Raw genomic sequence first — 121,896 nt, forward strand, 5'->3', positions numbered from 1 at the left:
AGAAAATTACCTTGTTAGCTTCTGCTATAAAAGATTCTTTTCTGCAAACAATTCTAGCCAGACTTACCAACGCCGGTACACCTGGCTACAATATATGTTTTGTGCAGCCTGCATTCTTGCATGAGAATTGCTACACCAGTAGAATATCTTCCATAGATCCTGGGAAAAGGGGGGGGGGGGGGGGGCTGGCATTTCCAGAATGTCAGATCTACAACTCCCAGACAGCCTGTGTGTGTAGTGAAAATATGTAACAAATGTCTAATTTTTATACAATATAATAAGCATTACTTACCCCACATTTCTGATGCCTGGGGACCAGGCCAAATGCCTGGGGGGAAGCCTATCCCAGGAAAGTCTTTACACATGCATGGATCAGGTAGGGGAGGGGCAGTCATAGGGGCCATAAATACACAGAAATTACTACAAGTTACTGGGACCCCACAGCAAAGTCTATTTTATGCCTCCCCAAAAACTGTGGGGTTAGAAAAAAAATGGTAAAGGATAAAAGCTTATTATAATTTCAGGGCCAGCCCAGGAGGAGCTTAATCAAGCTTACTTAGCACAACCAAGAATCTATATTGAAGGTGTTCCTTAAGGCTACTTACACGGTTGCTCTAGCTAACAGCAGTTCTACTTACATTAGCAGAACCAAAATTATTTTAGTTCTTCAAAGCATAACAGAACAGAATTCTTCTGCCAGATACAGAATGTCAGATACAGAATCATTGATCTAACTATGACATGCACCTTTATAATCAAGTAAACAATTAAACACAACATACCAAGTAACAATCAAAAATTCATAAGGAGAACTAAAGCTTACCGAAGAAGATGGCTAGAAAAGCTACATCAGTAGCTTAACTACTGTAAAGGAGACCCCCAGGAGCTGGGCATGGGGCTGGGTCCCAAAGCTGGTTCAGCCTTTCCAGGGCAGGGCAGGGTAGAGTCCACATGCCAGAGGCTCTGCTTGATGATTTTCAACGGCCTCTAAACATAGTTTCCCAACAGCAGCCAAGAGCACACTGAGCATGTGCAGTGCCACTGACACTCAAGGGATGGCCTAACAGATCCAAGATCCCCTGTGAACAACTTTGAAGGGATGGATCATTACTGTTAGAGGGCTCCTGGCTTTCAGGGCTGGTACAGTAAGTTCATTATAGAATATACAGGGCCCGATTCACTAAAGTCCGAAATAAGGAGTGCTATTTATAGCATGCGTTAAAAATCTTATCAGTTCTTATTTTTCGCTCGATTCACTAAAAGGACACTTGTCATAATTAAGAAGCGATGTTCTTGGCGTTATTTATCTTGCGACGACATATTTTCAAGCAATATATTACGCAGTGCACAACATATTACGCAGCACGTTGCTTGAAAATATGTCGTCGCAAGATAAATAACGCCAAGAACATCGCTTCTTAATTATGACAAGTGTCCTTTTAGTGAATTGAGCGAAAAATAAGAAGTGATAAGATTTTTAACGCATGCTATAAATAGCACTCCTTATTTTGGACTTTAGTGAATCGGGCCCACAGTATTTATAGGCATATTTATTTTTAGGCTTTAACTCTTTAAAAGTATCTTATTACCCAGACAATAATAAGAAGTTAAGTCCAGAGAGGTTTCTTCTCAAGGAAAATATCATCAAATAATTAGGACTGTTGAAGGATTTTTGTTATCATTCCATTTGGGTTCAGCTTTTCTATCTAATAATAAAGCCGGAAACTTAGACGTAATTTAGAAATATTTGTTCTCTCCTATTAACATTTCTATCACTCGCTCCCTGCATCTCATTTATAAGGAGACGTGACTAAGTAGTGTTAAAACACAAGGCGCTTCTTATCAAAGAGAAACAGAGGATTAATTGTATCAATTAAGGTGGAAAATATCCAGTCAGCAGCTCCACTCCATTTCTTTTTGCCATTCTGCTGAGCCTAGCTATTCAACCCTGAGATCTTTTCAAATATGGTTTCTATTATTGCTTAGCAGGAATGAATCCTGGTGCAGAGGATCAGATAAACAAGATTACGGGCACTGCAAGGCGTCAGTGGATTAACCAGGATACCTGCTGGGTCTGTGCTAGGGAAGAAGAGGGGGACTTGTAATACAGGGGGGTCAAGGGGTCCCCATCTTCAAAGGATTGCATAAATCAGACATGTCTTCACAGCATTAGCCTTCAGTGGGGAGCTGCAGTTTTACAATGGGAGGACATGCCTGTAATCCCTTTCCGATTCCCCTTGACCTCCGGTATTGTTAATGCTTGTCCCTAAAGAGATGATAGGGGGATCCTGGACAAAACACCTGCCCTACCCCATGGTCTAAGACAACTTTTAGGGGATTGCTAGGACACAGAGTAAATTAGCCTGCACTGTCATTTTCACATAATCCAAGGAGCCCCTAGTTGCTGGTCTTGAAACATAAGACAAATACCTCTGGACCTATAACAGTCTCCCCATTTTCGCATTGGCTTTGGGACAGTGTCCATGAGTGCACAGTGTCGCTATAGCAATAATATGACATACAGTTGAACAAAAGAACATTTATCTGTTAAATCAGCATTTGAGGACCACTAGTGGGGCCTCCAGAAAGCAAACTCCCTAGGTAATATGACTTCCAACCATAAGAATTATATAAATTACATCCTGACCCCAACATCTTACTTGAAGACCATCTTATTTATTTTAAATTCCTTATCCTGCCCTCCCTAATTAAGGAATCCCCTAATCTGACTCTTCTTGCATTAAGAAGCCCATTCTAATCTATTAAGGCAAACAAACTCCACAAATTAACATTTCCAGTCAAGGATCCTCCCCATCCCACAGTGCATCTATATCATTCCAGCAGACTTGAGGGGTAAATGACAAACACACCAGCAAGTGTGGGTGCTTTAAAATAGATGCAATATAAAGCAGAGATTGACACACTTTGCATCCAATCATACTCCTGCATTTCCACATGGTTGGAAACACGTTTATCCCACCTCTTCTGCTGAATGGTGCACAACTGGGACTGATGCTGGGGAACCCTGTAGCTAAGACCCCCCCCCCCCCCCCCATATGTGCCTGTAGCTCCATGGTCTCCACAGCTGGATGTATCAATAGATGCACCAGACTTGCAACTTGTAGATCCAATTGCAAGTAATGCAGCCCCAATACAAGTTGCATCTAGGGAGCCCATAAAATTCTGAACATGCCTGTGACCTTTCAGTTTAAGTCAGCAAGACAGGGCATAAGACAAATGAACATAGGACTTTTCCCAGTAAGACCTCAGCTATGACCCATTTGCTAGGAGTCTCCATTTAGTGTTTGCCGACATGCACATTACCAAACAGCCAGTTCTTTCCAATGACTGTAGCAGTTTAAATGTTTTTTCCCCTTCCTTTTGAATTTTTCATGAGCCCATTTAGTTAGGCTGTTTTTCAGTATCGCGTCTCCAGATATTTCAGCAAATATGGCGGATGGGCAGAATGGCTTCCTGTCTATTCATCACTTCTGTGCTATATGCGAGAAGGCAAAGGCTAGAAATACTCCGTGAAAGCTGCAGCGTTAGTAAATGTGAAGGAGGCAATTTACTAGCAATGGAGGCACTTATTCCCCACTCTTCCCAGCAGCGTATTCATCAAACACAGATACCTGGAATTAATATTAGTGGCAGGGGCAACACAAAGTAGTGCTAACCCACTGCTTCCAGATGTAATGCAGTTGGTCCTAATGAAAATCATTCCATAAAAGTCTGTGTAAAGGACCTGACATTGAGGGCCCACTTTCACAACGATAACATGCAGATAACTGCTAAATGTAAAACAGCCCACATAATACTATGGTGGAAATCAGAAAAGGCTTACAGAAACTATCCTTGGCTGGGGTCTGCTAGAATCAGGACTCACTGGGAGTTCCTGCTTCGGGAGCTAGTCTTACCCTGAAACCAAATGATTCAAACTCTAATGCTGTTATTAATACTGGAAGAAACGCAATTTAAATCAATTCCAGCCATAAACAATGTGAAAAAACTTGTGCGCAATTGTGGTGCAACTTAGCACAAATTCATAATTATAGTGGAATTTTGAACACTGCACGTCATTCATATTTGAGCCTTCAGATATTTTCCTTTCAGATAGGAGAACAATAAATACTACCTGATTGGTGTGGGTTAATGAATTGGCACAAATCCCCAAATCCTTTCTAAGTGGTTTAACAGACCAGGCTTTGGGCCTTGTAGGGCCCCATAGTGTAAAAACCTTAGCTGCAGACATTAAAGTCTGCCTGCCGTATTGCCTTAAAAACAGCAGCAAAGGAAAATTCCTCCGACTGAAGAGCTTGATATATCACAGGCTAATGTGTATAAGATGGAAAATTTCCCCAGTTATACCCTGCTCTGCGCATCTGAATGTACTGCATTATACAGAGGGAGGCCTGCAGCCTGCTCCATCTACCCAGTAACAATACTCACTATTATAGGATAGCTGGGCTCTGCTTTGCATCCGTCCCTCTCTATTTGGATTGTGGGTTTGACATTTAAAGCCCTGTGTAAGCAGAATTCAAGAACATTTGAAGCCACACACAGAGCATTGACCATTCATGCCTATCGTATGGCATTTATATGCGCCAATACAGAATGACATTGGTAATTGTATCTCAGAGTCTAATAAAGGCACCTTAACCCATTCATCATGGTGATGCAATTTTGCCTTTTTTTTTTTTTTTAAATAAATATATGATCTGTTTATAGGTAGTTAATTTTTCCAGAAATAGGCAGTACAGTACAAGAGAATAGTTCAATGTGTGAAAATAACATGCCTTTATGGTTTGTATACATATGCTTGGGAGCTGCCATATTGTTTTCCCTGTCATATTGTTTTCAGTATAGTCATAATTATGGTTGGGACACTATGGTTTTTAGCAAAGAAAGCCTATTTAGGAAACAAAATGCATCATGACTTGCTTTGACAAATTGGCTGTATGGTTTCTTTGCCGATTTGCAGTAGCAAATGTCTCCCAACACTGGAATTCCTCCAAAATAAAGAAACATGGAGCCCCATCCTGAGCTGGCCTGCCCAGAACATGCCCTGTTATATGCAGACCTGCCCCCGATATGCACCAAACTCAGTCTAATTTTCATCAAGCTTTACCTCTGTGAAGGTCAAGACTCATGACATAAGGGGGTAGGGTGAATGTCAGATGGGGGTAGATGGGTGACATTTGGGTTGGAATTATGACATCAAAGGTGGGGATATGACAAACCGGGCAGGGATTGGTCCTGCAGCCAGAGTTTTGTCTGCTTTCTGAACTGTGACACCCTAGCAGTTAGTTTTCAACTGGACCGATGTGTAAAAACCAGACTGTCCAGTTTAAAACTGGACAGGTGGGAATCTACATTAAGTCCTTTTCAGGGCCCCCATTGGGAATTCCGGGTTAGGGTTCTGCTTTAGAAGATGACAGATGCAGCTTTCATATTGCACTTGAGCTGCCCCCTACCATGAAAGTGCAATGGAAGAGTTTGCAATGTAGGATGAGGATAGCCAATCACAGCTCTGCCTTCACAAAGGTAAAGATCAACTGCAGTTCCCTGTCAGGTCTGCCAAACTGCTGGTTGCCCACTCACTAGATGGTTATTGGCTAACATTCTACAGCACAAACTCAACAGAGACTGGAAAAGCAACCAGTCCATATTGGAATGTCTGGTTTGTGCCAGCAAACAAATCACTTTTAAAGGCATGTTCCTATATTTAGAGACATATCATGCAGAGGGAAATTGCTCTTGACATTTTTATGTGTCCCATATAATAGGATGGCAATGTTTAAGAGCAGGTTGCTGTCCTCTTGCTGTATAAACCCTTTTGCTTATATAAAGCAAATATGTATTTCTCTACTCTACAGTTCTAGCAATGGACTTTTCTAGCATGATTTATGGTTATAATGAAGATTCTAGTCTTCCAGAGTCTCTCTCTCACGTATATTAGGTGCTCTTCACTGCTAAAAGCTCTGCTTAAATTTTACATGATGTTTGCTTAAAAAAATGTTTTATGAGCAGTAAATGGGAGATCCAAGGAAATGCTATATCCTAGATTATTGTATTAACCTTTTTCAAGTTGATGTAAGATTGTTATCAGTTTGAGGAATTTTTCTTAAAGCCACCAAAGGGAAGACTGGAAAAAGAAAAGTAATTCAGAAAAATCATGCTTTCTACAACATTGCTTTTATCATAGATACCAGAGAGTCAATGCAAAATGGGGCACTAGGCATGGTAAGTGATTTGGAATCCTATTATTCAACTGACAATATTTGTCCCAGAAACCCACAGAGCTGATTTTAGGGGGCAGGTGCGGACTGGCAATCTGTAGATTCTGTCAGATACCAGAGGGGCTACTGTAAGATGCCTTAGACAGTCACTATTTTTTGGGCTGGTGGGGGGCTGTTTGGGCCTCTGTGTACTTGAAATGCTGGGCCTATTTTGAATTCCAGTTAGGGTGCCTAAAGAGAGGTGTCTGACAGGGGAGTCAGCAGAGCAAGATGGTGACAGTAAGGCAAGGTGGTTAGAATGTGACAGTTATGCATTGTTAATCTCAGTGGCCCTTTAGTTACTGTTAAAATACAACTTCCAGCACTTACTAATAGCCAAAAGAAAGCTCTACCACAAAAGAAGTGTCCTAGGTAACACCAGAGGCCACCACCACTTATGTTCTGTTTTTATTCTGCAGTCATTGGGTCTCCTAGCCATGAAGGCCCCACTAGAACTGAAGGAACTCAAGACAAGAACCATGGTAACTGATTTCCAAATCATATAGAAAGGCGTGAGATTTCACACAGAATTAAATGTGCTTTTATAAAGTGAATTGATTTTCCACAATTCTCCATTAAGCCCTTTCAAAAAACACCCTGAATAAGACGCAATACATAAAAAGCACTATTATTCTTTGGGCAAATTGATTCATCGACTTTCTAACCAAGATTGAGGTGTGCCTGGCTGATTAATGCCACCATACTGAGCCTCTACATTCTGACCCCATTTAAGGCCTAACTAGAAACAAGATTGACTGACAACAGCACTGAAGAATAAAGGGAGGCCCAATCTAAAAACAGCATTGAGGCAGTAACACCATTTGTGTAATGTAATCTTCCACAGCAGTGCAAATAATTTATTTACCTAATATCCCAATTTATTTAGACATCCTTCTTTCCTCCCCAACTCAAGCAGCTGGCCAGACTAGAACACACTAACAGCAGCTTACAGGGCAGGAAAAGGGAGTCTTTAATCAGTGCAGTGGGTTGGTCTAAGAGATTCTAAAGGCAGCTTACAGAAGTAGACTTGACCTATATTTTATCAGGTCTAAGTGATAGATATATACCAGCCAAAGGCAGCCACACACCTTAAAACTGTGTAATTAGCATTAGAATTTATTAATCATCCCTGTAGCATCAGCTTATATGACTGATGAACCTCAGCAAATACAGTATGCATTGTTCTCAATATATATTAAACACATATACAACACCCTATTGTATTGCCCTGGTGCACATTAGTTAAGAGCCATATGTGGGGAAAAAAACAGCAACCAAGGTACTTAATTTCCAAAAATGGATATTATGAAGACAACACATTTGTACAATCAACATTTCATGTCCTTTTTGGAGTCTTTTGTTTGTATATATATATATATATATATATATATATATATATATATATATATAGCAAAAAAAGGGGAAAGTTGTGCTCAACCACTACATTTTAAACCATTAGGTGTGGGTGCAATGAGGTTGTGACCACAAAAACATATAGACAACAACAAGAGATCCTCTGCTTAAAGGGGAGGGCATTTCTTAGTAGCTTAATGCACAGAATGTCTTAATGTCCTATATATATTGATAATGGGTGAGTGCAGAGAATCTCTTGTTGTTGTCTATATATATATATATATACCATTACTATTACAGAGGAAAAGGGAATCAATTTTAAAAAATCTGACTATTTGGTTAAAATGTAGCTTATTGGAGATGACCCTCCCATAATTCGAAGCATTCTGGATAATGGGTTTCCGGATAATGGATCCCATATCTGTATATTCATATATAGCATATTAGAAATAGGCGATTTTGCATACTTACAGCTTTTCAAAGCTTAAGGCTGATGGCAGACGTGGCGTAGGGCTAATATTTTCGGCAAGCGGAAAAACGCTTGGTGAAATACAGCCCTACGCCTGCTACTTGTGCCTGCACCCGAATGAATGAGATACGCTCGGGTGCAGGCACATGTAGCCGATATACGCATGAAAACGCGAGACTTTTTCCGCTTGCCAAAAATATCAGCCTTACGCCACGTCTGCCATCAGCTTTAAGTGATACATATCAAAAACTGAATGCATATTAAAAGTTACCTATAGATTATGTTGATCATTTTTCACTGATAGGGCTGCTTATGTAAGTAATTGTTACTTGAAGCTCCTAAACCTGACTGTCCCTTCTCTACCTGTCAGTTATAGCTCCTAATGCTAGCGGACTCAAATTTAGACAAAACAAGAGCCCCTCTGCACTCAACCATTATCAATATATAGAGGACATTAAGACATTATGTGCATCAAGCTACAATGATATGCCCTCCCCTTTAACCAAACAGCAAAATTGCTGCACAAATATGGCAGCAACCCTAACAAAGAAACATGGGGGAAACATGGGGGATCAGATAGGGAAAGCATAGGGCAAATCATTTTTAGGCAAAATTGTAAATACCATGCAAAAATAATGTTATGATAAATATAAAAATAACTTCATTCATTCCATTCTTAAAATACTAAATTTCTACCGGTATTAAAAGTCAACTTCCAAGGCATCCCCTTCGTATTAATGATGCAGTCCCTGATTGTATTCAGAACATTGCAGTGTAATGTATGAAAGGCGTTTGCTTGTCAGCTTTTAGGCACAGTTATAACACATAGAGATATACTGCGCTGGCACCTGCGTTTCACTGCAACCTTTGACACCTAATACCTTTCTTCTAGCATTGAAGGGACACAAGATACAGAGTGTCTGGTCTCAGCAGGATAAAATATCACTCAACAACAAAAAAGCAATAAAACAACCCGTATGGTGGAAGTGTAGGAGCGTGCAATATGACATAACTGAGCATTCATAAGTAAGTTACAATGGGATGAAATAATAATAGTATAAGGGTGGCTACAGGGGTGGACATAGCAATTGTGCAGCCTGTACATCTGCATAAAGTCATCTTTTTTTGATTTTTATCTGGGAAGGGCTCCAAAACAATAGTTCAGAACTGGGGCCCTAAGTTATACAGTAAGCCCTGCCCCAACAATATCATGTCAAGCCAAACCGCTTTCAGGACATGCCATTTCTGGCTTCTTGCAATAACTAGAACTCAATAGGACGCCTAGAAGGAAACTTGCAGCCAGTCTTCCAGAGAGACAATTGCACCTTAAATAAGGGTAAAACTTCAAGCTTAGTCAGCAAAACCCTAGGGCATTCAACCCGAACCCACCTGCAACCCGCAGTTGATGTGGCGAGCTAGTGGTGTGCGGGCCACAGGTCCTGTGGGTATAGGGCCAGCCCGCACACCACTAGTGCATTCAGGTACTAAAATGTTATGGCATTTCATAAATTAGAGAGAGAAATGGCAGACAAAGTTTAGTGTAGACAATATTCACAACAGGAATCCCAGAATAAGACACTCAATAATACTCCATGAGCTTTGGATGTAATATGAGGCGGTCTCCTCAACCCTTTTGACTTGTTCGCGAATCCCCACTCTTGGCTCTACCTAAGCGGGAATCGGATCAGCTATTATCCTGGCTTTTGCTTCAAAAACCCAGTGGGTGGCTTTAGCCTATAGGATAAACCCATATAAATGGGATTTTTTTTTAGGAGCCTTAAGAATTTTTTTCCCAGAATCCCTTTGGTCTATTTGCATATGTATGTTTCCTCAACCCTTTTGACTTGTTTGTGAATTCCCACTCCTGGCTCTACCTAATGTGGTCAGTAAACCCTGCAATACACTGATGAGCCTCAAGAAGGACAAAACCGGTCTGTAGTTGGGAATCTGATCAGCTATTATCCTGACTTTTGCTTCAAAGACCCAGTGGGTGAGCTTTAGCCTATAGGATAAACCCATTTAAATGGGATTTTTTAGGAGCCTTACGGAATTTGTTCCCAGAATCCCTTTGGTCACAATGTAATATAGCAAGATAGTATTTGAAATCACATATCTACCCCCCACATATACAGACCTATTAACAGTAAACATTGATAGAATCATACTCTCAAGTATGTTATGGAATTCTGGGTTGAAAAATATATGATACAATGACACCAGAAATCCTAGGGCGGCATCAACACAATGGTACAAAAATCCTTCAACACAATCACACCAGAATACGTGGGAACCACAATGTGACAGCCAAAGGTCTATGGTGGAGCAAACATAGGTGTGCCAGAAAGCCGTGAATAAAACCAATACTCTGAGTGGTGTCTTGGATGCGAAAAACAGAACCATACCAGAAACTTTTGGGTGAAACACATATAGTTACATTATTAGGTGGAACAAAAAAAGGATTCTCAGGTGGGGTTAAAGTAGGTCTAGTAAGGATAGTCCATTAGTAGCACTAATGCATTAATACATGAGGTAGCAATAGTAACTGACTAAAACATGTATCAAAATATAAAGAATCTCATGGTTATCACTGCCTAGTGATAAACAATTTGTACATTTGATGATTTGTTTGCGTAAAATAACACATTATGAGCTTGCATAACCAATCCTGTGTTTATCAGTTACCACCCTTCTGCTGCACAACACAGAGAAGAAATCCCCTTTCACAACACTTTATATTTATTATAATATACATATACCGTACATTATATTTAACACTCAATTGAAAAGTTAGGTTTTTTGATTCCTTAGAACTTAAAAACTCCTAGGCCCGCACTTACAAACTATAGGGCTCAAAGCAACTTAACTCAAAGCAACAGTGCAGGCTCAAGGAAAATGTTGCATTGTGGGTAAAAAATTTGGAATTTGTGTGTGCATTTTGCACTTGACATAGGATTACTTTGACCTGCCAGGGCACCAGGGATCTCCCAGTGGCTGGTGCGGTTTTTCCTAACAGGGGCACCAGCCTCGGGTAAAAGGTAAGTGATTAGAGTCACTTGGGGGTGCATTTTGACACCACCAAGTGACTTAGCCTTTCCTTCTCCTTTAATGAGCAAACATAATTGCAAATTTTTTATTTACAGTGTGAAAACTATTTAAATATGGTATATTTGCAAATTGCGAATATTTATGAGCACACTATGCGTCCGAATTACACCACAACTTTGGTGGCAGAAAAAAAGTCTGATAAACTATTTGGGCCCGATTATGCAAACTACCATCTCATTTGCGAATTTTTGTGCACAATTCGCACAAAAAAAGGAAAGACAGGTACAAAAGTTCAAAATGTAAGCGCTCAGGGGAAAACATGCGCAAAAACATTTTCTCTGCATGAACTTTATAAATGACCCCCACTAAGCTTGCCCAGGAGCAGTTAAGGCCCCCATACACGGGGCGATAGAAGCTGCCGATTTCGGTCCCTTGGGCCGACTCGGCAGCTTATCTGCCCGTGTAGGGGCAGAAACGAGCGGGCTGGCCGACCGATATCTGGCCTGAAATTGGCCAGATGTTGATCGGCCGGGTTAGAAAATCCAGTCGGATTGGGGACTGCATCGGCTCGTTGATGCGGTCCCCAAACCGACTGTCCCCGAACCGACTGCCCCAGGGCAAAACGATCAGATTATTTTTTTTTAAGGCACTTGCTACCCGATATCGCCCACCCGTAGGTGGGGATATCGGGTGAAGATCCGCTCACTTGGCGACATCGCCAAGCGAGCGGATCTGCCCGTGTATGCCCAGCTTTACCTATAGCAGCCAATCAGCAGGAAGCATTTACTGGTCACCTCTTTTAAAACAGACATCTTATCGATTGCTATTGGTTACTGCTCCTGGGCAAAGTTAGTGCCATTTATTACATATGGGGGTAATTCATTGTTTTTACTGTGTCCTCAGAGTGGTGGGCCCCAGGAGGTCCAGTTCAGCATTAACTTTGAATACTGCACCGTGTTTGTAAATGATCATTTACATCTGGACCTTTATGAGATCTGATGTCAACTACCAAACATGACTAAGGTTTTCATAAATCGGAGTAGGTCAGAGTCCATTAGATTAAGGCCTTTAGTCTACTACTACTGCTTTTAGATTGTTAAATGCAAGGGGAGTCTTTTATAGTTAATCATCTGAAAATCTATCTTTGTCCATCCAACTGAAAATGTGACCATGGCAACCAATAAGCAATTAGCTTTAATCTGTCTATTGCAGGTAGAAAAATGAATGTCCATTTCTTATTGGCTGCTATTAGTTACTGCTTTTGAGCAAATTTACCCAGTGTTAGTAAATTAGCCCCACTAGTGTTCTCTGGGGATCCCAGTACTTACCCATCTATTATTGCACAAGCTGCAAAAGGAAATAGCAAATGATCTAAGACACGAGGAAAGACTGAAAGTGCTGTTGTCAGGATATTAGCCGTACATAATGATGAAGCAGCATTATTTAGGATATACTCTTTCATGCTCATAAGTCATTTTCAAACACAAAATCTGCTTGACTTTGGTTTATCATTTCATAAGTGTGTTTATTTTATCTTTAATTTTCACGTTTCCGAAAACTTTCATCACGTACCTCTTCATGCTAACAATAGGTTTACCTTTACATTTTTTGAACAAATGCACTTTTGGGGGCCAACTAGTGATGAGCAAATTTTTTCGCCAGGCATGGATTTGCAGAGAATTTTGCCATGGCCGAAATTTTTCCACGAAAATTTGCTGCGGAAATAGGCACACGCAAATTTCTTGTCATTTTGTACAGGACAGGACAGGAACAGGACAGATTCGCTCATCACTATTAATAACAAGTGTATTATCCATGCTGGAATTAATTATTCCAGTGCAGAAAGTAAGTGTCCAGTTCCTCTCTCCCCATTTGCAAGTTGCATCAGGCAGTAAGGATTCAGACAGGTGATTGAGCTCGGTGCTTCTTGGTCAATTCATGATGGACCTGAACCAGTCCAAAACAGTTTCTCCACCTTAGAACTAATAAAAGTAAATCCCTCATGTTCCTAGGCTGCAATATATTTTCAATTTTGAAACCATTTAAAACCCATTTTATTAGGCAGGTTCCTCCTTTTTACTGACATCATTTCTGGCCCCGCCTACTATCCAGAAAGCATTTTCACACAACAGTCCACAAGCTTCAAATCTTACCAAATTGATTATATGTCACTGCTGAATTTCAAGATCAATAATCCATTTTAAAATGTATACAATATATTTTTTGCGGCAGACTGAATTCTGATATGGAGCAGTGATGTAGCATCGCTTTGCCTATTCACAAAAAAGGGGCTTATTTATGAAGCCTTGCTCTGTTAAAATAAATGGGTCAAATTTTCAAACTCTGTAAAGATTGTTTTGAGATTTAGGAAGTGCCCTTGTGTTGAATTTAATGCAACACTTATTCTTTTACATACACTTACTGAATCAGTAGGCTGCTAAAGTTCAGGACTCTAAAACCCCTTAAAACTGGACCATTCAAAGCAGTCAATTCAAGCAAACTGACATATTGAACTGCTTTGATCAGTGTCGGACTGGGAATCCAAGGGCCCATCAGAAAACCTTACCCCATAGACCCACTCTCCAAACTATTTTTCCTCCTTTCCTCATCCAACCTCTTTATTCTCCTAGTCTCTATTGTTCCATCTATTTCTCCTCTTTGTTCCCATACAGGAATAGGGAATGACCATGAAACAGGCCAAATGGTTTGGAGCAGGAGGGCCCACTTGGGGCCCACGGGGAGTTTTCCTGGTATCCTGGTGGGCCAGTCCGAAAATAGCTTTGATAAATATTTGAAATCATTAAACACTCCCCTGCATAAGCGCAAAAACTCCTGGGTACCCTATCAGGATTATTCAGTCCAAAATATAAATCTGGCCCAATGGTCAGGGCTTGAAGGTATCAATAACTCGCTACAGAGTAGAGGTTCCAAAACTGTTTTCTCTAGAATTATTCCCAAAATACAGTTCTGAAAAACAAGTGGCTACTAGATCTTTATATACCTGGTACAGGTATAGGACCCATTATCCAGAATGCTCGGGACCAAGGGTATGCCGGATAAGGGGTCTTTCCATAATTTGGATCTCCATACCTTAAGTCTGCTAAAAAATTAATAAAACATTAATTAAACCCAATAGGATTGTTTTGCATACAATAAGGATTATTTATATCTTAGTTGGGATCAATTACAAGGTTCTGTTTTATTTCTACATCAAAAAAGGAAATCAGTTTTGAAATTCTGAATTATTTGCTTATAATGGAGTCTATGGGAAACGGGCTTTCCGTAATTCGGAGCTTTCTGGATAACGGGTTTCCGGATAAGGGGTCCGATACCTGTATACCTCTTTTCAAAAACTTATTATTGATATCAATAGCTTGTTTTATTCTCATTTAGAATATTTATCATGTTGGAACAGTGATTTCCAAATTGTGGAATAGACCCCCGCCCACAGGGAACCTGAGATTTCGAAGGAATGCCTATTTTTGCTGCACATACACCAATAAGCCCAGGTTGAATGACAATTAAGGCAACATTTAAATGGGTAGATTACCATTAAATTAACTTTTAGTATGATGTAGACATTGGCATTCTGATACAATTTGCAACTGGTCCTCATTTTTTATTTTTTGTGGTTTTCCAGTTATTTTGCATTTTCAGCAGGTCTCCAGTTCTGAATTTCAGCAGCTATCTGGTTGCTAGGGTCTTATTTACCCTAGTAACTAAGCATTGCTTTGAATGAGAGACTGGAATATTAATAAGAGAGAATTTAAATAGGAAGATAAGTAATAAAAATTAACAATACAGGTATGGGACCTGTTATCCAAAATGCTCGGGACCCTGGGTTTTCCAGATAATGGATCTTGGATCCGGATAATGGATCCGTATTTTGGATCTGCTAAAACATTTCCTGAATTATTTGATTAAAATGGAGTCTATGGCAGATGGCCTTTCTGTAATTCAGAGCTTTCTGGATAACAAGTTTCTAGATCACAGATCCCATATTTGTAACAAAATGATAGCCTTATAGAGAAATAGTTTTTTGGGGTTTTTTTGGCTTCTGCGGTCAGTGAGCCCCATTTGAAAGCTGGAAAGAGGCAGAAGAGGAAGGCAGATAATTAAAAAACTATAAAAATAAATAATGAAGACCAATTGAAAAGTTGCTAGGAAAAGACATTCACATAGATCCACACAAGAAATCACATTTGCTGTCCTACAACTGAATGGATGATATACCACAATTATTTATTCTTTTTCTTATTTATCAATGTATTTAAAATGAATTGTAAAAGTAGGATCTCTTTCCTCTGTGAAAGTAACAATGACATTTAATGCAGAGGCAAAATATTATATAGATAACAATACAGTGCTCCAGGGACCAAATTATCAGAAACACTTGAATAGCTTTAGTAACCGATAACTTCTACTTATAGAAGCCTCACCCTTCCAACAACATTTCACTGTTTATAGATGAGCAAACATAGCAAGATAAGCAAAAAACCACCCCCAGGTTTATTGTTTCCATCTATAATTGATGACCATAATGTCTCTTTAGACCAAGGATCCTCTTAGTGTCTCCAAGAAACATGCATAGTCAAATGGAGATACTAATTCTTTGCATTTTTCATGGCCTTCTGCAAAAGTTCTATATGTAGATCTACATATGACCCTGGAACCAATTTTTCTGAATGCCCTTTAACCCATGAAACACATTATGTTTAACTCTGGTAAGAAGGAAGAATTATTATCCAACTAAAAAGCCAAGGTCATCACTATATCTCTTTAACATATAAGCACAGGTTGTTCTTTACCAAGAGCCCTGAGAGTTGCCACACCACTTGCTGAGGCAAAGAGAAGTCTTATCACTCCAGTTAAAACAATTGCCCTAGTTAGCAAATCATTAGAAGAAACGGGTAGAATCTGTTTCTTACCCTTGGGGAGGTTCCCACTGCAGAATTAAGCACAGACAAAAGTCCAGTGCAAGTAGCAAATGCATAAAGCTTTGGTCAAGTAAGTTAATGGGACTGTGTTGCATATGACAAGGGAATAAGTGTTCAACTTAAGATTATAACACAGTAACAAAAGTTATGCACAGATTAGTGTTGACCAATGACAACTACATGGGTACCTTGCACTCTAACTACATGGCTACATTAAAGGAGAAGGAAAGGCTAATAAAGAGTTATTAATCTCAAGCTGCAGGCATACCTTCAGTTGTCTCAATAGTGCCCTTAAGTCTCCCCTATTCAGATGATCAGAAGCCAAACAGGAAGAAAAAACACTGAGATGTGTAAAGAAAGTTCCCATAATGCCTCACTCCTGTACAGACAGAGAAAGAGGAGACAGCAAAGAGCTGCGTGTCTCTTGCACATGAATTACAGACACAAGAAATCTTTTCAGAGAGAAGTCAGTGCAGCGTTTCTGTGAGTGCTTATGGCTGTATTTACATAGACCTTTCTGATAGCCCTTTCTGATAAACCTTTCCTTCTCCTTTAAGTTTCCGTTGTTTCTTAAGGGATAATCTACACGGCACTGTCTGTGCGTGAATTGTCCCACTGAAATCTATGGAACCTTGTTAACCTATTGTGTTACTTAAAACAACCTCAACCCAACTTTGTGGTGTAGCCAATTAGCAAAAGCCATTTATGTGACATCAGCAATGATGAAAAAGGGTTCCTTCCCCATACACATTCCTTCTTTATAATGAGCATCACTCGGCCCCCTGGACCAGCATGATAAAGGGACGCCCATCTCCTAAAACTGCCAGTCTGCCGGAGGCCAAAGACATAACAGAGAAGCAGACAACTGCATATGGAATATATACACCTACTTTCCACTGGAAATAAACTAAGTGGTATTTGATGTCTCACAGGCAAATTAGTGGCAACATAGAGTGTAAAACAGACTACAATAAAATACAAGTTGGACATGCTTCAGAGGGTTCTAAATTTCTAATAAACATGTTTCCAAGATTTATTTTCCCTTCTGTCATACAACAGGGCAGAAAAAATACAATGACTCCAAGACAATAACCACTCAAGATAGGTCTGAATCAGATCCTTTTAAAAATTACCTTTAATAGATGCAAAATATGAACAGATGATAAAATAACACAAGCTGGAGAACTGGATAAAAGTAGTCATTTTAAATCAGAGTGGGATAAGCATTTAAAACTGACAAACCAAGTTCATGTATTGTAAATAAAATATGGTGATTGATGTACAAATAAGCTCAAATGGTAAGTTATTGTAGGCTGCGGGTAGAAGCTTAAATGTTTTTGTTGCCCTGAATGTGCACTTAAATACGATTCCAACTACAGAATTTGTATCTTTGTTGAACAGAAATACAGAGGTATATTTATATAAAAAGAGAGTGCATGGATACACAAAGAATACTGTTAGTAGGTATATTGTATATTAAGGAGAATTAAAGCCAAAGGATTAGGCTAGAAAGGTACATCTTGCCTAAGGCTTACTCTACCAGCCATTATACTGAAGATCCATGACTGAAGATTTGCCTGTGTAGCTTTTGAGTGTCATTATTTCAGTTGGCCTTCTTGTTGCTATGTGTGGTACTCTACATACCCAGTGACTTTCTGCTTATGTGGCTGTTGCATTGTGAGCTAAGTTATTGCAACCTGTTGTGCAGAATTTACATTAGATCAATAAAACTTCCATTACTTTTTTATCGTTCACCAAACTGGAACTTTTATTAAACAAGTGAAACTTCTGCATGTTGGTTTCCTATTAATTAACTGATACACCATCTCTAAATCCCTGCCTTAGTAGGCTATAAAGGTAAAGGTCCCTAGACAGAGTTGTCATTAGGAATATGGTACAAGTAGTAGCAACCATTCAGGCCAGACTGGTTCCTGCCATTTCAACTACACAGAGGCCTAAACAGCCCCCCACCAGCCCAATAAATAGTCTGTTTATGGCTTTTGCCAGAATCCACAGATTGCCAATTTGGGCCTGCAACCATCCCACTTACTTTAGTTTTATTCTCTTTGTAACACTAGCCACACAAGTTACATGCTCAGAAGCACCCACTGAGCATGTACAGATGAAAAAAGAAATGCCATAGGAATATTATACTGCGAGTAAGCCCTGTGCATAAGGTACTTGATTTCTAGCCTAATCGTTTCCTGGGATGCAATGAAGAACAATAATAATATGAGGGCAGCATTATTCTATGCATATATGCATTTATATATAAATACCATGGAATAAGAACTCACACTTTACTCTCTATTTATAAAAATAGAAATGGAAGATAAACCTTACTGACGAACAATGAATATTTATTTTTAAAATGTCAATATATTTAACTGAAAACATGACAAAAAAACAATTTGATATTACATAAATGAGCAACATATTTAATATATTTTTAATTCAGTTTTTCAAACTGGCACTTTCAACTGCTGAGAAAAATGCATTAAAATCATATACAGTATACAAAGCTTTCTCAAGAACTTAAAGATGATATGGATTTCTTTTTTTAATATAGCATTACCCTTTCAATATGCCACAGTGATAGACGTTTTAAGAGAGAAAAACTACATTCAGAAATATCATATAGAAATGCCACCTCTTGCTCCAACAGAAAAATGTGTCAGTGCCATCTAAGTCACTTCCCTGCCTTATGCACAAGATGATTTATGTATCAGGTGAAAAAGAGTTGCACGACCCAGTAGAAGAGGATTAAGGGGCAATACCACTGAGGGATCAATATTTCTAAAATCTGCATCTACAGGAGAAATATTGTCCATCTCCTGAGTATATCCGCTAAATGCCACTTTGAGAAACTGACCCCAGGACCAACAACATTATGCCTTTACCACAAAGGTTATGTTACCAGATAGTAGCTCTGGACAGTGTCATGCTGGGTCTGCAGAGCACCAGGAGGAAATCCGTTGGGCCCTGGCACTTGTGAACCCCCTTACCCCAAACTACTTTCTTGGCCTGCAGGGAGATCTGATTGCGGTGATTTGAGTGCTGCAACTTAAAGGAACCCATTGGGGGGGAAGAAGTGTGCAGCGGGTTGATTTGCAACTGTGTCTGGGCTGTCCATGGCTGGGGTGGAGGGCCCTTGAGGTGGCAACCCCAGTGGGTCCTGGATACCCCAGACTGACACTGACTCTGGGGCAATGAGATGCTTACAGAAGAACTTGTTGGTTACTCGTTGCTACTCAATGCAGCACTGAGCAAATGGTCATAACAGAATAAAGGATTAATGGCATAAAAGCTAAAATTTGAATCCCAGCTGGAACTCATTTCAATCCAGAATTAATGCCACATCTTTTGTTGTTACAGGTCTTCTGCAGCCAAACAACATGACTGACCATTAAATACCTGTCAGAATCAGGCTATTAAAGCCAAACATAAGTGTAAATATACAATCAAGTAAAGGCTACAGCCCCACCCATTTCAACAACATGACTTGTAGTCAATTACAAAATATGTAGAACCAAAATCAGTTCTTGATTTGCTTACAAGGAACAATACTGATGTCAAGTTTAAACTCCTTTTTACACCAACCTGTAGAAAGGGGACATGGCTTAAGGCATAACAAACTCCCCTTCCTAAATGTTTTTTTTTTATATTAGCAATCTTTGGTTTTTCCAAAAAAATAAAAATAAAGCCTAATAGGCCTAATAATCCTCCACCCAATAAAAACAGCAGAAAGAATGCATGATTATTATTATATCATCTAATCAGCAACACAGTCAAACCATTCTCATTCAGCAAAATCCCACTTCAGGTCAATAAAACATACTTTGGTCTTGAATAACTGACCAGGCTAAAAAATTAATCAAATAAATGTAATGCCCTAAAGTAAAATAGATTCTTTTTTTTGGTGGCAAAAATAATTTGGTAGGTAAAGAACGTTACATTCAGCTTCCATTAAAAAAGAAATTTGGCTCTGGGTCAAGTATAAACCAAAGAAAGAAAAAAAACACCCACAAAATTAAACAATTATAGTCTGACATTTCATCTCTAAGAGAATTGCACTTGTTTATTGAAGGCAATGCAATTTCATCTAAATCATTCCTTTGAGAACAAATAAGCAAACGTTTACGTATCTCTTTCCAAGTTGACATTCAGTGATGAAAAATGGTTTGCCTTTTGCAGTCGGTAACACAAAGCATCATTTCCACCCCAAAAACATGTGTTCATCGTTTATCTGTGCTTTAACATTCTTTTGATGTCATACAAAATACAATTAAATATTTACAAAAAAAAAAGAAGCATTACTCAGGGTGATTATTTACAACTAGAAATCACAACCTAAGTTGGTCCATTTTTGGTCAAAGCTATGAAACCTATCAGATACTGAGATATGGACCCGCAGAGAGTGCAACATGATTTAGTTGGAGGGAATATAGATGCTGTTTTATTGTCATTTATGCTTCCACAGACAAAGTCTGTTGATAAAAGGATAAAATTAGAAGGATCTATGCTATGAAGAGGTGTTGCCAACATTGGTTTTTAACACCTGGACACAGGAGGCATATGTTCCAAAAACAGTAAGACATCCCTGGACATAGGCCCTTCTTGAAGGCAGATGACACTTTATCTACTGTTATAACAGTCTTTTGGGTGAACCAAAATATTTCTTTTAGGCAATTAATAAAAGTTTCTAAGAAATAAAATCCCATCCACATCAATATTTCAAGAAAATAATGAATGAACCAAAATATGTCAAATTTCCTAAAGGGGGAAAACAAATTCTATACATGGTCAATGGTTCCAACAGATTTCCAACATGTTACCTGCAATAAAACTGTAGTGGGATAACCACAAGCCAAGAATTTCTTGAAACAAATGTCATGTGACATGCCTTCAGCAGAGGTGACACAATAACAATTACAATAACAAATCGCAGACAATTGACATTTAAATATACACCAGATCCTTCAGTTATCCATTTTAAAGTGCTCGCCTACATTTGAGGGCGGTTTTATGATTACAATCATAGACTTGTGCGATGTAGATAATAAATTCAGCAATAAAATGTAAAAAATATTCCGTTTATTGTAATAACAGGCATTTATCAAGTGCACCTTCAGGTCTACAAAGACATTTGAGCACAGTAGAGAAAAGGGGTAAGAGATTTTTTTTTTTTTTAATTTATTCCAGATATGCATGCTTATGTTTCATGAATTGTATCCCTGTACTTCAAATGTAGGGTTTCAATGCACACAAGAAAAGCATCATTCACACACCTAAAACTTCCCCAAATGGTTTCTCCCAGCCCTATCCAAATATCAGTTCATGCAGCACTTTTCTGTTACACATGCAGAGTATTAAGTCCATTAGTTAAACTAATTTGTGGGAACCCCAACTTTTCTAAAAAACCAAGTTGCCTAGTTTGCCTTTTTTTATTTCCTTATATGCCACCATATCAGATTTACGGCATTGAACAGCTCATCTCTGTAGTACTGAGTGCACTGGAACATTGACACAGAGTGCCCTACCTTAGTGATGTAGCAGGGTTAGATAAGAGCAACCAGGATTTGAGATGTTAAGGGAAAAGTTCTCAAAGCTGTCATTTGCTCTGCAACTTTTTTTTTAGAAGATAATAAATCAGCCCTTCATTTTGACTTCACCCATGAATCCTTTAAAAAAAAGCCTATGAAAATTTGAATTTGGTTTTTTGTTTTCTCTATCTTGGGTTCCATTTTGGGGCAACTGAAGAGTTTTTTTAAGTGCCTTTCTAATAAATAAAGGATAAAGTTGAACATTTTTTTGTCATAAGCTAAGTGCATAAAGGGATCTCCAGAATTAGGTGCTTTTTTTAACCAATGTAAACTAAACAATTGACCTGCATGGTGTAATGTCATCTTGAATAAAACACTTGAAGGGATGGCTTCCACCAGGTTAAAGGTTCAGTCATACATATATTTATTGGGTCTAGCTAAATCTGCAATCAGATTTCAGAGCTGGGTTATTGTACTGGTCTCGGATTCAAATATCCTCTGGTTTTACATACCGTGATGACATTGAAGCATAGTTTGCACTACTTGTGAAGATAGGGAAACAGAGAAAGGGATACACATTCAATGCACCACTTAAATACGAGGACACTGTTCATATAAAGATATCATCCTGAGTCAATTCAACTGGCTACTAAAAAAAAATCCCCTTCATTTATATTCAACTTTGTTTTTTCTTTGCATGTAAATCAAATAGAGTTGCAGCATTGCATAAATTTGAGTTGATCATGGTGCCAACTTGCAGGGAAAAAAGCTGCAAGGACTTGAGAACTAGGGAATTAAGTGCAAAACTTTCCTCGGAGTGAATGCATTAGTGTCTCTATCCGGTAAATGATCAATATAGAAGGGATGTTAATTTAGGACCTCCACAATACAAATTTCAGCTATAAAGATGTGTTCCAGAAGTCTCATTATTAATCTACACGTTATTTGATACGCAGGAAGTTCTGAGCACCCATTGGGAATTTGTTATGATATAAACCCACTTGCCCCTTTCTTATTAAATTCCTATACATTTTAACTCAGTTCACGGAGGCACTTTCAGCAATTCTGCGATGAAACGATAAAGGCACTAGCAACTATCTAAATCACTTCTGCTCTCCAGATTATTATTTTATTTTTGTCTTTTTCCTTTGTTTTTGTTTTTTTTTTTGTTTTTTTTTTTGTTTTTTGTTGTTTTTTTTTTAGCAAAGTCTAGAGCAGTGCAAAACTCTATGGATTTCAAATAATGGATGCAAAACAGATGGTCTGCAGTTTTTTTGATGCATATTGTTAAGGGATCATTACATTCTGATACTGCAACCCTAATCATGCATCTGCACCATGTTCAGTAAACCTATACATTGTCTTAGGTATCACTATGTGCTGTTCAGTTGACTTATATAGAGGCCATACGGTTCCCTTTTTAAGTTTAATTACTTATATATATATATTTATAAGTGTCTATTTATATACTTTAGAACTATGCCTGGAAAGTGGATAACATATTTCCCTGAGGATTACTGCGGGAAAATCAGTAGGCCCTTTAATTCCACCTGGCTCCCCAAAACATGAAGATCTTTTTATACTGATATCATGCATTACTTCTGGTTACACCTTAGTCGAATAGGCCCCATAATGCTGGGTATTTAAACATGCTTGATCTTCAAAAAAGTTATTGTTCCAGTTCGTCTAACATAGTCATATGCATTTACATACAGTACTGTAAATTACTAATTAAAAAGGTTTTCAATAAATTAGGAATGCACTTTAGGTGAATGCAAATTAAAAAGAAAATCATAAATAAACATGATGTATGTCAATGCTTTGCGTTGGGACAGGAGGCTGACGCCCCCCCCCCCCCCCTTCCCCCTCATTGCCTTTTGCGGTCAGGCCGCAGCCCCTTTTTTTCTGGCGGCAAAAGGGTTAAAGAAAACTTATCCACCCCCTATCGTATGAGGTTTCACATTTCAGGCATGCAAGATTACCAAATAAATACAGTTGGTATCAAATTCGAAAAAATCATGCTTATGACAAAAACAAAAAGATTTTGCATCCAAGTTGTGAAAAAAAAATACATTTAAGTCAAATCCATCTGCTTTTTAAAAAAAAAAAAAAAAAAAAAGTATTTAGCAGCAAGGCAGATGTTTGTCCTTTGTGTTTTTTTAAGTATTTAAATTTTAAGTCCCTCTACTTTTAAGATGTAGCAAAGTCATGAATTGGTTCATAAGGTGCTTTTATGGATCTGTAGGTCATCGTTAAGTGCATAGTCATTCACTGGAAAGTTATACACTTCTTCAGATCAATAACAAAAAGAAAAAAAAACAGCAAGTGTTTGCATACTTCATCTTAACCCTTTGATTGAGAAGTACTTCCTTGAATGCAGTGCGTGGTTGGCTGACATCTAATAGAACTCCATGCATATCTGTTAACTTTTAGTTTCTCTGTGATGATTGGTTGGAATTTAGGATTAACAGGCAAAGGGGGTTTTTTTTATTGTATTTTTTTTTTTTTTTTTTTACCTTGCTGTTCAAGTTGCATTTAATTCTTTCCCTATTATAACTGGATGTGGAGTGGGGTGTATTTCCCACGAACCAGTTTAGAAAAAGAAAATTCCATTTAAAAATAAATGACTTTTTTTTTTTTAACAAATCCTGAAAGCTTTTGTGTTCACTGAGTGTAAACTCGCAATGCAACAAAGCATTAACGATGGCAAAATTAAGCATTCAAGACTATTTGTTTAAAGCATCTACAGAAAGAAGGGCCACCATTGGGTTTGGAGAAGGGAAGGTGGGTAGGTGGGGCCCAGTAAAATGGGAAGCCCTGAATATCAAATCAGCATGTTTTTTTAAGTCATGTATTGGGGGGTGGGCTGCTCCCCTAACTTGTACTAGGCCTCAGTATTTTTAAAGGTTAAGTTGATGGTGGCCCTGCAAAGAAGGAAGTGGTCATGATCATTCTGTAATGGGAGTGTGCTCTACACATCTGTAAGCAGCTTGCTTTTGTTAACACAGTTCTGATTGGCTATGGTGCAGTTGCCAGTTCTGATATTTGCCTCTCTAAAGTTATCTATGCTATTATTTAGATCCTCTTCAATCTCCATGTACTCAGATTTGCTCATTGTGGAAGAGCTGCGTCGACTCAAATCACTGTCAGAGGCTAAATTGGGGGTGCTAACATGGAGTAACTGAGCCTGTTCCTCCCCTTCAGTTTCTCGGTGGTAGAAGTAGTTGAAGTTGGACACAATGACAGGTACAGGCAGGGCAATTGTCAGCACACCAGCGATGGCACACAAGGAGCCCACGATTTTGCCTCCAATTGTCACAGGGTACATGTCACCATAGCCCACAGTGGTCATGGATACCACCGCCCACCAGAAAGCATCAGGGATACTTGCAAAATGAGATTCATCCTCTTCAGCTTCAGCAAAGTACACTGCACTGGAGAATAAGATGACCCCAATGAATAGAAAAAAAATTAGCAACCCTAATTCTCTCATGCTAGCTTTCAAGGTCTGTCCCAAAATCTGGAGGCCCTTAGAATGCCTGGAGAGTTTGAAGATTCTAAACACTCTTACCAGTCTGATGACCCTCAGGATTGCCAAAGATGTTGCCTGCTCCCCTTTTTGGGGACCTTCTTGCTCTGCCATTTCAGTTCCCAAGGTGATAAAGTAAGGGATGATGGCCACAATGTCAATGAAGTTCATGATGTTCTTGAAGAACTCCGGTTTGCTGGGACAAGCAAAGAACCTCACAACCAACTCAAAAGAGAACCAGATGATGCAGAGGGTCTCCACCACAAAGAATGGATCCGTGAAGATGTTGGACTTGTAGAAAACTGTGCTGTTGTTCACCCGGCGACTAAAGATCCGCTCATCCTTTAACTCTGGTAAAGTCTCCAAGCAGAAAATAACAATTGAGATAAGGATAACCATCACTGACACTATGGCAATGATCCTAGCTGGACCAGAACTTTCGGGGTACTCAAACAAGAGCCACACCTGGCGTTGGAACTCTTTTTCTGGCAGAGGGCGTTCTTCCTCTCTTATGAAACCCTCATCCTCTCTAAATTTCTCCATGGCTTCTTCACCTAACTCATAAAACTTAATTTCCTCTGAGAACATGTCCAGTGGAACATTGACAGGTCTCCGGAGTCTACCCCCAGACTGATAGTAATATAAAATGGCATCAAAACTTGGACGGTTGCGATCAAAGAAGTACTCATTCCTCAGGGGGTCAAAGTATCGCATCCGTTTTTTGGGGTTCCCTAGCAGAGTGTTGGGGAACTGAGAGAGAGTCTTAAGCTGTGTCTCAAAGCGCAGCCCGGCCACATTTATGACCACCCTCTCACAGCATTCGTGGTCATCTTGGTCTGGATGGTAGCTGTCCTGAGGGTGACCAGGCAAGACTGATGTCTCGTCCATATTCTCCCCTGCTATCACGGTCATTTTTCCAGAGGGGAGGGGGGAAGGAGGAGCTGGTAAAGGTAATCACTTTGCTACTGCAGCACCCCTTCTTCTTAGAGAAACCCCCTGTTTTAAAGCCCACCCCCCCAAAACAACAAATCCTTGGTGGTACAGCTGGTCTCTAGTTGACGTTGGGAGGAGATTGACTATCTTAAGACCCAATGCAGCCAGTCCCCCCCCCCTTGCCTTGCAGAAATCTTGCCACAGACCCCAGCCACCAGCACTTTTCGTATCTAATTTGTATTCCTTCACTCCTGCTGGTCAGTCCTACTGTGAGAATGTATCATTGCTGCTCTGTCACAGTCCCCCAGCCATGCAGTGCTGTAGGATGGAAGCTACAGGGTCTTTGCCAACTCAGCACTTTTTCTCTTGCCTTCCCCTACTGCTTGTTGTCAGTGTTAGGCGAACCAGTGGAACACGCCAGTGCGGTAGGAGACTGCTGCAGGGAAATAAAAAAAAAAAAAAAAAAAAAAGAAAGAGAGTGGACAGGGGAAAAAAGAGAAAAATAGGAAAAATAAATAAGAGCTCCCTGTGTGTCATGAATAAGATATCATGCAAGGCAACACTTACAGATGGGTGCAAGTTCTCCTCCAGGCAAAGCACTGTGCGCATTCCAGCACTGGGATAACTTTGCGCTCACACACACACTTACAGGCTGGAGAAATCACTTTGCTGCAGTGCATGGATTGCATGGGGGGTGCGGGGGGGTGAATAGAGGCAGAACCTAATGGGATGCTTACCTTCCGTGCCGCGGAGCAGGATGAAAGCGCTGAGGGAGCTGAGAGTGATGCGTCAAGCCTTGCGGCATCGGGAAGGCGCATGCAGAACACCCACTTTTTTGCGCCCCTTTTAACACCGAGATCGGTTTACAGGAGAGCGAGCATTAAGTCCTGCTGAAATATTCATATGGCATGCTATGGGGACCGATTCGAGTTAATGAGCTGCTGCTGCTGCTGCTGCTACTGATGATGATGATGATGTTGCTGATGCTGCTGATGCTCAGAGGGATAATAGGGCACGGTGCGCCGATTCCATCCTCTTGGCGGGGTGCAGCGGGCAGGGAAATGCAGGGAGTGGGGCTGCCCGATCCCAGGGAGCTGCAGAGCAGCTGCATTCCAGGAGCTGAAGTCAGAACCCCCTCTGGAGCAGTGATGAGTGTGGGATTGGGAAGGCTGAATACATTAAGAGTAAAAAGCAAACTCTGGCCATTTATTGACGTTGCAGGCTCAGCAGAAACCTGAGAGCTGTTTGGTGCAGCCAGGCAGGGGACAGATCAGCCTCCCTGGGCAGCAACACGGCCATTGCTAGTACCCAGAGCTGAGGGGAATGAGCAGAGAGCAGCAGCCTCCCTCTGTTGGGATCTGATAGTGAGACGCAATGCAGGCAGATCCCCCTCCATAGGCTGGAGCTCCAGCTACTATATTAACCATGGGCTCTTCCAATGCATAGAGCCAGCATCATGCTGCCCTGTGTGTCTGCTGGGAAAGGAGAGGAGGGGCAATACTCTCTGACTTGTGTTTATACACAGACCCTCAGGCATCAGGGCAGCATTGCCAGGTAAGTTTTCTGCATCCCGTCTTTCTACAAGACCAGCCTATAAGCCCCCTATAACCATGCCATGACCCCCACCTTCAACCAGCATATACCAACGCCCCCTCCAGGACTGTCAAATATCAGGGTACGCCCACTCATTACAATTAATGCCAGTGCTCACTCCCCCCACCCCCCAACACCACCAACACCAAACAGCTGTGAGTGATCGCCCTTATCACCCTTTCCTGCCCCCCCCCTTACCCACCAAGCAGTGCCAGCAGCCTGACCGTCTATATTTCATTGCTACATCACTCATACACTGTTCCTGTTTAGGGCACCATTGCTTACATGTGCTCTGTGCCACATACCCTATGCAGGTATCCTCCCACTGCCCACTTAATGCCAATACTGCCCCCAGCTTAGCTCACCCTCCCACCCAATGACTGTTCTGAGAATAAAGGCAGTTTATTATTAATGTGAGCCCAGCAGCCCCAAGTCAGACGGGATACCTGCTGCAGTGTCACACTGATCTTGTTTGTCTCTGCTCACATCCCCTTACTATGTAGGTTAGTAGATCAGCTGGGGCTAGAGGAATAATGGACAGCAAGGCAGCAGCACATACCTGAGCACAGCTAGGTAGGTAGCACTTGCCTGGGCTGTAGAAGGTCTTCTCCCATGAGATGATGCCAGGGGATGCCAGCACAATGAGTGCCTATGTTGTCTCTCAGCCTCATTCCCCCCTTGTTCTGCAATACTTCCCTCCTGGTAGGCTGCAGATGTGCTGCATGCAGTATGCCTTGGCTGGAAAATAATAGTGACAGCCCTATATACTAGCAGTCTATGCTCAAGGGATGCAGGGAGTCTGGAGATGGACAGAGCCTTGTGCCAAGAAGTCTCATTAATGCCATGAGCTGATCCCATGAATAAGGGAGGGAGGGGGACAATATGCAGAGCTGCCTGATCATAAGTCACTGTAATATTTAAGCAGTCCCAGTCACTTAGAAAAAGGGCCTTTATCATTCAGATCTATACACAGTCCCATCCGGCATCCCAAAGGCAGAATATAATAATTTGCCTTTGGGTTTCACCTTATCAGTCTTCAGAGCAGGAAATCCTTTCCACTGCTTTGGGCCCCACTAGGAGGGGTAGACCCATATTTTAGGAACCACTGTCCTATAGACTCTTAACTATACTCTAGCTAATAGAGGGTTTGTTACAGACATGTTACATACCGGTAGCCCATCAATATACATTTTAATTTTTCAGTTTCCTTTTCATGTTTGCATTGCCAGGCAGGAATCTGCCGTGTGGATGTTGTTATACTTCAATTCCTAGCATCCTACTGATGGCTTGTAGTACAACATCACTTGGAGTGCTGTAGATTACATACCCCCCCCCCCCTCCAATATTATTGCAGTTTTGCCTAGCTGAGAATTGCAGGATTTGTGATCTACAAGCCTGACTGCCAAGCTTAATGTTTCAAGTTCTGAAAATCTGACTAACAGAAGGGCAATTATTATTGGAACACTGGTGGTCTTTATAGCAGTACAGTTCTTGGCCCCGAAGCTCTTATTTCATATTCATAGTGTGAGCTGTAAATTCTTGTAAAGGCTTTTAAATGACTTGCCTTACAGACAGCAGCCAACATAAAGACATATACAGAATATAGGAGCTGCATTGCAAACCTACTGGTGTATAGCTATATTCCATATATGCACTAGTACAACATCGGGCTGGGGTGCATGTGATTTTCCCCAAACACTGGGGCTACAGTTACTTCAGCTAGTTTTGCACAATTCAGTATCTTCAGAAAAAAACACAAACAGTACTTTTATGCCTACTTCAAGGTCATTAATATACAAGTCAAAGGGGGCGATCACAGTGCCGGACTGGCCAGTATACAAGGAAAACTCCCAGTGTCAGTGGGCCCTCCTGCTTCTCACCATTTGGCCTACTTCATGGTCATTCCATATTTCTAAATGGGAACAAAGTGGAAAAATAGATGGAAGAACAGATGCTAACATGTAAATAAAAGAGAATAGGAGAATAAAGAGGTTGGGGGAAGAAAGGAGGAAAAATAATTTGGAGAGTGGGCCTATGGTCTAAGATTTTCTGGTGGGCCCCTGAGGTCTCAGTCTGTAATCACCTTTACATTTTTTAGTAAGTTGTGGAGAGTGCTATTCTGAGACAATTTGCAAATGGTGGGCGATCTACAATTTTGCTCCCATCGTGGGTACTGCACACTGCACATGATCACAAGTCACTACAGAAAGCAGGCTCCCCGCTGGCCCCCCTGTAACCCCAGCCCCCCAGCCATGTCCTGCACCACCTTGTCTGGGTTGGGATGGAGACACCAATGTGCCTACTCCAGCCTGCCCCTCATGGATACAGTGCTGTCAGACATAAGCAGCGCTGTATTCAATGGAGAGACACAGGTCTTCTGGTCTTGTGGGCACTCAGCTCAAAGTGCAAAATACATGTTTTGCCCTATTTTGCACTTTGCACCCTGCTTAGGTTTAGTAAATGACCCCTTTATTGGCCCTTGCTGCTTTTACAAGAAAATAAAAATACATTTAAAGAAAACTCCTGACTCCTGTGTCTTTTTGAGGCAGGGCAAAAAATACCATTTAACTATGCCAGACCCACAAGGATCAGTTCCGTTTGTGCTCACAGCAGTGCACACCGGACATTAGTTCTTCAAAGCAGCTTTTAACACAGCGTGGAATCTCTTAGCAGCATCTGTGTGTCCTGTCACATTAATAATGCAGCACAACAGAATACCTGCAGAGGAGCAGGCCGCATAGTTTTGCACTTTCCAATTAGGCTTTCCGCCGGGCTGTGTTAATCTGTCATTGTGTTACCGTTGTATTATGTGCCGGGCCTGGCGTTTGGTTCAGCCCAACGGAGCAAATGTAGCCGCATCCCTTTCTTTTATTTATTCAGTGATGGCCATAAGGAATGGCATGCTGTGCAAGGTGCCTCTAGGAACAGATGGTCTGGCACTTCTAGCCGATGCCTCAGTATGGCAGCTTAATTTCTTTTTTTTTTCCCAGAAATATGATCTTAACAATAGAGTAGGGATTTCCTGTTTCCCATTGCTGTCCTCATGGTGAACTGAGTGCATCACTGTGCCTAGTATCACCTAATAGCACCCGCGCAAGGCCACAGCACCGGAGATATCATCCTATACTCTTCATTGCATAGAAACATGTATTTCTAAGTATACATGTAAGTCTAGTCTGTTTTTAATGCTGTTTAGCTGCTAATTGAAGCAGTATCTGCCTGCCCTCTTCTATTGTTAGGCCGGGTGATTCTGACTCTTGAAACAATGTAGCAGAAAACACACATACTGTAACTAAGTTGTTGCATGGACTACAAATCCCAGAATACTTGAATGTATTATCAAGAATAAAGGTGGACCTACTGTTGAAAAATTGTTTTCCCTACCACAGCCATTGGGCTACAGGGAACCATGATAAGCAGGCTGCAATCTCTAGTCCAGCAGTACCAGAGTTGTAGTTTTTATGGGACATTAAAAACTACTGCACAATTTATTCAGTTGTTGTGCAACTACAAAACCCACACTTTGTAATATATTATCAAGGTTAAGGCGTGCTGGGAGCTGAAGTCCATCAACATCAGAGTTGTATTCTCAAAGCAATATTTTTCAATAAACCTTTCCCCAACTCTCAAGGGCTCACAGCAAAATAATCCTCCAATGAGAATCCCAGATGATCTGTAAATCTGGCTCCATGTACTTTGTTCCTGCATTTGGTATTGGAAGCATTAAAAACAGTTCCTGGCACTAAACATGTTTGATTCTAGTGTAATATAATAACTCCAAAATGGCACAATAACAAGATGGCTAACATATTTCTGGAAATCTCATTGGTTCATTGCTTTCCATGGGTAACTATGTTTATTTTTATCAACTTGTACAGAGGAAAAGGGGGCGCAGTGGGACAGCTTTATGTTTGGAATTAGTACAGCTTGGTTGAATATGGTCAGTTTCCCTTCAAGACACCAAACAGGTGATCTAAGTTGAAGTTCTGAGACATAAGGCTAATGTCAGACCAGGCGTATGACGAGTATTTTTGGCAAGCTGAAAAATGCTTGCCGAAAATACCACCATATGCCTCCTACCTGTGCCTGGAATATGCTAGGGTGCAGGCACATGTAGCCAAAATACACATAAAAATGCAAGACTTTGCATTCTCTCGTGTTTTTCTGCGGATATTGGCTACATGTGCCTGCACCCAAGCGTATTCCATTCATTCGGGTGCAGGCACAGGAAGGAGGCATATGGCAGTATTTTTGGCAAGCATTTTTCCGAAAATATACGCCATATGCCTGGCCTGATATTAGCCTACGAACTGAGAAAGCCTGCAGTCTTTAATCTCATTCTTTCTGCCCGTGGAGCAATGCCAGGGCTCCCCATTCATGTACAAGTAGCCTATACGCGATACAGTCTGAGTTCTGCATTAACGCCCAGCAAGGCACTGAGTTCGGCTCACACCTTTGCTCATTCCCAGTCTCTAATTTTATCTTGGAAAACATTCCAGCTGGGAATCGAAATGCAATCTGTTCCGACTGCTGTCACTTAGCGGAATCAGCTGTCAACACACTAATGAATACTAGAAATATATTTTATTATTTTCTATTAGAGTCAGCATATTTCTCTGTATGTTTGGGAGTTTTGGAGAGCAAGAGTTAATTTTTGCAAGATTTAGCTCCCTATTGACACATTACAGGGCACATTTACCAAATCAGTGCTCCATGCACAGTGCAACATTTAGATGCATATCACCAAGTTAATAAAGGCTTTATCTTGTGAATCTTTAGAGGTTGTTGGCGAAACCCTACTACAGGAACACAGGAGGCGCTGTGTAAACAGGACCGTCATTAGAATTGTAAACCCCAAGCTTCCATTGCCTTCATGTACCATGTATATTGCTTGCAATTCTAAATAAAGAGGCTGCATTAGTGCTTACCACCCCCAGTCCCAGCCCCACCACTAGGCTTGCCACCTTTGGGGAACTAAATGCAGGGGGTGGGTGTTGACATCACAGGGGTAAGTGTGGATGTCACGGCCGAACAAGTGATCTTGGGGCAGGGTCCTTGACATCTGGTGGCAGGACTGTGAAGTGGCAATCGGCAATGAGCCAGTAATAATAATTTGGAAAACAAGCAGTTTTTATCCGGACAGCCCTTCTGAAAACTGTGTTCTCCGGGTCAAAACTGGACAAGTGGCAACCCTACCCACCACCTACTTACCTTATTCCCAGGCAACTCTAGGTTTGAGCTTGCTCTTGTGCAGTAGAACAAAATGGCTTTTCGCTTGCATTTAGCTACGTAAATAAACCCTTGGTTATTTATATTGCATTTTTAACTAAGGGTTATCAAATTAATAAACAGCTAAAACTCAGTATGCTAACTTATCTGAGATACAGGGTTGGACTGGCTCACCAGAGTACCTGTACTAGTGACCCCAGGCAATACTGACGACTTCCATTAGCCTTTTCTAAAAGAATACTGTCATGGGAAAACATGATGCATCAGTTAATAAAGCTGTTCCAGTGGAATTCTGCATTAAAATCTGTTTTTCAAAAACACTAATTTTTTTTGTATATATTTAATTTTGAAATTTCACATGGGGCTACTTATATTCTTCATTTCCCAGGGTGCCACAGCCATGTGACCTGTGCTCTGATAAACTTCAGTCACACTTTACTGCTGAACTGCAAGTTGGAGTGATATCACCCCTTCTCTTTCAGCCGATCAGCAGAACAATGGCAAGGGAGCAAGATAGCAGCTCCCAGTAGGTATCAGATTAGCACTCAATAGTAAGAAATCCAAGTCCGGCTTGGGACTCCTCCAGTTACATGGGAGTAGGAGACAATAGGTTAGCTGAAAGCAGTTCTTATGTGTAGCGCTGGGTCCTTCTGAAAGCTCAGACTCAGGCACAATGCACTGACATGGCGCCTACACACCAATATTACAGCTAAAAAATACATTTGTTGGTTCAAGAATAACATTTTAAATGTGGATTATTTGCTATGTAAACAGTATAATTTAGAAATAAAAAGTATACCATAAAAATCAAGACAGCATCCCTTTAAATTTACCCACCACAGTTTTATTTGGCACCTATTACATTTAGAATTGGGACCAGGCTCTCAATGTCAGGTTCTCTGGTGGATCTAGGAGGCACAGTTTATCTCTGCTGTGAAGTTGTGATTACTTACGTTTATATTCCTGTAATATTATTAATGCTTTTCCTTTAAACAGACACATTGTTTATTGCCCTGAGGGCTGGGATTTATAAATTGGCATATTTCGATGAGTGAGGCTTCTCTCCACTATTCCTTTGACACGGACATGGTTTATAAATACATTCGTGATTAATGATGTGCTTCTCCAAAATGTACATTTAGCATTTATGTGCTGAGCAGCACCCTTGGTGAATTTCTCAATTGTGCGAGGTATACAGAAAAAAAACCTTAAATGTATACATTTTCAGCAAGATATCAGAATCACAGATATTTTGCCAGCTACTGAAAACAAATATTCTTTAAAAACTGTTGTCTATATATAGTACAGGTATAGGACCCGTTATCCAGAATGCTCGGGACCAAGGGTATTCCGGATAAGGGGTCTTTCCGTAATTTGGATCTCCAAATCATACCAAAAAATCGCAAAATACCGATCATTACGAAAAAAACGCAATCGGACTCCATTCGACCCGTTCGTGGGTAAGTAAATCAGCCCCTTAGTCTAACAAAGAATCAATAAAACTGCAATTAAATCCAATAGGATTGTTTTGCATCCAATAAGGATTATTTGTATCTTAGTTGGGATCAATTACAAGGTACTGTTTTATTACTACAGAGAAAAGGGAAATCAGTTTTAAAATTCTGAATTATTTGATTAAAATGGAGTCTATGGGAGACGGGCATTCCGTAATTCGGAGCTTTCTGGATAACGGGTTTCCGGATAAGGGATCCCATACCTGTACTTGTTTTTTTTCTAATCCAGGGTGTAAACTCTACATTTGTAGAGGTGTTTCCCATAACATAGCATCACCAAGTATTGCCATATCTTCTGATGTGGCATTTTCCCTCCATTAGGAACAGAAGGGAGATGCACATTTGAAGCTTTATACTCGGAATATGTGGTAGAATAAGACAACTGCCCTGTTTGATTACAAGTGACCTGCAGAATGGACTTATTTTGGCTATCAATTGGCCAATGTCCCCCTTAGCTCACAACAAGCTTGCAACACATTAAAAACATTGCAACATATATAAAAACATTGCTGAATCAGCCATTTATGCATTATTCCAATTATATCTAGGTAATCGAAGAAATGGGCCCCCAAATCTTGCTCTAATGATGTCCAAGCTGGGTTTCCAGGAGTATCTAAGAGATCAAACAGGCATTCGCTCCAAATCTGTTTGTAACTGGCCATCATGCTGGTCCCCTGTAGCTCATAACAGGGTTGCAAACGCATAAAAACATTGCTCAATCAGCTATTTGTGTATAGTTTCAAGAATATCTAATGATGTCAGTGATGACCAACCAGTGGCTTGTGAGCAACATGTTCACCAACCCATTGGATGTTGCTCCCAGTGGCCTCAAATCAGATGCTTATATTTAAATACCAAGCTTGAAGGCAAGCTTTACTTTCATAAAAACCATGACTACTGGCAAACCGAGCATCCTGTAGGCTACCAGTCTCCATAGGGGCTAGGAATAGCCAATCACAGTCGATATTCAGTAACCCCAGGTTATTTTTAAGTGCTTGTGTTGATCTTTTTTTACATTTGACTGTGGCTCATGGGTAAAAACGTTTGGAGACCCCCGATCTAGGACAATAAAGAAGTGGTTACCCTAGGTTTTGTTGTGTTGTGTAATTTACCTCAAATCTGGGCTTTCAGGTTTTTAACACAGATTAAGTCTGTGACCCTGAACCAAGGCTATGAGCCACCTAAGGGTAATCCCCTTAGGTGGCTCATAGCCTTGGTTTAGGGTCACTGACTGAATTTGTGTTAGAAACCTGAAAGGCCAGCAGTTTGGGAACCACTTGAAAATGAAGATGGACAGGGCATGCTGACCCCAATTTTACTCTTCTGTAGTGCTAATGTGCTAATAAGTTGCTTGACTCCTGCTTAATCACTTTGAAAGGGATTACCGTATATACTCGAATATAAGCCGAGTTTTTGAGCACTAAAAATGTGCTCAAAAAGTAAACCTCGGCTTATACTCGAGTATATGGTATGGATGTGCCCCCCCACGGACTTGTGTCCCTGCGTACCTGCGCCCGTGCTCTCCCTATGCCAGCTTCCCAGAACGGCATCCTAACTGTGCGCTCTGCTCTTCACCTGTGCGCGCTTCTGATCTGCTTGGCGCCGCAGTCGCGCCAGTGACGTCACGCGCCCCTTCAGTTACTCGTGGCCTGATCTTACAAGGTCTAAGATCAGGCCACGAGTAACTGAAGGGGCGCGTGACGTCACTGGCGCGACTGCGGCGCCAAGCAGATCAGAAGCGCGCACAGGTGAAGAGCAGAGCGCACAGTTAGGATGCCGTTCTGGGAAGCTGGCATAGGGAGAGCACGGGCGCAGGTACGCAGGGACACAAGTCCTCCAGTAATGGCCTGCAGTATATGCAGTATGCAATTAATCCTAAACGATTTTGCTATGTAGGAGTAAGGGGAAACTTTATCTTAGAATTTTAGATTGATGGTTTCTGATTAATGAAAAATTATTTTGTTTCACCGACACTTGTAATCCATGCATTTATAGTATCAAACTGGAAAGGGCTATTGTCATTGCTGTTTTTATTACCTTAGGCATTGGTAGAACATCACAGATTACCAATGGCCGCACCAACTCCTGTACTATTTCTGCTAATCTTAAATGTGCTTTTCTTGGTAATCAATATAGACTTTGGAATCCCATGATACTAGTGGAAGGCCAGCCTGAGTAGGGGATTATCTAAATGTTCCGTCCTGGTTTTGTCTGTCCTGTTTTATGCCTGTTCCAACTTGCTCCTACCTGTCCTGCACTTGTCAGGCCAGTTGTTCCCGTTCTTTGCCTTTTCCAGTCTCTCCTAAACTTTGCCCACTCCACCATGTCTAGTCCCTTTCTAGTACCTTTCTTAGGCCACCACTGTCTAAAACACTATACCATATATATTTCTTAAGCTAGACAGGGGGCAATTTTTGGGATACTCAATTAAACCAAAGTGTGAGCACACTTTGTGTGCTGGCTCACTCGCACCAGTCCTACTGGTGACACCCTAGGCTTATACTCGAGTCAATAGGTTTTTCCAGTTTTCTTAGGTAAAATTAGGTACCTCGGCTTATACTCGGATCGGCTTATACTCGAGTATATACGGTAATAAAAAATCTGCACTGGGGCAAAAACTGATGTACTCCGTAAAGTACTGTGTAAATGTCAGCATTATATAAAGCAAGTATAAAGATAACAGATGGCAGATAGTGAGATGAAGTCAATGTCAGAATAGTTTTAACTTCAAGGAGTTAGTTCAATGACCAAACTATTCTCTTGGAATTATCTATGCTTAACTAAAAGTGTGGCATACTATGGCGCCTCTCTATTTTCAAAGTGGATAGTTCAACATAGTTTGTGTCGTGAACTCTAAGGCTTGGGCTACATGGGCAGAAGCTACATAAATATGTTGCAGGTACACACCAATACCAATTCACTATCCTTAGACTGTTACATACTAATATCTTTTTACCATCCCTTGATGGGGAAATGTGAATATCCATTCACCATTCCTATTGTATATATCAGTACAATTCCTTTTCAGCTAGGTACTGATACCTTTTGATAGTCCCTTGACACCAGTCATAACAATGCACCTGAACCATACCTACTGTAAATAGATTCATAGCAGTAACCAAAAAGCACATTCACACACCTTCCGCCCCCCCCTCGTGTTTCAGCGCGCATGCTCAGTCCCGGGGGAGGGGGGGGGCGGTGGTTACGCGATAGTTCATTGCCCCCACCGCATATTGACAAGCGGCGGGGGCAATGAAAAAGGAGCTAGGGGTAGGCAGGAGAGGTTCCTGCCTGGCGCCCCCCAGTGTTTGCGCCCTAGGCAGCTGCCTCTTCTGCCTACCCCTAGTTCTGGCCCTGCACACAAGTGATTTGACCATTCCCTGACAGATACATGTATATATCCTTTGACTGTTGACCATCATCATCACTTACTTATATCTTCTAACCATCTGTTTATATATGCAAACCAATATAATTTGGCCATCCCTAGATACAGTAGGTATATGTAGATTGTAAGCTCTTTTGGACAAGGTCCTCTTCACCTCTTGTATTGGTTATTGATTGCTATATATGTTACTCTGTATGTCCAATGTATAAAACCCACTTATTGTACAACGCTGCGGAATATGTTGGCGCTTTATAAATAAATAAATGTTAATAATAATAATATGCTCATACCTCTTGACCATCTTTTCACAGCAATAGCTGATATCTTTTACCAATCCTTGACAGGCCCATATCTATACCCCTTGACCATCCCCAGATAGATTTATCCTGACGACCCTTGACCATGGTGTATATTGACATCCCTTAGGCTGATGCCACATGTTGCGTTTTTACGCTGCGTATTTTCTAATTCTCTCGGCGGCTGAAAAACGCACAATATCATCATCCATAGAAATAACTTGAAAAGACTGGAAGCAAACCACACAATGCGTAAATACGCTAGAAAACGCCTTAGCACGGATTTTTCAAGCGTTTGCCGAAATACGCCAGTATTTGCACAGCAAGCTATTCCTATGTATACACAAAGGCAGCTGCCAGACCTAGCGGAAATACGCAGCGTTTTTTACTATTTCGCACTATTAGCACCATGGAAACGGGATTTGCTACGTCACCAGTACTAGGCTGAAAAACGCCATAGTCAGGGGCTGTGTGGCTTGTGCGGCGTTTTAGGCTGAGAAAATACGCAGCGTAAAAACGCCACGTGTGGCATCAGCCTTAACTGCATAGGTTTAACATATACAGAGGTTAATGTAGTTCTTGGCTACTGTAGAGAAGACAAGAAACCACTACCAAATGGCCTAAATCCTTTAGAGCAAATACTTAAAAGGCAGCTAAGATGTTTCCTCATGTATCCTGTCATAATCACATCATCCCAATGATTTACTGCTGAGTCTGACCAGGAAAAAAACTGGTGTCACATCACAAGCTTATTTATCATCAGAGATGATCATATGAAAACCATATTCTTCCACAAGTAATGTGATCTGATCTGTGACCTCAAACTGGCCAATTTGACCCCTTTTCTTGACAGCATGTAGATTTCCTTAAATAATATGTTTTGGGTCATTTTGTGAGGGACTTTGCACTTTTTCAAATCCATAATTATTTTGTTTAATGTAGAGTCTGCTCTGTGAAGCATTACCTAAGAAGAGTTCTTGGAAGCAGCAGTTTGCCCCTGCTTTCACTTTGCCTCATGTCAGTAGTTCAGTGTGTTTTGGCACCTGCTCACCATGCTGTTGTGTGGGTTAGAGTCCATAGATGCAACCCACTAAGGCAGTGGTTCCTAAACCGATTTGCTGGGCCCCCTGAAGGTGGCTGAAGCATTGCAGTCGGGCTTAGTTTGAAGGCAATTTAGAGTGAGAAATGGGTAGAATGAACTCCTGGATACACCTCAAAGCCCAGCATGTACAGGTGACTATATATTAGCTGTTAGCTTCTCATGAACTAAGAAGCACCTTGACCAAAGGTTGAAGTTTAAGAAATCCATGGCCAAAGGCTGACTTTTAAATGTGACTTGAATTGAAAAAAATTGCAGTAGTGAAACCAATGCTCCAGGCTGCTCATATAGTTCCCTCATGTCAACTTGTGCAGATAAAGATCTTCTTAAAGGAGAAGGAAAGTCATATTGGCATTTTACTGCCAATAGATTTGCCACATTAGTGCCACCTAAATGTTATATTTATTCTGCAGAAAAGCTTTACTATACCTGAGTAAAGAGCCTAGATGCTTTCTTTGTTTGTTTAAGATAGCAGCTGCAATTTTAGCTTGGTCTTTATAGCTTCCTGCTGCAGTTCTAGAGGCTGGTAGCTCAGATTGCACATTCCTAAGGGTGGGGGGAGTAAGTTTTATGAATTCTTATCGGAGGGGGCAGCAGGAAAATTGGAGAGAGAGGAGAGCTGTGCAGACTCTGGCTCCGGGAATGAAGGATTTTTCTAAAAGAGGAAGTCTGACACCAAAGAACATGTTTAAAAAAAAGAAGACAAGAAATCCTGTGTTTCTTTTGATAGAGGACTCTTTTACCTTTCCTTCTCCTTGAATGTGTTTTTCCTGTCATTTTGTCTGCATCTTTTCATACAGGCACATTGTGGGAGCAATACTTTTAAAATAGCCGACTCTACAACTTGAAATATATCTCGAAAAATTCCTGCGTATTTAAAATGAAAAGCTAATTTTAAGGCACTTTGGGAAAATTTCTAGGGAAACTTGTTTTATTTTCAGAACAATTAATAGAGATATAAAATAGGATTAAGGCAGGTTATTTTTGTTTTTGTTTTTTAAATATGTAAAATAGTAATATGATGTTTCACATGCTTTAATTGTACACAGGGTTTATCCACAAAAACAAATGTGAGGTTTAGCTTTAGTGCAGGTCTGCTAAGATCCTGCTGGGAAGGTCGGACCACTGGAGAGATAAGGGGCCAAACCTGCTAAGTTAGCATAGCATATTCTCAGCTAATCTTGCTAACATCTGTGCGATTTCCACTTAATTTAATATAGAAAAATAGGAAGAATTTGCATTATTTAGAAATGGGGCTTATAAATATTTACACCCACCTAACTAGAAATTCCAGTATATTTCATCATAATGGAAGAAATAGTCCAGCAACCATGGAGATGGACTCTTAGGGCAAAGTTGCATTAGAAAATGTGTTCCTTCCAGGGCCAGAAGACCAACTGATTTAAGAGAATGCTTCAAGTGTAGTGTTGACAAGGCTGTCCTGGAACCTAAAGAACCCACAGGGTTAGACAAGTTTGGGCCACAGGCAGGTGGCAGTCCTGACTATGCCTACAGCCCTCCCTGCGTGCAGCATTACCACACCTGCTGGCTGTCTCTTTATTTTATACATTAGTGCCTGCCCCTCAACCTCCAGTGAAGTCACAGATGGGTGGGTAAGCAGATCAGGTTGGGCAAGGGCGTGTTTTGGTCAGACACATCACCAATAAGCATCATTATATCTGCCCTATTAAGTTTGATTAATATTAGTAATATTAACAAGAAAACTTTATGGTAATCTCAGTGTGTTAGTAGATGACTGGAAGGCAGGTTTCTCACTGGAGAATGCTCTTCCATCTATACAGTTAAAGCAACAGTTTTAGGCAGGGTTTATGGTACATTTAAGTGGAGAGCACTTTGGGGTAAACAGATTGGTACTGTTCCTCAGAAATCAGGCCCATTGGGAGGTATGCTCAAGGATTGCTCTCACCAACAACAAGATCTTCCAACTAGATTTTGGTCTTGATCAGCTTCCCAGGGTCCACCAGATAAACTTGACATCCAGATACATGTCCAATTACATGTATACAGTGTATACTTAAAAATATTCTAAGCATTATATAAGCCTATGCTGAAGAAAAGTTTGATGGGTATTGTCCTGGACTGGGGCCTTCAAGGGTCTGGGCCCACCAGGAATTCCTCTGGAACTCTGGTAGGCAATTAACAATTGCATAAAAAGCTCACTCAGAGAGAACCAGGATTACTGCCATATTGCAGGTACACAATTAATAAATATGTAATTAAGTTCTGAGATGTTATTTTGGAGAGCTGGGCGCAGTGCAAATGGGTCAACTTTAGGGGATCGATGAGTGGGGTCCTCTCATTCGGAATCCTCCAGAAAAACAATTCCTTCTCACATATATATGTAATAGAAAACTTCAGGATAGTTTGGCACATACATCTGGTCAAACCTCTTGTGTAGGAATGATAGATATCTTATCTACTTTCTATTTACCTACAAGGGCCATTACTGACGTTGCCAGCAGCCTTGACCTTTGCTTGTAGAGTAACCCAGCACTGGGATTATGTTTCTTATCCCTGAGGTCTCCTGTTTTCTCTTATACTAGGTTACAGCTGCAGTTTTATACATGCTATTTCCCTTGCCTGTCTATTGTCTTAAATATGCAGTGCACAATATAATTGTATGTAAATGATCCCATGATATGGAGTTCTAATTGTAGGAGAGTCTTAAAACATAAGTTGACCGAAAAAGAGTCCATCAGGTTGCTGAACTCAAAAGGAAGGCCAAAAGAATACCACAACAGGCCAGCTGTCCATTTGACCCTCCAGGGGAGATACTGACTCTTTAATTGGTTGATTAGTACTCAGCATAGTGTTGGGTTTAACTTACTACGGTGCAGGCCCCTTGGCAGTTCCTCCCACTGGATCAATATAATTCCCCAGTTGGACAGCACTCCATGTCTTCAATACCTATGTACAATACATAATGCCTCACAAAAACACACCTTCACTGCACTCCCAAAGTCTGCAAGTTGGGCCTCTAAGGTTGCCACCATAAGGTTGACATAATGGAGGGGGCAGAGTCGGGAGGGGGCAGATCCATTATGTAATAGAGGTGGGGTTGTAACCTAAAGTGAGTGGACTGGGCAGAGATAAGGTAAGTAATTAGGCTTACAGAGCTGTCAGAGAATAGAGGGGAGAGGTTTTTGGGGCAGGCAGGGGGCAGAATGATTTGCGGTACAAATTACTAGCAAGCACAATGCCATTAAATTTGTAATACCACCGAAGCTTATTTAAAATGTAAGAGGATGGTCCAGTGGTAGTTAGCGCAGTAGGGCTCTCTGCACTAGAAGAGCTGAAATTTCATTTAAAAATTGGAATTTTGGCTCTGTTATTTGCCACCCATGGTAAATAGCTGGCATCTGCCGCCTGAGACAAGTTTCTCGGCTTTCCTCATGGCAGCAGCACCCCTGCCTGTTTTGCCAGTTAAGAGACATTGGGGCCCATTCACACATAGTTTTATGCATTAAAAAGTGTTCATTAATTAACTAGTATAAATAAATCTAAAGCAACTGGACTTGTTAGGTAATCATTGAAGACGTTTCACTACTCATCCGAGCAGCTGCTCGGATGAGTAGTAAAACGTCTTCAATGATTACCTAACAAGTCCAGTTGCTTTAAATTTATTTATACTAGATATACCATGACCTGGATGAAGGAAAATCTTCATAGACGTTCATTAATTAAGTAACGATTCATCAAAGTAATTTTGCATGTTTCACAGACATAGACACAGACATAGACATATTTGAAGTGTTAAAAGCATGAAATATGGCGATAATCAGTGCTAATATTAACACCTACTTGGAGTAGCCATTATTTAAAAAACATTGCGGTTCTTGAGCGTTTGTGAAGACAAGATGGAATTTGCAGTCGGATTTTTGTTGGGTTGTGAAGAAGAGAATAAAGTATGTGATTGTCCTAGAGTGATGCATCCTAGAGTTTTCAGGGAAAGATCAACTCTAGAGGGATTAACAGAGGAGAAAATAGTGAGGCGCTATAGGTTAAATGGAGCAGCAATTTATAGCCTGTATGAGGTACAGGTATGGGACCTGTTATCCAGAATGCTTGGGACCTGGGGTTTTCCGGATAAAGGATCTTTCCGCAATTTGGATCTCCATAACTTAAGTCTACTAAAAATAATTTAAATATTGAATAAACCCAATAGGCTTGTTTTGCCTCCAGTAAGGATTAATTATATCTTAGTTAAAATCAAGTACAAGGTACTGTTTTATTATTACAGAGAAAAAGGAAATCATTTTTAAAAATTGGAATTATTTGCTTATAATGGAGTCTATGGGAGATGGTCTTTCTGTAATTCGGAACTTTCTGGATAAGAGGTTTCCGGATAAGGGATCCCATACCTGTATTGGAGCCTTATCTGCAGCCACTAGCACGTAGAAACCATGCTGTTCCTGGCATAGTCAAACTTCTGTGCTCCCTTCATTTTTTCTGCACAGGAAGTTTTCAGAAAGTTGGAGGGATATATCAGGGCTGATTCACTTAAGGTCGTTAAAACGAGGGTCAATTTTAACGCAAAAAAACCATGCAATAACGCTTATTGACCTTTAGTGAATCGGCCCCATGGTGTCACAGCCCACATTTTCACGTTGCCATGGTTACATGTGTAATAGCATGCGCTAATATCACGTGCTACGAAACGACGCATAAATATATTGCATCCTTTAAAATAACACTTAAAAATATATCATCGCAAGATAAATAATGACAATAAAATCGCTTCTTAATTCAGACAAGTGTCCTTTTTGTGAATCGATCGTTAATTCTCAAAATATAGGAAGTGATTATATTTTTAGTGCGTGCTATTTAGTGAATCGGCCCCCATTGACAGTTATATAACCAGCTATTATCCTGCCAGTCATTGGAGGGGGAGACATAGCATGCCCTGAAAGGGAAAGTGACCAAGACTCCTGTTGGACTGGGGAGTGCCTAATTTGCTGGATGTTTCCGCAGCACTCAGACAAGTCACCCTGCTTACTGCAGCCACCATCTGAGAGTGTTGTTACGGTGAACCCGCAGAGCTGCTGAGGTGACTTCATGTAGAGCACGGTTACCACATCCACCTGCACTAGTGGGAGGACCCGTTATATTCTTACCCAGGACATATCCGCATTTTGTGTTGCCATCATTCCCACAAACAGAATCCAGTTCCAAGTTCAGTAGTTAACATATTGGCTGCTGTGCCATTTACAGCCGGCCCAGTGTTTCACAAGGGGGTCTGAGAGGGAATTGCTGGGGGCTATCATGGGGTGAGTTACTATAGTTATTAAAGTACTAGCCCGACTTAAGTATCATATCCTGATATTGTTTACCATTTTACTAACAAGCCCTTATTTACAGTTGCAACTGTTTAATAAAGTAAGGTTGTGCCTGCTGCACTGCCATTCTTGTGTGCTTGGTTTCTGGGGGTTTGGGGTGTCATTGGGTTAGATTAAACAGACCCACATCTACCATTGCTGACACCTAGGGGTGTCATACATGTACTTGAAATGCCAGTGCCTGTTATGAATCTCAGTCAAAGCCTGGTCCAGTGTGACTTCTTCCTACTAGCTGTACATCATTCATCTTATTCTTATCTAATGCATTACCAGGGGCATTTTTGATGGTGGTCACCAATCCTTGTCACCTTGTACCTACCCCTGCTGCTTGCACCTTCACTCTTGGCAGTACTGGCATAGGGTAGGCAGGATATTTTTACAGCTATTTAAATCTCTTGTCTAGTTCCCAGTGCATCCCAGGCAGCATGCCACTCCTAGCATCCTACCACACTAGGCCCTATGGGCAAACCTTTGTGGTCTTCTGGGCCTGTGCATTACTGGGTACTTTTGGCTTGAAGATTTTATCCTATATTATTCTATATATAGAAAAAGGATCTTGTACTGTTAAGACATTTGGTGCAAGAACCATTGTTTCCTTTAATGTTACATTATGAACAAAGAGCTGAGTGTACACAGAGCATGAACAATTCCGTTCAGGAACCTTTCTTGACTGAACAACTAAACAGTACTATCATCATTTATTTATATAGCATCTGAAGTGCTTTACAATAATTTATAACTATGTCTGCCATTATGATGTTTAATTATAGAATAATATCAGCAACTCACATAGGCATGTGGGAAATTGACAAGTTATTTACCCGGATTCATTTATTATAGTCCAGGGTTTTTTTTTTATTCCATAAGCAATGAACTCCCACAAGGCTAACGTTCTAACTAGATCATTTTTTTTTTTTTTTTTTAAACATTTTATTGAAGTTTTGCAATAAACATGTAGGATGAATAATGACAAATTATTTAAACATAGGTTGTACAACTATAGTCACATTCGACAGTTTGTCCTTCAAAAAGATAAGAAATGAAGAATAAGTAATTTAAATAGAGAAAAACAAAACAAAAACAAATTAACTAACTATGCCCATCTGATAAACTATAAAAAGAAAATAAAAGTTTCCTAGAGAGCAAAATCAAGGATAATTTTGCTTATATGTTCGTGAATTATTGAGATAAATCTATATATGCAGCATTTTATAAATCTGATCTTTATTACTTATATCTATAGCATTAAAGAAAAATGACCATGTATTTTTAAAAGGAATCCTGGATTAAGGTTCACTTGTTTTTGCTTTGATGGCCTCTTGCCAGCTAAGCTGATTAAGATAAGAAATAATTTCTGTAATAGGAGGGGCTTCCTCTTTTAACCAATAATAAAATAATGCTTTTTTAGAGGCAGCCATAGACAAAAATAATAATTTATCATTTTTTTGTGCTAAGGAGACTGGTAAAATGCTTGCTAGATCATTTTCTTTAATAGCAACACAAAATCCAATTAATATTCTCCCTTCCTTAGTCCCAGATGGTGGGTTATGGATTTGGAACTGATCAAGTCCAGATTTGTTTTACCAAGGGTTAATTGTGCGCAAAATATTGGTTAGAAATAGAGAAACGCCGTCTCCTCACCTTGTTCAATCACCTGCTGTTACCATAAGAATGTTTCATGCATATTTAAAGCTGTGAGTCCAAACATCTTGTTCCAGGAAGAGAGGCTTTTCTGTTCCAATGTTCTTGGGCGCTGGAGACAACGAAAGGAACAGAGTAGCTGAATGTACAGAGACGATGGGAAACGTCATGGTAGAGCAGCAGGCCCCCATTTTATTTGTTATCTGGGTGAATTTATGGCCTTGTTTTTGCCCTCACTTACATCGTCATGATGAGTGCTTTGTGTCCCTCCGTGGAAATGCAAAATGCAGTACTGGAGGGACCAGATTTATGAACTAATAGAAAGGCTGTGTATGTTAGCAGTACATGTTCTAAAAAGTAGCAACATGTCTCGTGGTTTGCGCACAATTAAATTATCCTAGAGCAGTGCTGTCCAACTTCTGTGGTGCTGAGGGCCGGCATTTCTCTAGCATATATAGTGGAAGGCTGCTAATGGAAGCCAGTTTTGACCACTCATCTTTTTTAAACTGCACCCACTTCAAAACACACCCATGTTATCACAAGACTATGCCCACATTAATGGTGGTAGCGCAGCAAAAACCCAAATGGTTGGTTCTCACTGCGGGGATATCAACCATCATTCATATGTGAAAGAATTATATTATGTCATATTAAGACACACCCTTAAATCCATATGGCTCCTCCTCCCCATGGATAGTACAGCAACCCCAGCACATAATTACACACCTTAGGGACCATTTAATGGCTATTTCCAACTACTAGCAAACTCCCAGAACAAACCTCTGCCAGCTTCACCTACAAGCAGCATAGGGCAGGCAGAGTATAACACACACAGGCAGCATAGTTCAGGCAGAGTATGGCATACACAGGCAGAGTATGGCACATACAGGCACCATAGGGCAGGCAGAGTATGGCACACACAGGCAGCATAGGGCAGGCAGAGTATGGCACACACAGACAGCATAGGGCAGGCAGAGTATGGCACACACAGGCAGCATAAGGCAGGCAGAGTATGGCACACACAGGCAGGGTAGGGCAGGCAGAGTATGGCACATACAGGCAGCAAAAGGCAGGCAGAGTATGGCACACACAGGTAGGGTAGGGCAGGCAGAGTATGGCACATACAGGCAGTATAGGGCAGGTAGATTATGGCACACACAGGCAGCATATGGCAGGCAGAGTAGGGCACACACAGGCAGTACTGAGGTCTGAGGTGTGAACAATGCAGGGATTAAAAGGTGTGAACAGTACAGGGGATTACATGTTTAAATAATATAGGGGAATTACAGCCTGAATCTGGGGTGTGAACCATGCAGGGGGCCAGTTAATCTCAATACTGATACCATTTAAAGTTTACACAAAGGTAAGCCATCAAAGCAGCCAGACAGGTGGGGGGGCCACACAGAGGGGGTTCGCGGGCCGCCAGTTGGACAGAGGATATTAGGGTAAACCCTAATATTAAAAGAAAGCAGTTTCTTAATACTTAATGGTATATGGGGCTACTGCTGGTGCTTCTAAGTGCTGCATTTGTTTTAGGAGTCAAATATTGCAGTGCCAAAGTACCCAATCAGCACCCAGAGACAAGGACTTGTGTCACAGCTTGCATTAAGTAGCATTGAAAAGTATGATGGTTTACATGCATGTCTATGGTGGACTTTGGAACACTTTGGTGCTGCTCCTATGGCAGAGAACCATGCCAGTCAAAATGCCCCATGTACCACTAACTTTAATGTGCAAAAAATAGAGCTTTTAAGCTGTATCATTTGCTCCCATGAAGCTACTCTACTGGCAGATACATTAGATAGTTTCAGTAAAGGGTTTGATGTAAGACCCCCCTCCCCCTCATGTTAAAGGAAAACTAAACCCCTGAACACTATAAGGTTTTATAAAAAATATACTATAAAACAAACCATATGTAAAACCCTGCTTTACCTAAATAAACCATTTTTATAAAAAAACACATTTTAGTAGTATGTGCCATTGGGTAATCCTAAATAGAAAATTGCCATATAAAGTACTAAGGGCCGCTCCTGGGATCCTATGATTCATGATGCACACAAACTAACCAAGGCACACATACATATTAGGTCACATAGTCATTATGCATTATATCCTGTCAGGTGATCTCTGAGGGAGCACACAGGCCATCGCAAAATGGTGGATCAAGGGAAAAAATGTAAAAGTGCAATATTTACTGATATATATATTCCAGTTTGGTAAGATTCTTTAACAGATCACTTAATTTGATACAAACAATCTGTTGTTTAAGTATTCTCTCTGGGGGTATAGTTTTTCTTTAGTAAAATGCAAGTTCTACTGGTAGGGGGATTTCTTGTATCAGTTTTAGCAAACTACTTTGAAGGGCTGGGGGTGGCAATGCCAAAATTCTGCAAAGGATTTACTGTATATTCCTTCTCAAAGGAAAGACTGGGAATCTGGGAAGACATCAATGATAGGAAAAATACAGTAACAGATAATACATTCAATGGTGAACTAAAGGGTTTGGATAAGGTTCAGCCAAACAATTTGTTGAGCACCTGGAATTCTGCTAAAATGATAGATTAGACGCCTCCCTAATCAAAATTGAAATATGTCTCTATATCATAGCCTTTTAGAATGTTTCAAAGGGACATGGTAAGTATATGAGAACATCATTGTACAGTACAGTATGGCACATTCATTAGGCCTTTACAGATCCCCAGCACAGTCTTTCCATTGTTATTAGTGATGGATTATTCATCGGCATGATGTGTTCATCATGAATTACAGTTATTCACTGGGTATGCGATTGCTGAATTCTCATGCTAGCTAGATAAGGAAGGACCTGGGAAAATGAGGCCCAAAAAGACCAAGAGAGTAGAGGCCAATTTTCTAGATTCAACTCCATTCAGGCTTTAACCCTTGGCAATATGTTGGCATATGCTGGTAATTCTTTTCTCTATTGAAGCCTCTCTTTGACTCCTCTCCTGCCCCTCCCCTTCTGCTCTTCTCTTCTACTTTCCCCCATTATTGCCTTCTTCTACCCTATAAAGAAAACATAAACTTCTCATAAGGTCTGTGGCATATGCTCTGCACCAAATAGGAAAAGAATGTAAGTGCTCTGCCTATAGGAGACTCCATAGGTGTCAAACACCCATGTGTATCATAGCCCTAACAATAATTGTGTGAATACATTTCCCAGCATACATATATAAACAAGTTTTAAAGCATGCTATGAGTTTTTACTTCAGCAACATCAGTGATAGAGTATTAAAGCAACTATAATCTCTCTTGTGTTTTATTTACCAGTAGGTCCTTCCAGCAGACACTAGGGCATCCATTCCAATTTAAAAAAGGAGGTTTCATCTAAATATTCAGAAAGGTTTTTTTTACTGTGAGAGCTGTGAAGTTGTGGAATTCTCTCCCTGAATCAGTCGTACTGGCTGATACATTAGAAGGGGCTGGATGGCTTTTTAGCAAGTGAGGGAATACTCACATACAGGGTTATGGGAGATAGCTCTCAGTACAAGTGAGGGAATACAGGGTTATGGGAGATAGCTCTCAGTGCAAGTGAGGGAGTACAGGAGTAGGGGAGATAGCTCTCAGTACAAGTGAGGGAATACAGGGGTATGGAAGATAGCTCTCAGTACAAGTGAGGGAATACAGGGGTAGGGGAGAAAGCTCTCAGTACAAGTGAGGGAATACAGGGTTATGGGAGATAGCTCTCAGTACAAGTGAGGGAATACAGGGGTAGGGGAGATAGCTCTCAGTACAAGTGAGGGAATACAGGGGTAGGGGAGATAGCTCTCAGTACAAGTGAGGGAATACAGGGTTATGGGGGATAGCTCTCAGTACAAGTGAGGGAATACAGGGGTATGGAAGATAGCTCTCAGTACAAGTGAGGGAATACAGGGGTAGGGGAGATAGCTCTCAGTACAAGTGAGGGAATACAGGGGTAGGGGAGATAGCTCTTAGTACAAGTTGATCCAGGGACTGGTCCGATTGCCATCTTGGAGTCAGAAAGGGGAAAAAAGGGGAATTTTTTCCCCTCTGCGGCTGAGAGGCTTTAGAAGGGGGTTTGCCTTCCTCTGGATCAACTAGCAGTTAGGCAGCTTACTATGTTACCGTAAAACAGTAACCCAACTGGGCTAATAGACCACTGAATATAGTGGATTGCATACTTGCAGAGTCCATAAGGTAGACAGATTGCCGTGGTAGGCTGAAAGACCAATCTTGCTTGTGCCATTAATAGCTATTCAAAGCTATTAGTATAGTCCCCATTTCCCCCTTAGTTCCATATTGTGCCATTACCCTTTTTCTTGTAACTCAACCTCCATCAAATTGCCACAATAGGGGTTTTTACACCACAAGTGCACATTCAAGCGCAATAGCCTTGATTTTTTCCCCTGAATCCTTTGTTTTTCCCAGAATTCTAATCTGTGGTTGATAAGTTAAAATTAGCACAACTGTACTTGCACTGCAATGCAAATCAGATACGGTTGCACTGAAAATGTCCTGTTGGATCCGTTTCCAGCATTCTGTGTGCAAGTGACATATGTCCCCTATTCCTACAGTGAACCTGTGCTGCATTGCCATAGGCTGCTGTCAGAAGTGGCAGTGGCACCGAGCGCAATGATATACAAGTGCAAGGAATGCATAATGATGACATTTAATGAATGGGATTTTCCACAACTGCTTGTGTGCTAGCTGTTGTAAATGACCCCTTTTGTCTTTTGGATATCTGGTACCCAAACTGGCCAAGCAACGTACCCTTTTAGAGTTGTTACCTGGTCACATATGTGACTGCTTCATTCCTTTATAGTTCCACGTGTAGCTGGATTAGTGGTCTGAGATATAAACAGTGCCAAACAGAAAAGATGCCATTCAGCCCTGAGAAAATTGGGGTCAATGGTCTTAAACCACTGACAATATCTGTCATATTTGTAATCCAGTAAAATTTAGGAAGGTTTGGTTGAGTCAAGACTCTTTACCTCTTTTTTAAAAGGGATGTAAGCCTCCCATAAAACTCTTTTGTGCCCCCTAGCTCTCCAAAGTAGATCTGTGAAAAAAGGGGATATATCACTTTCTTAACAGTGTAGCTCCCCCTACATGGTGTTGGACTATGACTCCCAGCATTCTGCTCCATGTTACCAAAGGTTTAAGGGGGGTGCTGTAGTACAGCAACCCCAAAGAACTATTCTTAAAGCAGCGCCAAACAATAAAAGATTTTCCTAGTCCTCCAGGCCCAGGGGCTCCACTCATGCAGATGGATCCTCCAATGACAGCTCGATTCCTCTGCTTGGTTTCATACAATTAGTACTAAACACATTGCCCGCCAACCCAGCTGTGCTTTATAAAACAACGTGTCTATAGAAAGTCCTAAGTGGGGTAGTTGGGGAGGCGAGAGGGTTCTGGAGGGCAGCCCAGTTATTACTATGTTTTTTCCCCGTTTTTTTCAAGCAAAATACATAAAGAAATAGAATATCCATTATAGGTAAAAATTGCAGATCAAATATTGTAAAAGAGACCAAGTGCACCAGGACTTGCCTGTGGAAGGGTTAATGAAACACTGTGTATCATATTAAAAATTCAAATACCAATTTATGGATTTAAAAAAAAAACACTGCTGGCTTGACTCAGTACAATGGATGAGTCCATCTGTGGGTTCTTCTCATTTTGGAATGAATAGAGCATAACAATGAAACCACGGCAGCAGAAAGAGGGGGGGGGGGGGAATCAAAGGCTCATACTCCAGGCAGGAGAATAGATTTACTGCAAAAGTGAAATAAAGCAAAAATAAATCAATCAATAAAATAATAATTATTTAAAATGCACACGTTATGTTTTTAACAGGCAAGGTCACATTATTCCTTATGGTCTGTATATTCTCCACCCCATGTATTTTGCACCTTAAGGGTTTTTTTCTTTATATAAATAGCTGCTCAAGTCCTCAGAGAAAAGGCATGGTCTATATATAGTAACAGCGTACGGGAGAGGGGAGGTGTCATGTGATCATCATTGACATCACTTATTGTGGAAGGAAGAGAGGGGTTTCCCAATGAGATGAATGTAATGAGAAATCGATGGTGATAATGTTACATACACCTCTTTATTGCCTGGGGTTCCATATGTCAAATTCAGGTGATTTCAACCTGGTGCAAAAATATAAAGGAAAAATTAGACTATTATAAAGGCAATTTGGAGATTTTGCAAATAACCCCCAAGATTTTTAGTGGTTTTACCCTATTAATGGGTTATGTTAACATTTTTTTTTAAGCGTGGCACCTGCTAATACAGCAGCCATTAATCATGTGGGGAAAATGGCGTAAGTGCCCTTTTAATAGGTCTCCTTTGTTACCGCATTTCACACCTGTGTTCGCACCTTGGGCAACAAACCAAACCAACAGCAGCAACATGAGAAGAGCCCTGCTAACTAAGCAGTATGGGGCCATGTGAGTGTTTCCTTACGACAGCCCTACTTAACCCTCTGGCAGCCGGTTAGCACATAAGAACCTGAGGTGTCCCTAGTGGTGGCTTTGGGTAGGTTCATTGGAATAAGGAGCTCAAGACTCACTGGAGGTCAAGCCAATTTGTACCTCCAATATTGGCTGTACACAGTAAGAGTTGACAAGGTCACCAAACAAGCAAATGCTTCCCCCTTGGGTGCTAATGAGATATCTATCACATTGCAATGAAGGGGATGGGAAAAGATGGAATGAGGACATCAATTAGCTGATGTGGTCCTTGATCCATCGAAAAATAAAGCCTGTCCAATTGACACCTGGCCAATTTTCACCCAGATATTGGTTGGGGAGGCCAGTCGGAGTAGCCCCATAAGCTGCCGGGTCTTAAAGGCCCGAATTGGCAGCTGAAATCTGCCCGTGTATGTCTGTGCTAAGCCCTGCTGGGCTTAGTCTGTTGTTTAGTAGGGGAAGGTTAAGACCCAGCATCAGTATACTCCAGCCTGGTTCTGACCCAGCATCAGTATATTCCAGCCTGGTTCTGACCCAGTATCAGTATATTCCAGCCTGGTTCTGACCCAGTATCAGTATACTTCAGCCTGGTTCTGACCCAGCATCAGTATACTTCAGCCTGGTTCTGACCCAGCATCAATATATTCCAGCCTAGTTCTGACCCAGTGTCAGTATACTCCAGCCTGGTTCTGACCCAGCATCAATATATTCCAGCCTAGTTCTGACCCAGCATCAATATACTCCAGCCTGGTTCTGACCCAGCATCAGTATACTCCAGCCTGGTTCTGACCCAGCATCAGTATATTCCAGCCTGGTTCTGACCCAGCATCAGTATATTCCAGCCTGGTTCTGACCCAGTATCAGTATATTCCAGCCTGGTTCTGACCCAGTATCAGTATATTCCAGCCTGGTTCTGACCCAGTATCAGTATATTCCAGCCTGGTTCTGACCCAGTATCAGTATATTCCAGCCTGGTTCTGACCCAGTATCAGTATATTCCAGCCTGGTTCTGACCCAGTATCAGTATATTCCAGCCTGGTTCTGACCCAGTATCAGTATACTTCAGCCTGGTTCTGACCCAGTATCAGTATACTTCAGCCTGGTTCTGACCCAGTATCAGTATACTTCAGCCTGGTTCTGACCCAGCATCAGTATACTCCAGCCTGGTTCTGACCCAGCATCAGTATTTTTCCGCCTAGTTCTGACCCAGCACAGTATACTCCAGCCTGGTTCTGACCCAGTGTCAGTATACTCCAGCCTGGTTCTGACCCAGCATCAGTATACTCCAGCCTGGTTCTGACCCAGCATCAGTATATTCCAGCCTAGTTCTGACCCAGCATCAGTATACTCCAGCCTGGTTCTGACCCAGTGTCAGTATACTCCAGCCTGGTTCTGACCCAGCATCAGTATACTCCAGCCTGGTTCTGACCCAGCATCAGTATACTCCAGCCTGGTTCTGACCCAGCATCAGTATACTCCAGCCTGGTTCTGACCCAGCATCAGTATACTCCAGCCTGGTTCTGACCCAGCATCAGTATACTCCAGCCTTTGCATTGCAGATGGGATTGGGAAGCTGAGGCAGTGCAAATTGCTTCTGGGGAGCTGAGATCTGCATCATAAATTCCATGACACAAAGGAAAGCCTGCTATACAAACCAGAACGGATTGCTGTGCCTTGGTGTAGGAATGATTACTGCATACATCGTGGGGGCGGCTATTGCATGAGCGTGTTCGTCTAGCGCCAAAGGGAGAGGTGCTTATACACAGCCATGCTGGGCACATGAATGTATGGGTGATTAACTGCCTATAATGTATGTAGAAATGCTAATATCCAGAGAAACACTATACTTTGCATACAATCAGCTATAGCAGGCTTGCTGGGTCACAGCTTGGCCAGGCCCCTCCTTAGCCTATAACATGGCACAGAGATCGGCCTAATAATCCCCTGCTACAGGTCCAGGTATAACCGGGCTGTTGATCTGCTGCTTTCATTCCCATAGTACAGAAACCTTATAATGCAATAAACCCAAAAATAAAGCTGCCCCACTGCACCCCTTGTTCTTTAAACCTGACAAAAAAACATAATTACACATGGAAAATAATTAATCAATGAGAATTCTATTGACCAAAAAAAGTCATAATATATGCAAGTGAGCTGACCAATAAGAATGCTGATTACCAGCACTGTGGCTGCCATCTTGCTCTTCAGTTTCCTATCAGGTTATACTAGTTCCTGTTCTACAGTGAGTGTGCTGAGTGCTACATACTCTACTCCACCACAGCTTGGTAAAGGAGGAAGCAGGAAGTGGAAAGGATAGGTGGAGCTAGCAGGGTTTTGGGAGAAATGTTTAATAAATCATCCTGAAACACAACTTTTTTAGTACATTCCTGCAATATTTAATAATTCTAGCTTTTTACACAATAAAAAGTTTTATTATGAGGGTCCCCTTATGAATCCCTTATGGGTCCCCTTATGAATGTATACATAATTATCATATTTACACTTAAACCTTTAGGAGATAATGAAAAACATAATTACACACAGAAAACAATTTACCAATGAGAATTCTACCTAATACTTCATTATAGATACTAGAGAATTCACCAATGAGAATGCTGATTCCCAGCACTATGTCAGCCATCTTGCATTTATCTTACATACAGAGATTATTGTGCCATTTTGGAGTCATTATATGACACTGGAACCAAACATGGGGAGGAAGGTCAGACTTGTTCAGTGCTTCCAACTAGGGATGCACCGAACACACTTTTTTTGGGTTCGGCTGAACCCCAGAACTCACCCTGAAGGATTTTGTTCGCCCGGGACCATGGATTCGGCCAAAACCGAATCCTTCAAAAAAAGCCTGGATTTGGCCCGAATCCCAAACCGAATCCGGGATTCAGCGCATCCCTACTTCCAACTCCAAATTCAGGAACAAAGAACATGGAACTACAGAGGGCCCATCTGAGCTTAGAGTCTGAAGGGATTGAGGGGGAGCCACATCACTAGAGCGGAATCTCGCTGCACTAGAGCAGCCAAAAGAGCAGAGAAGCTGAGCCTGCGACTTGTGTGCCATCAGCCTGTAGAATACAACCCTGATTTTGTGACGTTACAGTTCCCAGCATGCTTAACCTTCATAATATGCTGGTATTGGCAAGTCCTTTTGAGTAAAGTGCAGTTGAACAGCGGTGTCTAAATCCCCTTTATCCATCTCTGTAGTTGCTGGACTACATTTCCCATTATGCCTCTGCACTTGATAATATGCAAAATGCTGGGTGTTATAGTGTTGCTTGGGTGAAGCAACACTACCATGAAATGTATATGTCTCCTGTGAAGATCTTTTATCAAGAAGAGAGAACCCTTAAAGTGATACTGACACGAATAAACTACTTTTCAAAATATGAATATACATAAAAAAACTACCTATAGGTCGTGTTGACGGTTTCTCGCTGACAGGTTTGCTTTTGTAAGTAATTGTTACTTGAAATTCCTAAACCAACCTGACTGTCCCTTCCCAACCTGTCAGTTATAGCTTCTAATGCTAACAGATGCAAATATTTTTATTGCAAAATTATAAAGTTCTTGCAAAGACAATGTTATGATAGATGTAAAAAAAAGATTTTTTAACACTTGCACCAGGTATGCCATTGCTACAATTACTGCCAGGCTACACAAGGTGGCACTATCAGCTCAGTGAAAGTGGCATTGAAGGAACTTTCGATTGGTACCAACAAGAATGCGGTACATTGTCAGCTGAGGAGGTGCAATAAATAACAGCAGACGTATCTGCGGGCAGAGAGGACCCCCTCCTGCACTGCCCCCACCCCATAAGAATTATGACTCACGTTTAATTTCCCTCTGAGCGTTCTGACTCTCCCATATATTCTGCTGTGTCTGCCATAATTATCTGGCGACTCCTGTGGAACCATTAGGAGTGCTCAGGAGCAATGAGCTGCGCTCAGCCTGATTCGGGTAACATAGACCTTTTCTAGCATTGATCTGCGTTGGGCGAATGTCACGTATCCTTTGCAGCGAATATTTCATTTAAAGGAAACACATTTAAGTGAATGAAGACAGAATAACACTGGCAATAGGGAGGCTCTGAAGCAGGTCTATACCATTGTTACCGGACTACAACTCCCACAATACTTCAACATCCAACTACTATTAAAACATCCTAGGAGCTGCAGCAAATGGTGATGCTGGTGAATTATTTGACAGAATATAAGACCCTTCTGGGGCTCTCCCCAGATTTCCAAAGTAGGCAACCAAACTAAAAACCCCTGTATTTAAGGATTAAGTACCCCCTACTGTAAATTATAAGGATATGAGAAGTCACTGAGGGGATCTGTGACCATATAAACGCACAAGGCTGCAGGCTGAGTTATACAGTATCACTGTATGTGTTATAAAGGATAATGTACCCCCTACTGTAAATGATGAGGATATTAGAAGTCAATGGGGAGGAATAAGGAATAATGTATCCCCACTCGTGCAATATAACCTTATTCAGTACATTTAAGGGTGCAATTACTGTGTCCCAAAGAATTTAAAGAGAAAATGACATGCAGGAGCTTCTCAGTGGCAGTCTATCATTGTGGTCAAATCACTAGGCTGGGTTAATGTGCTTCATATTTTGATGAAATTACTTGTGTATCTAATGCAGTCGCAATCAATAAGAGACTCCTTGAAGAAGGAGGATAAATTACTCAGGAAGTGATTCATGCTAAGCCAGCATCTTGTTCATTTCTGTAAAAAGGCCTCACGCGCACTGATGGCCGCCATTATAAAGCTATTCCTCCCATCTCTGCTGCAAGCCTTGCTATATGGGATGTTGCTAAACAGACATAAATAAATCATATTGCATATAGCTAATCACAAAACAGAAGAGGCAAAGGTTTCATATAGTCAGTTTCTGTAATTGTTTTAAGGGGGATTGCCTAAGCACTTTAAAGGGACTCTAAACCATACTTTACTGCACTGCTCCAGTTTTTGCTGGACTACAAATCCCAGTATACTTTAGAGCAGAAAGAAGGGTAAAATTCATCCTTTCTTTAGCACATCCGTACTAGAACAATGTGACTGGTACCTGTAAAGTAATATTATTCCATACAATTTTTCCCAACCCTCCAGGTTCTGCAGCTGCATTAAATGCAAAATAATCTTCCAATGTGGAACCCAGCTGACCTGTTTAAATCCGGCTCCATGTTTTTTGTTCCAGCAATTGGAGTTGGAAGCATTAAGCACAGTTTCACAGCACTGAACAAGTCTGTCCTTCCTCCCCATGTTTGGTTCCAGTGTAATATAATGATGCCAAAATGGCAAAATGATCTCTGTATGTAAGATAAGAGCAAGATGGCTGACATAGTGCTGGGAGTCAGCATTCTCAATGCTGAAATCTCTTGCATCTATAATAATGAGAATTCTCATTGCTGAATTGTTTTCTGTGTGTAATTAAGTTTTTCTTTATCATCTATAGGCTTAAGGATACATATGATCATTATGCATAATTATATAAGGGGATCATATAATAAACTATCTAAAGGGGACATATTACATTAAAAAATGCAATGCGCCACTGCATTATACTCCTCTAAATATAGAAGGATTGTGCATTAAAAAGTTTTGTTTCGAGCTGAATTTCTCCAAAATTAATGCCTTCACTTGTTGTACTGTTTGGCTTATAACTTGCAATATTTCCATGTTGTAGAGTGATTTTGATTGCAAGCTCTTCTGTCCCAGACAAAAGCTGTTTGCACAGGCACCAACAAGGTGCAAGCAGGGTCAGACTGGAGCATCTTACCCTCCTTAAGAACTTAAGGGCCCTTCTCCCAGCATCTGAATACCCCTGTGTGCCACACATCACGTACCTTTTACCTCCTTAGCGGCTGTGATCAGGGGAGGGCAGTGGAGCGGGCCTGGGTCAGTGGGGCCCACCTGTTTTTTTCCAGTACACACCGGCCCAGTCCAACACTGGATGCAAGGAAGTGTGCACTTGTCTTTAAGTTGTTGTTTGACTAAGCAATCAGGTAACCAATAGAAGGTACTAGTTTTTTTTGTTTTTTTTAATGCCCCAGACAAGGCATGCAGTATGGCGGACCCCTTGCACAATACAAATTTGCAAAGAACGTCCCATCATGCTCTGCTATGCAGAAACTATGAGTTATGCAGTACAATATCTTTATTGTGTTCTACTGTAGCCAAAATGCAACCCAATAGCTGTTGCTGCTAAACAGTTACAAGTCTGGCTAAGGCTTCTGGGAGCTGTAGTTGGGTGCCACCTGGAGGATTGCTGTATGTCTTTATGTCTTTTAGAGGCATTTTTTGTATGTATTATTCTCTCACTGCGATTAATCCCATAGTGTAAGTAGCATCTAACCAGAGCACTGTGCGTACATGAATACACTTTGCATGAAAATCAATTGTGCATTTAAGCATCGATACAAAAAGCATGTGTTTGTGCAGCCAAAAACTGAAAAGAACATTCCGCTCCTGAGTGTCAGACACAGTGCAGCATCAGCACATCCGTATGCATCGCTGGACTCACACTGACATCTGCCTGCATTTATATTTCCTAGAGAGTAAAAGCAAAGCTTCATTAAAGGGAATATAAACCCAACCAAAACACTTTCCCACTGCACCCCCTAGTTTTCCTAGCTGACAAACTTTGCAGGGCTTCTGCATTAAAACAAAAGGTTTATGCCCCTTTAACCAGTATATTAGCACCCCCTAGCGCTACAAAGCAGGCATTACAAAATTAATTAGAGAATCCAAAGCTGCTTTTTATATCCATATGATTTGCCCCATGTATGTTTTTCTATGTTGTTCTCCAGTGCCCCTTTGATTCCAACATGTCTCAGCCCTACCCTGATACAAACCCTGCACCATTTAACCATAGGGTTCATTACTAAGATGGGTCCAGTGCAACAAACTAGTGCAAATCACCGGGGTAGTGAGTAGCAAGTAGTGCCCTCTTGACCTGCATCTGCCATGTAAGGGGCAGGAGGGCAGGCCATGGGCATCCACCTACATGCATGAGATGAGAATAAGTGTCTGTAGGTGCCACATAGGGACCCTTGTTTCTTTAGGGGGCATTAAGTTCAGGATTCCCGTAGCACTGTACATTGCTCCTAATGCACCAGTGCAACACTGTAGGGTAAAAGGGCAACTAGGCTTAAATGCTCTAGTACATGGCTCAGTACATGGGGGCAATTCTGCACATATTACAGCTATATTTTGTAAATACGGCCTCACATTTCTGTTTAGTAGGGTGAGCAGACTGAAGGGAATCAGCAGTCAGTTGTCAGGATATACAGAAAGCAGTCTGAAAAGCAGATTTAAGGACTCTTGAACCAAGAATGGATTTTTGGAGATCCTCGCTGGGGATTACACAGTGTATAAATGCTAATTAGCTTCCAACAGCTTTATTCAGTACGTTTGTTCAATAAAAAACTAAATCCCCTCTCCATCAATACGATTCATTATACGTTGAAGGGGGGGGGCGGGATAATGAAATGTGTCTTCCTTTAACTGGGGTGGAGGGCCAGTGCCGTCTTTGTAAAGGAAAACAAAAGTCTAATAGTTAGTACCCCTAGAGAGGCCTCCCTCCCTTCTTCTGAACTGCACGTTTGCACTTATAGATCAAACCTCATTTGCCTTACCTGTTCCCAAAAAGCCGTGTAATGGAGCTTAATGATACATACACTAGGAGCATGGAAAGTTGAAACCCACCTGGACCTGGCTTTAACTAGGAATGTGTTGTACTAATGATCACTTAAGATGATACCTGCCAACCCTGCTGCTTTACTTTGCTTTTAGGTAGGGCAAATGAGACTCTATCAGGGGTCTGCAGGGAGAGAGGAGGGAGACCTCTCCAGGGGTACTTATTATACACTCTGGTCTGCTTTTGATTTAATAGAACCCGGAAATATAAATAACTACCAGTAGGGTAGTTTGTGCCACGGCACCTGCGCCTGCCCTCCCTTGGTGCTGGCAAACTGGTGATGAGAATGATGAGAGTGGTTGGGGGTGTTGGCTAGCTCTGGGGGGGCTACTAGGCGATGGGGCCCAGTTGCAAAATTTGCCCCCAGGCCCATTGGCTACTAGTTTCACTATTGGTTTCAGCACAATAGAATTTATAATCTGTGCCAAAAGAAAAAATCACTTCTCCAGAAAACTGACAACCTGTCTGATTATACACTTGGGGGCGTATTTATTATGCTGTGTAAAACTAATTTGCCGAAAAAATGGAGTAAAAAGCTGTGTAAAAAAAAAGGAAAGGATCGGCATCTGAACGCCGGATATTACGCAGTTATTTTCCATAAGTTCCGGTGGAAGAAAAAAACGCGTAAAACAATTACGCCGATTTTACGCCGTTTTTACACCATTTTTACACAGCGAAGCCTGGCGATGTGTGGCGAATTTTCTCGCCGTTTTTTACACAGCATAATAAATATGCCCCTAAGGCTGTGGTTTTTGGAATTTCTCAGTTCAAGATCCCCTTCAGCCAAAGTTCCAATATATAAATAGAGTGAATAAAGAAAATAAGTGATCACTCCCAAACCCTCTCTATTATAAGGTTACAGTAGTATCTAGAAGAGTTAATAAGCATTATTCCCAAATTTAAGCCTAACTGGCCTTCAGCTGGAACCCATAATGCCACTGCTGCAGCCATAGGAGGCGGGGGGGTTGCAGCCTCACAGTCTGGGACCATTACACTAAGGTGAGTGATGGAATATACAGGGTTATGGTACCCCAACAAAAGCCACTCTAAACAGAATCCTATATTAGCCAGTACTGCATTTAACTGCACAGAGCAAACCCCACCCACTATATAGTCTGCAACAAAATCAACAATCCTGACACAGCACCCAGTGGCCGGAACGAGCATCCCCTGCATTGGAGACAGAGCCCGAGGTGCCTGCATGGTAGGTAACAGCATGCCCAATACACTGCATGAAGCACAGAGAATAACAGGCATATAGACACTTATACTGTCTCCCGCATGTTCCTAATGTGATTTAAGGACAGGTTTCCTAGAGTGAGTGGGAAACTCTCTGCAATGTTGCACGATGGTAAATAAATACTGGGGATTCCAGCACTTCCATCCCAGCACATCTCTCTATTGCACCAAACTCATGTATCATTAGCTTTAAAGGGACAGATTGCATGAATGAATGCAGCATCGAGTTACTGCAGCTCCTTGGCTACTTAGTTATCATGCCTATTGATTTCAATCCAATTCCTGAATGTGGAATTCATTAACTAATTTCTACTATTCTCAATTAAGATTCAGATGACTTACAGTTTCAGAGTTTTGTATATCATATTGCTAACATTTACACAATAGATAGATATAGATAGATTTGCAGTAAGAACAGGATAATGGAACATTACCCTTGTTACCCAAATGAATTGGATGAACGTTCATTGTAACAAAATAATAAAGGGAAAAAGCACCAAAAAATTGATAGTGCAGCAGAATTTGCATTGTTTAGAAATGTAATTGCCTTTGTAAAAACAGTATCTGTCTGGCTCTTCAAATTCTTTGCTCTGTTGGACTCCTGAAACAATTTTGCAGAAGCCAGCTGATTAACAAAGCCCGGATAGGCTGTATATTTCATCACTTCACTAACAACCAGACTGACACAACTTTATTTAATTAATGGACAGGGCAGGGTAGAAGGGAAAGAAAGCTTGTCTGCTCCTATGGTGCTTGTACTGCAGTGAAGATGCCTCCTCTATCCACTTCAGCTTCCTGGGTAACTGTTACCCCAGCTTGGGTCCACCAATTAGGTAAGTCCTTCCCTACTGCACAAGGCAGCTCCTTTCTACATTCTTACTGTCCACATGCATTCTCCCCATGCAATTACAGGGGGACACACCTTGCTCCCTTCAGACCTGGAGTCAGAACCAAAACAATCCCCTAGCAAGTGGAAAAAAGACAGCAATTTTATATCTCATCTTCAACCATGTTAAATGTCAATTATACTGCATAATGCTTATTTTTACTCTTATTTATGCATATTCCCTTTCATTTTGACTTTTATTTAATCCCCTTATATAGACCAAATGAATAACAGTTCCTAACATTTAATATATTACAGTGTCGGTGCATATGAATGAAAGCAAAGAGCATTAACATTGCTATTATATGATCATATCCACAGTGACTTAGAGCATTAGCTGGAGAATTCTGTGCCAAACGCCTTTCCTATTCCTGGGATTATTATAATATAGCAATATAGAATAATATCACTAGTTTGCATTTAATTTCAGAAGAAATGTATCCCAGGGCAACAGGAACCATTACCTTGAATGAGTATTAAAATAGGAGCTTCATTCATTTCAGATATAAATGCAGCACAAGGGTTAACCTATTTAATATAAATAATTATAGGGTTCATTTACAAAGACTTATTCAGGGAAAACTTTCCCAGAGCTGGCTGTGCTCTGCACCTCCCACAAAATGAAAAGGATTCCAGTGCAAGGTGCAAAAGGCAGCAATGGTGGGTGCAAGGCCTGCCCTATGGCCGTACAGAGCAGGTATTCAGGGCAGTGGCAGAACAACAGGTTATTACAAAATTACTGGTAAATATACTGCTGGTAAATTTGTCATATCAACCCCTGGCCGGACCTTGGCTGTTTTTTTACCTGCTAGGCCTGTAATATACAGTCCAGTTGGCAACCCTAGGGACGGGAAGGGGCAGGAGGGGGGAAGTCTATGTGCCACCCCCTGACACCTCAGATCAGAGGCATGCCACAGGCAAAGAACAGTAATTGCAAACATAGTGGCAAGTAGATTGTTGGCTCAAATTTTAACAGCCCTTGTTCCACCCATCTCTAAGGAGACCTCTGGCTGGGAAAGGGCTGAGGCTTAGCACAAAGGCGTTTATACTGTTTAACAGTAGGACCAGTAATACCAGAAAATAAAAGAATATTGTATTCATTAAAATATATTGTACTGTTACCCGGCATTGGGAAAATATGTGTAGTTGCTTCTGAACCACTGCTGCAGTTTATATAAATAAGCTGCTGTGTAGCCATGTTGAAATTGGGCTATAGGACAGGTTACCAATAGATGAGCAGAATACAGTGGTTACTAAGAAAAAAAAATAGGGATCAAATGCCATTGTGGCTCTCTACAGAATTATAGAATTAAAAACCTCTCCCCTATAGAATTGATTCTTTAAAGTAAAATTATTTTTACTCTATGGAATTACTGATCCTTTAATGTTTTATTTATTTATTTATTGTGAGTAGTTATTATCGTAACCAACTTTCAAACATTTATTCTTTACAAGGTTTAATTGGTTTAATAGTGATTTTTAGACAGACATCTGTCTGTTTCTTCCAGTTTTTTTGTACTGCTGGTTCTGAATATTCAGTTTAATGTTAAAGAGTTTGGGAAGACATAAGGAGACATAAACCTTCTACAAAACTCTGCCATTGCCCCTAATCCTAACGTTGGGTATCAAAAGATAATTACTGTGCAATTCGGGCTTTCTCAAAATTGACTCCAAAATGCGTACAAGACCTGGGGGGTGGGGTACAGTGTGAAAACCCCATGCATGTAACAGTGCTGCCTTTACTGTTAGCCTGGTAGCAGATTTGTATTAGTAAAGCAGCCAGTAGATGGCGCATGTACAAAAAGTTTCAGCAGTTGCACAATAAAGCTGCTCTGCAGTACTGGCAATGCCATATGTGACAGTGGAAAAGCATCTAGAAAAAAAATATACTGAAGGGGAATGATGTGAATGACATTGGCATGAAATTAAAACTGTGCTGGATCTGTGCCTTCTTCCTATTCTGAAACCTTGAATGTTGCATATATTTCCCTTTCAGCCTGACCCGTTAAAAAAAAAAACCCCAAAAAAACAGCAAAGGGTAGTGCCAAGGAACCACAGAGACACTGCATCATAATAGAAAAGGGTTTGGTCAATCAGTTTATTTTAAAGCCTAAGCAAAGCAGCTACAAGAATAATCCTTTAAAGGAGAATGCAAGTCAAAATTTAAAAAGCATACTGCCCAATAGTCCTCCTATTGTTTAGTAAAAACGCCACACTTTTGGCTCACCTAATCAAATATTTACTCAGTCACACTTACTTCACATTTTCTAGAACAGGCAGCCATCTTTAAAAAGGTATTCCCCCTTCCTTTCCCTCCTTGCTTCATACTGCACATGTGTTTCATTCCCTCCTCCCCTCCCCTCTGCCAGATCCGCTTCTGATTGGCTGGTGGGCATGTGTAGCTCAGAACAGGAGACAGGATCAAGTTACACACATGCTCAGAGAATAGGAAGGCTGCCGCTGGCACCTACAGGAAGGATAGAGAGATTTCAGTGATGTCACTGTAGGCTTCACACTGCTGTAGGCTGCCAGCACCATATCTCAGAGAAGCAAGCAGGGATCTGGGAATTTAGATGTGCAGTAAGTACTTAAAAAGAATGCCTTTAGACTTACTTTTAATTTATATTAACCTTTCATTGTCCTTTAAGTCAATCTAGTCATTAAGGCCAACTGAATTCATGGGGCCCTATACTACACAATTAGCAGAGCTGTCCACCCCCTGAAGGACAGGAAAATTAGCCCGTGGCCACATTGGATGGGGCATGCCAACTTAATTAGAATGGGGCTCCAATTTAATGAAAAATACTTGTCTCAATAGCCTAAGTGCCCTATCTGCCCTAACCATAGCAGGTTATGCCCAAACACCCCTGTTCCCCATCCCCGTCCTCTCTTTCTCCTTCTCCTTCTCCTTCCATTCTCTCTCTCTCTCTCTTTCTGTAACCTCTGTAGTACTGATTATCTTTTTTCGTCTCCCACTGGCTAGAACCTTTAGAACCTTTCCTTCCGCCAATCGCTTAACAGGAAGAGTAAGGAACTATGACTTGAATTCAATACAAGATCACTGGCTGGGAGTACTGATGGACGTGTCATAAAAATTGCTGGGGACCATTTATGGCACCTCTCAGTCCATACTCCCTGGACCTAAATAGAGGCTTGGTGCCTATTGATGGAGCAATTTCATCTACAAGCAAAGAAAGATATGGTAGGTCAAAATAATTCAGTTTAACCCAATTCTATCTGCTGTACATCTTTTGAATGTATTAGTCAATAATTTTATGTCACAACCCTGGACATATTAGACCACAGCCAATCAACACAAGTCATTCTCAGTTATATAAGGCCACTCCCCTTATCCATTTTAAATCCTTCCCACAGTTGGGTGGTACACAAAGACCTACCACAGTCTGGCATAAATGCCTTATAAGCCATTCCTTCTTGCCTTGAAGTATTTCTACTTCCAAAGGCACTTCTATTCACATATAAGGTATTGCCAAGGATGGCAGGCCCCAGGGTGATGGCAGCTATAATCAAAATTTATTACCTATAGTCCATTCTCCCTGTTCAGATCGGAAAGTCTATTTTTCTGCTACATCTGACTTCTCGCTGGGCATGGGTAGTTTAGGTCAGTTGCCAGAAAGCTGCCTATTTTCCTTTCTTAAGACAAGCTGCAGCTCACCAAAATATCTAGCATTCCTATTAAAGAATGTATAAAAGAAAAAGAGCCAAAAACAGCAGGAGCAGCTGGACTATGTGGCTATGTTAAAATTCAGCTGTTTCCCTTTCTTTGATATTTAAAAACAGAGAAAAGTTGGCCTAACTGTACAAGAGCCCAAATGTTTCATGTCTACCTTCTGGGAAATGTATTTTCTCTCAGGAATGCCACAACCAAGTGTCCTGGCAAGCAGCTTATTTATACCTTTAATGGGAATTAAAACCACCATAAAATCAGGTCTAGAAAAACAATAGGAGCAGATCAGGTTTTAGCCAATCAGATTTGGAGTCTTAAGGTCCCCATACACCATAAGATCCACTCGTTTGGCGATGTCGCCAAGCAAGCGGATCTTCTCCCGATATCCCTCACCTACAGGTGGGCGATATCAGGGAAATCCAGGGTAATTTGATCGTTTGGCCCTGGGGCCAAATGATCGAATTATAACGGCGGGTATAGGAAAAGTTTGTCCGGGGACCGCATCAACGAGCCAATGCGGTCCCCAGTCTGATTAGATTTCTAACCTGCTTGATCGAGATCTGGTTGATTTCAGGCCAGATTTCGGCCTGAACACCAAACTAAAAAATTATAATGCTTTATTACACATAGAAAGTAATTCACCTCTGAGAATTCTATTGACCACAAACTTTCTGATAGATGCAAGAGAATTCACCAATGTGAATGCTGACTCCCAGCACTATGTCAGCAATCTTGCTCTTATCTTATATACAGAGATTATTGTGCCATTTTGGCATCATTATATTACACTGGAAGTAAACATGGGGAGGAAGGACAGACTTATTCAGTGCTACTTAATTCTTTCAACTCCAAATGCCGGAACAGAGAGCATGGAGCCAAATTTACACAGGTCATTTGGGATTCTCATTGGAGGATTATTTTGCATTTTAATGCAGCTGTAGGCCCTGGAGAGTTGGGGAAAAGTTTTACTGGACAATATTGCTTTAAGGGCTGTGGCACATTCTGAGATTAGTCGCCTGTGACAAATCTCCCTTGTTGCGGGTGACTAATCTGCCCAATATGACATCCCACCGGCGAAAATGTATATCGCCAATGGGATGGCATACATGGCACTGTGATCACCGAAGTTCCCTCTCGAGGCAACTTCGGCAATTTCGGCAAATGCCATGGTGTATGCCATACCACCAGCGATTTACATTCTCGCCGGTGGGATGTCATATCGGGGAGATTAGTCGCCTGCAACAAGGGAGATTTGTCGCGGGCGACTAATCTCAGAATGTGCCACAGCCCTAAGAGTGCAATCTTAATGTTGGTGGACTACATCTTCCTGCATGCTTTAAACTTAATTAAATGTTAAAATATGCTGCAATTTGTTGCAACAACTTGCGGTTGTGCGGTTAAGCTGTGTTTAATGCCCCTTTAAGTAACTTGATTCTGATGTAAACGACCCCAACTTGACCAGACTTTTTTCATAATTGAGGCCAATGTAATTAGCATCAGAATTTAATAATCAGCCCTGTAACATCAGCTTATATGACAGGCCAACCTCATTTTCTACTTGATAATTTGCATGTGCAATGTCCCTTAAGCTTAGCTTCTCAGTAGCAGACACTTTCCAAGATGGTGACCCCCTTTGACATGTTTGAAGTCCTGGATCATTGCTGCTATTGAAGTGCTGAAACTTTAGACAGGTATATAAAATATGGCATTTTTAGCCATATACATTTTTAGGGCTTAGTTTTCCTTTAAGGTAATTACAGGATTGTTGTTACTATGAGCCAACACGAGGACCTTGCCTTAGGTAGCAGTGCCCGCAAGTTTTCAGGGGAGGCAAAAATTAGGAAACCCATTTTATGGTTGCCTGGGGCCCAGAAACAACCCTTGGTAAATACAGTAGTAACTGGAATATCAAATAGGTAAGTATATAATTAAGTTGCCCTTCTCTGAACCCACTCTTATTCAATAATATCCCGTTTGAGCACTGGAGACCAAAACTGAACAGCATATTCTAGATGGGGCCTTACCAGCGCTCTGTAAAGGGGAAGAATAACACCCTCCTCCCATGAATCTATACCCCTTTTAATACAGCTCAAAACCCTGTTTGCCCTTGCAGCTGCTGCCTGGCATTGCTTGCTACAGCCAAGTTTATTATCTACAAGGACTCCAAGGTCCTTCTCCATTATGGATTTGCCTAGCGCAGTCCCATTAAGGGTATAAGTGGCGTGCATAATTTTACACACCCAGGTGCATGACCTTACATTTATCCACATTAAATCTCATCTGCCACTTAGCCGCCCAGATTGCCAGTTGGTCAAGATCTTGCAGCAAGGATGCCACATCCTGGATGGAACTGACTGGGCTGAAGAGTTTTGAGAGAACAGAGAATGTACCACTGACAACCAACTTCTGTATTTTTTTCTTCCTTTCCTTTCTTTTGACTTGAAAATAACTCCAGTCCAGAGAAATCGGCTTAAATAATTTCACTAAACACAGAAAGAAGTCGCCAGCGCTCGGTCTAACCCACGCTGTAGTGTTGACCAGCTGCTAGAAACACACTATTGTGCCAGCGCTCGGTCTAACCCACAATCTGGAGTTGACCTGCTGCTATAAAAGATAAAAAGCCATTAATTATACACAAAGAGAAAGAAAGTTTGCCAGCGCTTAGTTTGCCTTTAAAAATAATTTTTACAAAAAATGAGGTGTTAGTACCACACTTTGGCCAAAATATGTAAGCTCACGTGCCACGTCAAGGCCCCTCATTATACGTGAGCCCTACACTGTCTAATGACTTTGAGTCTGTGATGCAATTAAAATAAAGTCCCCCAGAAAACAATGTGACTGAGTATTAAGACCTATTGTTATTTTCTGGGGGACTTTATTTTAATTGCATCACAGACGCAAAGTCATTAGACAGTGTAGGACTCACGTACAATGAGGGGCCTTGACGTGGCACGTGAGCTTACATATTTTGGCCAAAGTGTGGTACTAACACCTCATTTTTTGTAAAAATTATTTTTAAAGGCAAACTAAGCGCTGGCAAACTTTCTTTCTCTTTGTGTAAATAATTTCACTGGTGCAGGAAATAAGAATGCCCATTGTTTCATAGCTAAGGAGTCTCAAAGGGAAATCCAAAATCAGCAGGCATTCAAATGCTGTAAAAACAGCAGCACTTCTGGGGCTGCTGTTTCGCTAGTGCAGAGACCACACTTGCACTCTCTGCACTAGCAGAGCAGAATTCCGAAAATGGAAATTCATCTCTTAAAGTTACCAGAGGCACCTTTTTGCCAATCCTGGGAAATGGCTGCTCACTGCCGGCCAAGGCAAGGTTATCAACTTGTTTCATGACAGGAGCAGCCCTGTGTATAAATGTACTTTGGGATAGAATTATCAGTGTTATGAGAAAGAATTACAGCACAGGAATAAAACAGACTTACTGCAGCAGTCCATTGGCTTACTAGAATGTAATCATGATTATCTAGTATTTACGGGTGAATAAGAGGGTAGAGAAGGACTCTTGTTACAGTCAATAAAAGGTAAAAAAAACAACAATATTCAACTAATTTTGCAGCTTGAAATTCAATCATGCAGATCATTTTGTAGTCACAATTACTTTGTACCACAAATAAATATCACTGTGAATTTTGTGAACACAAAGATATTTTAATTAGAAAATGATTGCGAATCTTAGGTTGACAAAATATTTTTGCAGAAAATGAATTTTGTCATCAGGAAATCAATGCTTTGCAGTATTGGGAACAGAGTTGAAAAACTGAATACAGTTTTATGATCACTGAAAAGTTTTTGGGCTATGTTACTGTATGTATTTGGTGGGCCCTTTAGGTGGGTTTCTCTAGTGGGCACCCCAGTCTGACACTGCCTATAGAAAAAAGCAAAAAAATTTGTAACACTCTATACAAACAAAAGGAATCCTGGGAATGAAATCCAAACTCTTAAAAAAATCCCATTTACATGGGTTTATCCTATAGGCTACAGCTCACCACATGGTGACTCTACCTAAGCTGATCAGAAAACCCTGCACTACACTGATGAGCCTCAAGAAAGGCGAAACCGGTCTGTAGTTGGGAATCTGATCAGCTATTATCCTGGCTTCAGCTTCAAACCCAGTGGGTGAGCTGTAGCCTATAGGATAAACCCTGTAAATGGGATTTTTTTAAGAGTTTGGAATTCATTCCCAGGATTCCTTTTGTTTGCTTTTGTCTGTATGAGGCAGTCTCCTCAACCTTATTTATTTGTTTTTAACACTCTATACAAAACTGTGCCACAATCAGCCATTTTTTTTGCACTTTGGCCACTGCATGTGTCATATTGCAAATGACCTACAGATTGCTCTAAAGCACAGTGGCATAACTAGTCAGCGCTAGGTTGTAACCCCCCCCCTTCCATCAACTCCCTGCAAAACCAATTTCAGAGGAGCCCAGCACAGGGCAACTCCTACCCAATCCCCTGCCTGCCCACATCTGCTTCCTTTACAGCTAAACCAGTGTCAGTGTCAGGCCACACTAAATTCAAAAAGAGTGGGGGAGGTACAAAGGCATCATTTAGATGCACAAGGTACGTAGCGGCAGGAGGTGCAGGTCCTGTCCTTACCATCGGTGCCCTGTCCTTACCACCTGCTCTGGGCCCACCCTTAGTACACTTGAACTTGTGCCCAGGAGCTTTCAAATTACCCCTGATGTCTCTAAACTAAAATGTATGTTTATTGGTCTTCCCTCTCTAGAGGTGGTACAAACGATTAGCAGATTATAAGAAAATTCTCTGCTAAATGGATATTGGAGGATACACACTTCTGGGGCTGATTTGCATAGTTGCATAGTTTTAGTTTTATGTTTTTTTCCCTATTAATAACATTGTCATCAAGCCAATCATACAAGCCAGGTAGCAACTCCACTAGCTATGTCAGGAGCTGTGATAAGTGCATTGCATTTCATTATTTGCTACTATAAGCACCATCTTGTCCTACTATACCTGCCATCCCACAGCCACAGTCCCTTCCAAGAGGTTATTATCCCACTGCTACTATAGGCACCATCTCTCCCTACTATACCTGCTATCCCACAGCCACAGTCCCTTCCCAGAGGCTATTATCCCCCCCCACTGCTACTATAGGCACCATCTCTCCCTACTATACCTGCTATCCCACAGTCACAGTCCCTTCCCAGAGGCTATTATCCCAGTGCTACTATAGGCACCATCTCTCCCTACTATACCTGCTATCCCACAGCCCCAGTCCCTTCCCAGAGGCTATTATCCCCCCACTGCTACTATAGGCACCATCTCTTCCTACTATCCCTGCTATCCCACAGCCACAGTCCCTTCCCTGAGGCTATTATCCCCCCACTGCTACTATAGGACCATCTCTTCCTACTATCCCTGCTATCCCACAGCCACAGTCCCTTCCCTGAGGCTATTATCCCCCCACTGCTACTATAGGCACCATCTCTCCCTACTATACCTGCTATCCCACAGCCCCAGTCCCTTCCCAGAGGCTATTATCCACCCACTACTACTATAGGCACCATCTCTCCCTACTATACCTGCTATCCCACAGCCACAGTCCCTTCGCAGAGGCTATTATCCCCCCACTGCTACTATAGGCACCATCTCTCCCTACTATACCTGCTATCCCACAGCCACAGTCCCTTCCCAGAGGCTATTATCCCCCCACTGCTACTATAGGCACCATCTCTCCCTACTATACCTGCTATGCCACAGCCCCAGTCCCTTCCCAGAGGCTATTATCCCCCCACTGCTACTATAGGCATCATCTCTCCCTACTATACCTGTTATCCCACAGCCACGGTCCCTTCCCAGAGGCTATTATCCCCACTGCCACTATAGGCACCATCTCTCCCTACTATACCTGCTATCCCACAGCCACAGTCCCTTCCCAGAGGCTATTATCCTCCCCACTGCAACTATAGGCACTGCCTCTGTATTTTACCTGTTATCCCACAGCCACAGTCACTTCCCAGAGGCTATTATCCCAGCTGCTACTGTAGCCACCATCTCTCCCTACTATACCTGCTTTTCCACTGTCCTTTTCCACACGCTGCTACTATAGACACCATCTCTCCCTACTATACCTGCTATCCCACAGCCCCAGTCCCTTCCAAGAGGCTATTATCCCCCCACTGCTACTATAGGCACCATCTCTCCCTACTGTACCTGCTATCCCACAGCCACAGTCCCTCCCCAGAGGCTATTATCCCACTGTTACTATAGGCACCATCTCTCCCTACAATACCTGCTATCCCACAGCCATAGTCCCTTCCCAGAGGCTATTATCCCACTGCTACTATAGGCACCATCTCTCCCTACTATACCTGCTATCCCACAGCCCCAGTCCCTTCCCAGAGGCTATTATCCCCCCACTGCTACTATAGGCACCATCTCTCCCTACTATACCAGCTATGCCACAGCCACAGTCCCTTCCCAGAGGCTATTATCCCCACCATCTCTTCCTTCTATACTTTCTATCCAACCCCAAATGGCTGCATGCACAGCATCAGAAGAAAAAGTTGGGGTGTGTTATTGTTATTTTCCACACTTTGTGTGGGGCCCTGGGAAGGCTCCCCTATTGGTACTCCTGTCTAGAAATGTGTATTATAAGCCTTCCCTAAATCCACAGAGCCACATATCTTTGGTTGAGATCAGTTCTCTGTATCCCTTAGCCAAGTACAGTTCATCCTTATAAAGTTATTATATTATGTACAGCTCCATATTGAGCCCTGCTTTGCAGTGCAGAGCAGTAAGCTTATGTAATAGGAGTTCTCTGTTCTCAGTACCTCAGTCCTAATCCTCTTGCAAAGTGGTTTCCACAACAAAACTCCAATCTGTTGTGTTTCGCGCTGATTAGTAAATCTACTGCTCATTTGTGCTTGAGCAGCTGTGTTTATTTTATTATTTTGGTACCAGTTAAAGACTGAAATAGGCATTCCAAGTATGTGTTTGTCTTTCTAATTGCCATATTTATATCTCATTTATCTAAATGCTTTTTTGCTCTGTGTGTATGTGAAACGTGGACATATACTTCCTACCACTAACTGCTGTACTGCAGTTACTCCAACAAAGCTGAAAGTGGCTGCGAGAAGCAGCACAGCAGCATCAGAATTTATTTTTAAAACATCACTTTTTGGTAAAACTTTTCACTGCTGTCCAGGCCAGCAGGGCACACACTGCATAAGCCTCCTCCAATTAGAATCCTGCCCATTCTGTGCACACCTGCTCCCTATTCTTTGTTCATGGATATCTTCACGTTGTTATGAGATTATTGCTGATCATGCTATGAATAGTTACGGCAGTATGGTAATTAATACCACTATAATACACAAGAACCCTGAATATCCTGTAAAGTATATAAAATACTGTACCTCTTGTTACATAGTTACATAGTTTCATAGGGTTGAAAAAAGTCCATCAAGTTCAACCCTTCCAAGTAAACCCAGCACACACAACCTATACTTACCAATCTATACTATCACATACATAAACTATATATACAACCATTAAAATTCACTGTGGATATCAGTATCACAATAGCCTTGGATACTATGCTCGTTCAAGAACTCATCCAGACCCCTCTTATAGGCATTAACAGAATCTGCCATTACAAAATAACTAGGAAGGCCATTCCCCCAACGTCACTTTTGTAGTGAGGGCATTCTACAAACCACCTACACTGCTTCAAATGGAAGCTCCGTTCCTCTAATCTAAAGGGGTGACCTCTGGTGCGTTGATTGCTTTTATGGGGAAAAAGAACATCCCCATCTGCCTATAATCCCCTCTAATGTACTTGTACAGAGTAATCATGTCCCCTCGCAAGCGCCTCTTTTCCAGAGAAAACAACCCCAACCTCGACAGTCTCACCTCATAGTTTAAATCTTCCATCCCCTTAACCAGTTTAGTTGCACGTCTCTGCACTCTCTCCAGCTCATTAATATCCTTCTTAAAGGAGAAGGAAAGGCAAAATCAAGAGACTTAAATCGCTTACCTTTTACCCCGGGCTGGTGCCCCTGCTCGGAGAGAACAGCACCAGCCCGGGGTAGCTATAGCACTTCCCTCTTCCGTCTTCGCTTGCGCGCGCATGCGAATTAGAGTGAAAAGCCAAACTTTAACAGAGAAGTCGACTTTTCACTCTAATGCGCATGCGCCTGTTGTTTAGTCCTTAGAAAACAAAGCCAGAAGGAGGAAGCGCTACAGCTACCCCGGACTGGTGCTGTTTTCTCCTAACAGGGGCACCAGCCCGGGGTACAAGGTAAGCGATCAAAGTCACTTGGGGGTGCCTAACATTTTGGCACCCCCGAGTGAATTAGCCTTTCCTTGTCCTTTAAGCACTGGAGCCCAAAACTGCACTGCATACTCAAGGTGAGGCCTTACCAGGGACCTATAAAGAGGCAAAATTATGTTTTCATCCCTTGAGTCAATGCCATTTTTTATACAAGACAGCACTTTATTTGCTTTAGTAGCCACACAATGACACTGCCTGGAATTAGACAACTTGTTATCTACAAAAACCCCTAGATCCTTCTCCATTAAGGAAACCCCCAACACACTACCATTCAGTAGATAGTTTGCATTGTAAAATGTGAGGATGTTTAAAATTAACTCATTCCATTACCTGTGTAAAAGCATTCAGCCTTCAGGCTCATGCCTTTATATGGTCACAGAACTCCTTCTAATATCCTTATAATTTACAGTAGGGGGTGCATTGTACCTTATAATACACAAGTGAAACTCAGAATTCCCTGTATAACTCGTCCCACAGCTTTGTGCCTCTATATGGTCACAGAACTCCTCAGTGACTTCCAATATCCTTATAATTTACAGTAGGGGGTACATTATCTCATTAGTGATACTCAGAGTTCCCTGTATAACTTATCCCACAGCCTTGTGCCTTTATATGGTTATAGATCTCCTCTGTGACTTCTAATACCCTTATTATTTACAGTAGGGGGTACATTATCACTTACAATGCATTGGAATTATCTTTTGCATTTAAGGCTAAAAGAAACCCTCAAAAACAAATTAACTTAAAATCGGGCACTTTGTTTTTACACTGCTGATATAATAAACCTAAAGTAACAACGCCACCTGCTGTTTATATTTTGGCTGGCTGGATATAGTCAGTATGAAAAAAGGAAATGTTTGTGATGCTCAGGACGTTAAGTTGAGCAGGGAAGATCCATCTGACATTTTTCTGGTCAGTTTCAAACAAAGCAACATCACAAGACATTCCTTTTTGGTAGGAAGTGAATATACTGGCTGTGCCCAGTCGGCCAAAATCAGCAGAAAGTGGTGCAGTTGTTTCAAATGTATTTGATAAGCAGTGGAAAACTGTTAATATCTCAAAAACTAGAAATAATACTTTCTGTAAATTAAAATATTCTATTTGTTTCAAGGGTTTACATTGGCTTTAAGCCTAATTTGAAAAACTGGCAGTGCAAGTGGGAGAGTTTCACAGAGAATTTCTGTTCCCTTTAATAAACTAGATGATTAAATTAGAATAAAATAAATTGCACATTATCACATAACAGCCGTGTTGGTTGAGAGCATCTGAGCAATTCTCATCGGACAGAAAAGCACTGTCCAGAAAATCATAAAGAAGTCACTGTCACCTGCATGTGTTACTGTCAGTTTTGACCTTTTTACAGCCGGCGCGTCGATGATAAATGCTCCCACTGACTATTTCGCTTTACCTTCTAAAGCTTTGCACATAAATGAGGAATCCTGAGATAGCAGCAGCTTGCATCATCGGAATGCATTTTGCTTATTTATAATCCTTACAGGCAAACGTTTCCCTCTCCAAAACTGTCAGAGGCAACTGGATGTAATTAGCCTGGAATTTATGATCTTATTTATTATTAACTGGTTAAACAAACATGAAAAAGTTGCTCTTATGACTTCAAAGAGCAGAGAACTAATATTATAAAATACAAGTGGTGTAGGGAAAACATAGTGGAAGACACAGATGAAAGGAGTTGTGAACCTGCCATAAAACTTAATAAGAATGGCTTGTTTCTGGAAACTGCATTAAACTTCACCATATGCATTAATGCATTTGAATCAATGCCCATTTTTAATCACATCAAACGCATTGGAGTGATTGGGTGTTTTTTTCCCATCCAGACTGACAGAGATCAGGTTGGTTCTAATTGGAGCATTCCTTTGCATTTTAATTGGGCTGCTTTTCCTGAGAGATGGGAACATTTTTCCCTGGTGTGGTGAGTTTTACCTCCAGCCACTAGAGGGCTTCAGTTCATATTAAGTGTATGTATGTATGTATGTATGTATGTATTATTTATAAAGCACTACTTATGTACGCAGCGCTGTACAGTAGAATACATTAATACAAACAGGGGGTTATTAAGATAATAATAGATAAATACAAAGTATAACAATAAATACAGCTGCAATAAGTTAAGAGTCGAGGACACAAGATGAAGGAGGTCCCTGCCCCGTAGAGCTTACAATCTATATGGGAGGGTAACTAACAGACACAAATAGGCAAATATAAGTGCTGCATGTCACAGTGGGTGACACTACAATATAAGTGCAAGTGTCTCTCTTGTTTTACATACTGCCTTGGTTATTGCTGTTTTTAACACTTTAGGGGACATTTGCTAACACCATGGATGCCAAATCGCAACCCTTAGTGGTCTTTCAATGAGCACTTGTGTCCATGGTCACCAAGTACTGTCTTCAAATTTAGGCACAAGGTGGAGAGGGCGGCAGTGGACCCAATGATGACTTGTCCTTTATAGGGCCCCTTTGCTGTCTGCACCCATTTGTCCTCCCTAATGTGCATGTTAGGGGACGCTAAGGTATCTATTTATTAACACTAGAGACAAACATCACCAGTGATGTTGCTTATGGCAACCAATCTTTGTTTTTGTTTTCCAACTTGTAGGTGACCGTTCAAATCTAATTGCTATAGGCAAGATGACTGGCGATGTTTGCCTCCAATGTTTATTAATACACCCCCTAGTGTCTTCCCCCACCTACGCCTCATGAATACAGCACTGCTGAATACACATGTAGATATAGAAACATCTATGTAGTTTCCCTAGAAAGTGATCAGCTAGCAGTCACTTATTGTTTCTTTTGGTGACTTTGAGGCCACTTTCATTTGCTATTGATCTCCAAAGGGAAGTCATGCATGTGATAATGGCCTTAACAGATCTGCAAGAATAGAATATCTCATTCTTGCCAAGAGATAATAATTCATCTATCTATTCCCTGTCTGAGTGCTCTCATATACTCCATGCAGACGATGGCCATAAATCATGACCAGACAGCTGTTTGTGACAGGAAGGAAGCAGATAAAGATAGAGCACAAATGGCTGCAAACCTTTGCCCCAGGGGGAATGCGGTTGCCTTCCTTATAACCTGCAGGATTTTGCCCTGGCACTGCTGTTGGCAGTCAATTTGGAATATCCCTCACTGGGTAAAGGTACCATTAACCAGTTAACCATCTTATGATAATTAGCCAAAGGGATAATGTCACTCTCATAACTAGGCATATATAGGTGTTATTTCAGTCTGGAACATCCAGACCAGTCAAGTCCACCAAGCCCCCACCCTTACTAACCTTTCTATTTGCTATACAGTATGTCTCTTCAACCCACCTGTCTATCACTATTATGAAAGAGGGATCTTTTCCTTGGAAAGTCATAAATAGAGTGAGCAGAGTTACAGCAGCAGCTGAGAAGGTATAATATAATGGAAGGGATTTTATATGCATTGTCTCAGGGGTATGTGGCCAAAAGGATTAGAAGCCCATAAGTTAGCTGTCAAACAATGATGTACAGAGTGGGGGATTTTATTTGAATTTACATAAGCTGGTATAGCTACTGGATAAACTCCCTGCAGCCTTGTGTCTTTATATTGATGCAGAACCCCTCGGTGACTTCTAAAATCCTTATAATTTACAGCAGGGGGTACATTATCCCTGGTGAGCAAATTTTTTCAGCATGGATTCACAGTGAAATTCAGTATTTTAGAATTGGCAAATTTTTTTAGCACAACTGCCGCGTCAAATAAGTCGTGTTAAAAAATGTGTACGGTAGCCACATTTCACAAATTTTTCAGCAAAGTGAAATGGGACAGATTCGCTCATCACTATGCATAAGTGATACTAAGAGTTCCCTGTATAACTCAGCCTGCAGCCTTGTGCCTTTATATGGGCACAGAACCCTTAAGTGACTGCTAATATCCTTATCATTTACAGTAGGGGGTACATTATCCCTTATAATACATGAGTGATACTTAGAGTTCCCTGTATAACTCAGCCTGCAGCCTTGTGCCTTTATATGTGCACAGAACCCCTCAGTGACTGCTAATATCCTTATCATTTACAGTAGGGGGTACATTATCCCTTATAATACATGAGTGATACTAAGAGTTCCCTGTATAACTCAGCCTGCAGCCTTGTGCCTTTATATGGGCACAGAACCCCTAAGTGACTTCTAATATCCTTATCATTTACAGTAGGGGGTACATTATCCCTTATAATACATGAGTGATACTCAGAGTTCCCTGTATAACTCAGCCTGCAGCCTTGTGCCTTTATATGTGCACAGAACCCCTCAGTGACTGCTAATATCCTTATCATTTACAGTAGGGGGTACATTATCCCTTATAATACATGAGTGATACTCAGAGTTCCCTGTATAACTCAGCCTGCAGCCTTGTGCCTTTATATGGGCACAGAACCCCTCAGTGACTTCTAATATCCTTATAATTTACAGTAGGGGTTAAATGATCCCCCTCATGGCTACTGGATAAACTTAGCATTCCCTGTATAACTCAGCCTGTAGCCTTGTGTCTTTATATTGAAACAGAACCCCTCAGTGACTTCTAATATCCTTATAATTTACAGCAGGGTGGATTATCCCTTATAATGCATGACCAGTGATGAGCAAATTTTTTTAATGTTGCAGAGTTTCCAAGAGTTGAGAATAACTAATATTTATAAACAGGGTCGGACTGGGGGGTGCAGGGCCCACTGGGGCTACCCCTGCCCAGGGGCCCTGCACCCCCCCAAGGTGCCCCTGCTGGCTGCGTCTCCCGACGTGCAGCCCTAACCCCCCGCAGGGGCCCCCTCTCGACGTCCTCATCAGCTGCATAAATGAAACGCGTCAGGGGAGAACACCAGCAGCCGGGGGAGAGGCAACAGGCATCAGGGCGCACTGGGTTTTTCGCGGTGTCCAGACGGCCCAGTCCGACCCTGTTTATAAATGCATTTATATCATTTTCATTTCCTGGTGTTAAAGGGTTGTAAAACTCTTTATATAACTTTTGAAAATGTAGCCCCAGTTCACAAATTTTTCGGGGAAGAGGAACGGGACAGATTCGCTCATTACTATGTATGAGTGATACTCAGAGTTTTCTGTATAACTGAGTCTGAATGACTAATATCCTTATAATTTACAGTAGGGGGTATTCTCAATATTATTGTCATCTATGACATCTCTAATATCAATGGCATCTGCAAATTACAAAATAATATTTCACCTGATTTAAGAAAATCTTTAAAAAGCCAAGAAAATAATTTTGGAACTAATTCAGAATAATACATTCAAGTAAACATCGCCAACATCAGAAATTGCTGCTTTACTAGCACAGAATCTTATAAATGACTAAATATACAACTGCGGCTGGACGTTTCTATGGAGATTAAAAATAAATAAGTGATTTTCTGGTTATGTGAGATCCAAGTCCCTTGGGAATGGAATTGCTTTCTGACCAGTTACATTAGTGGAGATTCAGGCGAGATAAGAATTTGCATTAGTGGAGAAGGCAGATGAATAAATCTGAAGTGAAGGGCAATTCCACGCACAGTATGACTTTATATGGAGAGCAGCTGAGAGACATTCTGCCCTCATAGAACATACTCTACACACACTATACAGTATATACCATACATTAATGTCACGGACAGAGATACGTTATATAGCTTCTGCATATTTCCTTAATGCTGAAATATGAGATTATTTATCATTGATGCAGAACAGTGACATTTTCCCATGTTGTAGAACTGATTGCCTGTCCCTCCCCTATAGGCTGCTATTAGAGTACTAAAGTCCTGCCCACAACGTCAGTCTCTGACATCATGGAATGAGAATCAGAAACCTCTGTTTTTTTAAACTTCTTGTACTAAACACTTTCACTTGAGCACTTGCTTATTGAGCCAAGTTGCAGAGAAGAAGTCAGTAAACTAATAAACAGTCCTTAGATATGTTTTATAATAGCGTATAATGAGCTACTTCTTGTCTCAAAGTCTAACTAAAGCCAGTTTGGTTGCCTATCGATCATCTCTGAGCTCATTTTGGGCCCAAGTCCACATGGGCAAATTGGGCTGATCTTAACAGCTAACGATCGGATTGGGTCTGGGGCTTAAGGAGGCCGGGTGGATGTTGAACACATCAAAATGCTGATGCCCTCCTTACAAATGTACCCTGTTGATATCTGACTGAACTCCAGTTCAAAACTGCCTGCCCAGTTTTCCAAATCAGGAAACCATGTGGTTTATAATGCCACAACAGTCAGAAAATGTGATTTTTTTAAAAAATATTTTATATTTAGATTATTATATGAAGGGTTTTACCACCCCTTTAAAGGACATTTAACACCATGCATGCAATGAGAATTGCTATAAATGCATTTATAAATATTAATTATTCTCTACTCTTGGAAATTCTGAAAGATTTATAGCAAACACAATCATTTATCAATACCTGTATATATTTTTTTTTTTTTTGCCAAGCCTTTTTGCTTTTTTGGGTCAGGTGATAAATATGTCCTACGTAAAGCAAAAGATAAAAGATGGCAGAACAGTGCTGATAGCAATAGAAATTGGGAATTCTGTTTCAAAGAATGAAATGACATTTACAGAATATAAGCTGCTATGTCAAGTGAAAATTATTTTCATATTCCTACTGCTTTATGATCACCCCCTGCACAAAATGGGGGCAAGCCCAACGGAAAAAAAATCAATGGTCGCCAGATAATTCATGTGTGTGCGGGTCACCCACAAAGCCCCCCTCACCCAGCATCCTGTACCCCCTGTGCCTCAGTAGTTATGCCACAAGGGGTCAGGTAAATGGCGTGGTTCATTTTTCATGCCACGTGCAATTAACCTAGGGTCTGGGCTGCCTGCTTTGGGGAGTGCAATGTATGCAGGGTCAGACTGGGGGTGCAGGGCCCACCGGGGCTACCGCCTCAGGGGCCCTGCAGGTGCCCCTGCCAGCCACATACCCCGCATGCCCTAGGGGCCCCCGCTGCACCCCTTAACCCTCCGCAGTGGCCCCCGCTGAACCTTCCTAAGCCCCCCTCAGGGGCCCCTGCCCGACATCCTCCTGTGAGTGCTTGTAAATTTAACGCGTCAGGGGAGAAACACCATCGGCGCTGGCAAGGGTCGGGTCTGGGCCTTCCCAGTCCGACCTTGAATGTGTGATATACTCTTTGGATAGCAGAGGGTTAAATGATTCTTCTGTTTTAATACAGGTGAAGCAGTCCGACAAGCACAGTAACTTCTGGTACATTTATTTTAATATGGCAGTTAAGGTTGGCCTGCTCTTAGCTTAGACTGGAAGTGGGAGACAAGAACAGGATAATAAATCATAAGACAAATGGCAAAACAGTAGGAATGCCCTTAAACAAAATGTCCACACAATGCAAGACAAGAATTTTTAGCAATTCTAAAAAAAAAGTCTCTTTTGAGGTGTTTGGAATCTTAGTCTGAAATAAGGAAAAGCACACAAATGCCCCCTGAGAATTCCCTGAACCTAAAGGAGAACCAACCTTGGGAGCTGGTTCTCTTATTTATAAGAAGCATGGAGGGTTGCCAATGGAGGACAGTAAATGGAGGCTTTTGTCTATTGGGGCGGGGGGTTAGTTCTATAAGCTCCCAATTCAAAACTCTGATATCTTTACTCAATGTAGCAGGAGTTAGGTGTTGGGTGAGTGAGTAAGGGACCAAGGGTAGCAGATATTTGGTTGCAGGACCACCATTGGGGGATACAATAAATAAAAGATTGTAAGCTCTTTGGGGCAGGGACCTCATCTGTGCATTGAAACACCTAAGCATGTAACCATATATTTATTTATTTTTACTTTATAACTTAAAATAACTATACCCCTGTTTGGGTTTATACATCCATACATACAGAGGCTACTGTAGTCAGTGGTGAGTGGGCAGGGGTTTGGGAGGATCATGGGTGGATTATTGGTGGAGTTTGGCATAATAGGGAAGAGGCTGGGGCAGATCAGTGGAATGGTTGTGTATGAAAGGAGCTTTTTTTGTACAGTGTTGACCATTTTATTTGTTGGCAGGGCCCACCACTGAGGGGCCCATGTAACCAGCGACCTAATAATTGGGGCTCCTGGGGGGAGCTAACTTAGTACTATAGGACCCCAAGGTTACTGATGGCAGCCCTGGTCAAGTGGGCAAGTAAGCAGTGGAGATGTTCTTGCTTTGGGTGCCAGACTGAGTAGCCCCTGGCATTGTTATGGTGAAATGGAACAGGTTTATGGAGGATTTGCACCACTCAACCCAGGCAGTTCAATGCAGCATTTTAACTATTTATATTTTTATGCAGCTCTCAGTCTTGGCATTTTAATACCTTTGGTAGCAAGGGCTAATTTACATTACTCTAGTAGTGATGGGTCTAAAAATAAAATAAGCAATAAAAAATAAAAAGAAAATTGTATTGTCAGTTGTGGGACAGAAATAGAAAGAGTAACAGTGTCAGACTGAGATGGCAGGGGCCTACCAGAAAACCCTGGACCATGGGCCCACTCTCAGAACTTTAATTCCTACTCTCATCCCTCAAACTCTTCATTATCCTAGGCTCTTTTCTCTACATACTATACTCTATTCTTCCATCTAATAAGCTTCCTTGTTTCCATACAGAAATAGGGAATGGCCATGAAATACTGTAGGCTGAATAGTTAGAAGCAAGAGGGCCCACCGGGAGTTATCCTGGTGGGCCAGTCTGACACTGAAGCATAACCATCTGAAAAACATACAAAACAAAAAATCAAGACTAACTGAAAAGTTGCTAAAAATATGCCCATCTACAAAAATATATACGAAAAGCATATTTAAAGGTTAAATTAGCTAATCTTTAATTTAACTTCCTAAATGAATTCATATAAAAAAAAGTGCTGCTTTTGATTGCAAAATGTGCATCACTCCCCACTCTGCTGAGTATAAATGGGAAAGTGTACAATGAATGATAAAAAAAAACAATAAACAGCATAGCTGCCACTATCTTACTACAATCCCCATACAGTACTCCAGCATTTATCTCTGGTTATCAGAGAGAAACATGTTGTGTTGAAACAATAAATCAGGGGATGTTGCTCCCAGTGGCCTCCAAGCAGGTGCTTATTTTTGAATTCCTGGCTTTTGGGCAAGTTTTGGAGGCATAAAACCAGTTGTACTGCCAAACAGAGCCTAGTGTTGGCTGCCAGTCCACATAGGGGCTACCAAATAGCTAATCAGAGCCCCTATTCGTAACCCCAGGAACATTTTTCATGCTTGTGTTGCTCTCCGGCTCTTTTTACATTTGAATGTGGCTCACAGATTAAAAAAAAGGTTCGGGATCCCTGCAATATGGTGATGTGTAAATGTTGTTGAAAACGGTATCTATGTGGTTGTTCATTTTCTCTACATTACTGGTTCTGCCGCCTGAAATAATGTAGCAGAAGTCAGCTGATTGAAAGACCTGGAGGAGAACTGACTTTTGCTACATTGTTTCAAAAGTCAGAACCAGTCAAAGAAAGAGATAAACAACTACTGCTTTCGATAGCAGATACAAAAAAAAAAAAAAAATTGGTAGATAGACACAGGGCAGGGCTTCCTTTCTTTGGGTGATCCTCTTGTATTCAGTGGGCTGCTGGCCCTAAAAAGCAGGTGGCAAACATCTGTCAGAAAGCCTTGCTTTAAGAATGTATCCCTGATGTTGCCAGACTACAGCTCCCAGCAAGCTTTAACCCTTTATAATATGTTAGACTATTCTAGGAGTTGTTGAACAACGCCGCTCTGAAGGGATTATGTCTCCTGTCATTGTACATACCTTCCAAAAGTGTAAATGAGGTCATGCCTCCAAACATGCCCAGCAGGGCCTAAACCAGGCACGAGACAACGGCCAGATGTGTCAACTAACCTGTTTTTTATTTAGGTCACCCTAATTTAACCCGATTCACTTGGTCACCTGAAGTAACAGGCCTATAATCCCATGTCAGTAATATGAAGTCAAATCTTTATTTACCGACTTCATTGAAATGGATAAAAACATCACCAGAGCAGGAAGTATGAGCGGGGTTGGCATCTCTAATTGCCTCAGGCCCAGGTTGTGGTAAGGTTTCACCAGCCTATATAGTAAAAGGCCAAGGACAGGATTACAAATTTACCAGCAATGTAATTGTTCCAAGTTGTTCCACCTGCAGCCCGCCCCCAGTCAGCCTTCTTCTCTCTGCTCCACCTGTATACCCCAAACCCTATGATACCAATGACTATGTGTTGAAAGACACAAAACACGTCAGGATTAATGTGAATAACACTTTTTATTAACCACCTTCACCTGTGTTTGGAGGGCGTACCCATCAAGAGATTGTGCTTGTGCCCCAAACCCTGCCTACTCACCAGTGACCCACAATGTTAATTTATGGCCCCTGCCTTCACACATCAAAAATCCACCGCTAACATCAAAACTAGCAGCTGCCCCTCCCCCCTTACATTGGCTGGTAAGGGCAAGAACAAAAAATGCCAACCCAAATTGGTGGGGGGAACAGTTTAAGAGGAAGCAAGCAAGCGGGGGCACTGAGCAGTGGCAACAGAAGGGTTTAGTGTGTGGACCAAGTAAGGACGGTGGTTTAATATATGGACCAATGATGGTGAGCAAGCTGGGGGGTGGGGTGACAGGCATGGCACCAGGCTAAATGGAATTACCCCTCAGTGCCAATACTACTTTTTCTGTCTCTGATGCCCAGTTACACCCTGGGAAGCCTTGGCTCCAGCCAAAACCCCAAGCACTTCCCTGTAAACATCTCCTCCTTTGGGGTTCTCCGTTCAGGGCTGTCCTAGTGGAATGAATACCCATGAGAGATATGATTGCTGATGCAAGAGACTCCTGCCTGCCAGCACTATGCCAGTTGCTATTTTCATTCTAGTCCTTTGCTATTTTGTATTGTGGGTTTGGTATTTACTGAGCGGTGCACACTGGAGGCGTATTCCCCCTGGGAGCAGAAGGCAATTAGAGGTGCTTAATGTTGTATTTAGTTTTAGGCACACGCACAAGAAGAGAAGAAAAAGATCCTAAAAGCTTCCCAGGCAGATAACAGTGACAGACGCTACACACAGTCAGCAATGTGCCTGGTCATATTACATAATGCAGAGGCACCCGCTACAATACACAACCTGGGCAGCTGCAACTGAACTTCAAGGGGATGTTATTAATGGGGCACTTTACATATTATATCTGGGGGGGGGGGGGGACTGTAGAAATGAGTCCAACTGCGTTTCATTGAAAGGGTTAAATTCTTTAAACACTGCCTACAAGTGACCAAGAGTCAGTAGCTGTGTAAATATTTTATACTGATTATTCAGGCTGTAAAGTGTCTTTGGGTATCAATAAACCTGTCTTGAGATGTTCTGTTATATAACTATCCAGCAGAACACTTAGTTTTGCCTTATAATTTCCTAGAAATTGTGCTCCAAAGGTTACAGTACGTTATACAACAGCTCTGTAACAGAGATGCACTGTATATACAGTGCATATATATAAAGCATTTATACTGTGTTGCTGTAAAAACAGGCACCAAAAATATCGAACCGGGGCAACCTTAGCTAAACTGCAGCCTAGTCCTGCTGAAGGCTGTAATAGGTCCATAAATGTGCTGTAAGAATTGTTAAAGGTTTACTAAAAACTAAACTTAGGATGGATGGAAATGCTGTGTTTTATATGCTGAACAATCTGTACCATCCCAGAGGTTTAGCAGCCCTATAATAATAATGGCCTTTAAAGTTATCCATGGGAGCTCCCCATATTAGCTCTTATTAGGCCATCTTTTGAGTGGCAGTGGCACTGCACATGCTCATTGTGCTCTGGACTGCAGTTGGGAAGCTAACGTAAGGGGTCCGTGGAATTATTAAACAGAAAATAAGGTTCATCTGCCATAGAAGCTGATGCTGCTGAGCTGAATATTAAATTGCTGGCAAATAATATGAATAAGAATGAATTACTAATAAGCCCTGTATTGTGACATTCATAATTTTATATATATATATATATAGTGAATGATGTTATAAGTCACCAATCATAAGGCACTCAATAAAGGGCTGTGATCAGAACAACAGAAAGGAATCTATACAGTGTATGGCCCCTTGTTTGCAATTTGGCCCATTTGCCAGTCAGTTGGAAGTGGTTATTTACTTACCACATTGCGGTCTGCAAAGTACAATAATGTCATTCGTTATCACCATGACTTTTATTTTTTCCCATAATCCTCGGATCTTTGTGGCTGGCAGAAGGGGGAGTTGCATCTGATGCAATTGCAGCTGATGTGTCAAAACTAAGCAACTAAGTTATATAAGGGAAAGTAGCTTCTTTAAAGAGGTGCATACTTTTGTAAGCTAGGGGGCATAGAAGAGTCAATTTTAAGGAAGATGTATGTCCTCTTTACATGCATTTTAAACTCTTTGATTTTATTTATTTATTTATTTTCACTAGCCCTTTAACAATAAACAAAAAGCGGCCACACAAAAGCAAGGGAGGCTGCAGGCAAAAAGAAAAAAGAAACAAAGCCGTTTTTAGATCAATAAACACCAGTGAAGGGAAGCCATTCATTTTTCTGTCTGCAGTCTTTAAAGTACAACAGTGCCCAGGCAAGATAAGCAAAGGGAATGATAATCGAGCCGCTATTCACGCCACTTCCGAGCATTTATATGCGTGTTTATTGAATTCTGTCATTTATTGCAAAGTATTCCTTAGATGTAAAGCATTGCAGCTAATTATTATAGCACAGGCCTCTTCGTTCTGCTAACAGAGCTTTGTTTTTCACGTAAAGGGCCACTTAAAGGGCCATGGTAAATAAACTTTGGGAATAGAGTGTGTAAATGTTTTGGGTTTGTGCCGAACACATTTTTTGCCTGTTGTTTTAATGAGGAAATAGTTATGGTTTTTGTTATTTCTTGCATTAAACAGGGCAAAATGTGAAACTGAAAGTAAAATCATTTTCTACTTCCTTTGATAATAAGTGCGGTAAAAAAAAACACCAGTCCTCTGAGAAGTCCTCTGTATAAACTACCCCCACCACTTTCCCCAGCTGCTGCCTGTTAGGCTGTGTGATAAGTAGCACAGGTTATACAGAGACAATCAAGCCCTCATACTGTATGTAACAAAAGGTGGGGGCTTCCAGCAGTCACCATTATTATGACTTGATGCCAAGCGTAACTAGAGAGAAGTACAAGAAGCAAATTAATGCATTTATTGACTGCATTTGGCCAGATGCAGTAACCCAAAGCAACCAATAAAATGTTTGCACTGCTTGACCAGTAATGGGTAATTAGTTGCTCTAGTCTAGGCGATCACATAATGTCCTAAAATCCTTATCATTATACACCTCGAGGTGGGCAATATCAGACTGATCCGATGGTTCGTCCCTCAGGCTGAATGTTCAGATCACATTGAGGGATGCAGGCTGTGGGGACGAGGACCGCATCAACGCACTGATGCCCACCTTGTTCCAATAGGAATGTTAAACCTGCCTGATCAACAGCTGGACAATTTCCAGTCAGATATCTGTCAGGCAGCCCGTCTGAGGGCCCCATACATAGACCAATAAGCCGCTGAGTCCACCTTTATCATCCTGTGTATGGCCACCTTTAGATTGTACCCCTTCCCCTTATTTTGCAAGCGCAGTGTACAAAGAGCAATTTTAGATACAATTTGCCATGTTTTCTTACCCAGAGTGGATCATGCCCCCCATAATTCCAGTGTAATTGTGGCCATGAGGGGAGGGGAGTTGCATCTGCCTCTATTGCAAAGGGATGCATCAAAATGAGTGCAATTACGTTATTTCTGGATTCTTTGGGCACAAGAACTCCCTTTCTTTCCCTCGCCTTTTGAGGTAGCAAGGGAGTAAAGGTAGAAAACTCTTTCAGAGAGCTCTTCCCCCCAACAGAAACTCTTTTCCTGGAACCTCTCATTGCTGTAAGATCAGTCTTTCTCAATCCTACTATACAGTCTTTCTCAATCTAGAGTTCTTTCTGTTCCATTTGAGCTGTTAATTAACCATTAAACTTGGCTGATGGACTGCTCTGTTACAATGCCAGCGCCTGTAGCGCTTTAAAAGGGCCCTTTTGTAAGTCTTGTAATTGCACTACTATATTAAAATGTCGGGGCAAGACGTAACGGAATTGGTATAGTTTTGCTTCTCTCTTGCCTCCCTCCAAACAGATCATATATTTGTTTATTGCTTACGCTTTGTGTCAATTGAGAAGTCTCTGGCTGGACTCCAAGGCAGGAACAGTGTTTATTTTCTGTGCATCTGGTAAATATCCTGAGCCCTTTGTACATTCCTCATTATGATTAATTACGTCCTGCTTCTCTATAAGGTACGTTGTGCCATCCAAGTGTTTCTATGGTGGGCACAGTGCCAGCGCATGTTCAGTTTTCCTGTAATAGCTCCTCAGTACACATGCATAGATTAAGGATTTCTTTACCGACTCATTTCCAGGAAGGGAATTATTACATTTGTTAAGTGTTAGTTATTAATATTGTTTCAGTAACATCGGCTCCCAGCAATGAATTACACATAATAGACTTGTTTGCCCATCATCTCCTCGCCACACGTCCACAAATCATTCTGCAGGAAATGAAATTCCAGCGATATAATGTATGGCAGAGGTTCCAAAACTGTGGGGCCCAAAGCATAGGCATGGAAGAGGGGGGGGGAACCATGAAGGTTGATCCCTAAATCTCTGAAATCATTTGATGGTTGTGTTACAGCCATATAGTAAGACCATGAGCTTTACAAGGGCTGGTCATGTCCTTGCCAACTTCTAAAATTGCCAACTGATTGGCCTGCAGGATGATACGCTGGATATGGGTACAATATGGCCAATACAGTATGTAGATAGCCAGTTTGTACTGATCCAACTATTTGGTGATGACCTGATGGAGAATCAGGCCTGCTTTTGCTTGCCAGCCCAGTTAGGTGTCTGCACCAGAGCTTTCATACAGATTTCTCAGCAGGAAGTCATGCACCAGGCCAAGCCGACCATCTTCATTTTAAGGTTAGGGGGTGAACTACCCCTTTAATTATCAGTGTGATGGCAGATCTCCATACACAACGTGGGTTAACAAGAAAGTGCAGGGATTGCGCTGTATCTCCGGATATTTAGCCTGTTTTTTCACACGTAGCCACTGTCAGACAAGTCTGGGCTGGTTGCTATGGAAACAGAACTCTCCGGAGGTGACTACCTTCCATGGATGCCTCAGACAGATACGCTTTGCCTTGGAGTGAAAATATGGAAATTGGCTCCCATAAAGCCTTGTAGAAATCAATTATATTCATGCCACGGCTGGAGCGCACAATAAGAACAGCTTATTTATTATGCCTACAATATGTGCACAGCTGTGTGTTCTATGACTGGTGGGGGGGAGAGGGGGGATCCCCTTATCTCTGGGTAAAATTCCATAAATAAACACAGATCTGACCTTGGGGTTGAGGAAAGATAATATCAATAAAGGTCATATAGAAACGTCCTTTTTCTGCTTTGTTTCTCATCCATCTCAGATTGGTACATTGTACATTAATTCACCAGGCGGCACTAAAGGGGCCACAAAATTGTATTTGAGGCTCCCTGGTGGAAGTGAAGGGACCACGGAATGACACTCGTCCTCCCAGCATTCCAGTTGGCATGTTTTAGACCAGTGCTGTCCAACTTCCTTGGTACCGAGGGCCGGAATTTTTCCAGCCTCCGTGGTGGAGGGCCGATAATGAAAGCTAGTTTTGACCACTCCCCTTTTTAAAACCACACCTACTTTAAAACACACCCATGTTATTGCATGACCATAGCCATATTAATGGTGATAGTACAGCAAAAACCTGCCATACTCTGCCTTCCCTACCCTGCCTGTGTGTGCCGCACTCTGCCTTCCCTACCCTGCCTGTGTGTGCCATACTCTGCCTGCCCTACCCTGCCTGTGTGTGCCATACTCTGCCTGCCCTACCCTGCCTGTGTGTGCCATACCCTGCGTGTGCCATACTCTGCCTTCCCTACCCTGCCTGTGTGTGCCATACTCTGCCTTCCCTACCCTGCCTGTTTGTGCCATACTCTGCCTGCCCTACCCTGCCTGTGTGTGCCATACTCTGCCTGCCCTATGCTGCCTGTGTGTGCCATACTCTGCCTTCCCTACCCTGCCTGTGTATGCCATACTCTGCCTTCCCTACCCTGCCTGTGTGTGCCATACTCTGCCTGCCCTACCCTGCCTGTGTGTGCCATACTCTGCCTGCCCTACCCTGCCTGTGTGTGCCATACTCTGCCTGCCCTACCCTGCCTGTGTGTGCCATACTCTGCCTGTCCTATGCTGCCTGTGTGTATGGCACATACAGGCAGCATAGGACAGGCAGAGTATGGCACACTCAGGCAGCCTACAGTGACGCAATGCTGGCACTGCTCCTACAGTCTGCACAATAACTATATATTAAAAAATGTTTTAATTGCAGTACCACCTCAGTATATGTTCTTTTTATAGTGTGCAGGGTTTATTTGTGGGTTTCTACTGCTCCTACAGTCTGTCTGAGGTGTGAACAGGTGAACAATGTGGGTGATTACAGCCTGAACCTGAGGTGTGAACACTGCAGGGGGTGAATAATGCAGGGATTAAAAGGTGTGAACAACACAGTGGATTACATTTTTAAACAATACAGATGGTTTACAGCCTGAATCTGAGGTGGAGGTGAGAACCATGCAGGGGGCCAGTTAATCTCAGTACTGATACCATTTATAGTTAACACAAAGTTAAGCCATCAGCCACACAGAGGGGGGTCGCGGGCCGCCAGTTGGACAGCACTGTTTTAGACCATGTCCTGGCTCTGGTATTTACAAAACTCCACCCACTTTTGATTAGTCCCTACCCCTTTTCAAGTTTTTGTGAACTGAGGCAGTTGGGTGGTGTGTAGTGAAAGGTACTCAGATTCCAGTGTAAGTAGATGTTACACAGAGTCCTCCATCAGGTTGGGTACCTAAAAACTATGTGGGCAGTCAGTGGACATTTTGAATGGGGTTTCGTAGGGTTGGGGTAAATGTAGAAAGGTACACATATTAGTAGAAACTGCAGACCGACTAAAAAAGGCCCATGGGAGCTGCCATATGGCTTGTCTCAACTAATGTACTTTATATAGTAACATATACAGTAACACAGTCTATTTACATATATAATCACAACAAGGTGTTAGGGGTCATTTGGACACAAATTACCAATTTCTTAATCCATAATGCCAATATCCATTTCTTCCCCATAATTCCAGCACAATTGATGATGCACTTTGAGTTATGGGTGTGTTTACAAATGAACCCTACTGTAAAGGTTTAATGGAAAGACAATTTGCATTTGATATAAGTAGGTAGGTACTGGTATGTAGATAGATGTAGATAATAGATATTATGGGTCATTTACGTACCGCAGTTGTGTTTGTGGACTTTGACGCAGTTGTTGAGTGAATATACACCATTCCTTATAGGTAATTGTGCTCCTTGCACTATCACATAGTTGCACTGAGTGTCTGTTTGTTATTCCACCCTATACAAAGAATTGTGCGCAGTTGTACCTACTGACACCAGGAGTTAATGTGATGTTAACTTCTGTGTTCCCTCAGCATCTTGTATCAATAAATGCATCAGACTTTAACCTAAAGAATTACACAATAGCACCTTTTTGATGCCATCCCCACTTTGAAAATTGTAGCTGCAACTTGTACCTACTTTACGAAATAATGCTCCTGCAATTTGAGTTTGTTTTGATATATTGCATCAGTTGCATTGCCACCTTGTGGATGCAATTACGATTAAATTGTGAGGAGAATAGCTGCTTTGTGGGTAAAAAACATGGCTACTATGCACTATGCACACTGCACTTGTGCTCATAAATGAGTATGAGTTGAACAAAAGTGCAATTTTAGGTGTTAATTGCATTTTTTTCCCATAATGCAGCATTTTCTCAATTTTCCCCATAATTCTAGCTGCAATTCCAGTTATGTCACAGAGTAGAGCATTCTACTATACAAAGCACAACTGAGTACATTTGAGGGTATTGTTGCCCTTTAATGGGACGGGAAGTGTATTGGCAGGTGGTTCTATATGGTACTGTACTGAGCTCACAATCTATCCCTAAAATGAGCAGCAAGAGAGTGTTCTAAAGAGACTCCTGAATGTCACTTGCACAGCTGGATGAGGAATAATGAATCAGTCACTAATTAATCTATCATTTCTAAGGCAAAGTTGTGGGTTTTCAAGGGAAATAATTGCAGGGCTTCTTTATAGGAATCAGCCATTGTTCCACCTTCAGCCTCCAGCTGTTTCTGAACTCAGAACCTTAATCAGCGGAAGGCTTTAAAGGGAGCTGGTTGATATTAGCCTCTAGTCCAGTGATCCCAATTCCCTTTTATGTTGCTCCCAGTGTCTGCAAAGTAGGTACCCAAATTTACATTTCTGGCTTGGAGGCAAGTTTTGGAAGCACAGACACACCATTTTATTCCAAGCAGAGCCTTCTGCAGGCCAGCAGACCACATGGTGCTACCAAATAGCCAATCATATTCCTTATTTTGCATCCTTAAGGAACTTTTTTCATGTTTGTGTGGCTCACCACTTTTTACATCTGAATGTGACTCACGAGTAATAAAATGTTGGGGATCCCTGTTCTAGTCAAAGAATGGTCTAGTCAAAGAATGGACTTATCGCAATTAAGTTATTCGGTGCCAGATCGGTTTTGTCTTTGATTGGAATAAAAGAGCATGAGCTGGGTGTGCATGGAGCAGGCAGATCCACTTGCATCTAAAATGAAGGTGCTATTTAAGATTCATTATTTGATGTTTTTAACTACAGCTCCCAGAATGCTTTAGGTCTTAATAATATGCTGCACTAGGTTGAAATAGTGTTAGTATCCAATTAACTAGGGCTTCTCAGACATTTTGGCTTCAACCCCCACAAGTCTTCCCCTTTTATACTTATACAGTTACAGATATTGTTTACTGGCCTTGCGTCATGAATATCTTATAAAGTAAATAAATGTTCATGCAAAGTTCTGGCCTAACTGGTCTTCAGCCTGGTCCCCAGGGAATATTTAGTTGATCAAATAAGTACTCAGGTAATTTAACTGCCTCCAGGAACAACTGTGACAACACAATAGCTGGAATGCATTTTTGTATCCAAGAATCAATAGTGAAAACACCTAAGACTCACAATTCTGTCAAGAGCCAGAGGTATGGGCACAAATAGGATGCCTTCAGGAGTCACAACACAGAATTTAAGCAAAACTGGGAGCTAAGGCAGATCTTATTTACTGAGAAACACTAGACTACAGCCCTGGGCTCTGCCAGGAATCTTGTTGGGCCTGTCCCACCCTGGACTGGAGGGATGTACAAGTCTGGTTAAACTTCCAGTGTGGTTCAACCATAAAACTAACCCATGCATGGGTCAAAAGGAGCTGCTGCCTTTCCCCTTCAAACTGAGTCAGTAACTTAGTGGGCCTTCTCAGAGCCCATCCAGATGATATTTGGCCAAAAATTGGGCACATTTCTGTCAGGCAGGTAAGAAAATCCCACTGGAAAAATCCTATTTTATTTTACTTTCTCTTTGCTATTGTTTTTCAGATTGAGATCCCTAACCCCCCTAAGTCTTCCAAAACTTGGCTAGGGCCCCTTACATACTTGTACAGCTACAAATATTGTTGCCTCAGCAGCCCTGGCATTGTCTCATGAACATCTTAGAAAGTAAATAAATGTTTGTTCAAAGTTCTGGCCTAACTGGTCTTCAGCCTGGGCTCCAGTGGATATCTAGTCGAGCAAATAACTACTCACTCAAATGTCAATTATGGGTAATTTATCATAGCCTACCCAGAATAATATTTGGCCAAATATTGGGCACATTTGTATCAGGCAGGTAAGAAAATTCAATTGGATGAGGGACACTTCAGCATAATGATGCAGTCCTCACCCAAAGGGTCGGCATAGAGATGTAATATGATCTAATTTTTGGCACAGTGCTGGCTTCCACTTTCTATCAACCTGGCAGTAAAATCTGTATAACAGTCCATAATCATTGCTTGCATAATCCAGTAGACACCCCAAACCTGGAGGTGATCAGGGGCATAGCAGGAAGCAGAGGGGTTTAGGAGTGTAGAGTGGCCTAGTTAATGAGCAATTTCAATATATATTAGGGAATCAGGTCAGCTTCTGGATGGCAATGAGCCAATCTGATGACATTTGCTTTGTCTGTGAGTTCAAGAAATGATTTGCCTAGGTGAATGTTTGCAGCAAATTTCACAGAAAATTTTTAAAAAAAACTTGGCCACAGCGAACTCACTGCTTTTGCTGCAAAATCTCTGGTGCCAAATTTTTGCTCTCTTTAAAAAATTACCTTAATTTGCTGGTGAAGACAAAACAGATCTTCTCTATTGAGACATGGGGAAATTAATTGAGAGAAACCATCTATATATTCTCAGAAGCAATGTCTGTCATTTCTTAGACTTTAGCTGAGAAGCTCCTAATTAGCAAATACAATTATAAATGTATTGGTTCTTATATCACCTTTTCCTATAGGTGTCACTATAGAGGGAGCCCTGTGCCACCAATCCATGTTATTTCTTATTCCCATAGCTATTTCTAGCGCTTCTCATTATTTGTTTTGCTTTGCGTCGCAGGTATAATCCTCCCTGCTTCTTGCTCATTGTTCATTTTAGTCATTTCCCACCTCCCCACTCTTACTGAAGGGCTTGTAAATACATTATTATTTATACAGGATGCTACCCTGCAGCAAAGTCTGCCCAGCAACTATTGCGTGTCTAGAGATGAAGGGTATAACCTCCATCCTTGAGCTGTAGGGCAAATAAGAAAACCATTAACAATCCTCCTGTAGCCTTTCTGTAGCTTAATTTAGATAGCAATGCTATTATTTCTCTCCCTATGTAATTGAGATTCAGAATGTGATACACCCTTATGGGAAGAAATAAATATATAAAAGGAAGATCAATATTTGGATTTAGCAAGGCAAATGGAGCATGAGAAAATGTCATGCAGGTGGTTGGTGGACCTGCACAAATAATAATAAGAAAGCAATTTCACATCACTTAAGCTACTGTCACACATAGCGTTTTCATATTTATACCAGATGAGAAAACTAGCATGTTCAGCTGAGAATTTTTGGGCCATAATATACCCTGTGGGGACACTGACAGGCAGGACTGTTGGCAGCAGAGAAAATGCCACATGTACCATTAGCCTTAGGCTTAGATAATGGTGGCAGAAAAAGACAGAAGTGTACAAAACAATGTGAGATTATTAGAGTACAGTATTAGCATCTCAAGAAACACATCTTACTGGGGAAAAAATCCTGAACATGAAAAAGGGCAGGGTAGGATAGGCATACCACTTCACATTCTCTTCACATGCTAGAAAAACCCTTGCATTTGTATTACACCAAATCCATGTTGACCATTATGCACGATATATTATCCTACATTGTACTTTGTTGACTTTTAAATTTATACTAAACTATGTTCCCCAACCATTTACTACAGATTAGACCTTATACTCCAAAAGGTGGCGACTTTACCTCTACTACCCTAATGCTGCGTTAGGGTTTTTAAAAATGGCCTTATTCCCTCATGTATTCACTTATTCCCTCACTTGATTAAATACCTTGGAGATGTAGTGGAGGGTTTGCATTTTATAGATATGGTACTGCTCCAGGACAAAACAAACGTACCTATGAACAGATATTTACAGTTACGCCATATATTTGTGGCCCAGTTTGATGCAACGGAAATACCCATTACAGACTCAATTTTACTCAGACAGCTTGGAAAAGAGGATGCCTATAACATGGTGTCAATCCTACATAGGAATCTAATGTCCACCAATCCAGTTCCATTTTGTTCAGTCTATACAAGGTGGCTGAGAGATATTCCAGGTTTGGGTAAAGAACAATGGGAAGAGGCAATCAACAATCTCTATCAATTCTTAATCTGCTCTAGGGATCAACTGATCCAACATTAATTTATTTTGAGAACCTACCACACCCCAAACAGGCTGTAGCCTTGGTAAAATTCCCATTCCCACATGTAAATGGTGTTGGGAAAGAGATAGGTAATGATGATGATAAATTAATACTGGGTAGCAATCACTAGATATATGATGGAGACTCTAACCCCTCCTTTGATTTTATCCCCTGAAATTTGCCTGTTAGGTCTGGTAGATGATCTCTTACCCACAATCAAATCAGACACTAGTAAGATCACTCCTGTTTTATACCAAGAAAATTAAGATTATGCACTGGATGGCCTCCCCTACATGGGTAAAATATGTTAACAAGATGTTCCCATTGATCAAACTTACATAAGAAGCCCGGGGACAACCTAATAAATTTGGCAATATATGGGGCCTTTGGATGGATATACACTTACTGACACTGCCCTAAAGGCATGATATATATCTTGTGATTATGCAAGTGACAATTGATGTACTGCATTTGTATTAGACTATCGCTGTATCCCTACCCCCCTTGTTTCTCTATTACTATCCCTGTTATATTAAAAAAATAAAATAAAAAGAATAGCTGTTAAAAGAAAAATAAAAGCAAACCAATAGGATTGTTTTGCCACCAACATGGATACATGTAGCATTGTTACCTTTAAATACACGTTTACTGACTTATAATTATGGAGAAAAGAGAAATCTGTATTTTAGGGTACCTTGGATAATGGGGGTTTCAGATGACAGATCCCATAACTGTTATATATGGAACACATTTTCCTTTCTTGCAATCAAAATTTATGACCTTCAAACATATCAAAGCATATTCCTAGTGTTTCGACATGCAGGTTGCCATGGAAACCAGCAAGCACAATGGGGGCAATGTGAGAAGTGAAATACCTATATCACAGTATGGTTGGCAGATAAACATGCCATCTAGATATAAATAGGATGGGGGTGCCCTGGAAATGGATAATGCATGTATATTAAGAAGTTGCTTGCAATGACAATGTCTTTCATTAGGCAGCATTTGGTTTTGCATGCCCTTTAAGAGAAGGTACTTGAGTAATTTCCTGGAACAGCATATTTATTCCCCTGCTGCTTTTGCCCTTCAATGTTCTCTGGACTGTACCACCTATTCTTATAGCAGGGTAAACATGTAATCATAATGCTGCTTTCCTTGCTATGGGAATAAGTGGTACAGTCCTGGTAGAACGTTGAAGGACACCTAGAACGTGTCTAGGTGACTTTATCTATCTATACATTTACTGTCTTGCAGGACTACACTGGCACCCCCTCCCCCTTGCAAATTTGCAACCCAGCCAAAAATTGGTGATATTATAGTACTAAATTGAATAAGGAGAATTGTGTAATGACTGCTCTCTGGCTGCTATAATAAATCTGAAGCCTGCCATTGTTGTCAGCCAGCCTATTCTCTGAAATGAAAAGCCCTAGAAATTACCTCTTTGGGCCGCCCAACAATCTGCAATCAGCTTTCGTGTTCACTCTCCAACCTGATTTGTTCAACCTGTTACCAACCAAGGACCAGGACATATACATTAATCTGTTGCTATCTTTTAGTGCCTGATAGATATATGGAAAGGGAATGGGTGACATGGAGCCATATATTATTAAATGTACAATTAAGTCTCCCGCAGGGCTGATGGAGGGAAGGGAGGCAACATGCAAAAATAGCCCACCCAGCATCCCCAGCAATCTTTATTGCCTCTTTAGCTACAACAGACATGATCCATTTATTCAGAATATGGAATGAACAGGGAAGCAGCCAGCTTATGGCCAGCAAGAGGCTAATAGCACAAGGGGCTGTTCAACTGCCATGATTGTGCTTAGGAATATTGGTCCTGTATCTGCTCCAGCAGATGCATTAACCAAATGCACAAAGGGGGGTTATTTAGTGCATGCAAGGCAGAAGGGGGGTCATTTAATGCATGCAAGGCAGGGCGCAAAATGCAAAAAACAGGTGCAATAGCATATGGCAAGCAGTAAGGACAGGGCTGCCTTGTGGCCAATGGCACAAGGTGCAGATTGCAGCCAGACCCAGTGCTCTTTAAATGAGCTCTATGGGGTGCACACCTTAGTGCTTTTTGCACTTTCATCTGATGAGCAATATAGCACTCATAAATATAAATGCAAAGATCAAGGGATGCAATAACCTGTGTACACAATGAGCTATACTCTATTTATAAGATATATGTTTATAAAACATATGTCCATCAGGGATGGACTCCTAAAGCAGTGTAGTGCTGCAGACTATCTATCCCTGATATATATAACATATATAAGTATTTTGCCGTAGTCTATTGCTTTGCCTAGCTTGCTAAGGCTCATGGGAGTTGTATTTTCCCAGCTCCTAAAGGGCTGGAGATCAGTCAATATGTCTAGAGAACTATTCTCTCGGGACTTTTGCGATCCCTGTTGCTACAAAGCTTTCAGTGTTTGTTTCAGCCCACCAATCTGTTGATCTTGGGAAAATATGCCGACAGCCAACTCTTTGACAAAGTTGGACAGCTCTGCCTTTATCAAAGGGCAAATAAATCCTCCCTACGCAATATGCTATCATTAATATTACTATTAAGCTTACTATTCATAAGCCACCCACAGCTTGTGTGCCAGGCAAAGAATTTAAACAGCCCTATTTTATATATGTATATATGTTTCCCCTTTATTATTATTTATAGACTATAGTTTCCTCTCCCCCTATTCATATCATGAGGTCTGCCATGGTGAATAAGGCATTTATCACAGACATCTATATGACTGCTAAGGCATCTGTTTATGGGTTTATAGATAATGCCTCTGCCTGTGAAGCAATACGGTAGCTCCCAGTGCTATGTGTATGGACAGGAAAAGAATGTGCGGTGCACACAGTGTTATCATACCTTGTTCTATTTATGGGAGGATGCAGCATGGAAAAGTAAATCCTTTTTTTTTATATACCTCCTTTACATCAAATGAACACACAAAACATCCATCTTTAGAGCGTGTATATCTATGTGCCATCAGACTCCCAGAGCTTTGTAACAGTGCGAATACATTTAGTGACTGATGCCAAAAATACATATATGACTGTGTGTATCCCCTCCTCGTAGCCACGTAGGGGAAAATATGCCCTATTTATATACAAGATTTAACTTCCATTTAATATCTTAAAATAGACAGAAGGATGTTGTGCACTGCATATATAGATCAGTGAGAGCAGTCATACTGCTTGCCACCTCAGGTAAATGTGGTAACTTTTTAGAGTAGCAGCAACATGTGACCTCTAGAGGTGCTATTGGCTTGATTACTAATACATAACTTTATAAGCAGGCCCGGATTTGTGGCGCGGCCACAAAGGCCTAGGGCAGCAGGAATTTAGGGGCGACATGCCGCCCAGCCGCACCGGAATATTTTGCCCACATACGGAGCAATGGGTAGGGGACGCACAGAAACTTTAGCGCGTCCTCTCCTCTCTCCTGCTCCGTATGACTTAAGTGGCGCAGGGGTTGTTGGGGGTGCACTTAAGTTGCAGGTGCGCGCATGTGTGATCGAAGTGGGTGAGCGGCAGAACGGGGGCGGCCTCGGGGCGCCGATTCAGAAATCCGGCCCTGTTAATAACTTTATCTTTGCCCTAGGTAATGTTTGGAACAGAGCTACAGCTATAGGTGGGAAGACTAAGGGTGAAGACACATGAATCTACTAGTAGTAGCTACTTGTCATGGTTACAGAAATAAACAATGCTGATCATTTACTGATAATTGTCTTTATGTGTGTTTTAGCAGAGGCAACTCTCAGTGTTGTCTATGGCAGGGTATTTTCTTGCATTTAGTAGCTGTAAAAAAGTAGCTGCTACTAGTAGCTCCGTGTGTCTTCACCCTAAGGCATAGGGTGACAATGGGGCATATGCCAGTAGGGTCCAAATATAAAGTTGCTCTACAGACCCACAGCTATAGGTAGGAAGACTAGGGCATAGGATGGCAATAGGGCAAGATGGTAGGAGTGGTTCAAACAAAAAGTAAACCCACAGATCTTCAGTCCTTCAGTACAGAGTGACAATTGGGCAAGATGGCAGGAGGGTCCAGTTATAGGTAGGAAAAGTAAGGAATGGTAACATTAAGTCAAAATGGCAAGGGGGTCCAAACAAAAAGATAACGCACAGAGCAACAGTTATAGGTAGAAGGACTAGGACATAGGGTAACAATAGAGCAAGGTGGCAGAGGATCCAAATATAATGTTGTTCCACAGTGCTGCAGTTTATAGGTAGAAAGACTAGGGCATGGTAGGAGGGTCCAAAAAATAATGTTGCCTCACAGAGCCGCAGGTTATAGGATATAGGCCACCCTTTCCCCTGCTAAGGCAAGCAGTATGACAGCTCATACATATTTAAAAATGTAAAAATACATGAAAGGGATGTTACTTTCCCTTCCCTGAATAAAAAGTATATTATAAACACATAATATAAATAGGGTATATTATACATTATCCCCAGTGACCCGTATAGCTAGTACACTGTATGTTTATGGCTTAAAAAAATGAAGAATAAAAAGGGCAATGATAAATAACATGCATTTATTCCTAATTTTTGCATGTAGATGCCGAACTAAAGACAATATAACACACTGCAATATGGCATTTCCCTTTCACCGAAGCAGCATTTCCCCCATCTCCTTAAATGGGAGCACAATTAAGTGTTTTTTTTCCAAGGGACATGAAAAAAAAATACTAGGCACCTATAAAACACAGTGAAAATAGAGCAGAACAAATGGTTTCCTTGATATGAAGATAGCACAATCTAGTGGTTCCCTACAGCTTTTTTATTCCCTTTAACTGAATTACTGTATAACTCACCAGTCATTGTGATTTATCAACCTGTGCATTAGGGGCGCAATAGGGCATCACCTGACCAAAGGTCTGGGCTATCTTTAGAACACAGTGTATTAGGGATCATTGATCTGGGAACCGCTGGATTCATCACAATTTAGAGATTCCATTGACTTTATTATGATATATACACAGGACTGTGTTGACCTTGATATATCTGTCCTACATGCCCTCCTTTTGAAATAAGCCACAGTCCAAATTTGTTAATTAAAGAGTGTCCTAATGTAATACCCATCAGAGCTGTCTTTAGGGAAGGGGGTTCAAAAAGGGGTAACTATTTAGAGCCCCAAGGAACAGGTAGGAAGAGTGATAGATAAAGTACAGCAAGTTGGCCACAGAAGCCAGAGTGATACATGTCTTGCCCTACTATCTCCATCCTGTTCTACTACATTAGGACAAGATGCTAACAGTAAGGCAACTCTTGCTCAACTTGCCCTCCTTCATAAATATTGTGCTGTTAAAGAGTGAGCAAAGGACAAGGAACAGGTAGAAAGAGTGGTATGGGATAGATATAGAAGAGCAAGATGGCCACAGAAGCTATAGTGACAATGTCACCATCTTACCCTACTGTCTACATTCTGTTCTACTACGTTAGTGCATATTGAACTGTTGCTCAACTTGCTTTTATACAAAAATATTATGTTGTTTTGCCCACTGCTAAAGACAGCTCTGAATATAATACATGGCCAATGCATGAAACACTTGAACATAATACAACCTGGAGTTTTACGTTGCACATGAAGGCACTTACAAATATGAATATTTGGTAGCTAAAATAAAAAATAATTCAAATATATGGCAACTAAAGTGACCCTTTCCCCCAGCCAGAGAGAAGTTCTGGAATCTCCAGCAGCCAGTGAAAGGGTTTGAATGCCAGCACTGGCATCGATGTAAACAAAAAAAATTTATGTGCAAAATTTGCAAATGCTTCAACATCGAGGTGAGATTATGAACCAATAAAGATTTTGTTGTCTCCTTTTTTTGGGTGGAGGGGTTTCTATGAATGAATGTGTTTCTATAAAGTGCTTTTCAACAAGTACCCACAAAACAGCCATCCACGTAGAGGGTCAGACCGAGCCAGGGGTATCCAAAAGGGAGCTACGCTGTTATTTGTGTTTGTCGGCTCTCAACCACAGCTGTTCTTTAGCCTTGTCAGAGTCCTTGATAGAACACACTGTTGTTAAGCAAGGTTTCCATCATAGAAAAGCCATGGCACCATTGCAAATATTCATTTCTAGCTGTTAGTACCATAGAAATTATGCACCAGGCATGGAATCTGTTGATAAATAATCCATGGGAAATACTAATCCTTAGGTGCCCTTACCCTATGCCAAGCAAATCACCCAGGATAGTCCACAGGATAGGCAGAACTATTTCATTCATACAGTTGCGTTGTTTTGTAAGGTAGATTTGTTGGGGTATTATTATTGTTTGTATTTGAGATCTTGATGGATTACTTATCACAAAGTCACCAAACAGTATGCCACGCTCCATGGTTAGCTTCGCTTGTGCTAATAGAAGCTCTATCACCTTGAACAGCCATTTGCTTTTCAGAACCGGGCTTTTGGACAGTACTTTGTACTCACCCACCTGTTTGGCCCATTTAGAAGAAAATTAGGATCTGAAGAACAACAGGTCATACATCTGTCAGCTTTTTAGGTTCTGCATAGTGTTGGTTTGCAGTGTAATGGCCATATCTCATGTCATCTAATTCTTCTGATTCCATGTAGTCTGATCTGTTAAATGACTGCTTGCTCTCACTCTTTTTTAGATCTCCATAGGAGGATGGTTGTTGGCCACATGTCACATGGGTGTATTGGGACTGCTCCTCGTGGTCAGTCTCCCTATGGTAGAAATAGTTAAAATTTGATACTATAACAGGAACTGGTAGGGCAATGGTCAATACCCCAGCTATAGCACATAGAGATCCCACTATCTTTCCACCAATGGTCATAGGGTACATATCTCCATAGCCAACAGTGGTCATGGACACGACAGCCCACCAGAAGGCATCGGGTATGCTTGTGAACAACGATTCAGGGTCATCCGTCTCTGCAAAATAAACTGCACTGGAGAACAAAATGACACCAATAAAGAGGAAGAATATGAGAAGTCCCAATTCCCTCATACTGGCCTGAAGGGTCTTTCCTAGAATCTGGAGTCCTTTGGAATGCCTGGATAGTTTAAATATCCTGAAGACTCGTACCAGGCGGATGACCCTCAAAATAGCCAAGGACATTGCCTGCTGCCCATTGCTGCCTTGTTGCTCAGCCAGTTCAGTGCCCAGGGTGATGAAATATGGGATGATGGCCACAATGTCAATAACATTCATCATATTCTTGAAGAAAGCTGGCTTGCTAGGACAAGCAAAAAACCTCACAAGAAGCTCAAAGGAGAACCAGATGATGCACAGTGTCTCAGTGAGAAAAAAAGGGTCAGTGAAGGGGCTGTTGGTGAATGTGTGAGTGCCATTGACTGCAGGTTGACCACCAGACTGCCTGGCTTCCTCCCTAAATTCAGGGAGAGTTTCCAAGCAGAAGATGACTATGGAGATGAGAATGATTAGAACAGAGACAATGGCAATGCCCCTGGCAGGTCCTGAACTCTCAGGGTATTCAAACAGCAACCAGACCTGCCTCTGGAAGTCATTCTCTGGCAAAGGTCGCTCTTCCTCCTTGATAAACCCTTCATCATCCCGAAATATTTCAATCACTTCCTCTCCCAGTTCATAGAACTTGATCTCTTCTAAGAAGATGTCAACCGGGACATTGACAGGTCTCCGCAGCCTTCCTCCAGACTGGTAATAGTACAATATGGCATCAAAAGACGGACGGTTGCGATCAAAGAAGTACTCATTCCTTAGGGGGTCAAAAAAGCGCATCCTTTTCCTGGGATCTCCAAGCAAGGTTTGGGGGAACTGAGACAGGGTCCTCAGCTGGGTCTCAAACCGAAGTCCGGAAATGTTGATGACCACCCTCTCACAGCAGTCCTGGGTGGCCCTGTCTGGATCATAACCCTCCTGCCCCAGAGCACTCAGGGACACCAGCGTCTCATCCACGTTATCCCCTGAAACCACAGTCATGTCTCCCAGTTCAAGAGGAGACCAGCCCCCTCCCCTGGTCACTGTTAGTACTGGGATCCGGATTCTCACCTCAGCTACAGGTTGGCTAAATAGACAGCCACAGCCCAACAATCTTCAGAGTGCCTGGCTTGCTAATAGCCTCCTTTGCCTAGCAGGTCTGTGCGGGGCTCGGCTGATGCTGGAAAGCATTTTCCTCTTCAGGCTTTCATTTCACATATAATATGTTAGGTGTCCATCCATCCAATCACTCATGTGAGACATCACATTGTATTTCCTGTGCTTGCGTTCGCCCTGTTGCAGCCATTCTTTTTGTTGCTTCTTGTAGTGATGCTCTCAGCTGTCTGTTGCATGCACAAACTCCAATGTGAGATTCTCCTTCTGTGTGTGTGTGTTCCCCTCTCCTTGTACTGCTGCTGCTGCTACACTGGGCTGACAGTCACTGAGCTAGGAGCAGTTCCAGGCTCTCTCCCTCCCCACTCTCTGACGTCCAGACACCAAATAACAGGGGGAGTGTCACTCCAGAAGCAGCCACCTCTGATTTTCCTCCCTGCCATCCCTTTGCCTGCTACACATGCACTCAGCCCAGTGGAGCAGCAGAAAGTAACAGCACAATGCCAAGTGGAGTGAAAAGGAGGTCATGTGTAAGAATGGGCAGTAGCCATAACTCCAGTGCAGGGATGGGCACCCCAGGGACCAGTCAGCTGCTAGGGATCTCTCTCTGCATCCATACAGCATATCAATTCTATGGAGGCAAATGGAAAGTAAGACCACTGGCTGCTGCAAAACCTCTTGTAGCAAAGCTTTCCAATACAATTTGCTTACATTTCATCCCACAATATATTGTGTGTGTATTTATGTGTGTCTGCGTATCTATATCAGTGTGCATGTGTGTTTATCTGTGTATCAATACGGTTATGTGTTTGTGCTTATAAATAAGAGTATATCTGTATTTGTATTTGCGTCCAACCTCTGTGTGTGTTCATTATTGTGTATATGCGTACAAATCTTTATTCAAGTACATTTTCATTTATATCTATGTGTGTGTGTGTCTCTCTGTATCTATCTGTCTGTCTATCTATCTGTTTGTGTCTATCTATCCTATATCTATATATTATTATTATTATTATTATTATTATTAATATCTATATATCTAGCAATCGGTCTGGCGGTCGGTCGGTCTACTATTTTCTATATATCTATATTTGAATCTGTCTACTTATCACCTATCTATATAATAGTCTGTCCATCTATCTGTCTACCTATCCTATATCCACCCATATATCTATCTATCAAATAGTCTGTCCGTCTCACTATCTACTATCTGTCTATCTATATATTATCTATGTATCTGCTTCCTATCCTATATCAATTGATAAATCCATCTATTTGTTTATCAATCTCTCTATCTACTATCAATCAGTCTGTCTGTCTATCTACCGTATATTTCTATCTATAGTATATCAATTGATATATTCACTTGCCTATCAATCTATCTGTCAGTTAATCTATTTATCCTATATCAGTCTGTCTGCATATTATCTGCCTATCTGTCCCCTGCGCTCTCTCTCTCTCTCTTTCTTTCTCTGTGTGTCTGTGCCATTTTTGATAAATAGGGGTCCCTGAAAAATTCCTGGGGGTCACCACATTGAAAGACTGAAGCAACTGAGAGCTTCTAAAAATGTTTCAGGAGAAAAATGATCCCCTGGAGCCAGGCTTATTCCATGCCTGGCAAACAGGTGCACATCTGTATCTGCTAGTGGGAGCTCACCCAGGGCACCGCAAAAGTCTCATTACAGACATTTTTGTGCTTTTTTCCAAGGTCACGCTTAATTTGTGCTGTTAATTACAGTTCTTACACTTGACCCTTCCTGTTATCTAGCATTCTGGCACTGTCTTAAATAGCAAAATGTGCACATGCCTCTTATCCCCTGAAGTCTCCAAGGGCCGAGTGATTGACACCGACATTAAATGCAGCACTGACCGTCCTGCTTGGTCTCAATTACAGTTTGGTCACGGGGAAAGAAGATGTTTAATGGCACCTACCAGCATATTTATCAGACTTGCTCTGTTTGAAGCTGTTTTACATCAAAAGAGCTGATTCAAATACTATAAAATGAATATACAGCTATGGGACCCGTTATCCAGAATACTTGGGACCTGGGGTTTTCCAGATAAGGGGTAATTTTCATAATTTTGATCTCCATACCTTAACCTTAACATTTAAACATTAAACAAAACCAATAGGATTGGTTTGCTTCCAATAAGGATTAATTATATTTTGGCTGAGGGCAAGTACAAGGTACTGTTATTATTACAGCGAAAAATCTTTTTTTGAAAATGATAATTATTTGATAAAAATAGAGTCTATGGGAGATGGCCTTCGTATAATTCCGAGCAGTCTGGATAATGGGTTTCTGGATAATATTCATATAGATGCTCTGGTGTGCATATTCATGCAAATCACTAATCCCCAACCAGTGTCTCACAAGAAACATGTTGCTCCCCAACCCCTTATAGTTACATAGTTACATAGTTACATAGGGTTGAAAAAAGACCATTGTCCATCAAGTTCAACCCATCCGAGTAAACCCAGCACACACAACTTATACTAACCAATCTATACACTCACATACATAAACTATATATATACAACCAGTAATACTAACTGTAGATATTAGTATCACAATAGCCTTGGATATTCTGCTTGTTCAAAAACTCATCCAGGCCCCTCTTAAAGGCATTAACAGAGTCTGCCATTACCACATCACTAGGAAGGGCATTCCACAGCCTCACTGCCCTCCCCGTGAAAAACCACCTACGCTGCTTCAAATGGAAGCTCTGTTCCTCTAATCTATAGGGGTGACCTCTGGTGCGCTGAATGTTTTTATGGGAAAAAAGAACATCCCCCAACTGCCTATAATCCCCTCTAATGTACTTGTACAGAGTAATCATGTCCCCTCGCAAGCGCCTCTTTTCCAGAGAAAACAACCCCAACCTCGACAGTCTAACCTCATAGCTTAAATCTTCCATCCCCTTAACCAGTTTAGTTGCACGTCTCTGCACTCTCTCCAGCTCATTAATATCCTTCTTAAGGACTGGAGCCCAAAACTGCACCACATACTCAAGGTGAGGCCTTACCAGGGACCTATAAAGAGACAAAAATATGTTCTCATCCCTTGAGTCAATGCCCTTTTTTATACAAGACAGCACTTTATTTGCTGTAGTAGCCACAGAATGACACTGCCTGGAATTGGACAACTTGTGATCTACAAAAACCCCTAGATCCTTCTCCATTAAGGATGCCCCCAACACACTACCATTCAGTAGATAGTTTGCGTTTATATTATTCCTACCAAAGTGCATAACTTTGCACTTGTCAACATTGAACCTCATTTTCCAGTTTGCTGCCCAGTTTTCCAATTTTGTCAAATCGCTCTGCAAAGCGGCAGCATCCTGCATGGAACTTATAGTTTTGCACAATTTAGTGTCATTGGATGTTGCTCCCAGTGGCCTCAAAGCAGGAGCTTATTTTTAATTTATGGTTTGGAGGCAAGTTTCAGTTACATCAAATCCAGGAGAATACCAAACAGAGCCTTCTATAGGCTGTCAGTCCATATAGGGGCTACCAAATAGCCAATCACAACCCTTATTTTGCACCACCACCACCCCCCCCCAGAAACTTTTTTCACTCTTGTGTTGCTCACTATCACTTTTTCCATTTGAATGTGGCTCACAGGACCCCTCATGCAAATTCATTAAGAGTCAATTTCGGAAGCCAAATAGTGTTAATTTAGTAACACTAGATGCAGACATGGGCATAGAATAGTGCCTTTTAAACCACATTATATAAAGTAAATGCACCTGCATCCACCCTGTTTGGAGTGCAGCTTGAACCAACATCTTCCTGCTACTTGAATCATGTTCAGTTGTTTAAATACTTATGTTGTGCTCACATGCATCGCCCTGCCTTGTGGGAACAATCAGTATTCATTCAGTAGGTGTAATTAGCCTATGGAATGCTGCATTGTGCGCTTAAATATGGATGCAATTAGATAGTGTGTGCTGTACCGTTTGTAAAATATAGTACTATGTGCCTATTTACAGACGGTATTATGGGTAAAAGCACAGTACAGTGTGCCTATTTATTGCACTCTTTAGGCCTTAGTTAATAATACAAGTGCAATGTGCAAAAACAACAACAAACCCCTATGATTAAAAGCACCAGCGCTCATCATCAAACAATAAACTATACTTTAAATGCCTGTGTGGCTGGGCTTGCAGCTAGGGATGTACCAAATCCTTAAATTTGAATTTGACCAAAGACAGAATATCACAAAATATCTGAATCCCTTTTAAGGACACACCCAATTCTCCCATTTTTACTAGATGTAACTTCTGTGTGCCTCTATTCATGCTCTTTGTTATTGGTTTCCCATAAAGAGGCAGTTCATGTAAGATAGGCTCAGCACTCTCTCTGGTAGCTGAAGACAAAGGTTTCCTGTTCTCCATAGAGGTCACCATGCAATGGCAATGGCATCTCCTATATCTGGATGTAAAATGCATAGACTTCAACACAGTTGTCCTACAGTCCAGTCCAGTGCTTTGGAAGCCAGTATAGTGTTCCAAATATTAAAGGAGATATCAACCTTATACAATATTGTTGAACCACCAAAAAGACTTACCAAAAAGTTGCTAGACTACAACAATAAGTATCCATAAATATATCAAATTTATTGGTCTGTCTCATAAGAAAAGGTTTATCATTACTGAGGGGCTGCAGTCCAGCATCAATAATGAGGGATTCTAAAACCTTGTTAATCAGGTTTACTGATAAAGCCCCCTAGGGGGTCTACATAGGCCCATAATTTTATTAGATTGTTGATCTAAAGGCTAAATTATTGCAATATGGCCCACAACCTTGAAGACCAAACTGAGTAAAGATCTAGGCATGTACTTAAAATGCCATGTTAGAATAGATCAACAACACACCAATGATTTAGTGAAATATCAATAGACACAGTGAATGGTCAGCCTTCCAGTAAATATGGTCCCCTTTGACCTGTGACACAATTGTCAGAACAGGACAAAGGTCACTGTATCAGTTTAGCATAGTGGCCTTCAATTCTATTTTGTTAGTAACAGTAGCCTCATCTGTTTCATGTCAACTAATATTTTCATCAGAGGAATAATCTGAGCAGCTTTTACAGGAGGTCCAGCTGTCTTGTTCACACAGAGTGTCACTATTTGAGAGGACAAAATGGCAAAGCTCAGTAATACAACACATATTTACAGTTTTTATACTGATGGCAGGAAAATAGAGTTTATAGTACCAATGGGCAAAACAGCCTCTGGGAAGGGACTGTGGCTGTGGGATAGCAGGTATAGTAGGGAGAGATGGTGCCTATAGTAGCAGTGGGGGGATAATAGCCTCTGGGAAGGGACTGTGGCTGTGGGATAGCAGGTATAGTAGGGAGAGATGGTGCCTATAGTAGCAGTGGGTGGGATAATAGCCTCTGGGAAGGGACTGTGGCTGTGGGATAGCAGGTATAGTAGGGAGAGATGGTGCCTATAGTAGCAGTGGGGGGATAATAGCCTCTGGGAAGGGACTGGGGCTGTGGGATAGCAGGTATAGTAGGGAGAGATGGTGCCTATAGTAGCAGTGGGGGGATAATAGCCTCTGGGAAGGGACTGGGGCTGTGGGATAGCAGGTACAGTAGGGAGAGATGGTGCCTATAGTAGCAGTGGGATAATAGCCTCTGGGAAGGGACTGTGTGTAAGTTAAATCATGCTAAATTCCAGAATAAATATCACAAATGGGAGCAGCCAAAACACAAGCACCCTGCGCCATTATTTAGTCTTAGTTAATAGTTTTTCATTGCCAAGCCCCCATCTGCTGGAAAAAATCTATTATTCTACCTTTTTATAACCCTTTATCTATTTTTTTGCAAAATATCTAAATTCCGGTAACCATGACAAATATATTCCAGAGGCAGACAGGTACTGCAATTCTTCTCTGTTTATATATTTAGTGCTTTCCCAAAACAATGTAGCAGAAGCCAGCTGATTATCAGACCTGGAGAAGAACTGACTTCCGCTGACATTTGTTTCAAGTGTCAAGTGTGAACCAGAGAATAGAAATGGATAAACACATATAATTTTCAATAGCAATTATATTAAAGGCAAAATGTCATGGGAAAACATGTTTTTTTTAACATGTTAAGGCCATTAAAAGTTTTTTAATTCTTGTAAATGGAAAAGTTGTTTAGAATTATATTTTCTTTCATTCTGCAAAAAACTGACTTAGGAGATACATTCATTTAAAGGCTAATTCACCCAAACAGATCCTGAGCCGATTTGGGATAGGTTTATTGGAACCAGAGGCATATTGGATTATCCAAAGAACCTAGGTGCTGTTGTGGAAGGTTCCGGAACATAGTGATGTTCTTGGCAGCAACCTTTAAGCAAGAAGCAGCAGATCACACAGCCTCCCCCTTCAGCTTGCAGTCTTTCTCCCTCTGATTGGGGATGTGAATCTTTTGATTGGTGATTGATGGCAGGGGAAGGTCACACTCTCAAAAGCGAGATGCCTGAAACCACCAGTGTCCTTGAGATTTCTGCACCAATGACTCTTCCATTGTAAACACAGGTCACCGAGGCTCAAGGTGCTGGGATTCCCAGAGGAGGAAGCAAGGTAATTTCTTAATTGAATCTAGGAAGTCACTTTGTCCAGTGGAGGGGAAAAATGATATATGTAAATATCGTAAAACCCAGCTGGGCATCTGGGGCAATCAATAGGGGGATATAGCTGTACAGCATCTGGGCAAACAGCCACCCAAATATATATTGTAATTGCTCACAGGTAAGGGCACTCTCACCAACTTCATATATGCATAATATTAAAACATTTTGTGGGATCAGAATAATTTCTAGAAAACATAATCATTTTGTTAAAGAGGTGCCTTCTTTTTTATATGAGTATTTGTCCTGTATTGGATTGAAAATACGCCTATAGTAGCAGGGGGGATAATAGCCTCTGGGAAGGGACTGTGGCTGTGGGATAGCAGGTATAGTAGGGAGAGATGGTGCCTATAGTAGCAGTGGGATAATAGCCTCTGGGAAGGGACTGTGGGTGTGGGATAGCAGGTATAGAAGAGAGAGAGGGTCTATGGTGCCTGTAGTAGCAGTGGGGGGATAATAGCATCTGGGAAGGGACTGTGGCTGTGGGATAGCAGGTATAGTAGGGAGAGATGGTGCCTATAGTAGCATTGGGGGGATAATAGCCTCTGGGAAGGGACTGTGGCTGTGGGATAGCAGGTATAGTAAGGAGAGATGGTGCCTATAGTAGCAGTGGGGGATAATAGCCTCTGGGAAGGGACTGTGGCTGTGGGATAGCAGGTATAGTAAGGAGAGATGGTGCCTATAGTAGCAGTGGGGGGATAATAGCCTCTGGGAAGGGACTGTGGCTGTGGGATAGCAGGTATAGTAAGGAGAGATGGTGCCTATAGTAGCAGTGGGGGGATAATAGCCTCTGGGAAGGGACTGGGGCTGTGGGATAGCAGGTATAGTAGGGAGAGATGGTGCCTATAGTAGCAGTGGGGGATAATAGCCTCTGGGAAGGGACTGGGGCTGTGGGATAGCAGGTATAGTAGGGAGAGATGGTGCCTATAGTAGCAGTGGGGGATAATAGCCTCTGGGAAGGGACTGTGGCTGTGGGATAGCAGGTATAGTAGGGAGAGATGGTGCCTATAGTAGCAGTGGGGGATAATAGCCTCTGGGAAGGGACTGGGGCTGTGGGATAGCAGGTATAGTAGGGAGAGATGGTGCCTATAGTAGCAGTGGGGGATAATAGCCTCTGGGAAGGGACTGTGGCTGTGGGATAGCAGGTATAGTAGGGAGAGATGGTGCCTATAGTAGCAGTGGGGGATAATAGCCTCTGGGATGGGGCTATTTCATCCTAAATTTTGACTGTTCAGGTGCAGAGACAATTGCTTTGATGCTGAATTTCTGAAAGGGGTGAGGTGAGGGGGGCTGAAAAAGCCACCACAGGGAGGCCTGCAGCCCAGAAATGTCCCTATTAATATCCTAGATATCCTTGGAACTGTGGCTGAATGACTAACACAGCAATATTTTCCTATATTGGTAAACTTGTTACTATAAGAGCTAAGGAGGGGCCTCATCAGAGGCTGAACCTCCAATGGAAGCTTGAATGGAAAAGGTCAGACTATTTCCCTTTAGTATGGGGAAAATAAATAATTTCCTAAAAGAAGGGGCATACTTTTTGGCATTGCCATAGCGAGGACAATTCGATACATGAAAGTCACAATTCCATTTGGTTAATTTGTACAATTCAATTGCTGTCCCACTAATGTATTGATTTGCATTTCAGGACACGGCTCAGACATGTCCTTCTCGACTTTCGACAGCATTTCTACAGGCAAAGAATGGAGTCTGACAAGAGACCCAGATAGACTGGAAAGAAATTAGAAACAATCGTGGAAAAGAGCAAATGGCCATTACTGAAGGCAGAAGCAATGGCACCTTTGGGGATAGACCTCTCTAACCAATTATTCTGGAAGGCTATAACATTAATTAAAGGGTCATAAAAATGATACAGTACTTACAGAAGCAGAGCGGGGCCCTAGTGATGTGAAATTACATTTTCGATACAGCATGTTCCAAGGGGCAGTCAGCTTACTTCTGCAAAACTGTAGTTAGGACCGGGTGGTAATCACAGAAGAATAGTGCATACTACTGCAGTCATACACTGCTAGGGTCTTGCTTCTACCAGCAATTTCATTTAAACATGGTACTTGGTCTGGTAACCCTACTTCTGATTATTACTACAGGGGTCAGAGCAAAATAGAGTATCTGGCAACCAATTATTCATATAATGTCATTAAGGATTAATGCCTGCTGAAGCCCACAACAGTGGGGTAATACAAAAATAATATAAAGTGTTGCTGTTGCCATTTTGATTTTTATACCCACTATGCCACAGTCCCTTCCCAGAGGCTATTATCCCACTGCTACTATAGGCACCATCTCTCCCTACTATACCTGCTATCCCACAGCCCCAGTCCCTTCCCAGAGGCTATTATCCCACTGCTACTATAGGCACCATCTCTCCCTACTATACCTGCAATCCCACAGCCACAGTCCCTTCCCAGAGGCTATTATCCCCCACTGCAACTATAGGCACCATCTCTCCCTACTATACCTGCTATCTCACAGCCCCAGTCCCTTCCCAGAGGCTATTATCCCCCCACTGCTACTATAGGCACCGTCTCTCCCTACTATACCTGCTATCCCACAGCCCCAGTCCCTTCCCAGAGGCTATTATCCCACTGCTACTATAGGCACCATCTCTCCCTACTATACCTGCTATCCCACAGCCCCAGTCCCTTCCCAGAGGCTATTATCCCACTGCTACTATAGGCACCATCTCTCCCTACTATACCTGCTATCCCACAGCCACAGTCCCTTCCCAGAGGCTATTATCCCCCCACTGCAACTATAGGCACCATCTCTCCCTACTATACCTGCTATCCCACAGCCCCAGTCCCTTCCCAGAGGCTATTATCCCCCCACTGCTACTATAGGCACCATCTCTCCCTACTATACCTGCTATCCCACAGCCACAGTCCCTTCCCAGAGGCTATTATCCCACTGCTACTATAGGCACCATCTCTCCCTACTATACCTGCTATCTCACAGCCACAGTCCCTTCCCAGAGGCTATTATCCCCCCACTGCTACTATAGGCACCATCTCTCCCTACTATACCTGCTATCCCACAGCCCCAGTCCCTTCCCAGAGGCTATTATCCCCCCACTGCTACTATAGGCACCATCTCTCCCTACTATACCTGCTATCCCACAGCCCCAGTCCCTTCCCAGAGGCTATTATCCCCCCACTGCTACTATAGGCACCACCTCTCCCTACTATACCTGCTATCCCACAGCCTACTAGACAAAATAAGTGTTTAAGAGAAGTCAAAGTCAAGAATATCATATTCCCACAAGGGTCATTTTGTATGAATCCACCTGATTTCCCGTTCCTAATGACTGGCTTCTTTTCAGGAAACAGTAATAAAGACATTAAACATGTGAATGGTTTATTTCTACACTTGCCTTTTCCTCATTAGAAATGCTCTGACTTCATTCTTACACCGTTAATAAGCATAATAACTCCTAATCTGCTTTGTGTCGTTTCTAGCAGGATTTGCTCTAGAGAGATAATTTCACAGCAGAATACGGCATTGACTTTCAGGCAGATGGTGTAATGAAGGCTATAATTGGGCTGTTACAGAAACAGATTCACTGTATGCAGTTGACAATAGCAGGGTCCGGTCCTGTGCCGATTACTCAGGTCATAGCCTATTTATAGATACATAGGGAAGGGCAACAGATAGCAGATCTCAATCTAAACAGAAATTTGCTAAAACTGCCCAGCTAAGCCCCAAGAGGAGGTATGGGAGCTGGAGTCTAAAATATTCTATTTAGCATATATATGAGGTTCTGTAACAGGGTCTTGGACGATTCATTATAAACTTGGCATATAATTGGCCTTTAAATGGCTCTCTCCATAATGGGAAGAACTATTTACTGTAGGTTTTGTTGTACTGTATAGGGCACATTTACAAATGCATGTTCAGAAAGCTAAGTTACATTTCACATGCAATATGGTAAACCCAGAATGCAATGCTTTACCAATGCTTTACCATAATTGCTGCTGCAAGGGGGAGTTGTGTCTCATGCAACTGGGCCTGATCTGCTCAAGAGCGCTGTGTGTAGAAATGCAACTTGCAGAAGTAATACCACCAAGGTGCGGGTTTCCCTGTGTCAGTAGTCTATACTTGCAGACTAGATGGGGGTAATGGCACTTGGCACAGAAATACGAAGAGAAGGTGGTGGACAGTTATGGTAGAGCACAGCAAACAGTGCTTTCTCCACAATAGGAGAAAAATGGTGACAAAGTGAAATAATGCCCCACTTTACCCCTGTGCCGTCTTTCATTAAGGCCCTCTGTGGGTCATTTTCTATCATAGGAAAATTGACAATAAATGTCTTTGTTTAATTGATTTAACTCACATGTAAATCTCCCTGCACATTCCAAAATGCAAAGCAGTGATTCTAGGGTCAGAAACCACAATGGTCCTGACGCATTTCAAACCGTACAGAAACAAATAGTTTATCAAAGGGAAATTTGAAAGTAAAATAGAAGTCACTGAGCAGTAACAGTAATAAAATGCTCATGTTCTGTGCCTTGCACAGCTAAATTTACTTTTCATTGAAATGTGAAACCCATTTCCAACAGGCTTCATTTCTTCCAATTACATCTAAATCCAGGAATGGAAACCATACTCCTTTGAGGTCAAAGTGGCCTGGGCTTTGGGATACCCCTGCAGAAGGGCAAATGTGTCAATCAAATTCACCACTCAATTCCTCATGTTGGTGTCTCTGTGGCCTTTAAAGGCTAGTCATGACAGAGAACCATATCCCTTGCTAGCCCTGGCTAGGTTATTGTGTGTCAGGAGAGGTTACTTTAAGGAGAAAGCCAGATATGTCTCCTACCTTGAAACAACCTTGGAATTCCTGCAATAAAAACACTATGTTGAAGCCATAAGTTGCTCTCCCGGTAATTATTATTATTCATTTATGTGAGATTTTTGCAACCAGCATGGGATTTGCTGCCTGTTAAGAAGACTACACTGAAAGCAAAAAGACCTGTTGTTCCTGTGTTCTGACTTAGAAAGCAATCTTGATATTCTGACATTATATAACAGAGGAAGCCTTATCTCTACTGCTAAAATACTTACTGTACCTTCCCTTTCTGCATTTATATGCTCTAAAGCAGTGCTGTCCAACTTCTGCAGTGCCGAGGGCCAGAATTTCTCTAGCATACATGGTGGAGGGCCGCTAATAGAAGCCAGTTTTGGCCACTCCCCTTTTTTGAACCACACCCACATCAAACCACACCCATTTTATCACAATGGTGGTGGTGCAGCAAAAACCCAAATGCTTGGTCCTCACTGCGAGGTTATCTACAGTTATTCATATATGAAAGAATTATATTATGTCATATTAAAACACACCCTTAAATCCATATGCCTCCTCCTCCCCTGTGGATAGCACAGCAACCCCCAGCAACATAATTACACACCTTAGGGACCATTTAATGGCTATTTCCAACTACTAACAAACTCCCAGAACAAACCCCTGCCAGGTTCACCTCCCACAGGCAGCATAGGACAGGCAGAGTATGGCATACACAGGCAGCACTCTGCCTGCCCTATGCTGCCTGTGTGTGCCATACTATGCCTACCCTATGCTGCCTGTGTGTTCCATACCCTCCCTGCCCTATGCTGCCTGTGTGTTCCATACCCTCCCTGCCTATGTGCCATACTTTGCCTACCCTATGCTGTCTGTGTGTGCCATATACACAGGCAGCATAGTCTAGCATAGCATGTCTGAGGTGTGAACAGGGGAACAATGAGGGTGATTACAGCCTGAGCCTGAGGTGTGAACACTGCAGGGGGTGAACAATTCAGAAACTTAAAGGTGTGAAAAACAGAGGGGATTACATGTTTAAACAATACAGGGGGATTACAGCCCCTGTAAAGTGAGGTGAGAACCATGCAGGGTGCCGGTTAATCTCAGTACTGATACCATTTAAAGTTTACACAAAGGTAAGCCATCAAAGCAGCCAGACAGGTGGGGGGCCACACAGAGGGGGGTCGCGGGCCGCCAGTTGGACAGCACTGCTCTAAAGGGTTAACTCCCCTACTGACTCAGAAAGTCCTGGTTGTGCCAAATATGCCCTGTGGGAGAAAGGTACATAATGGCTATTTATACACTCCATAGTCTATATCAATGACCCCAATCAGTAGTTCATGAGCGATAATTTTTGACTTAGAGGCAAGTTTTGGAGGAATAAAACCATGTGTACTGTCAAATAGAGCCTCTTGATGTTTGCAAATCCACTGGGCTGCCAAATAATCAATCATAGCCCATATTACCCTCTAGAAACTTATACCATGCTTGCGTTGCTCCCCAGGTTTTATATCTAAATGTTGCTCGCAGGTAAAAAAGGTACGGGACCTTGGGGACCCTTCGTCTATATAATGGGCACATGGCTCTTGCTCACTTCTTGGACTCCATTAGCAGAAGTATCTACCAGAGGCCCTAAAGTGTAGGTAGGAGCCCTAAGTTAACCCAAACATTAGTGAAGTTAGAAAAACATGGATCCCCTGAAGAACAATGAATAGTAAATTCTGCTTTAGCATACTCAATGGGAGTTATGAATTTTATACGGGGCAGTTAGCAAGAGCAGCATCTGCTCCGCCAATGAGAAGCAGTATGGAGCTAGTTTACCTTGGGATGCTAACCAGGAAAGGGCTAATTCTTATCCTTGAAAGGCCTCACTGGAAGGGATCCATTTCACACAAGGTTTATCTTATTTGTAACTAATGTTAGGGACAGGTAACTTATGTGAGGGCCCAGCTGGGAAAGAGGGTCGCAGTGTAACTGAGTTCTACAGGTCAACTGCTGTGGTAAAAGAAGGTGATAGGAACCCCCCTAACTGTAACCCTTATTTTCTTTATTGTAATAATATTATTGTTAAAGGCTTTTTATCTGGTTATGGCAAAATAAATTCAGGATAATTAAGTTAAATTTGATAATGAAGACTAACCTTAATGTTTCCATCCTTAAAAGAAGTACAGATCACTTTGTGATCCATTATGTTAGAACAGGGGTCCCCAACCATTCTTACTCATGAGCCACAATCATAATATAGAGTATGGGGAGCAACACAAGCATCATAAAAGTTCATGGAGGTGCCAAATAAGGGCTAAGATTGGCTATTAGATAGCCTATATGCACACATCAGCTTACAGGAGGCTTTATTTGGTAGTAAATCTTGTTTTTATTTAACCAAAACTTGCCACCAAGTCAGGAATTCAAAAATAACTCCCTGGAGAGCAACATCCAAGGGGTTGGTGATAAACATGTTGCTCATGAGCCACTGGTTGGGGATTTCTGTTTTAGAAGTTTCTCCAGGGCTGATAATATAACCCAGGTGCACTCTCTGCACAGTAAAGCATTGGGGAGTCTTTCCCTGACTCATTGATCCTTGTTTTGAGAGGCAAGGTGTTCCACAAGGGTGCCTAAGTCAGAACATAAGAAAGGGCATTTGTTGTCCTACACTTATATGTTGTTCTACACTTATATGTCCAGAGCACATGGATAAAATTTAGCATCACCCCTTTGCAGCTTCTTAACATGCCTAACACATTTGGCTTACAATATTGAAGTTAAGGACACCCAAACCTTTCACGTCACACTTTGCTTGTCACATTGTATCCCAGGGCTCGGAATGTCCTGTGCAATGTCCCCCTGGAAAGCAGAGAGATACTTGCACTGAACATGCTGAAACTTGTCATCATATTTCCCAAATTATACTTGCCACCTACCTCCTCACAACCCATACCCTGTAGGGACATAGCACAATAAATCCACTTTTATTATGGCAACCCATTCTATTGCACCATTATATTTTTGTCTATTGCAGTTCTCTATAAAACACGAGCAGCTTGCACAGGAGATGATCACTTCTAATAGATCCTGAGTTGATCCAGAGTTGTTAAATGGTGTAAAAAGATTAGTAAAATCCAGGGGGTGTTGATGGGACAGTCTGATTAGACTTGGCCTAATATTTAGGGATCATTGTGAATTTCCTCAAACAATGCATCTATAGTGCTGAATGTATGTTTGTTAAAACTAAAGGTCTTCTCACACTGGCATATTTACCTGTAAGGAAGTCCTCTTTATACTATGTCCTGCAGAGCAGTAAAGGCTGTATCAACATCAAAACTTACAGAGGGTTGACTACATACTTATAGACAACTTTCTGGATCAGGGGATATTTTTCGTCTGCTCCTGCAACCAACGCATTAAAAGCAAAGATTATAAATTCCAATTTCCATCTTCTCTTGGCTGTTTCTTTGCCTGGATCAAAAATGCCATGTGGTATATGGAATGGTTAAATGTCCTGACCAATCTTTTTTTTCATACTAAACTATGTAACATTTAGCAGCAGGATGTGTAGGCCCTTTGTTTCATCTTTTTATGTGTTAGATTTGCCTCTACAGAATTATGGTTGTATAACAATACAAAGAGCAGACCCATTAGGGCCCCATGGCTGGCACTTGCCAATTCTAACCCACCAAGAGATAACCCAGCCACAACAAAACTCCATCCCCCTCTAAAGATTTTATACTGGACCAACCCCCTACTGTGGCATTACAGATAAGCAGGCAAACTGAGTGCATTAGTGGAGATGATGCGACAGGCCTAAGACTGGAGAACCATCTCCACAGGGAGATGCTACAGAGGGTAATTTGCCAACCTGACCTGTAAGTCCCACAGGATTATGCCTGGCCTGTGTACCACTGGGGATACATCAAAGACTATATGTAAGGGTATAGTAGATCTTGCAAATCATTGGTGCATTTGTAAGGCCTTACACTGGGAAGCCTAGAATATTCAGTATTGCTACAAGCTGAAATACTTTAAAAAAGCTAAATAATACATTTTATTTCTTTAGTACATTCACTGCAATTTGCATTAAAAATAATGAACCAAAGAACTGGCATGTAGGCCACAGCTGTTTGCCATTCCACTGCAGATATGCTTGCTGAAAGATGTTCTAAATTAGCCCGTAATCAAATCACAGATGGAGATTCTTACAAGGAGACTCTAAACTGTACTTCTATCTCCCCACGATCGTGTTTATAAAGCAGATCTACTTGCGCCTGGTCGTTGGTCATGGCAAACTCTGACATAGCTGTATTCCAGCTGAACTCCACTGTGCTATTCCACATTTATATATGTCTTGCCAACAACCCTCATGTTAGCCACTTTTCAGGGGTAACCCTTGGGTACCCAACCCAATGCAGGTATCTACGGCAGACACTGATGTGCTCAGAAAAGGGGCCTCTGTCGGAGGGATATCAATTAAAAAATCATACAGGTCAATTTAGTTCTGCTTTTTTTTTCATTATTTCTTTGCAACTCCCCTTGGCTAGAGCACAACCTATGGCCCCTATGGGTGTCCAGACTCCTCAGGACATTGTGTTTAAAAGTCCTGCTGTCACCAAAGAATCTGAGCAGCACTGGAACAGACTATACAACTGACAAAAGTTAACTGGGCAAGAAACAACTATTTAGTGGATTTCATCATTGTATTTTGGTTATAATTATTTGTGTCCCAGACTGCGTTTGGCCTTGGCTGTGCACCAAACTCATACAGATCTGTTTATAAGCTGATCCATACATGTAGTATGATTTCTTGGGGTTACACTTAAGTTAGCCATACTCCTAAAGATCTGCTCATCAAACCTTGTGCTGGACAATTTAGGCTGATCCGATTGTTTGCCTTTTAGCCAAATGATGGGATTGTAAAAGGCAGCAATGCAGGCTGTCTGGAGAGGACAGCATCAACAAGCTCTTGTAGTCCTCGTACCGACAGGATTTTTTTAAACCTCTGTCGGATAGTCCGCTTGACTGGGCCCATACAGATAAGCTACCAACTTGGTCTGAGAAGGCCAAAACGGACCATCTTTACTGAAACACGTCCAGCCAGTTGCATTTCAGGCAAAGGACGCTGTAGAGTGCAGAGTGTTTGTAATAGGCAGCAGTAACAAGCTAAGTGGTTTGTTTAGGTGTACATAACATGGCAGAATGTCCTTTTGCAGTTTAGTGGGGATTTAAAACTATTCATATGAATAGGAAACAAGTAACCTGTAAACATGTATGTATAACTTTATACAGTTACGCACAGGGAGGACAAATGTTATAATAAATTAATCAATAAATTAGTTGAAATATACAGAGATTAAATGCCATGGGGTATGAGACACCGCAGGAAGGAGGTCCCTGCCCGTAGAGCTTACAGTCTAAGGCAAGAGGCACCAATATTGCATGTGGTGTGCTAGAAGTGCATTTTTTGGTTGTGACCAAGTGCTGAATGATGCTCCACAGGGATTCAGACAAGATTTAGTAAAGAGAACGGAAAATAATCTAACAAGAAATTAATTTTGCCTTAAAGGAGAAGTAAAAGGCAAAGTCACTTGGGGTGCCAAAATGTTAGGCACCCCCAGGTGTCTTTGGTCGCCTGCCTTCTACCCCGGGCTGGTGCCCCTGTACAGAGAGAACAGCACCAGCCCGGGGTAGCTGCCAGCGCTTCCTCCTTCCTGAACGATCGCATGCACAAGGGGATGGAAGATTTAAACTATGAGGTGAGACTGTCAAGGTTGGGGTTGTTTTCTCTGGAAAAGAGGCGCTTGCGAGGGGACATGATTACTCTGTACAAGTACATTAGAGGGGATTATAGGCAGTTGGGGGATGTTCTTTTTTCCCATAAAAACAATCAGCGCACCAGAGGTCACCCCTTTAGATT

The 121,896-nt window shown here is 41.6% G+C and overlaps 2 protein-coding genes and 1 long non-coding RNA gene across 4 annotated transcripts; 1 reads left to right on the forward strand and 2 right to left on the reverse strand.

Annotated features, from left to right (window-relative positions):
* Positions 1 to 17,199: 17,199 nt before the first annotated feature.
* Positions 17,200 to 27,671, reverse strand: kcna1 (potassium channel, voltage gated shaker related subfamily A, member 1). 2 transcript variants are annotated; one of them, XM_004912801.3, is made up of 2 exons: positions 26,825 to 27,671; positions 17,200 to 26,520 (listed from the first exon to the last, which is right to left on the reverse strand). In XM_004912801.3, the coding sequence occupies exon 2, from the start codon at positions 26,064 to 26,066 to the stop codon at positions 24,597 to 24,599; it is 1,470 nt and encodes a 489-aa protein (XP_004912858.1). In that variant the 5' UTR covers positions 26,067 to 26,520; positions 26,825 to 27,671; the 3' UTR covers positions 17,200 to 24,596. The 2 variants fall into 2 exon arrangements, with proteins under 2 accessions (XP_004912858.1, XP_004912857.1); XM_004912800.3 differs by having other exon boundaries at positions 17,200 to 26,523.
* A 33,861-nt stretch (positions 27,672 to 61,532) lies between these two features.
* Positions 61,533 to 113,499, forward strand: LOC116409697. The gene is made up of 4 exons (XR_004221928.1): positions 61,533 to 61,583; positions 62,329 to 62,451; positions 111,084 to 111,128; positions 112,824 to 113,499. It is a non-coding gene; the product is annotated as an uncharacterized LOC116409697 (long non-coding RNA).
* Positions 101,025 to 105,427, reverse strand: kcna6 (potassium channel, voltage gated shaker related subfamily A, member 6). The gene has a single exon (XM_004912804.3). The coding sequence runs from the start codon at positions 104,435 to 104,437 to the stop codon at positions 102,992 to 102,994; it is 1,446 nt and encodes a 481-aa protein (XP_004912861.1). The 5' UTR covers positions 104,438 to 105,427; the 3' UTR covers positions 101,025 to 102,991.
* Positions 113,500 to 121,896: the final 8,397 nt, after the last annotated feature.

This window comes from Xenopus tropicalis, chromosome 3 (assembly GCF_000004195.4).
Source record: "Xenopus tropicalis strain Nigerian chromosome 3, UCB_Xtro_10.0, whole genome shotgun sequence".
Classification (NCBI taxonomy): Eukaryota; Metazoa; Chordata; class Amphibia; order Anura; family Pipidae; genus Xenopus; species Xenopus tropicalis.

Bases quoted from the DNA above. Each gene is read 5' to 3' on its own strand.
- kcna1 (XM_004912801.3), bottom strand. From the start codon at position 26,066: ATGACCGTGATAGCAGGGGAGAATATGGACGAGACATCAGTCTTGCCT.
- kcna6 (XM_004912804.3), bottom strand. From the start codon at position 104,437: ATGACTGTGGTTTCAGGGGATAACGTGGATGAGACGCTGGTGTCCCTG.